The sequence below is a fragment of the Chlamydotis macqueenii genome, chromosome 6, assembly GCF_036417535.1.
Source record: "Chlamydotis macqueenii isolate bChlMac1 chromosome 6, bChlMac1.mat, whole genome shotgun sequence".
Classification (NCBI taxonomy): Eukaryota; Metazoa; Chordata; class Aves; order Otidiformes; family Otididae; genus Chlamydotis; species Chlamydotis macqueenii.
The window spans coordinates 24643751-24767462 of NC_141561.1; the positions used below are offsets into that span (position 1 = coordinate 24643751).

At 38.7% G+C, this 123712-nt stretch overlaps 2 protein-coding genes and 1 long non-coding RNA gene across 23 annotated transcripts; 2 read left to right on the forward strand and 1 right to left on the reverse strand.

The window, feature by feature from the left end:
* Nucleotides 1-46212: 46212 nt before the first annotated feature.
* Nucleotides 46213-64191, forward strand: HNRNPA3 (heterogeneous nuclear ribonucleoprotein A3). Of its 18 annotated transcripts, none has more exons than XR_015258997.1 (14): nt 46213-46341; nt 49932-50043; nt 50567-50590; nt 54361-54483; nt 54569-54715; nt 54797-55007; nt 55256-55345; nt 55407-55514; nt 55598-55708; nt 56807-56953; nt 58060-58185; nt 58270-58341; nt 61396-61470; nt 63430-64191. XR_015258997.1 is itself a non-coding variant. In XM_086751591.1 (13 exons), the coding sequence occupies exons 2-12, from the start codon at nt 49978-49980 to the stop codon at nt 58320-58322; spliced, it is 1206 nt and encodes a 401-aa protein (XP_086607717.1). In that variant the 5' UTR covers nt 46213-46341; nt 49932-49977; the 3' UTR covers nt 58323-58341; nt 61396-63728. The 18 variants fall into 18 exon arrangements, 16 of the variants coding, with proteins under 16 accessions (XP_086607717.1, XP_086607714.1, XP_086607728.1 ...); XR_015258996.1 differs by having other exon boundaries at nt 61671-63728; XM_086751591.1 differs by having other exon boundaries at nt 61396-63728.
* Nucleotides 64192-66310: 2119 nt separating this feature from the next.
* NFE2L2 (NFE2 like bZIP transcription factor 2) lies at nt 66311-92066 on the reverse strand. 4 transcript variants are annotated; one of them, XM_086751584.1, is made up of 5 exons: nt 91911-92066; nt 72014-72283; nt 71752-71847; nt 70887-71066; nt 66311-68825 (listed from the first exon to the last, which is right to left on the reverse strand). In XM_086751584.1, the coding sequence occupies exons 1-5, from the start codon at nt 91938-91940 to the stop codon at nt 67617-67619; spliced, it is 1785 nt and encodes a 594-aa protein (XP_086607710.1). In that variant the 5' UTR covers nt 91941-92066; the 3' UTR covers nt 66311-67616. The 4 variants fall into 4 exon arrangements, with proteins under 4 accessions (XP_086607710.1, XP_086607711.1, XP_086607712.1 ...); XM_086751585.1 differs by lacking the exon at nt 91911-92066 and adding an exon at nt 91430-91561; XM_086751586.1 differs by lacking the exon at nt 91911-92066 and adding an exon at nt 91240-91381.
* A 342-nt stretch (nt 92067-92408) lies between these two features.
* On the forward strand, nt 92409-99199 carry LOC147600215 (uncharacterized). Its single transcript, XR_015258998.1, has 2 exons — nt 92409-92594; nt 96591-99199. It is a non-coding gene; the product is annotated as an uncharacterized LOC147600215 (long non-coding RNA).
* The last annotated feature ends 24513 nt before the right edge of the window (nt 99200-123712 follow it).

A 123712-nucleotide genomic window follows, 5' to 3' on the forward strand; every position in this document is an offset into this window, starting at 1 on the left:
AAAATAAAAAGCTATTTTCTGCCAACTCTTCACTTCAGCAAAAACAACAGGAACATTTTCTGGCCAAAGTCCAAGGTTTTCATGCTTTCCTGAACCAAACAATTATACAATGTTAGCAAGAGTGAGAAAACTATTATTATTATTTCACTAGAAACAGCTTTTTAAGTTGCAGAGAGTAGCTCAGTTAGGTAGTAAAACTTCCAGTACCACATAGGTTCATTTAACTCAGCATCACAACATGTGATAGGTGAGAAAGAAGTTTGGTGAATAAAGACAGCATTATTAAAGATTGCTGAACAGATTGACTGTTACAAAGACAGTTCTATATTCTTAAGGTAAGTATATTTTCCGTGCCCTTAGCCAAAAAAAATCAGTGGCATTGGGGAGGCAAAAGAAAGAAATATACTTTTCCTTACCTTGGCAAGAAAGAGTGAGCTGTGTTCCAAGGCTGTATTTTTTTATTCTCATTCTGACAATCACGAACACTTACTTAAGCTGAAATATTGGACCATAGTGCAAATTTTAAAATATGATTTTTGAAACTTGAACTCTTGACTCATGTTTACATTAGAATTATTACATTGTATCCCTTAATGCTAAGGCTCACCCATTACAATAATACTATACTTGTGTTGTTCAGCTGACCAATCCCAGCATAGAAAATCCCACCACACAATGTAAGATAAGTGATAAATTACTTATCTCCCAATGCCATTGTAAGCCAGAGCAACAAATAACAGATGACAAGCTATCCAGTTCCTTATTTTCATGGAACTATATCAACCTTATATTTCTCAACATGAATTTATTTTACAGTTCATCAGTTTAATTTGTGTTTTGTTCATCAATCACTGAGCCCAAATTATCTTTTTTTTTTTCTTTCCTCAGCTTCTTGCAGCCTTGAGCCAAAACTTTTAAACTTTCTATCCACAGCAACCATTGTAGCCTGGATTACATCCAACCTTTTACTAACATCTGTCAAGTTCATATTTGTGGTTGCAATGGAGTGGAATAGAAAATAAAGATGAATGGCAATGGATTAACCCTAACACTTCTTTATTACATTGTAGCCATTTTATATGTCTCTACTGCACTAAGTCTCACTAAAGTTTCCATACATTATCTTCCCCTACATTCTTTATCACCTAGTAACAGAAGATTAAAAAAAATTTTTTTTCATTTAATGAGCCAAGTGTTAGATCAATGTTATCAGCAACACAGTTAAGACTTTTAAGTCGAAATGCAGCCTTTTGCCTGTTCCACATAATTGTGTATGATCTGTTTCAAACACACTGAAGCTCATAAAAGTACCTAAGAGGAAAATATATTCGTCTGCAAAGAGTAAGAAAAAAACTATATGTGAAGATTTTATTTTTTAACATTCCAAGAAGTAGTACTGATAATTTTCACTTCTACTATGAATTTCACCCAAAAATCTCACTTTCTTTAACAAAAATTACTTAACCCCTCTGAGGCAATTCTTATAGACAGGAACTAAGGAAGATGATACTAAACAACCCACACAAGCCAAGTAGAAGGCAGATCTCCAGACATTTTGCTTGTTTGTCAAACTCAAAGCAAGGAAAGAAGAGTAGTTCTTTATGTGCTAATGAAAACTATTTATTACAACAGCCTGGTTTTTATTATTATTTTAATGTCTATGTCTGTAGAGTTCCACGTGCAGCTTTTCTTCAGAGAAACTCAGTGGTCACTGGGTTCAATAGGTGTTTGTATGCAGGCCTTTTACTTAATAAGAAAGAAATCCTTCTTTGAATGCTTTGAATGAATGGTATAAATAACCAGGGTTCTACTTGAAGGAGTCATAAATGTGGAATATTTGAAAACCTGAAAATTCATTAGCTCCTATTAATTTCCAGTAGAGTCTAAGTTTTACTTTTCACAACATCTTTTTAAGAGGAGAGCATTTGCTAAACTTGCACAGGTATGGCACATAAGATGGATACGACAATGAACTACAGCTGAGCTGTTTACTGACATGGGAAAGAAATGAGCTTTGAACTAAATTTTTTTATTGATTATATTCCATTCTGAGCATAAAGGTAGGAAGTAAGATAACAACCCAGATCATAGAGGATAACAAATGATAAAAAAAGTCCCAAGAGGATTATTAAAAAGTACTTGGCTATTTAAAATGGTTGGGTTTCTTCCAAGCTTGGTAAGACATTCTGCCTATTACTTTCATCAAGCAGTTACAGAAACACAGCTTGGCCTAGTGCTCTAAATCAATGTGTGTAAAAGATAGAAATTTTACAAGTGCTCTAAGTTGTTTTCTTATATAAGTGTCTAGGGGACATGAAGAACCTGATTAGTCAATACGTTTGCTAGATTTTAATCTAGAAGCAGCTGATAGGAAGGCAAATTCCTGCTCAAATTTATTCTTATTTTGTGATTACTATGTTTCAAACATGAGCTGCAATGGTATCTGAAATCTGCCAACACACAGTGACAAAAGAAGACACTAGAGATTGTGTAATTGTCATTAAAAAAAAAATAGGATAGTAACCAAACACTACTAAGTCAATAAGGAAGAAAAAGAATATAAAAGAACAAGAAAAAGCTGAATTGTTTTAATTTAATTAATTCTGATAGAAAGATAAAGCACTCCTGCATCCCAGGTTAAAAGTCACTGAAGCAGTTAATAAATTCTGCTTTGATTTGGGCTGCATGCTACTTCCCTCATTTCTTGCTAGGAAGTAAATGTCATGGATTTAAAAGACACTGTAAATGAAATGTAGATACTAGTGGTGTTACTGCCTATTTTTTAAAGCATTTTTCCCTATGATAAATATATCAAATGGAGAACTATTTTTCCTAGTGAGGGTCAAGGTGATCTTGTTGATATATTTTTGAAAGTACCACATAGACAGGCACATCAGTAGAACTTGCAAAATTAGTAGGAAGCTACAAGTAGGACTCTCAAAGCAGGACAAGAGATCTGAAGCTTATGTACTATGGAAATACTGGCCCACATGACCTTTTCTTATGCTTACTGACAGTTGTCTTCAGAAAACAAACCAGAAAGCCTCCCCTCAACCCAGGAAATAATGAACACATGAAAGCAGTTTGTGGTCTCTTAGCTTACCCATCACACTTCAAACGAGTGTCTCCCATTGCATTGATGGTCCTCTGCAGGAGTAAAAAGTGAAAAACTTCAATTACTGGCTATGCCAGCTAACCATGACTGCCCGTGCAACTCCTACTGCCATCAATATTTAATGAAGCTGGTTTTTGACTGAATTTTAGGAACAACAAACATGAGAAAGCAAAGTTCCTAAAGAAAACAATGCAGAAGAAATGGCAATACACCTAAAAAAAAAAATAATAATGATGGTTTAATTCGCGAGATGGAAGCATGTGAATGTACAGACAAACTGGGTATACACATACATGCTTGGGGGAACAATATCGCAGCTCCCAGATCTGTACCTTCTGACAAGTTTAAAATATTCTATTTTAAGTTGCAGAAATCAAAGCTCTTCAGCTGTCTGTTCTACCTAAGCCTTTGTGAGTTCTGTGTGAGGCTATGTTAAGGAAGGGAGCAAGGAAAATAACAATTGCCAATGCAACAGCAGTGAGATTTGAAGAAACTCAAGCTGCGGGCCATGAAGAAATGTATATAGCCTCTGCACTTCTCAGAAACTTTACTAGATCAACTTTACCACATATACTAAGTGATCTTTGTAAATTATTTCAGAGCAGAACTGATAGTTGTGTCCTTAACCAGTTACACAAAGACCACAGTTACAACACTAAGTAGCTTTTTAGAGTCTTAGATTAAAGGAAATTAGTTGCTCTGTCAAAGTTCTGACACAAGACTAAAAAAGAAAACAACTTTTTCTTGCATCAGTTTCATAATTTGTTTTGATATCTTCTGCATTGATTTGAAGGTTAACAGATTAGCTCATTATGAATTCAGTTTGATTACTTAACTATCCATTATAGTAAGTTTGTTTGTTTGCCTATTTTAACAACATCCATTAAAAATGTGTTAAACTAGATTTTTCTTAGAAATTTTAATCCCAGCCCATAAATGTGACAGAAAAGATATCTGAAAAGGACTTGCAATAGTTGTAAAATCATAAACTTTTCCAGGCAGGTACCTCAAAATAATGAAAATGTTCCATCTATTTTTGTGCTTGTACAAATTGATGCTTTCTATATTTTAATTTTGTTTTAAAATTCTTCAGGTTACTTAATGTGCCATAGCTAAACTGACTTTTTTTTTCCTGAAAGCCTAAGGTAGTACAGAGAGATTTAGTCACATCTAACCATCACAGCTACTATATTTCTGCCTCTGCCACCTCTCAACAGTGTGGTACCAGTTCTACAGTGACCTCCTGTCCTCAGAAGTATGACTCACTCTAACGAAATGATAGATATTCGTAACTATAAAGCAAAACAAGTTATTAAAGGAGAACTCTTATTTGCCTTCATATCAATGAGTCAGCTAATATCTAGCAGCACCTAACTCCCTTCAAACTGCAGACTTGTTATTCTTTCAGTTATTCGCTGTTTAGAATAAGAATATTTCAGCTGCCTACTATAATCTATTTCATTTGCTATAATATATGTATATGGTAACTATCACTGCTTGTGCTTTGGTTGTAAATTGATTACATTATTCCAAACTTTGGAAAGCCAGCTCTTCATCATTCTCTGCAGAGCATTCTTCTTTTTCACAAAGTTGGGTTATTGCCAGGAAGTCTATCCTCCCTGCAGCATCTGGCCTCCAGGTTCTCTAGACCAAGAACCAGCCAGGCAGAACTAAAATAAGAAGGCTGATATGTATGAAGTTCTCTGCATGTAAGTATGACTTCTTCAGTACATGTCTGCCAGCTTCCAAATATGACAGAAAAGAGAACATAGAAAAGTTGGAAATATTTTTCTTCACTGTATTTTTTAAAACCAGAATGGGTGTGGCTATCTGTCTTCAAGAAGTTCAAACAGCAGCAGGCAGAAGTTTAACCATAGTCATGAGCCAGACCAACAGTACCCATGGTTTTAGGCTGGCATTATTCATAGTTCACTGTAATGGAGGTTGCTCTGTAAATATTTATCTTGCTAAAAAAGCTTCCCTATGCTCTTAGCACCAAATCCTCAACTGAGGGAGACTGCTATCACAGTGATCAAAATCTGCAAACTGAGGTGTAATTTCTAGTTCTGTTGCTGTAATTCCTCTGTTGACTTTCCTGTTACTACTTGGCAGTGTCATGCCACTTTAAAAAAAAAAGAAAAAAGCAGGCACAGAGATGAGAAATTAAAGTCAATGAATATTCAGAACACATGTTTTTATGCCCCACTATTCTGCCAAAGCACTTGGTGAAGCAACACAACAATTCATCAAAGTTACACCCCATTTTTAGTAGTGAGGGCTTTTATTTTATTTAGTTATTTTAATTTAATAATTTTAAGTTTAAGAGGTACTTGAATTCAAAACCAGAATGACTGAAGTTGAAGGCATCTCTGGACATCTTGTCCAACCTTCCTGCTCAAGCAGAGTCACCTAGCAGGTTACCCAGGACTATGTCCAGACAGCTTTTGAGTATCTCCAAGGAAGGAGACTCCACAACCTCCCTGGGCAATCTATGCCAGTGCCCAATCACCCACACATTCAAACAGAACTTCCTGTCTCCTGGGCTCCCGTTTGTGCCCATTGTTTCGTGTCCTGTCACCGGACACCACTGAAAATAACCTGGCTCCATCTTTACACCTTCCCTTCAGATATTTATATATACTGCTGGAATCCCTCCAAGCCGTCTTTTCCGTAGGCTAAACAGTCCCCGCTCTCCCAGCCTTTCCTCCAGTCCCATAATCATCTGAGCATCCCTTTGCTAGACTCTTTCCAGTATGTCCATGTCTCTCTTGTACTGGCGAGCCCAGAACTGGACAAAGTATTCCAGATGTGGCCTCACCAGTGCTCAGTAGAGCAGAAGGATCATCTCCCTCAACCTGCTGATAACACGTCTTCTAATTCAGCCCAGGATACCCCTAGCCTTCTTTGCTGCAAGGGCACATTGCTGGCTCATGTTCAACTTAGAATCCACCAGGATCCCCTGGTCCTTTTCTGCAAAGCTGTTTTCCGGCTAGTTGATTCCCAGCAGGTGCAGGACTTCACACTTCCCCATCTTGAACTTCAAGAGGTTCCTGTTAGCCCATCTCTCCAGGCTATTGAGGTCTCTCTGGATGGCAGCACAACCCTCTACTGTATTTGCCACTCCTCCCAGTTCAGTGTCATCAGCAAACTTGCCAAGGGGACACTCTACTTCATAATCCAAACCATTAATGAAGAGATTCAACCGTATTGGGCCTGCTATTGACCCCTGGGATACACTGCTGATTATTGGCCTCCAGATAGACTTTGTACTGCTGATCAACACCCTCTGAGCTCAGCCCAAAGTTCCTATTTATATATGAACTAGTTCCTGTTACTAAAGACATGATCTAAATAACATTGGATGTAGGCAGGATCCTTCTTCTGCAGAATCATGAAAAAAAAAAAAGAGGAACAGTCATAAAACACTGAAAAATAAAATTTACTAAACCTTCTGAGTAGTGCACAAGTTTACGTATTACTGTTACAAGATACAATGACGAAGGTATAAAAGACAATGATGCATCACCAGTGATGCATTTTTAGTCTGAGAACGTGATTTGTCTTTCTTGCATGAATTTTTAAATTTGCTACAGATCATTTCATTAAAACGCAAATAGCACTTTGGGAATAAATCTAATAGACACTTTTTTTGCAATCATAAACACTGGTTAAGATCTATTTTCAGTTACACATAAGTAACCTGGGGGGGTTTTGAATTTCAAAGTAACACTTAAAAACCATGTTATTAGGAGTCCAAATTCTTAAAGTGTCTTATTAAAATTAAATAATTAATGATTATTATTAAAATAAAAATTACTAATATTATTACAATTTTAAATATGTATATGAAGATTAAAGATATCTCAATTAGTTGCTTAAATACTTCCCAAAATGGTATTTCTGTCTTGTCAGTAGAACAGGACTTTCACATTCATTGAGATTCTACCTCCACAAATGACGTCTGGTAGTCAGTTCTCCAGTACTGAAAGAATGAGTTAGCATGCAGTGCTAATGTATCATGTAAACTGCTTCATTTTGCAGCGTAACTGAACTCAAACTGACCTAGTGGTGCTGAAATGAAAATTTACAGCTTCCAATCAGAGTGGGATTAGCACACACTATGTGCTAAGCTCTGTTGCTGAGTTTACAGTTAAGACCTGAAGCATTTACAGGTTTAAGATTTACCTTTGGATTGAGTTGAATTTCACATATAACTCACATGCCAATAAATATTTATGGAAAGTTTAGTTAATTATCTGCCTAGTCAAAAGAAAGCAAATGACAATCATTATGAACAGCCAAAATGCCAAAAAGTAATATGGTGATAAACAATTAAACCATGCATCTCCTCCCTTTCATATCAGTGGGAAATGTGCCAGGATCTCCGCAGTTACACACTTAAAAATACTGCAGAAGGAAATACAATTTGCAATAGGTTCTGCTTCAAGCAATAAATAAAAGAAACATTTCACAGCTTAGTATACCTCTACAGCACTAAGATCAGGAGGCTATAAAAAAAGCATTACTTAGTTAAATTTCTTTTTTTCACTGCTTGTGGCAGAGGGGAAAGGAATTACTTCTGTTGCATCACAACACTTAATGATTTCTTAGTGAAGTAGAAATTAATTTTTGAAGATGCATTTAATGTTTCTCCTCCATGTTGTGGATTACTGTCTAACTAGTAATGGTCATTTTGTATAGGGCTTTCCCTACTACATGTAACTGTTTTTTGCAGACATTGTTCTGTACATCTTTTACACACAAACACAGGGACACACACCTGAAAAATATTTGAGACTGCAACCATTATATTTCAGGTCAAAGAATACAGGCCTGAATTCAGGGAAGACAACTTTTACTGTCCCTTGTAGAGGCAGGTTCCTTATGTTTAAGACATTAGAGGACAATATGACTCCAACAGACAGGTTAATATTCTCATATTCTCCTGACTTGAACAGAACTTATCCTTAACTTCTGACCTTCCTAAGGGTACAGAAGCAATGTTAAAACCAAAAACAAGCCCAAAGTAATTTGTAAGGATGTGAAAATTACTCATATTCTGTTACTACTGTCTCTCTAGAAAATCTACCGTAGTTCAGCCAGAAGTCATCAGAGTCAATGAGAAATCACCAGGGGAAATGGTCTGTGGTCAAACTAGATAATCATAACCATCTCTTTTAGCCTTAAAACTCTATGAATCCATTTTAAAGCTGTATAAATCTGGAGAGTTACATTCAAGCCTCGTGACTAATAAACAGAAACACAACCGTTTAATACTCTTTTAATACATTGTAAGTTGTTATGTACTAAAGAAACCCAAAATGAATACTAACTGAAGTAATCAGAGCTACAAATACAAAATTTAGATATTTTATCATGTTTTCAAAGCAATTTATTCCCATATGAAATGCATTCCACATAGCAGAACTCAGCACTCTTAAATTGTATGTGCCTTGTCTTCTGTTCTCAAAGCTTTTTGCTTTACTTTTAGGTCATGATCATTTTACAGAGTGGAATGAACCAGGTTTGATTATTGATTCCTATGGGAAGTGGCTTCTATTGAACTGTGAACAAGTAATAACTCTGGTGAGCCTGATTCTGGTGAGTCTCTGTGCCTTTTCTTTTTTAAGCAATTATTTATTTGCACGATTTGCATAGTGCACCCTTACTAGACTTGTTCAAATATTTTAACATAGGTAGCTTGAATTCTTGTTGTTGCAAGTTTAATCAATATCTTGCCATGTGGAATCAAATTAATTTTTAAAGGATCTAAATAAACATCACTGTTTAACTGTTCCTATTATCAGACAAGCAACTCTGCTCATCTAATAAGAAGTGTGTATCTGTGTTCCTACCCTCTTCATTGGGTTAATGGTGATTCAATATATTTAGACCTGGAAGCTACTTCTCTAAGCTTGAACATTTGAATGAAAAATGGGCAATTCAGCTACACCTCCCTTGGCATAACAAACCATTTAATCAGTGTTATAGTTTGTATCTAGACAGTAGGTTTTAATCGGAGTATCTGTCCACTAATTCTAAATAAGAGGAAATTGTAGGACTAAAGAAAGGAGTGAGATTCATTGTATCATTGCTGAGTCAGTTTATTTCCTGTAACTATCCATCATAGCAAGAGAAGCAGCAGGCAGATGCACACTTACTTCAGAGGAGATTACTTTTTTCCCTGGAGATTCTAGTGTTTGATCCAAACATCTGTTCCACGACTCCAAAAAAAAGTTTAGTATCTTATTTTGTTTCTCTCTATATAAATGTACAACTATTTTAGTCTATCTTGTGGCTATATCTTCTAAAAGGTGTTATGAGCTTGGCACTGAAATGATGGGTTTCAGTAACAGATGGAATAAAAGTCGTATGACTTACATAGGCACTTTGGTTAAATGAATATGATAGTATCTCCTTGTCTTGTACAAATATAAAGTAGGCTTATGAATAAGGGCTTTTAGTACTGGTGTTTTCTTTTCAAAGTCTTCCTACTGTATTCACCATCTCTGATCCACCATTGGATCAGGGTATGCTACGCAGTGACACAGTTATCAGCAAACATACAGCTGTACACACATACAAGTGTGTACATCACAGTATTATCTGATTCTCTGGTATTGTAACAGTGTAAGAAAACCTAAAAGCAACAATTTTAAAGTTACTTTCTCCATCCAGACAACTTTAGATCTAAAGCTTAGTTTCATTCAGTAATCATTGCATGAAAGCGCTTGTCTTTTCCCATTAAGTCTGAGTACCATACTTTTACAAAATTGTCTGAAGTGAGACACTATGAATTTTGTCCAAACAGAACAAAAAGGCTAAAATTTGGCCTTCTGGCCATTAACTAAAGAAATACAAATCTATTACATAAAAAAATCAACATTTCTAGGACAATAAACCTCTGTTGATGAGTGGAAGAATTCAGCTGAATTTAGTGGAAGATGCTCCCTAAAGCTTTGTATTCTAAGATTTTTTAAAATAAAGTTTCTTAAAATACATTCCTGACATCACCTATTTCATACTTTTTTTCTGTTGCATGTTGCATCAAAAATTATTTTGTAAATTCAGAATAGTATTTTGATCTGCAACATGTAAAATTCAACAAATAAACAGGAGGAATAAAAAAGCCCAAGAGAATAAAATACGATAGTTTTTTATGGTTTCCCTCTTTGTTTTCATACTGCCATTTTGTTCCAAAGAGATCAAATAATTTAACTTAATTTTAAAATGCTGAAACTATATCTTGAATTGATCCTTTCATATAGATTCTATTCATTGCAGAACACTCCTCTAAATACTCCTTGATAGCTTTACTTCGGTGTCAGGACCATTGTTACCAGTAGTCCTCCATCTCAATATGATCTCAGAGCAGCAACATATACAGTTCATGCTTGCACATGAATGACTGGATTTTGTGAAAGAAGTGACACAGGAACACCTTGTTCTCCAAACTTTCACTGATTGAGCAACTAAGTCAATGAAGAACTTTACAAGTGAAAGAGTTTGCTAGATCAGATTATAAAATGGGCCAAGACTAAAAAAAAACTGCACAGACAATACAGGCCAAAAATCATGGTTATTTAGAAATGCTCAAAAATTACAACTGAAATTTGATTTGGTAACTTTTTACTTCTAAGAAAAAAGAATTAAGCATAGTAAGAAAAAACAGAAATGGTGACTAATAGTGTGTTACTTTACCTTTAGTCGTAATAATGCCCAATGTACACACTTATACCCTATTTAAGCAAAACATGAATGCTTATTTGAAGTCAATGGAACTACTCAAATTGTGATTTTAAGCATATCGTTATGAACACTGTTAAAGAAGCACAACTGTTTAACATCATACCATCAGACATGAAATCAATTACAATAATATTATATACATAAGCATGTTTGCATGCATATGCACATACATACATGTGTAAACATACCTGTATATTCATATATATGTAAGCATATACAAACCTTTAATTATATGACACAAAAACACTTGGTAGATAATATTTAGAACCCTGGTATCTCTGTGGACTAAGAGATATTCCCATTATGAACACGTGGATTTTTGAGTTTCATTGGAAACTATTCAGTACGAATTCTTGCTATTTTCAGGGTAGATCATAAGAACAGCCATGGCAGGTCACAAGAAAGGTAGCCTGGTATCTTGTTTCCAGCAAAAGCCAATAGTGAGTGCCTAGGGAAGAGTATTAAACCCAAGCAATTACACAGAAATACTTTCCCTGGACATTTTTCCAACTCCTAGCAATCTGTGGACTTTCTGAACTAGAGGTAATATTTATATTTAATAGCCCTTGATGGATTTTTCTTCTACATGTTTATCTAATTGTATTCTAAACCAAGGTAAAATTTAGCTTCCACAATGTCCAGTGACAAAAATTTTGACAGCCAAATTAAACTTTTTGAAGATGTATTGCCGTTGTTTTAAGCCTATCACCTTTTACCTCATGGCCTCTTATTTTTGCATTAGAAGAAACAATCAACCCTTATTCCTCTTCTGTTTTCCTCGCCGAAGAATGTTAATCTATTAGTTATTTATTGTCACTGTTGTCTTATTTTATTACTTCTCTGGTTCTACTGTGTGAATTTTAGCTGAAGTGCAAAAAAGTATTGAAGATATAACTGTATGATGGTTTTAACAATGCTTGATTCCTATTCCTTTCCTAATAATTCTTAATATTTTATTCAATTTTACCATTATCCAGCACTCAACAGATATCCTCACAGAGCTAGCTATCATAACTCTAGTCTGATGGCGTTATCTCTCTCTTGAATTATAACAATAAATTCAAAGGTCATTCCTGCATATAAAAAGCTGGACTTGTTTTTTTCTCCTGTTAGTTGCTTTACTTTTATCAGCATTCAATTTAGTCTGCCATTGTATAGCCCAGTCATTCAACATCATGTAACCTTTTACAAAGAGATTTCACTTTTAGTAACATGAATAGCAAACTTTTAGTTATACATAGCACCACAGATAGACAAGCAGGGGCAATACATGAAGAATTTTCGTGTTCTTAGATTAGGCAAATTAAAATGAATAATCAAGTCTAAATTAGATACAGGTATCAAGAGTTCAGTATGCCAATTCTGCAATCTCAGATTATTCTCAAAAAAACACTTTGATTATACTTCTCAAGACCAAGTCCTTTATTGTTTATTGATTTTTGACGGACAAGGAAACTGCTTCAGTCAGTGCCTGCTTTAGCTGATCAGCATAGTGTAACATAAGACTTTGTGAAATCTAGTTGATTTATATTAGCAGAAACAGATCCTGATTCATTATGAAAACAATTCAGAATTTAAAATATTAATAGCTAATTTCTAACTAAATTATCAAAATGTTTAATCAGTCTCTGAGGATCTATCACATGGTCCACATCTCATCTAAGATTACACAAGTATTTTTTAAGAAATGGATATGGATATAATATACTCCTAGACTTTCTTCCACATAATTTATTTTAAATTTTCTGGAGAATGTAATCTCAAAAAGGGTTAAAAAAAATTCTGATACTAACCTGTTTCTGGTTGCTGGGTTGTTTTTTGATTTATTTTTTTTTCAGAAAAAAAAAAAAGAGGAAACAGTCAATATTTTAAGGCAATATTCAGGACCATTATAAGAGCACATTTCAGATTCACAGTTCTGTATCTGATACAAACACTCACATCATAAATCTGACTTTATAAGCACAATGGGAAAAAACATCAGATGAAACTTCAGTAGCATTTTCTTTGTTTTCTTATATTTCCTAAAGAAAGATAAATTACTTTTGCATAACAATATTTAAATCAAAGCCCATTATTGTCAGACTTCCCCCAGCAAAAAGCTGCTGAGCCCATTGTTTTCAATATCCTATGACTATTTTCTTTTTCCTGTAAAATTAAAATGTTCAGGAAGTGGCCTCAGTGATGCAGTGAGTGGTTTCTTTCTCCTACAAATGGGTGCTGAAACAATGTTTCAGCAACGCTAGGGAAGCACTTGGCTGATGATGACACAGTGATTTGAATGAGACTTAAAACTGAAGTTGCTACTGATCTGAAGCACATCAAAATCAAAGAAAATAAACTATTGATTTTGAAGGCTTTGTATTAGGTTCCAAAATAATTCCAATTTTCATAAACACTTCAGTGTCCATACTGCAACACAAATAACTTATTGTTCTGTATATTTTTGGTTTTACATCTATTAAATAAGGTGTCCCTAGGCATTTACTATTGGCTTTTACAAGTCACTAGGTGTACCTATGGACTGTTCTATACTATTTTGTCAATCTAATGACTTCAAAGGTGAATACAAATGTAAACTGTTCTCTGCTTAAGTTTTCTATATACTGCCTAGCATTATTTAAATGGGTATAAAAATAAAATAAGAATCTGACCTACAGTACTGGTGCCTAAAGGTGCTCCTTTTTTCTCAAACACATGTTCTTAACAGTCCAAGAACAGTTAATTAAGGGTTCTGATTCTCTGTTACTATTTTTTTCAGAAAAGTAATAGAAATAGAAGATAAATATTACATCTTCATGTAACACCAAATTTATTATTTATGTTACATAAAAAAAAAAAAGGAATCATTTACTTTTTAGTAAATGTCCGTACCTAGTAAGAAAGAAAGCAGAGTGGAGCAGAAGACTGCTAGAGCACTGGTGCTAGAAACATGCCATTAGGGCTAATGAATGCATTTTGCAACTGTATGCTATTGGCTTTCCCTTTAAAAAAAAAAAATCAATACAGCAATCCGGGCGAATATTTTCTAACATAACTATCTTTTGACCCTGTATTTTTCATTTTCTAAAGGTTAACTGAGAGTGTAAAAAAGCACGTTCATAACACAAAGTGGGGTTTTTTCTCCTTTGCTTCCTGAAAGGAATAAGTGTGCACAGCATTTATAGAAAAGGTACCATTTAAGTGACAATACAAAAGGAGTTTTACTGTACTTGAACAATACCATTATAAGTGAACAGGAGGAAAAAGTGAACCTTGCCACTTGATGACGTCAAATGTCCAATAATTGTACGTTTAATCACTTAAGTTTGCTTTGATATCATCAAAATCAGATGATATGGTGAAAAGGGAAATAATTAGCATCCTAACTGATAAGGGTACAATGCTATGACAGTAGAAAGCTATGACATTGGATTGGATTCAAGCTGAGAATTATTTTACTGTGGAAGTGTAGTGATCTCTAGAGACTACTCTTCAATTGAAAATTATTTTCCTGTTTATAAATATACAACACTTGAGGTTGGGTTGTTGAGGTTTTTTGTTCAAACTTACTATCTTTTGAAAATTATATTGCCTCGTAGGAGTTACTGCACTTATTTAAGATGACAGCTTTCTCTTTAAATTGAAATCCAAACCCATTTGCTACTACAATTATGTAGTTTTACTCCCTTTCTGACTTCAACAATTAAAAATGTAAATATAGGCATTTCATTGAGATTATTTAGAATTTTAATCCTACAGTACCAAGGCATCAGTTTGCTAGGAAAACAAATCTTATTATGGGAAACTTGAGTGTTAACTGCCAGGAAATAACCAATTTTACGTCACAGCTGTTGACAATTTGCTTTAAAAATACAGCAAAAGAAAAGACATTATTACATATCTGTAAAGATGTTCTATGCACTTTCATTAAAATTAGTAATCATTGAAAAAAAAATCTTAGATACTATTGGACAGATTCTGGGCCTAGTTACAGAGTACTTACTGTACAGGGATATACTTCAACATAACATAATAGTAATATCCTTTTATTCTTGCTCAAATAGTAGCAAGAATAAAAGTTGTGCAGTCATTTGCTCCCAACATTTCTACCATTTCCCCCAAAATATTCTATCTTAGCCTATTATCAATCAAATTAACTACAGGTGCATAAGGTTGTAGACAGAAAAAATGAAAGACTGTTCTGCGATGTAGACAGGATGAAGAAATGGGGCTTCAGGTCTTAAGAAAAGCATGTACATACAAACACATTTTGTGCACATATACCTTATGCCTGACAAAAAATGTTCTGTTAGCCATTACAATAAGATGTTAAAGTAGTATCATCTTGATCCGCAATGTGTGGATCTCAGAGACAGAGCTTGTCCAAGTCATCTTTATACTCCATAAAGTCTCAGAAGTTTCAGACTCCGAAGTCTACCCTCCTTCAAATTCCCAGGAGGAGAACAAAATAAGCCTTACAGGCTGAAAGGATCCTGTTTTCACAAACATTCAAAACCCTGATAAAAAAGAGTGCACATGCTGCATTCTGAGAATTAATTGCATATTATTAACGCTTCATAGAACACCTACTGGAAAAATGCCCAATGGAAATATTGCTTTTGATTTTTAGCTGTTAATTTTTTTTTCCACAAGACTCTATTTTCTTCATAATCACACACCTAATAACCACAGTGAATCAAATTCAACACCAATTTACATCCTGCACTAATCTACTGAGTTGAATGGCCCAGTTCCAGACCTGTTATAACTGAATGTGGCCAGCAGATTTCCATATACTTCCATCAGGACTGGATTCAACCATTAGTCTATAAACAGCTCCTGCAAGACACATTCATATAACATTTAGTCACTATAAATAGCCAGATAAAAATAACTGTTTGACCCAAGTGAACTTGGTGGATTAAGTTTTGGATAGACATATTTCCTCTCATTCTGTTTGTGATTGCTTGAAATAAATAGATTTTTATAGTTTGTGTATGCATGCAGAAAACCAATTAAACAGAAGCCAAATAGAAATAAAATCTACAGGCTGCTCCAAACCACCACTAACATCAATTTCATCAACAATGAACAGTTCTCATGACAGAATCTACAGGTAGCAGCCAAGATGACAAAACTTGGTGCACAAGGCACAGATCCAGCTGACTGTTATTCACTAAAAAATATAGAAGCATACTGATAAGCAGAGAGAATAAGAATTTCAAGCTGGAACGAGAAAGGATGATGAGGGCCGAAAGAAAAGAACTTCAGATAAATTGTTCCACAGGATCCCTATCTGACAGCACAGTTTGGGGCTTCTCTGTGCTAGAATTTTTATAGAAGACTTTTTAGACTCCACTGCTTCATTTGCTGCAGAAGGCAGAAGGGTGCAGGTGTATTCTTAACGTGGAGTCACAGTGAAAATTCATGTGCGGTGCAACTTCAGCACTTAGGAGTCCAGCCACTATGATTGTCCCTATCCTTCATTTTAGTGAGTCACACTGAATGTGTCAGAATTCAGTCTGATATTTCCAGAAATACCTCTGCGACCTCACAAGTCTCCTCAAATCAGATTCTTTACTTAATATGTTTGCAGTCAGCCATGAAAAAAAATAACCCCTTTAACAGTGCCTGGGTTGTTGTTTCATAAAGCTTTCCTATAATGTTTGGCATCTCTCCCTTCAGATCTTTTAATGTTCTTTGCTACAACCAGAAATATTTGTTGCATTATATGGGCTAAGGTAAGCTATGTAATTGAAAGAATTAAAACTTAGTAGAAACAGAATGGATGATTTATTGAATAAGGCAGTTGAAACCTGCCCTAAAGAATTAGATGCTATCACCGACTTACAGAGTTCTTATACACTGGCCAAGTCACTCAAAGCAAATTTTTGTAAGGGATCGCCAAATGTGTTCTTCATGCATGACAGGAGTAATTGAAATCAATGGAAACAGTGCTTTGAATGCTCTACTCTATTACCACTGCTATTATATAATACAGTGCTCTTGTAATACCAGATACTTGAAAGAAACAAGACAGTACAGTCAATCTCTGCTCTTAGAATTAGTAGATTCTTTTGATTCTTGTTTCTACATGCCTCAGTTTTGCATTTGTAAAATTGAGACAATGGCACTTTGTCTCCCAAAAGTTTGGGTAAAATAAATAAATTACTACAAAGAACTCCAGTGTGACAGCAAAGAGTGCTGTGTAAAGCTCAGGAGGCAATGAATGTTCATATTAAAAAATCTAGTAATGTGCTGCAAGTAACTATGCCTACTGAACAACAAGAAGAAATTATAATTCCTTAATAGCTGAGTGTAAATGAGTTGTAACTTGGAGTAGGCTGTTAGAAGGAGCTGGCATGATAGTACAAAACCACTCTTGTGAAGATAAAAGGACACATCTTGGGAATGTAAGGACCACAGATTGCAGCCTTTCTGCTTTTCTTTTCAAAGGCAGACACTTCAAGCCCAAATGAAAACTGAAAGAAGTATACACATGCAAAGTTTTCATATTTCCAAACAAGAAACCCCACATACAAGATCACTTTGCCTTTCAGTAGAGAGACTTTTCAGAGATGCAACTTCCAGCCGCACCTTTTTCAAGCTAGTCTCTTTTCCTTGTTTTCTACATGTGTATTTCTATAAAATATTGGCTACTGACCAAATCTGACACTTGGATAAGATTTCTACTTATTCATGAAAATTTGCCAGAAAAACTGAAGCCAAGGGAAAATCCACTTCAGAACTGAACACAGTCTGTAGGATTTTGCATTAGATAACTAAAGATTTTCTCATGCGTAACTCCGATAGTTTTAAGTACCTTTTTCATCAACTTGTTAAAAAATAATTAACTTCTGTAGAACCTCTTATGTGACAGAGAAGTCAAGGTTTTAGATGGGAGAATCTAGAATCTTGTACTATATCTAGTACAAAAATGGGAAATCTTGTCTCCCCTCTCTCCTCTCAACCTTGCACATCTCCCTGCTTCCTTCCCTCAGCTCTTGCATCTGGCTGCATAATCCTGCCTCCTCCTTCCTATCAGCTCCAGCGCTTGCTTACTTGATGCCTCAGCAAGGCCATCTAACTCAGTACCAGCAACACTCAATTCCTCACCAAAAACTATCCTTAGTTACAACGAGACATGGAATCAGAATCTCAATTGCCACAACGTAAGCAGTAGAAAAGCACACTGAAGCAGGGAGAGAAGAAGCTCACACGGGGCACAGGAGAACATCTCTCTTTTGACAGTGGTGAACTGGTCCTGCTCCACCTCACTTTGTTTTACTTCTATTAACAGCAGAGAGGCTGATAATACCAGTCTCCCCTGCTGCTAGGCATGTGGTCACCCTTTACCTTTTTGTCTGCACAGGTGAAATTTAATAATATGTGTATGCAAATTTAATTATTTTATGATTAAATATATTCAGATCAAAACTAAGAGAAGCTTAAAACTAAGCTCCAAGAGAAATAAAACATTATGGGGCAGGGTTTGGCTTGTGGTTTTCATGTTTGGGTTTTTTTTTTCATCCAGGAAAGCTCATGGCAAAACTCCCGTTTCTTGGAAAGCGTTATGGCTTTGTTTGTGCCTGCAACTGTGTTACAGTCTTTATTAATAAGCAGATAAAAGTCATCCCACTACTTCAGGATAATCCATTTCCTGTTCAGCTGTAGCAGAGGATCCAAAAAGATAATGGTGTGGAGGGTGGGTGGCAGCAAGTGCTTTAACATCAGTATTAACCGTGTTGCTCATCTCGTTTGAAAGTGTTCTCTCTAAGTCATCATAGCAATTGGTATTTTACCTTTTTTTATATCTGAATTTCTAGAAATCATTGTATTTTGTATTAAGATTGCATACAACTTCCATTAGCCTACACGTCTTTCAGAAACTATCATAATGGTTTATATTATATTTCTACATATATATTTATATTTCTAAAGTTAACATATTTTATACTTTATATATTATATACATACATACACCAACTTAATTCAACAAATACTTAAGACTATTTCTAAAACGTAGACACTCATTTACGACAAGAAATAATGAGCTGCATTGCTTACAAAGGCTCCTACAATAGAACAGACAACAGTTGCATTAAATCTTGCCTTCAGTGACTAAACAATCTGCAGACAAGTCTAGTCATTTCATAGCTCTTGATTTCAGAGCTATGAGCAGAGCTTCCCAGTCATGCAGAGCCATATGTTTTTTTTAACCAAATACAATGTGAAAATGGATGTTGCAAAACATTACTGAATGAATCAGCAAATTCCTGTATTCCTGTAACACGGCTAGAATGTTAAAACTGGCAACAGAAATACAAAAATGTGTTGCTGTCTACATGACCAGTGGGAGAAAGCACAGAAAAATAATTTAGCTTAAGGTAACTCCTTTGAAAATCATAGGAAATTGCACATTGCAAATTACTACTGGCCTTAAATTCTTAGGGTTTCCTACTCATTGCTAAAAACAACTGCTGCCATTGTTCAGGTGGCGGCTGCTTTGAGTAATTACTACATGTTAACTGTACTAAGAATATATATAATGTAGGAAAAGTGCTTCATTTTTTTTTTTAATCAAGAAAACTAGGTACAGACAGAAAAAAAAATTCTAACATCACTGAATTTACCTGGTGCCCTGTTTGCCACATGTGTCTCTCAGGGTCTTTCACACCTTTTCTCAGCAGCAGATACAAGACAAAACATGTACGATGTTCAGTAAAAAAATCAGATGTGTTTCCGTTGTTAAATCTCCTGAGTGAATGAGTCAACACACAGAATGGAAAACAAATGCCAAATCGCATAAAGAAGCATACAAGCAAAATGCAATCTGCACCTGAAGCAGCTGGTGTACTCGCCACACTACATGACTCAAGTACTACTGGAAAAAAAGCATTAGAAATGATCATATCACAAACAGAAGTAAGTACCAGGGACTGAATGGAGCTGGATCATCATTGTATCAATGGAACTTCTGAATATTCTTCAGTTGTATTTTCCTACCTAACAATATGCTGGTTACTCAATGTGATACATCGTAAAGCCATAGGGTATGATGGCTACAACAGCAACTAGTCATTTTGAAAGTCTATTCACAAATTCTTTAAGAGGAAGACCTCTGTGTCAGCGATAATGTTTCCATAATAGCATGTAACATAAGGAAATAATGCTATGGAACCTTGACTCTAATTAATCAAAATATCAAATGGAAAATAATTTAAATGTTCTAAGCTGGCTAAAAATGTAAGAAATATTTTCTTTTAAAATGTACTCTTCACCTCAAAATCCAGATTCTAAACTATACAAATACCAAGAAAGAAAACTACCTTAGAAAGGTGACTGTGATAAACTAGAGAACATGGACACTGGACTAAATGCACTGTAGAGCAAAGATGAAAATAATTATAAATAACAAATACTTACAGTTACATGAGAGTCACGTTGTTAAGTTTGCCAGTTTCAGAACCACATCAGAATATTTTTTTTAGAATTTTAAATTCTATATAATCACAGAGATTCAGATAATTGAAATACCCTTGAACACCACTGTTGCTAATTGCTATTGCATTGTTTGGATTACCAATTTAAATAAAATTCTCTCTATATAACAGCAATAGGAGATAGTAGGACAGGTGATCCTCATTGTAAAACTTTTTTTTTTCTGCTTGGATTCTTTTAACCAACAGTGGTTCATTCTTAGTCTTTATTGCATATAGGACTGTTCTCTTTTCTGTCAGCTTTTTATTGTTTTATCAAATATTTCTCAACCACAAGAATTTTTAGAGCGACTGCTACTAAAGTTATTAACTTCCCTAAAATAAAAGGCTTTTCTTAAAACATCTTGTGTTGGAAATAAAATTAAATTATCTTTTATGATGCATAAAACAAGGTTAAAAAGGTATATCCTCAAAATACAAGGAGGCAAAACACTAAAAGAAGAAATAAATATTTTATTCTATCTTGACAATAGTACACACCAAAATGATAGTCACAGTTGTCACTGATAACTTTCTGGATCAATTCTGCTAAATTGTTAACTTCTCTTAGCTGAAAATCTAATTCATTAAAACTGCTGTATGTCTTGAAATCTTTAGTGATCATTTACTAAAATATTATAGATTCCATTAATATCTCATGTTATTTGCACATAAATAAGCATATTTCTAAAATAAAAGGTTGGGTATTTCTTCAGAAGTCCCAGAGTCACATTATATTCACATACCTAGGAACAAGGTATTTACAGCAAATAGGATGTACTGAAGACATGTTGATTTCATATTGATCTTTGACTTTTTTTAAAAAAAAATCACAACTTTAATAAATGGGAAAAACATTATTTTAAATGTTTGACATTCAAATATCAATTTAGAACTCTTATGGGTGATAAGAATTCCTTTTAACTATATGTGTCTTCCAGATTAAGAACTCACAGTACTTTAATCAAATTTCACTAGAGCCCTTCAAGGCAAAGTATCGTTACTTCAGCCTTCATCGATGACATGGAAATTATGTACAAATCAATGGGGGACCTAAAAGAATTCATATATACAGATGCACTCATCCAGTTGGAGTCTCTTGGCTGGACCAGAATGGATTCAACTCAACTTAGATCCATTCACATCAAAAGAAGGGCAGTGATTAATACTTATTCTACAACAATAATACTGATGCATTCATTAAAATATGTGAGCAGGATAAATCTCTCATTTATGCATCAAATTTGGCTGGCCATTCTGTGGGACATCCTAATTATCCATGCTTGTGATTTTAATAACAATTTGTTTAGAAGTGAATGTGATCTGACACATCCAATTTGAACACAGATGAAAGCTGAGCTGGACACAGATCTATTGTAAAAGTACTGCAAGATACAGTACCTCATTTGTTTTGAGCTAGTTTTCTGATTCTATTTTTACTCACTGTGATTTACCACCAGTATCCTCTGGGTGATAGTTAAGGAAACAGATGCTGGGAATCTCTGTCCCTTCAGTTCCTGAGAGGAGAGCTCTGACTCACATTTGTGCCTACTCTCTCCTTTGTACTCACACATGCAAAGGGTGGTTGTGTGAAACTTAAATTACTGCCTGATTTCCAGTTTCTCATTGCCAGTTTCCTCAAAGTTTCCACTTACGTATTTTACAGCTTTACCAGTTTCATTTGAGCAGCATTTTATTACACGTTTTCCCTTCCAAAACTTGAACCGTGTATTCCCACGATAAAGTTAAATTCTTTTATTTTGAAGTGCTCTATTTATTTGGGATTTTCCAATGAAACTGGATAGAAAAAATGTACAAATCTGGGACAAAGTTGAAAATAATTTTTAACAGATGTATTAGTCTGAATTTATCCTCTACCACTTTGAACACATATAGAAGTATTGAACAGAAATAAATAAAGCCTATGCCAGTTTATAAGGCTATCACGGAACTTTCCACTGTCTGTGTGCAGATATGAAAAGGCTTACTGGCTTTCATTGCAGTCATTAGTACGGTGCAGGAAGAACACTTCTAGGCTGAAGGTATGCAAGACAGCAACAGTGTTCCTGCCTTGGTGAAAAAAGGTGCATACCACTATGACCTAAAATGCAATTGTTATTATTTCGAAAATGTTGCCTGAAACACAACCTTATAGTAATGAAGGAGTTAAATGACACACTTGATTTCATTCTTAGAAGATTTCTATTTGACTAGAATTAAAATCATAGTACAGTTCACAGAAGTCTAGTGTCATTTAGCAGTGAGTTGCCCTGGCTGAGTTTCTAGGAGAAATAGTCACAATATAATTAATCTGGTGGAACAACTGGATACACAGACTGCAATTAATTTTGCTCTGAATATTAACAGTTCCACAGCAGTTGAAAAGAAATTATATCAGTCAATAGATTTTTGAATTAAGTAGGTTGTGGGCAATAAAGCAAATTATTGTTGATATTGTAAAACTTGTTTAAATCAACTGAATTATTACAGTAAATCTGTGTACTTAATAAATCTGTACTAGTACTCATTTATATAGGAAAAAAATAGGAGATTCACATTTCAACTAACTAAAGAGGCAAGATAAGTTTTAAATAAACCACCAGACTACTTCACTCATTAAACCAAACAATGTGGACTGTTTACTGTTTTGTTGTGCAGTACATAAATAGCATATCAGAACAGTGCATAACTAATAATCCATACACTGGAAACTTGTTTCTTGATTATCCAGAGATATAGGCAGTATCTCTTTAACAGTTTCTTTCAGGAAATATTTCCCCAATAAGAGCTGGACTTTTAAGCAGATGGTCACTGCACAAGAAACAGTTGAACAGTGGCACCCAGAGGTGAAAAGTGTACTGCTCATAAAGAGTTACTCCATTTGTTGTAACCTATTTCTCATCTTTTCCTTGTCATTCCCATATTTTCTTTTCCAAGTAACAAATGCCAGGGAAAAAAAAAAAAAAAAAAAAAAAAGCTGAAATTTGGAAGAATATACTCTACAGTTTTAAAAAGAAAGCCTCTGCTTTTTAACAACTATTAGAGTTGGGAACACATTTTAGAAACACATTTTTCCTATATATTTTCTCTAACAAAGAACAAGATAAAAATAACCATGGAAAGGAGAATATTTTCAGATGCATCTCCTTGGATGGAATTCTGAAGCCACAAAGCCTTGTATTTTCCCTGAATTCACTGGCTGAATTTATTGTGCAGTATTATAACAGAAACTTGAAGATCCAAACACAAAAGTTGGTGGATTTTAGAAAAAAAAAAGGCTTGGGATCATAGTATAAATAGAATTACAGTTGACACAAACTGTCCATACTATCTCAGATGCCTTAATTTCAGACGTTTGCCAAGACCTATTCTATCATTGTCCTACAAGCACCAGGCTGAGAGCATCGTCCTACTGTAATAACCTCCCCAGGCTCCTTGGCCAATATCTATTTTATATATGCATAAATGCATATGTGCATTATATGCATGCCACTTATTTATTTCACAAAATGTTTAATTAAATATGAAGAAATTGTGTGGCTACCTAGCATCAATCTCAGGAAGGCCCATTGATTTTTAATTAAAAATGCCAGACTTTGTCAACTTGCAATGAGTGCCTGCATCTTTCGGTTAGAGTGGAACTCTATACCTGGGCTGAGCTGCAGCAAACCACATCCACACTCTCTGTAAGGATCCTCCAAACAACCTTTCACTTAAGGGACCATAATACGAAGGGCTTTTGGCGAGCATCTGCTCAAAAGAGAAGATAAAAAGTAATAGATATTTGTTTTGCTTGAATTTTAAAGGAAATATTTATTTCTGTTAAATGGAATGGCTGAGGTATCCAGAACGTTTCTGCTGATTCTCCCTAGCAGCAAGTTCTTTTGTCTGCTCTGCTCTTCATTCGGGTTGTTATTAGTATTGTTACCATCATAAGCATTGCTATAACTGCTGTTATTTATTATCAAGTAAAGAGCAGTGGTAATGTGGTAGGCAAAATAGTGAAGTTCACCTTTCTATATCTACATCTCCAGCCCAAGCATGAGGAAGGAGTTTTCATAAACTCCAGACAGAGGGAAATGTTCCTAAACCCATCTCTATATCCAGTGTGTTCAGGATTGCATTTAAACTAGTGTCCCTACAAAAAAAAACAACTGAGGTCAATTTCCAGCAGTTTACAGGGTAGGACATTTCTCCGCGTCTGCCTTTCAACCAGGATTTTAAACAAATATGTGAAAGCAAATAAGGAAAGGAATTGCGGCTATAGGCAAATTTATATCCTTCCTCCCCCCCATCCTACTTTTATTTTCCTATCTCTTTATTAAGATCACAACTATTTGCGGAAAAAAAATTTGTTGCAAAGGCTGCAAGGCAGTGACACGCTGCGAGGCTCTAACGGGTCTAGCAGGCTGCCATGGAACCGAGAGAGCAGGGCGGAACCGAACAGTCAGCAGTACCGGGTTCAGCGCAGCGACCCCAGAACGATGGCTACCGAATGACCACACTATAAGAATTGTACCGAGTAACGGTAAGTTCACCGCACCTTTTACCACCGGTGAGGACCACGCCCCCCGCCCAGTCCCACTGCCCGAGACAGCTGCTTTCCCCAGGGCAAAGGGGCGGTGCCGGGCGGGCGGCGGCGCCCCCTCGGCGGGGGCGGAGCGCGGCGATGGCGCTGCGGAACGGTCCCGGTCCCGCCCCCGCCCCGCGCCCTTCCCCGCCTGCGGCGCGCGGGGCCGGGGAGCGGTGGGGGGCGGCGCTCTCCCGCAGGTGACCGCGCCAGCGCCGGCGGGTACCGGCACGCAGCGCCGCTGCCGCCTGCACCTCGCCGCCCGCGAGCGGGCCGAGGAGAAGGCACCGTTCGCACCCCTAACGAGCAGCAGCAGAACAGCCGCACGCTCTCAAACGCCGCATCCAGAATGTATTATGCGCATTACTATGTGTTGTTACACGTATTTTTGCCTCAGATGTCCAGAAAAATATTTTAATGATCCTAATTGCGATCATGTTTGGCTGTTTCTTGTGTTCATTTTACACTTCTCTTGTACATACAGGCAGGGATTTGGCTCCATTGTTTTCGAATTTTGGGTTCTAGTTCCCAGAAAATGTCACCTTAGAAGTGATCTATTCCTTTTGAAACAAAAGTTACTTAAAGGCATAGCTGGAAATATAACACTTAACAACAACAGTTCCTCTTCCAGGATTGTGCTGTAAAGAAGGAGGTGTAAAAATAAATAATATTTATGGCCAGCCAATAAATAAAGGCAGCACCTTTTAATTCCACAGAAATACATTGAAAAAGAGGAAACATTTTGTGGAGGGGCAGAATAAAAAATCAGTATGTACTTCCTTCTACAAAAAGGAGAGAATTTTCTGTGCTCTATAGAAGTATAGGTGTGCTACACGGGTGGAAGAAAAAAAAAAACAAACAACAAAAACTAACAAAACAAAAAGAGCAAAAGAAATTAAAATATTATTATATCCCTACTGATAAAAGACACTTGTAGAAAAGTTGAAACAGAAATTAATATTCTTGTTTCAACATCTGGAAGAAGGTAAGCACTGTGCAAGAGATGAGGGGGGATTCACCCTTCCTCCATTTAACCTTTTAATTTGTTGACATCCCTTTAAAACTCACTGCTTTTAAAAAATTTCTCAAAGGAAAAGACATTGTCTTAACCCTTCACGCCTTACTCACAGCACACTGGCTGACAAAGCATTCTTACTCATTCTGCCCCCGGCCCTCACACTGTTAACTACAGAGATCTTCTCTCATTTAATGGCACATGTTATGCCTCACAGCCCGAACATACATTTGTCTGTTTTGCAAGCTCTGCAGCTTATTCTGCTTGGCTGCGATGATGTAAGAAGAAAACAGATATATAGCTTTGCATTGAGGGGTTAAACACTAAAAATTACTCTTGTGAATTTTCCTTTAGAATCTTATCTGCTGCTTCTGTGTGTAGCAGAAATAGAATGGTCTGAGTATCTTTTAGATATACCCCAAATGTCTTACCCAGAGAGCTAGTGAGGAGCCCAAACTTCTACTGTTTTCAATGAAAGATGGAAAGCGTGAACTGTCTACATGTATCACTGACATTAATATGGGGTACAGATTTTCAGCATTTCTGGCAAACTAAACTGCCAAACAATCTAATCAATGGTCTATTTATCTGAGCTAATTTTTCACTGCTCCAGGGGCATATAGAGGAGCTTTCCACAAAGTACAACTCTAGAATAAGCTTTACACAGCAGTTGGCAAATTTTCCCCAAAATATGATGGATTATATCCTCATTGAATCTGGCATGACTGTGAATGTTGTTATTGCTGTTATTGGTTAATATTTTGTTTAATGCTTGATACAGAAAGACATTTAGTTTTCCATTAGAAACTAAATACTCTTCTGAGAGAACAGTTGATAAAACAGAACTCTGCAAGAGGACTGGCCCAGATAAAATATCACACATTGCGTGTGTAGGGCACAGACCCAAACTGGCTGTGCCCTGCACACGTGAGGAGATAATTTCCATTTCTAACTTCAGTGACTCTACGATGAAAAGGTTATAGAACCCTTGAACAAAATCATTTGACATAATTAAACTGTACCAGCACCATATAAGCAAATTAAATGGTATGTCTGGACATAAATGAGTTTTACAGTAAATAATGCAAATTTACAGGTTTTGTTACTGTTTAGAAGAAGATAGTAAGCAAAGATCATTACATAAAGCCTAAAATTTGAATTTGAATCTATATTGATAGATCCTTAGCCTACGCAGTATGTAAATAAATATAAGTGCATTTATTTAGTAAAATTAAATTATAGTGGATAGTCTGCTGACCATCTGATTTTAACTAACCAATACACTTATCAAAATGACAGTATTATTTTCATAGCTGTCTGAATGTAAAAATAAGTTCCATTTGATATATAATGTTTATATTAATCCTTTTAAACATTTGCTGCCTTTCACCCCATAGGTGATCCCTGCAAAATGTATCGGGTGATTTATTAAGGTCTGACCCAGTAAAGTGCAGAGAAGGCTCACATCTCACTGGCTTCAGGAGCAATTAAGGGCTTCTCCATGCACCTTCCAGGATCAAGCTCTGAGGATTTGGCAGTCCTTCTGGACTACAGTTTTGTTCAGATTTTTGTATGCTAACTTTCTTTATCGTGCTTTTATTTTGCACTGCGGTCAAATAACAGCTGTATCCAAAACTCTCTTACTGAGCAAAATTTTCAGTTAAGTCAACATGAGTTTGAGCAAGCAAGGGATGCAAGCATGAGTAAAAAGTTTGTCACAGTTCCCTCTTACATGGCAAAGATTAATTAAGAATTTCATACTACAAAGATTTCTCAATCTGGACCTGAAAAAATTATACCTATCATAGTTAACAGTTAATAAATAAAATATAGCTAAAATATTTTCACTATAATTAGTAGTTTTATAGACCTAAAACTAACATTCACCAATCCTATCTGTGTTTCTTTCTTGAGAATTTAACTCTACTACAGAACACCATGCAAATCAATGGAAAATATTGGAAAACGTAAATCAATAGTAGTTATTTTACTACTAAAAAGAAAATCTATTATTCTAATTTTTCTCATTTGCTGTTTACCCTTATACTCTAGAATTGTCTCTTTTTTCTTTGATATTTTAAAACCCAGGTTTAATCAGCCTGTTAAGTAACAGTGGTCATGAAAATCTGTGAGGCATTTTGAAAGGATTTATCTGCATCTGATTGACTAAATAAAATAATATTTTTTTAATATATACTGCTTTTTAGAACACAATGTAAGAACACTCAGTATTATAACAGGTAGTCTAATTTGAACACTAGTGAAAAGACAGCACAGCATTCTTAAATTCTGGGAAAAAAATGTATTGTTCTTTCCGTTGTGTCTTTGCTAACAATTTGGAAGCATCCATTGTATTACTACTGCAATGTTATTGAGCTAGTTTTATTAAGGCAAATTTATAGCAATGTTAGAAATTAATACCACTCTTATTTCCTCCACTGCCTGGCTTTATTGAATGCCATGGGGCATATTAATCAGTAAAGCCAAGTAGTGCATGAAATAAAAGTATAAATTAACCTGTAACATGAATGTAAAAAGGGGCTTAATAAAATAGAAATAAATAACACTTTAATGATAATCAACCCTGCCTGGCTTAACCAAGCACATAGTGTAATAATGCTAAATACAAAAAAAAAAAAAAAGTATTTAAATAAAGTTTAAATCATGATACAAAAAAAAAACAATTCACAAATTTACAAAGTAATACTTAATTCACTATATTGTTTAAACACACATAAGATTGTACAAAAACCCACCCTTCTGGCCTGATGCTTCTTCATGTAAAATTCCTGTCAGCTTTGGGAGCTGGCCCAAGGTACAATGACGAGGAACATGAGAATGATTTCAGAGCAATTTTGCATTGTAAATATCTATGCATTTTGCATTGTAACTGAAAAATAAGTCTTTGCATAGTATATTTTGCATACACCCAAAATGTATCTCTAAATATCAGCTAAAACCAGAACAGTCTTTTCAAGCCTGTTTCACACAGGTGAACTGCACACAATGTGTGTAGTGATTTATTAAGGGCTTGACCTTGCAAGTGTGTGAAGTCATTTCAACCTGTCCTTAAATTTATGTTGTGTTTTTTTCTAAAGGCAGTGTATTTTGTGTTATAATAGAAGGGGTTTGGCGGGAGAGAGTCTCTTCTCTCCAGGGTCCAAAAAAAACTCCATCCAAAGAATTACTCCCAGTACACAAATTAATGCAAGTCTTTGCAAAATCAAAGCTAATTTTTGTAATTGTAAAACAACACACAGCTCAGCTTTTCTCCACATTTACTGCACTTCCAGACCACAAACGTTTGGCCATGTTGTCATATATATAACCACATATATGAAAATAGATGTATTCGCAAAAACGGGGCGGGGAGAATGGCCAAATTCAGTAAGTATCATAAAACACCAATGTGCATGCTCCCTCTGCTGGCACTGCTGCAGAAGTAAACTATGAAACACACCTGCGGTAATGGCTCTGCTGCTAACGACACCGACAGAAATATGTAACAACTTCACTGGAAACAACAACTAACAAGAAAGGCAAGATGAGAAATTCTGTATGAGTGACGGCACACATAAAATTATAAACATGATACTAAAGCAAAGGTTTTACAAATACAAATGTATATTAGAAATGCATTGGAGTTCATTGCATCACAGTTGTGATATCATGATGGAGATATACTAATATCAGATATAGCCAACATTTAAAAAATATTGTGAACTATGCTTGAGATGCTGTTTGGCTGGACCTGAAATGTTGCAACCAGTATTAATTTCCATTTTTCACATTTGCAAATTATAGAAAATGGGGTTGCAGACTGGTTACATTCAAGCATGTCCAGGGTCCAATGGGAATGGTTAAGATTCTTATTTTGCAGAAAACTTAATGGCACTGAACAGGAGGTAAGCTTTACATTTAGTCCAAGTGAGGTCCTCATACTCTTGGATGATGTTTGCTAGGAGTTTTTTCAGCTAATAAGTTGAACCATCTGTAGCAGTTTCCTGACAGATGTGCCCAACTCCTGTACTGGGCTGCTACACCTCCTGACATAGAGATCTGTAGAGGCTCCAGTGATAGCGTTGCAAGGGAAGGGCAGAAAATGCCGCCATCAGGTTCTCAAATGTGGCAGCTCTTTGTAATAATAAAGCATCTTCCTCCCCCACCCCCACCCCAAAGGACCTTCCAAACACATTCCTTTTTACTTCAAAACTATTGCAAATCTTTTTTTCCCCTTGATCAGCCATGGTATCAAATTCAGCCCCAACACAACATCACTGGATGTAAAGGAATTACAGGACAACTCAATTTAGGCTCATTTTGTTCTTTTTTAAAAATCAAGATTCATGCTTAAAAATCTGGGTTCTTCTACATCCACTGAGCTCCATCTATCATATGGATTTTTAAATGCATAAATTTCAGTGTTTTATGAGATGCACAAAAGTATCCACTTCAGAATACACTAACTGTATATTATCTCAGTGTTATTATAACAAGGTGTGTTCTACAGTGGTAAAGAAAGCAAACTTAAATTTATATCTTATTCAGTAAATATGTGAAAAATAAACTTTAAAATACCATTTGAACTGTTTTTAAAATAAGCTTTTTGCATAATTTCTGTCTTCTGCATAAAGTATTCATTTTGGACAATAAATACATTTGGAGTATAATACCAATACAGCAAAAGGACTGCCAATCCAAATGGATATTTTAACATAATAAATATTAGTCACTGTGTTTACATAATTTAACTCCACATGCTTTTGTTTGGAAGTCAAATACCTTGGCAATATAATCTCAGTGCCTACAGCATTATAGTTAGTAGTCTGAATAAGTGACTTTTTTTTTAAATGACAGTGGAGTTTCCATAAAATAAAATAAAATAAAATAAAATAAAATAAAATACTATAGCATAAATACGGTGGTTTAGTTACATACAATACAATGTTTATGGACAGTTATGTAATTTAAAGCACCAAAAAGACAAAACTGAAGCTGGAGGATGCCATTTGTTGCTCTCAAATTCAAAGGGTGCACCTAATTTTCTACGACTGTTCCTACTGGAGAGCATGTGGTAAATTCTTTGAAAAACTAAAACCTTATTGAATCAATAGTTATGTAAATGCCAAGAGACTACCACTGTGCAGAATATCCCAAATCATTTAAGTAATAAATTAGGAAAGAGTGTGACAGACACATTATAAACCCCATAGTTAAAAGAAATCAGTTAAATTTCATACTTGCATTATAGTATTTTAAGAGATACAGGGTTTTTTTTTCATTTAAATGTTCTCTGTAGTGTTAAAATAAAACAACTGTGTTGTAACAGCACATAAAAAAAAAAACCAGAAAGTGCACATTTGTCACAAGCACATGGTCTATGGGAAGTGGACCAAAAGGAAGTGTATGATGAAAACATGGCAGTGTATTTCAAGTAGCTACATGCAAAGAAACAAACATGCACCACAGGCCCTTGGAAGTCTTTTACATCTATTAGAACAGAGTTTATTTTAATAATAGAAGACTATTTCTTGCATAGGTTAATATCTCAAGCATCTTCTTAAAATAAGTTGCTTGTGTGTCTAAATCAGTCGATTAAATCTTGTACAAAGATCATTCCATTTTCTTTATTTCCTGGGACTAGAAACATCTCTGTCTTTTTACACCAGTGTAGTCGTATGCATTAGACTGGAAGCAAGACTGCGACAGCTCTGCTTACTGCCTCCAGCTGTCACTAACACTAGATCTATCTTCACAAATATTATTACAAGTGTGTTCATCTGAGGTGTCCTTATTCACAATAGCTGACCTTCATGGCTATGGCTGACATTTAAAAAGAAAAGTTCTGCTTTACAACCTTCAGAGTGCCTTCAGTTATAAATTACTTGCAGAGTATTAGTAATAATAATTGATTTTAGCAGTAAGTAATAGAGTTATAAACAGCTCCTACTATTTAATGAAAGAAATGCTTCATCTTCTGGCTTTGTTTATTAGTATTCAAGAGCCTTCCATAACCTCACTGAGATCAGTTATTGCTTAATTAAACTAGAAAAGATGGCCTGTCAATTACTCTTTGTTAAAAAAAAACCATAAAAAATATTAATTATTTTCTACATTTATTTACAAATGGTCTTAAGGTTTGCTTATTTTTCTTTTCCATTCTGAGCTTATTTGAATACAGATAATGCTTGTGAATAATGAATTGTTTGAATTTTCCTTACATGTTAATAAAATATAGGATTTTCATCTTACTGTGGTGCATTAGTTACAAGTAATATAAACAATGAAGAGTTGTACCCTGTACTGGCCACACTAGAACTATCCTTGGTGCTCACAAGTGAATCAGTTGCAGAAACCGTCTAAGCATCTTTTTGCTGCTCACAATTAAACCCTACTCCGTTTTTTTTTTTTTAGGATATTGCATTTGCTAGCAAAGTAACAGAGCACCTACAGGTTCATAACGCATAAGAATTGATGTTCACACATGAGAAACTGAGGACTAAAAGACTTCACTGGCAAATGGCCTGATGAATGATGCAATTACTCCATCAATAATGGCAGGAAGATTTCAGATAAACAACACCCAAATAAAATCTGACTGGAAAATGATCGCAGTTGCTGATTTGGTTTTGCCTTTTTTGTCACAAAGTAGTGATAACTGACAAATGAAACTTAAAGTCACCTTATCACAATGCAAATAAAAATATACTGTACACTTACGTAAATGTCAAGCTTGAGATGCTGTCTATCATGTCTCACCACTAGCTGGCACCATAGCTTTAAAAATGTGGTGATGTGTCTCGTTTATATCTTGTTAATTAACAAGCCAGCTACCTAATTTTCAACAGAAAACAATTATTCAAAGCAAACGAGAAATATTTGGGGCTATAAACTAAAATGAGTCTGAAAGCAATATTCTCAATGATGACTGCTAAGATACATCTTGCAAAGGGAAATGGATAATAGTTAACAGACTCGGGGCTTGTTTTTATTAGATGAAAATAAATGGTACTGTGCACAGATGGGAGAGTCTGATATTTTTGCTACTGACTGGGAGATCATAGAGGTCAATACATTGGATTATGAAGAGGATGAACCCCAATAAACTGTCTCCCTTACTGGGCTTTTTGTCCCAAATAAACTCAGAGGCCACTTCAGGTTCATTCCCAAAGAGGCAGCTTTATTGCATGGCCTAATAAATTTCGCAGAGTCTATCTCCTTCACTAGCTTCCCTTTTCTCATTAGAGCCTGCGCCTTTCATTGTCTGCTGGCCGAATACAGATGCTCTAAGAGGCAGGGACTCCATTTCCATTCGGTGACTGCAGTGGTTCTGACATGGCAGTAGACTTCACTCTGTGTTCTGCTCTGATTCCTTCAGACCAGTCACTACGGGCTGACCAGAGACATGCGTTGGCACACACACCCACACACCCAGGCACACACAAAGTTCACAGCAGAGGAATTACAAGCTAGTCATCTACTGCTCAGCCTCTGAAGAGACCAAACAAATATTCAGGCAACTGTTGACAACAGTCTATGAATTTTATATTTATTTACAGGTTAGGAAAATAAACTTATAAATGTTTACCTAATATCAATAACAAAGCACTGTTAATGTACAAATACATCATATTTGTGGCTGATCTGTCAGCTATGGTCTGAAGAGACAAAGACATACTTCCATAACATAGAATATCCTCGCTAAAGAGAAAGTAAAGCTTTCTCCTACTATAGGGGAGGTTCTCTGAGGCTGTCCAACGAAAGTCACTCTGAAAGCTGGGACATACAGACAAGATTTCTGTATCAGTAATGGCAGTGACCTCAAGAGAACCCTGCCATTCTGGCCTTGGCATCATTAAACTGCATAGTTCATAAAGTTACACATATTCTTTTTTACAATCCTCCATAGGACCAGAGAGAAGATAACATACACTTTGAACAACAATGCTATATACATGTTACAAATTCTGCAGTTGGTTCACTAAAATATCTAGCTGATAGCTCTCTCTGTAAAAAAAAAAAAATTAAAAAATCACAGAATTACATATACTGTCAGCTATGTAAGAAAAAAAAAAGCATTCTAATTCTTACTCTGAAAAAGGTCACCTCCTATATGATTTTATAGTGGCATTTTTGTCCTGCCTAACAGGAAAATGGTGCACCTCATCTACACCTTCACTGTTATCTAGAACGGTTAGATTCTGCCATTTGCGTACTACAGAACCACTATCAGGCTAGTCTTCAGCCCGCTTTCAGTACTGCCCTTTCATCCAGCTGAACAGCAGAGCAAAAAGCAGCTCCCATACACCAGTACCAAGGAGATTATGCATACAGACTGAACCTATGTTTCCAGGATACTCGCTGATGTCATGAAAATGCTGTTGTCTAAAATTACACAACCAGTTCTAACTAACAGATTGATTTGGAAGCCTATGCATGGAAGGACCTGGGTTAACGAATACAGTTACATATTCAAACTGGTAAGGCACAAATTCTTATCTTCTGAAAGAAAAAGAAAAACAAACAAAACAAAAGTCTGGAAAGTAATGAAAGGAACTCACCTAGATCAAATTATTTTTGTGGTTTAAATCTCTTGGAGTAGCTTCATATTTGCTAGTGAGTTTCATGCTTCACTGATAGTGTTATTTTGTGTTTTGTAAAGCCTTATTTCATCCCCATGCTGGCCACTATGTGTACAATCCTTTGCTAATTTCGTCTCCAAACAGATAAGAACAATTAAGAGAGCATACTTATTTCTCGTCTACTTCAAAAAATGTCATATAAGGAACACAGATTGGGATCACATTTGTTCTTTCATAAGAGGAAAGTTTAAACAGCAACATTTCTTCATTTTATCTGGATTTCTCAACTTCTACCTCTGGCAAGTTACATTTGCAAATTCACTCTGTAGCCAAAGGGAGTCTTTGTTTTGTGTAACAAAAACTGTCAATAAACAACAACTTAGTGGCCCCTAGTGTTTTAACAAAGCCATAGGAGCTGACACCTTTTTGCTTTATATGCTCCACAGGATAAACATGCTGCCTACATCAACTAACCGTAATGTTAAGAACATGATGGGTTTGCATTGTTCCAAAGTTATTTTGAGGTCATTTTGGTAGTCCTGCAAATAGTCAACAGGGCAGCCCCTTGTAACTGAGTCAATTCCAGAGATTTCAGGACAGATAGCAATGTGAAACGAAGGATCATAAATTGGAGAAAACCTAGTCTCAGTGAATGCAGTGGAGAAGCTTGTAACGGCTGCAGTATAATAAAGAAGTGTTAGAGTTAATCCACTGCTATCTGTCTTTATTTTGCTAACCCACTTGAGTGGACACCACAGCATTGAGACTACATTAATCAAAATTTGGAATGACCTGCTTTTCATTGCAAACTGCAGTTATCTTTCTTTACTGATTGGCCTTGACCTGTCAGCTGCATTTGGTACTGCTGACCCTGGGGGTTCTTTTGAAGAGCCTGGAGTACTATGAAAGGTTGTCTGACTCTGTTCTTGCTTGGTTTAATTCATATTCTACTCAACACACTCATTTTATTTCCAGCAGAAATTGCTCATTTAATTGCATTGTAAGTTTTATGGGGTATGCCCCAGGCTGCGTTCTTTATGCCAAGCTTCTCAGTATTTATATGTGGAATGGTGGAAAAGAAGAAGAAAAAAAAAAGTCACTCACAAAGCTAGACCAGGCTTCATAATACCAGTAATTTTCACTGTTTTACATTGTATAGAAAGCTGTTTTGGGAATAAAACAAATGTATATGTCATCATCTGAGGTTTATTTGACAAATGCATTGTTTTCAACGTAATAATTTCAAGATAGGTTCATCCTCTTTTTAGGAATTTAGCAACCTTTTCTCCAATGCTAGTACGTATTAGGTCTAGTAAGAGACCTATATTACAACTTCATATCTAACCAATCCCAAAGTTGGTGGATGAGAGCCTTAGTAGTACAAACTCAAACAGTTCATACTCGAGAAACCAATATTCTTTCAGATAATACGACTGCAGTGGTATCAAAAGTATGTACCGTTCTCCTTTGCAAAAGGGATTCAGGTTTGATATCCCCAATTCCGATTCTTCCCAAATAAAGGGTGTAGTATAGCATAAATCTACCTTACTTGTGGTGTTTTCCAAAACATTCAAGATTTCGAATCTGACACTGCTTAATCTATGTAATTCGTTAATCTATGTATGAAGAGATGGTTTCCAATATATTGCCACACATAAACCACCACCTTTATTAAAAAAAGACAAATTGTGCTCTTACAAATAGCATTTAAGTTTGTCAGTCCACTTGGACATTGTCAAAGTGAAGAGAAACATTACATGATTTAGGAATGTAATATCAAAAGAAACACTTCAATTTTTGTTCATACCTTATATGAATAGATTATTTCAACAAATAGGACTAAATTTACAGCTCATTATTATGAAACTGAAAAATTTAGATACATCATTCAGGAGTAATCTGGATCCTGGTTATCTAATCAGTTTTGTAAAGAATAACTCCTTCTTTACCGAGGACCAGCTGCAGTGCAACACTGTGAAAGGATTAGAAATCCATGTACAATGATAGAAGTCCTAGATTCAGACCTCAGAGCAAAATACTAACGTGGCATTGCAAGCAAAATATATTTATTATAATCATTACTTATTAACATTTAATTAAATTTACTTTGTGCTATATCAGCCATCCTATTTTAAAATAAAAATAGAAAGTGAAGAAAAATACAAATTATAAATATAAAATAAAATTAAGATTGACTTAAAAAATTTACAAAAAAATTAAAAAGGACTACAGTAATACAAATGAAAGACACAATAAAAAAAAATTGCAAATAAAGAGCAAGGCTGTAGTTTACTCACGAGTAAAAATAAAATAAAAGACAATGTCTACTGAGAGATCAGAAAGCAAACCTGGAAAAAAAACACCTCCAAATTGTGGCAAAATGCAAGTCAGAATCTGAATTTTGTGAGCTAGGAGACATCACCGGTATAATGGATGTAAGCTTTACTGGAAATCTTTTAGCCTATTACATAAATATATTTGAGCAAACTCTCTACAGTCTGTTGTTGCGCACTCTAATTTGGTACTAATTCCAGCTGAATTATTACCAATTACCTTATCTGTAAATACAATCACAGAAAAGGCCAGTGTGAAATCTACCAAGCATTTATAAGGAAAGAAAACAAAAAGGTTTGTTTCTTTCCATAACCTCGCCCCATTAAGTTCATCAAGCCCCTTACTTTCTTTTGCCATTTTCCTCTGCTATATATAAATTTTGAGAACAACAGAAAAGTAAACAAAAAATAAAAAACTTCAAGGTGGTATTTCTGATTAGCTAGGAGCTAATGACTTTTTTTCCCTTGCTGTGCCTCACCTTGACTTTTTTGTCTTGAACAAAGTCTGTCTGTTGAGCAGTAATTGCTAGGGCAGTATTGCCAAAGTAACAAAACACACTACATTAATACTTTAACATTCAGCTTGACTGCAATAATAACACACATATTACAAAAAAAAAAAAAAAGGAAAAGCATACACACTGTTCTTTTCAAATGAAAAAAAACATAGCTTTCCACTTTTGATGAATGTCGCAAATTACTGATAACAACATGTGGCACCAGAATAGAAATGATACAACAGCTGCAGAGATTTAAGTCATTTGCACACTGCCTGTTGTCTGGTACCTCCCCTGCTGGAAGTTACCATCTTCAGAAAATAGCAAGGAGAGAGGAATGTGGGCCTATACTTCAGCTGCTTCAATTCACAATCTAACATGTTAAATCTTGGGATGTAGGAAAACATCCTCATGTATCATAGCTGAAGTCATAGCCAATATGCCAGTAGGAAAAAAAAAAAAAAGTATTCAATTTCAGCATTATGAAACCAGCATTTTGCCAGATTTTATTAGAAACACACAGATTATTTTTCCCTGGGGAATAAAAATAACCAATTATGTATTATTTGAATTTTTTAAACTACTCATAATTCTATGTGTATTTATAAGCCAGCTTCTCCCAGAATGGTTAAAGCATAACTGATTGTCACTACAAAGACAGAACTCTAGTCTGCTCCTCTTCCCAAACCTAGACTGTGACCTTACAAGTCTGAACTGTAATTTACACGTAACAATGTGGCAGTCCTATAATGTTATGTAGCAAATTTCCTGTACAGTCCTCGGCAGAAGTAGGAACACTCACAGAGCTCTAGGAAGGGCAGCAGTGTCCAGGATAGTCTCAGGAAGGCCCGATACAGTTTTGTCAAGGTCTGAACAGACTTTCTGAACTGGTGTTATTCATACAGTGGTTAAATAATACGGGTTCTGGCATACTAATATCATTTATGTAAAGCAGATAACAAAGGAACATGGTCCGTGCTACAAGGAACTGAAGGTTTGTGGGACATTTATAAGACAATATCCAGCAGCATGTAGTAGGGACATGCACATTCCAAAAGAAACTGTATTTAATACCAAAGTGTTCCCTTCTCCCCATTACCCTTAACAGAGAAGTAATTCAGCAGCTGTTTTGGTCCAGTTATTTCATTAGAGTAAAGACTCTTGCTACTGCAGACATAGGGAAGTCATGCTAGAATGGACTAAAGTTTAGGTTCTGTTCTTACTGGAATACCATTAAAATAAAACCCTAATAACAGGGTAAAACATGTACTGACATTTTTCAGCTTACATACCACCAATTCCCTCAGCATCCTAAGACGAAAATGCATGTAAACCACTCGGAAATATACATGCTTTCTGTGTAAACAGGATCTCAGTTATGGATTTCACAAAAAAAATAACAAACCAACAAACAAACAAAAACTTTGTTCAAAAGACGGACTGTAGGCAGATTTAAAAATCAATATTGACAGATTTAATCCAAAAGTCAAAACAGAAAAATCCACCTCTTGTCCTTGAAGTGAACAAAACAGAAAAAGGACGAGCTTTAGGCTGGTGGCTAATGTTTCAGCAGTGCTGCAGTCATGTATAATTTAATACTCCATGACTGGCTAATAATACTCTTCTCTGTGTTCCTATCAGAAGTTTTGCAATAATGGTCAAGATTTGTGGTTTCCAGCCATCAGCTTGGAATATTGCCTGGCCGCTCCAGGCCTGACATACTAGTCCTAGTTTTCCACTGGGATGTGCTTTATAATTGCATCAGACTGCTTTCTGAAACTCTTGGAAGGGTGTTAAGCTAAAAAAAAAATAGGCAAGACAGAGGCTTTTTTTCGGGCACAGGACTACAGAACAGAAGAAAGAATAACTAATTCAGTTAACCCCACAGTTAACTTCATGAGAAGGAGGGAATAAAAGCAACAGGTGTACTGGAGGGTTAGCACATGTCCATATGAGGACAAAAAAAAAGCAGCTAATGCTTGCTTAGATGAAATGGCAACTTCAAATTACAGAAAGAATAAGCTGTGTGTTATCTATATTTATATGTTATGAACACCTCTCCTGATTTTTAAATAAAATATTGTACATTGATACACACAAAAATATAAAAAAACTATTTTTATCATTGGAGATTCTGTGATACAACTACAGCTAGTATTCAAAATGGTACAGCCCTCTTGATTGATTAAACTTAGAAAGAAACTTCAAAGTCACGGAGTCCCACGTGATACTTCTTCGAGTTGGCCCCACTAAAGCAAAGCAGATCAACTCATTTATCTGCATGTTTTGAGTAACAAGTCTCTGAAATGGCACCCAGAAAGAATATTAAAATTGATAATACCTGCAAATTACTCAGGTAATCTAAGATTGCAGGCCTCATCCTCAGCCAACATAAAGTGCAAGGAATGCACATCAGACAGGAATCTGATTTCATGACTCGAAAGGCTTTATACAGAATTTTTTTTACACTTTGAGGACATTGTTAGGCAGTTTATTAAATCCCTTAAACAGCACAAAATCAAACTATGTTTTAACTCTACCTTGTATAAGACATTGTAACAAAGTCCTCTGACATCTGGATAATGTAGATTCACGAAATACATGTTAAATGCAGATACGACTACGATAGTGTTATGGTTGCAAACATTAAAAAAGTATTAGGTTTTATATTACTTTTCACCAACAGCGACAGGTTTCAGGGGAAAGCCCACAAAAAGATACTTGTCTGTCATTTTTCCAAAGAAAAATAGCAACATTCTAAATCAGAATTGTTCCCGTTTACACAATGTAACTTGTTTGAAAGTTACAGCCCTAAATATTAATACATTTTTATGAATTGGATAGTTGACCTTATGTTAGATTTCTTTTGTATAATCTATCTGCTTATATTACCTTCCTCTTATCAACACATAGAAAATGATTAATTAAATGGCCAACGAATTCAAACTGTGTGTGTCCTGAATGCAGAAATATCATCAGGTTATATACTGCCGTAAATATTTTTACTACTCAGCATTTTCCAAATGTGTTTATTGCATAAGACCTATAATATTTGGTAAACAAACATGTGCAGCCATTTCTGTGGCAAATATTCTAGCATTGCAGGGCATTTTTTTGAACTCATAACACCATTTTCCATGGCATACATCAGTTCATACACTTGAGGTCTCTGAATGTACAAATGACTAGCTACCAGCTGCAGTTTCCTCACCTTTGGCTATATTCTTCTAGCAGTTTCAATAGATTTCTCTTAATTAAGTGATTTAATCGACCACAATGAGTAGATTGGTATCCTGGTATTGGTCAGCACAATCATTTTAAATGTAGTGAGAAAGAATTATCAGATGCTTAGCAGAAACTATTGTAATGCTTATGATAGTGGTTCAAATTACAACCACATTTATTTTAGGGGATAATATTTTGTATTTAGGAATATCTATTTCTAAATAAATACAAAATTTCTATGTCAGGAAAGAAAGAAGAAAACTTGTATGGAATTCACTATGAAGACTTGATGATTTTTTTTAAACAGATATGTCTTAATGTTCCAAATGCCAGCATTAGCACATGTGGTGTTATCCTCTGAAATTTAAATTTATTTTGGCAGCTTTTGAAAGACATAACCTTATTCACAGATGTTTCATGTATATACAAAGATTGTGCATCACAGTAATCTAAAAATCTCAAATACATGTTATAAAATGAATAAAATGTTTCTTGCAGCAACAGACCAGAAAATAGTCATGTAAAAAATAAATTCAATGCATTTTGAAATATCGGACTTGCCAGGGATGTGTAATACTTAAAAGCGGAGTACAATTTACAAACAGATTAAAACATAGCATGCCATCAAAAAAGCATAATCCTAGCAGCTTAAGCATAGCTGGGAGAGTAAGTACAGGAAAGGAATCATTTATGTAGCTGTGTTTTTAAAGAAATCCTGCCTGTGACAGTCATTGGCAAAGCAGTGTATACCAGATAAGAATTTCAAATTATGTTTGATATAAATCACAGTCTGAAGAATGTGTGCAAATTCAATTCTGAAAAAAAAAAAAAAAAAAAAAAGTGAGAGGTTTTCATATTTAGCAGTCAGAAAAGGCATTTTAAGCCACACAAATCCAGTGCCAGATGTAAGGCTAACCATTGGCTGAACACTGACCATGTGTTTGAGCCGTGGGGATATGAAAACCCCTCCCATAGCCAGCTCTGCATTGCAGTCAAGGAAAGAACAAGATTTATTTCCTCTACTATCTTGCACAGATATGTAGGCAAGCAGGAAATCCTCCGGCAGTTCCTCACCTTAATAAAATGTACCAAATAATACTTACTATTTAGCTAGTTGTACAATTACTAGAAAACTAATGTTTTCGAAATCTTAGTAACAAAGAATGAACACTAAGATCAAGTACAATCATATACTACTTTTTACAATTTTAATTTCAAGAATAGCAGATATTACCTGCTACATCCTCCATTTTTCTTCATCCTTCTACATCTCAAGGGTTTTTTTTCTTCCTGTAGAGAGAACATGAATCCAAATTAAAAAGTATTCTAGAAATCTTATATTTCTTACCTTTTTCCCTGTGTTGATTATTTTATCACACAAATTTTAGCACAGCTGACTCCTCAAGCACTGACAGCTCAAATACAAAATATTAAATTTTAATTTACCTGGAGTTTTCAATTGTAAGTGGCTATCACATTCTTTCCCCCCCCCCCAGCAATACACATACTCCTTTCTATTTGATTTACATTTAAAAAAAAAAAAAAGTATGTTGGCTAATTAAAAAAAAACCTAGCATAAACAAAGTATATTGCTTTTAAGAAAGCCCTACATTTACCCTAGAGCCTTATGTAAATCAAGCTGCATAGAATGTTATGCATATAATACTTTATCTCAACTAAGCTCCTTAAATATGATTGTTGGCACGTTAACATGACACTTTCAAACTTTGTCTAGGGCATATTTTTGCTAGTAACAGAATGCCCCCTACCCGAAGATCTGGACAATAAATGGAAAATTCTTTCGCACAAAGTTACAGAGCCAACTATGTCATGATGGCATCTCAGTAAGCTGTCATTCCTTCGCTGCTAGAGGGTTTTTTATTTTGTTAGTGCTGTCATTCCTAATGGACACTTTTTCCTTTAATTTTTGTCAGAAGGGTTCAAGCAAACAAAATTTTAATAAGAAAATTCAGATAAAACAGAGAGAGAGCAGGTTATGGAATAAAATAGAGTCTAATATGCTCAGATTTAATTAACATCCAAAGAAGAGCACAACAAATGGGGAAAAAATGTTTAGGAAACTATTCATTTTTATAGCAATACAAAATGCAGGGTGATTTTCCATATTACATATCTGGTAAAAATATAAAATATTCTGAAGAATAAACATTTTATATACAGACATAATTTTTAGAAAGAATTAATCTCATGTCTCTGAATGAAACCAAAATATACAAAGGGAAAGCAGTTTAAAAGGATTTTTAATTGAGCTAGTTGCTAACTGTTTGATCTCTCTCATTTCCTAGATCATAGCTCTGAGATGTAGCTCTTGAGAAGTATGTGTCATGCAAAATTGATCTAAGGTCTCTGAAAGATGGACTCTAACGGATGTAGTTGCAAGAGTTTGGTGTTTTTTCCCAAAATGTTTGGTGGAAATTACTAAACCTGTACTAGGCTGGTGGACAAGTATGTGTGCTTTTCCTCCAAACCAGCTCATAGACAGTCATATTATTTCAAATGCACCTTCATCAATTATTAAAGTTAATATAGGAGACTGTAAATGGGAGAAGTTGACATATCTACATGCGTTCAGTGACTTCTATGGGAAAAAAGTAGACATAAAGGGGAAATACTACCTCAAACCACTGCAACTAATTCCTCCAGAGACTGCCAGAGTTCTGGAGCAGAAGACATCTGAATTGGCACAATCTGAAGTGGAAAGTGTCTTCAGGATTTGTTGTTTCTGGTGTGTGTGTGTATACAAATATATGCATGTATATGTGTATATATATAAAGAGTATTATTAACAATTTCTGAAATAAAGCAAATAGTGTAGTACAATCATACTACTAATTCTGGTATCAAGAATCAAGTTGTTGGTTCTATGTATTTTTTAATTAACGAAGTAAAAGATTTTCATGCACTCAGCACTGCATACAAGAATTGCCAAAATGTTTCCAGACTTTACACTAATATATTATCCTGTCTTTGCTCAGCGAAGCTCAGCAATTTAAATCAAATTCATAGACGAAAACAATTGTTTCTAAGAGAAGATAGCAGAAGCTTCAGTTGCTTGCACAATAGTTAAATGTCTGCAGTAACACTTGCCCACATTTAAATATACCATATTTCTACAACTCAGGAAAAAGAACTGAATGTTAAACAATCTTTCGTCCTGAAGCTCACATGAATGTTTTACTATACAGCACTCAGGCCTTCTTACCAAATTTGTAGTCTGCGTCCTTTTCAAAGTATGAAACTTAAATATTTTCAAACCAGCTACATTTGCAAAACTATCATCACAGTACTAACATTGAATCAATAATGAGTTCATTTGTTTCTGCAATCTAAGAGCCTGATGGAAAACATACTTGGTTCACTGAATCAGCTCCATTAATATTACTATTCTGGAGACTAGAATTCAAGATCAATTTCATTTTCACATCCTAATCTTTGTATAACACTGAAATAAACAACTTTGGACAATTTCACCGACAATATTTACATATCCAAAGATTCACTTCACAAACAAGTGCCACATAAGAATCAAGCAACAAAAACCTCAACAAACCCACAACAAAAAAGGACACTGACGAGAAACTGACATTTCAGCCACAGAAATATATGAAAGTGAAAAAGCCTTTTGCACTTTTTTTTTGAACCAGGTACAAACTACTGTTCCCTTGGCTTACAAACAAGAGAGTACGTATTTGCAAACACTGCTAGGAAAAAAAGAAAACCATGTTAGCCATCTGCATAGATCACCAATACTGCATCTGCTACATAGCATGAAACTACCTCTGACTACGAAACGATAACAGCCAGAATACATACAGGTATACTAAAGCCTGCGTTTTTTCTTAAGAAAATGGGTGATTGAAAATGGGAAGAAATATTCCAGTAGATAACAACCAATCTGAAAACACTTTACTAGCAGAAAATTGTCTGAAATAAAAATTATAATTTTTTGTCTAAGACCTCAAACTTCTGGATAATTATCATCAACTATGAATTTTTTTAAAATGTGCATCTCCCTCATTTACTGGTGGCTTGTCTTTTATGTCAGTGCCGTAAGCGCAATATTATAAAATTATTACATTCTGTACAATTGATTACATATAGAGGAGGACGATCATGAACTGAAACTATAGAATCCAAATGTGGTCTGCCTATGGCTGTGCAACCAAACGAGACTGCAAAACAATCGGCCTCCATGAGTGACACTTAACTGCGAAATGAATGACAATCAAACTAATAAAGGCACGGTATTCTTCAAATTCAGTGAGGCAGCTCCCATGTTAACTACAAGAACCTTCGTAACTAAGAGATATTCAGCCAGTTCTGTTGTCTGTCTCACAGTATTCTCACTCTGCAGGTAATAGGGGCAAAAGAACAAGCAACATAAATGACACATATATAAAGAATTTTATCTGAAATAAGAAGTTAAGTTGTGGGGTTCAGTTGGTTGAGAGAAGGAAGGTGAGAAATTGTTGGTTTTGGCCTCAGTGTAAAGAACATCTGGAGGCTGCTGAGATTTGCAGGGAGTTTTACTTTCTAGGAAGTCACCTACCTTCTCACAGAGATCAAAATATAGGAATAATCCGAAAACTTCTTTCAACTTCTGTACACAACAGTCATGAAAACGTTTCTAAACCTATTGGGAAATTCTCTACGTGGTAGGGAAATTCACTTTAGTTAAGATAAATCAAACAGGTTTTGACACTTTTGCATAAATTAAAGCTGCTAATCTGAACCCCTTTTTTTTTTTTGTAGGAACTACAGGGTAAAAATATAAAGAAATTAAATTAGCAGCTAATGCTAAACTTCCAGTGATTCATAACCCTTTCAGTGAAGCATTTCATATGGGGGGTACCCACCTGCAAACCTTTCAGTAAAACCACACCAACTCCTTTATATAGTTTAAAGCTATTTTTAAAGGGGTAAGTGCCAACACTTCCTGCCTAGGTTAGGTCATCATACTGAAATAACTACTGGTACTGTGAGAGGATAGAGCTAACCAAGGCTGAAGAAACGTAGACTTTACCGGTATGATTTTGTAATGCTGTTTTTCCTGATGTCATTTTCCAGATAAGGAAAAAATTGGTATGTATGTGCTTAACTATGATTTATTCTATATAAAATTTTTGCAGAAGAACCTTTCTTTTAAACTCTTTGTGCTAGCTTATTACTTGAAACTCTATTAAAAGATACAAGGCAATGCCTCTGCTTAAGAAACTATGGAGAAGTTTGTAAAACTTAGTGTTTGTATTTGTTTTGGTATTCGACCAGAAATACACTAACCTACCCTCACTCTCAAAGGGTGAGTGCTAAGCAGTCTCTTCGCAGCATCTCGATAATAAAAACAATTCGTGGAGACAAATGACTTATTTTAGAAGGTCCCGGGTGCCTCGGGCGCACCCCGATACTCCCGCAGAAGTCGTCCCCGCGTATCACATTCCCTCCTTGCCTTTTCTTTTCTTTCCTACACAGTATTTTAACCCGTCTGGGGAACAAATCCCCTCAGGGCCAGTATTTCGACGGCTCCCCTTTCAGGCAGCAGCCGTTACAGACGCAGGCAATAGCGACACCGACCCGCAGGCCGCGCCAAGCAGGAGGCGGGGGCGAGCGGGCGGGCGGCCTGACGTAGCGAGGAGAGGCGGTGCCCGCCTGCGCGCACCAGTCACGGCTGCGCGCGGCGCCACCACCCCCACAGCGGGCGGCGGTGAGCGCGCTAGGCCGGCTGGCGGCGTGGGACCGACGAGCGCGTGAAGGCGCTTAACCGAAGGCTGGCACGGTTATATCTTATCTTCTCTCGCCTCTCACCCTCTCCTCTCCCTCCCTCCCTTCTCCGGTTGCCCTTGCTCCCCTCTTTTTCCACCCCCTCGGTGGGGAAGGGGCCGCTCCGCCGAGCGCGGCCCAGGGCTCGCGTGGGGGAGGGGCGGCGGGCGCTGAGGAGAAAGCGGTAACGGCCGCCGCGCGAGAGCGCGCGCAGCTGCCGGTCCTCCCCTACCCCTCCTGCCCGCCCTGTCGCGCGGTGCCTGGAGCCCGCCTTCCCGCCGCGTGACCCCCCTCCTCTGCCCCCCCCCTCTTTCTCTCGGCTCCATATTGGTACTGAAGGAGGCCGGTCTGGTCACAAAATGGAGGTAACTGCCCGCCGCGGGGAGGGAGCGGGGCTCGCTAGGCGCAGCTGAGGCAAGGGTGGAAGGGGAGGTGAAACGGCCTCCGCTTCCCCCCGCCCCCCGCGGCAGTGGAGCTGCTTTAACCTCCCGCCAGAGCCCCCGGGCGGGAAGGGGGAGCGCTGGGCGCGGCGGGCTGGAGCGCGGCAGGGCGGGGGAGGCACGTAACGGTGCCCCTCGCGGTTCCCGCTGCCGGCCCGGAGCGGCCGCCGCCTCCTTGGGGCGTTTCTGCCGCGCTCCGGACCCGTTTTTCGCTGCGACATGGCGCATTAGCCCGCAATGGCGGCCACTGGCAGGAAGAGGGAGGATGCGGGAGAGGCTGCGCTTCCGCCGTGCAGCCCCTCGGGCATCGCGACTGCGGCCGCCATTTTGCTGCACTCGGTTGTGTGGATGGGGGGGGCCTGGCCCTCGGCTTGGGACAGGGTTGTGATAGCAGGGTCCCCCCTCAGCTATCCTGGGTGGCACAGAAGCGCTTAGGCGCGTATTCAGGCGAGAGCGGGGAGAAGCGGGTCCCACTCATGTATGTGTCATTGTTCTGTCCTCCCATTGTGGCCTCCCCTGTAAGTCACCCGGACTCATGCGCTAAGGATATTCATTTCCCACTGATTTTCCTGGGAAGAGACTTTTAAAGCATTAGGGTCGTTTAGTGTCATGCTCTGCTTCTCGCTGAGGAACGCTCATGCACGTTGCAGCACCTCCCTAATATCTCTTACCCCCTTCCCGAAGGGAGTTAGCACGTGTAGTGAGCTTATGCTGCTCGGGAAGTTGGGGAAGGCACAAACCTTGTTTCAAATTTTTCTCGACTTGAATGAAGTCGAGATCGAATGCGCACTGGGGCAATCATCCATACCCTATTCGGAGGGAAATACTGTCATGATATCCTCTCTTGCTTTTGTTTCCTCTCTTCTTAAAACTTAAGGTTTTTTGCTTCAGTATTTCAAGTAAAGTATGGTGAGCAAAAATTATACGGGGGTTTTGTTTTGTTTTATTATTGACTCCCTTCGTTGCAAGCTGAAACCTTAGAGAATAGAGGAACAAACAGATCACATAAGTTTTGTTCCTACATTAAAAGCAGAGAAGAAACTGCATCCCTTAGCAAAACAGCTAAATATAGCTCTTTTTTTTTTTTTTTTTCCCATGTAAGCAATTGTTTCAGCTGCTTCAGGGTTGTTGAATAGTTTGACAAATGGGAGGGATGATTAGTTCTAAGCATTTGAACATGCTTCAGTAAATCTTGGAAACCTATCACGTAAGTTATTAAGCTAATATCTTATTTTTTTCCCCAGTAGACCTTCCTGTTGGCGTTGCGAATAAACTGCCAACACTTAAAGTGGAAAGTCTGTTGTTTGCTGCTTTAACTGTTAGGTTTGTCACAATACATTGTATGCACATTAAGTCCAACTGTAGATATTTACAAAAAAGACCAATACGTCTCTAAATGGACAGGTAAACTTCCATCTTGGGAATGTCTGTTTCACCTCCACTATCTTGTCTCTCTAAGTGATATAGTAGCATTGTAAGTTCCTTTGAGTAATGAGGCATCTCCTAGTGACTTTTTTTCTCATTATAACCAACAGATTTGGTCTGACACTACTTTCAACTTTGTAGTTAAGGTGCAGTATACAACTATTTCAATGTTAGTTTAACTTAGCTGATAAAAATGTTTTGAATATTTTTATTTGGGTCGGATAGGGTATTTTGTTGATGTTAAGTATAAAAAAAGCTAATATTGACAACTGCTTGTTTTTTTTTTTAACAACTTTCTGTGGGGCAAAGTAGGAATAGGGCTGAAGAGGGTTGTGTTCCACTTGAGCTAATGGTGTACATTAGCAAGGAGAATTCTCTTTTGACCATCATGGCCTGCAGAAATCATGCCTGAGAGCTTTATATTGGCCAGCATGGAGCCTCACTGGAGAATGCAGCAGGTGACAAAATCAGAGAGGGATCACATACTTTTCATTACTTAAAGAAAGTATTTAAATAGGCTCATCCCTTTCCTCCCTAACAATTCCCAAAGTTTTATTTTGACATACAGCTACTCTGAAGAACCTTGAATTGTTAACGTTCTCTTTCATACCTCCCCTCTATGACTTAAGGAATTGTACAGCTAACACTTAGTATTCTAATACCTCCTGAGTCAAACTGCTGTTTGATTTTAAGAGCAGAGACCTGCCAGCCTTTCCCTATGCAATATTTTCAGGAATGAAACTTTTTTTAAAAACCCTCAACTGAAACAAACGAAAACCCACAAAAATACACCTAATCCTGTAAATACCAATGATTTTAATACTGCACAAATATAGTTTTACAGAAGCATGTTATTTAGTTGACAGGATTCTATTTTGGCTACTGTAAAAAAGTTTCAAGAAACATCCAGAGTAACTTAAATGATCTTGGAAAACTTGAAATAATAAAGGCTAAAGGGAATGTGATTTTTTTTGTTTCGATGCTTCGATTCATTCACTGAGCTTATCTTGTGAAATACTTGATTTTTGTAATTATATGTACATAACTTTTTAACATTTTAAAAAGTTGGATATGTAATTAGAGCGTACAGGATAGTAATAGAATGTCTGACTTGGAAGCAGAAGTAATGCAGCTGGCTAGTGCTACAGGTTGCAGAGGATCGAGTGTTAAAATTTCTGATGTTGCAAGAATAGAATTGGTAAAGTATTCTTGCACTGGTGCTAGTGGAGAATATTTTTCAATACAGAAAACATGTAACATGTTTTCTAGTGTTCCAGTTTTGTAGGTTGCTGTATCACTGATTACAATAGGTTATACATAAGATAACTTTAATAAGCAGTATTTGCAAAATGTTAAATATTTAGGGGTTTAAAATCAAGAGAGGTAGAATTTATGTAGTTTGGGTATCAAGGTGGAATTTGCTTGCCCTGTACCAGTTGTACTCGGACAGTAATCAGCATGGGTTGTCTTCTACCGATTTTAGCTTTAGGTTGTACCTAGTTATTCCAACGGTTGTAAAAAGACCTTTACTAGGATAGCAGATGTTCCTTCTGCAGCTCTTCTTAATCATGAGCAAAATGGGCTGAGGATTTTTACTCTACCCTTTTGAATACTTACTCTTTTTCTAGTTTCACCCTTCTCCTGTTTTCTCCTACAAAGCCACACCTGTGTGTTGCAGCCAGAGAAGGCCCTGCTTCACAGGAATTGGGGTAAGTACTGACTTACACAACCTGTTTTCTAGGTTTCCTAGATCTAAAAGAAAGGCTGAGTTAGAGTACCCTTCCAAAATGGCTGCTCTTAAGGAAGAGAGAGATGTGGAAGACTACAAGAGGAAAGGAAGACGATCTTCACAGGTGAGAGGATTGCTATTTTTTTAATTTAAAAAGTAGGTTTAAGGGGGAAAGATTAGAAAAAAAAACTTAACCATTTCTATCTGATGTATTAATTCATAGCTTTTTTTTTTCTTACCTTCTTCATCCCCATATTAGTGAAGTAACTTTAAATTGCAATATATTACTTAAAATTTTAAGGGGTGGGGTATTAAGCGTAGTGGGGAAATTTTGCTTTTCTAGTTTTCTGTTATAACAAAACTGTTTAAATGTATGTTTGTGATTAAAGAAAGGTGTAATTATTTTTTTTTTTTAAGAAATTCATGCATCCTCAGAATATCAGCAGGAGCTTGATTCTTTCCTATCTTCAAAATCCTGTTTTTAGTGGGAATGAAGACAGGTTTTTTTTTTTATTTTATTTTTTGTTGTTGTTGTTTGGGTTTTTTTGTTTGTTTGTTTGTTTTTAATAAAAATGGTTGCCTAATAGTCACTGCAAATGAAAGTGAGGCTGTACTAAGTAAAAATAACTGTTTTCTTTTGCTTCTAGCAGAAATACCGTAGACTGAATAAGGTGCGTAGTATAGAGAAGATGTTGGGGCTGTTCTGGGAGGATGGGAGCTAGTTATTTTGGGGCAGGGTGTGGAAATGGGAGGGGGGGAATAAAAAGTCTTGATACCCTTCAGAAGATAAACTCAAATTTAAGATTAGCAAAGAGGGTATTAAATATGCTTGTGTAGTTATAACTGAGATATTTTATGATTGTTTATTTTTCTTTATTTGCTTTCTAACGTTACTTTTCCAAGGTGCCGGAATATTTAGCTAGTTCAAACCAACTTTTTCTGGAGTTATACGCTACTGCAATGTGGGAGGGCCTGTACACCTATTAAGAACAAAAGTTGTCCGAGTTGCATGTATCTGGTAGCGTATGGTTATTTTGTATTGAAGTATGATGTGTAAGGTCTTCCTGGAAGGAATGTTGCAACTGTTTCACTGTGGTGGACTTTGGATAGAATGTAACTGGGGTCGCTCAGCTGCCTACAAAATAAGCTCTAGTAGTTTACAAAAGTAGCTTGCCCTGGTACGTACTTAAAAGCTATTGAGTTTCTAGAGAACATGTTTCACAGAGAAAGTTGATGAGGCCCTAGTTGTAAGCTTTCCCGTTTCAGAAAGGCAGTCTAGCATTGGACTGCCTGGAGGACAGAGCAGGCTCATCTTACATTTTTAGCTGCAGGTAAGTGTAGGTGTGGTGCTAGGCATTTTGTGGATACTTGCTGGTGTTCATAGATGTATGATGCACGGGAGGACTCCACCTGAACGCAATGCCTTTAGAGAGAAATACTGCAACTCCAAAGGGCTGATCGTTCAAAACATCTGCCGTATAAAAGTTAAGTTTGTAGCAAACTCACAATAAAGGCAGTGAATATCTGCAGCAGTGTTGTCAAAAGGTCTTGGGATTTCTGCAAAGATTAGGGTTTTTTCAGGATTCCAAGGGGATGCGAATTACCGTTTTTTCTTCCTCTCTTACGAAAGAGATACAGTTAGAGTGCGCAGAGTGTTCGGAAGTTTAGGTAGGACATAGGAACCAGTATTTGGATTTTGATCGCGAGAAGGGGTGAGCAGAGGGGGTGCCGGATGCTCCCCCGCGTCGCCGGCCTCTCCCTTGTCCTCCTCCCGGGCCGCCCTTGCCGGCTCGAGCGGGGCGCTCCCGTGGCGCCGCTGAGACGTGGCCGGCGGGGCGGGTGTTGCTGCTGCTGCGCGCGTTCCCGTGGCCCCGCCCCTGCGGCTCCATGTTGAGGGTGGAGGAAACGAGATCGCTCACAAAATGGAGGCCGTCGGTGCTGCGTAGAGCGTTGGCCTGAGGGAGGAAGTTACTGGTCAAGGCTGGATAGAAAGTTCCCCGCCTCCTCAGAGCCTATTAATACATTTGGGAAGTCCCTTAAACAGCTTAGGGAGAGAAACGAAGCTTCCAGCCAGCTTGCTGGCTGCAGGCAAGGCTGGGCATTCTTCACGCCCCCCGCTGCCCGCAAAGGACTGCTGCAAAGTGTGGATAGTGTGGTGGCCTGCAGTATGGACTGAGTAGGAGGGAGTCTGCTGATCTTGTTGAAGCAGTGTGGTAATTAGACTAGGGTGGAAGGGAGAGATGTATTGTGCAAGGTTTCCTGCCCAGGAGAGACTGCTGTTTAACTTACTTGCAGTGGAAGGACTGAGAAACAACATCTTGTGTGATAGAAGACAGCACTCTGAAAACCATAGAGATACTTATCCCCAGTGAGAACAAAATAACTGGAGAAAAAAAAAAATTCCCTAAGAAAGTGTTGCCTTTTATTTCCGTGGAGAGTTCCTATAGCGTATGTATGTCCTGAGGATAATTTCTCTCCGATAGAAGAAGAAAGATAGAAGCTGTAACATCAGGTGATTTTCTTACCGTATGAGAATGGCAGTTCATGTGCACATAATAAAAAGAAGCAGTAAAGTACTTCACTTTTCCTTTCAGGGGTGACCTGAAGAACTCTGTGGTTGTTCTTTTAAAGGAAAAGCAGTCTGATTTGCTGACTGAAAACCCCATAGCCTTGAGGGGTGTCACAGAACTGTAAAAAGTCTATCCATTTTTTCGTTATGTAGGTTTTTGGTTTTGGAGAAGTCTAAACTTTATAGTTTAACAAGATAGATTTCCTTTAATATGCATAGGAGAGTTTGAAACACTTAATGTTCCCAACTTTAACATAACTCAGCTGAAAAAGAAATAGTGTTGGTAGATTAAAAAAAAATACAATTAGCAACAGAAAACAATAAGAAAGTTGTTACTTAGAATGTTGGGGCTCGTTCTTACTAAGTTTAGCAGATAAAAGATACTTCCCAGCCAGCTTTTAATAGTCTTAGGCGTTTTTACCTGTAGTACAATCTGAACATTATAAACCAATGGTTTCCTAAAGCAGTACAGAATTCAGAAATTCTCTCTTGCCATGTATTGCTTCACAATATTCATTGCTCTTTAGTGTGGTTGTGTTGCACTCAAAGGGATGTACACTTGTCTGACAAATCCTAGCACCACCACCCACTGTATTTAAACCATGGCAGAGATTACAGGACTTCACCTTCAGGTTTGGAGCAAGACGTGTACATGTAGAAGTCTGTGCCTGGTTTTACGTCATTTGCGTCTCAGGCTAATGCTGCATCTAATCTAGGTTAACTCACTGCAGCAGAAACAGTGAAGCTTGTTACACGTTCATGCTGCAGAATAGAAGTCATACGCAGCATAGCTGGTCAGCACCTTGTTGTGGAGTCTTTTACATGCACAGAAGTAGCAGCTTGCTAAATAAGATTTTAATCTGGTTGATTTTTATAAGATTTCTCTGTCTTGGGAATGGGAGCAAGTTGTAAAATAATTTTTCATAGACTCCTGTCAAATCTGCCTAACTAAAAACCCATGCTGCACTGAAAGACAGTAGAAACACTAATGTACTTGTAAGACCACTTTAGTTGTACTGTAGAAAACTGGCCTCTGAAAATTAGCACATCTTAAAATATGACTGGTCATCATACTGTCAAGAGCTTCAATTAAACTTATTTGTTTTACAGTGGTTGTTAAGGTACCAGTCTTACTCCAGTAGTTGTACCCAGTAGCAGTCATTTGTTAGTCATGATTCAAGGTGATTTTTTTATCTGTAAGATATAAGTCCATTCTGATTCACATTTAAGAGGTATTTCCCATGGCACTGAAAACTACGTACTTTCTTGCTTGCATGCACTCAACTTACAGAATTATCCAAGTACAAAAATTACTATTTTAAGGAATTAAGAATTGATAAATTGCTTCAAAATGCATAAAAATAACTTTTCAAAATGGATATCCCAAAAGACTAGACACTCAGTTTGGACAATATCCTTCTTTTCTTGTACACCGTATTCTTAAATTTTGTATAGTTCCTCATGGTTATGCTTAATAAAGTGTTCTAACTTCTCTTTATCTATCAGTGCTTCATTGCTGATCCCTACAGAGCAATATGCAACTCGAACATAAGATAGGCATAAAATGAATGCACTTCCAGGTGATTGGGAGCAACCAAATTATTTAGTATATTGAAATCTCTTTACTGTTTTTTTTTTTTGTTGCATTCAAGCGCTCTTAACTTGCTAGTTAGTTAGTGTTTTAATTAAAATCACATCTTGTTAAGTGTTTACTATGCTGTTATCTAAACCCATTAGAAGTCATTGGTTTTTTTTTGTAAATGTATTTACCTATTTGTAGTTATAATGTGCACAGATAATTTTTAGTTATTCTGTGAAATTTTAACTCTGTGGTTTGTATTCAAAATACACTTTTGATTTTTGATTTTGTAGGGCCATGAGCCAAAGGAGCCGGAGCAGTTGAGAAAGCTGTTCATTGGAGGTCTGAGCTTTGAAACAACAGACGATAGCTTGAGAGAGCACTTTGAAAAATGGGGCACGCTCACGGACTGTGTGGTAAAGTGTTAAATTATATATTTCTGGAAGGATACAGGTGCTTAATCTAGTACAGACATGCAGAGTACCCACTATGTTTTTGCAGGTGATGAGAGACCCACAAACAAAACGTTCCAGAGGCTTTGGCTTTGTTACTTACTCTTGCGTGGAGGAGGTGGATGCTGCCATGAGTGCTCGACCGCATAAGGTTGATGGACGTGTGGTTGAACCAAAGAGAGCAGTTTCGAGGGAAGTAAGTTAGTTTTTCAGTTACCTTATTTCATAATCTTTACCTAATAATTTAAAACACCGAATGCCATTTTTTGCTTTGCAGGATTCTGTAAAGCCTGGGGCACATCTCACAGTGAAGAAAATATTTGTTGGTGGAATTAAAGAAGATACAGAAGAGTATAATTTAAGGGAGTACTTTGAAAAATATGGCAAGATTGAAACCATAGAAGTCATGGAAGACAGGCAAAGCGGAAAGAAAAGAGGCTTCGCTTTTGTAACTTTTGATGATCATGATACAGTTGATAAAATTGTTGGTATGTAACTCTTGAGTGAGAAAGGACTTACAGCATAAACATGTAATTTTAGATTTCAGAACCGCAGCGTGTGGAATGTAAGATGTTGGCACAATCAACTGCTTGACTATTATAAGAGATGGGGTAGACTTTATGTTCCTTTTAAAAGTGTGGTCATGCCTTGGAGTAGCTTTCTATGAGAGTTTTACAGGATATTACTTTAAATTATTTGATTTTCTAACTTTTCCCTATTTTACAATTTTCTCTAGTTCAGAAATATCATACTATAAATGGACATAACTGTGAAGTGAAAAAAGCACTCTCAAAACAAGAGATGCAGACTGCTAGCTCTCAGAGAGGTGAGTTTGGAGTTGTGCATAGTTGTTTTATGTAACTAGTTTTCAATTAATGTAATTTAAGTGAAATATTTTGTAGGTCGTGGGGGTGGCTCAGGCAACTTCATGGGTCGTGGAAACTTCGGAGGTGGTGGAGGGAACTTTGGCCGAGGAGGAAACTTTGGTGGAAGAGGTAAATTGAGTGTTTTCACAGAATGTGATTTCTGTGTTTTTATTTCCTGTATCATTCAGCTTAAACACTTAACACGTGTTCAGGAAAACATTCTCATCTGTTTTGTGTTCTAGGAGGCTATGGGGGTGGTGGTGGCGGTGGTGGGAGCAGAGGAAGCTTTGGGGGTGGTGACGGATACAATGGATTTGGTGATGGTAAGTGTATTGTTCACTTCCCCCGCACACCCCCCCTATTATAACTAGCTTTAAGTCTTGCCTTCACCTTGGAAACCAAGTCTACTTTGGTGATAATATTTTCTACGTTGTACAGCTGTGAAGAGTTGAAGGTTTTTTGTTTTCCCTGCAAAATGATGGGTAGGAAAAAAGATGCTTTATATGTACCCTTTAAATAACCTTGTGTCATGAGGTCATGCAGCAGCTGTTTATGATGATTGAGAACTAAATGAAGATTCTGTTGTCAGTTGAGATTACTAAAACTGAATAAAGCAGTGACCAGCTAACATACCAGAAATCTTTTTGATCAGCTGTAAGATTTTTTTGTGGCTCACTGGTATCTGTTTCATTATGAAGTTTGGATGAGTATCCAAAATGAATCTGAAGAGAACTGTGGAAATTACCAAATGGCTGTGGAAGTAGCATTTTTTTGGGTGCAGAGGGAAGAATTAGGGAAGTAGCATGTTGTTACTTGTGTCCTGATTCTATAAGCAGATACATGTAGTGATGTTGAGTTCTTTGGAACTGTTTCCCAGTTCAAAACCACTCCATCAAAATGTCTGAGACCAGGTCAACATCTGGGGTACTAAGTCTTTCACATATGCTTTACGTGATTAGAAAAGAAGAATACTTAGTGGCTTTGACACACACATACATAAAGCTATATGTCTAGATAAAAACTAGAATTTTTGAGGGCTTTGCCTACTGAGTAATTTCAGTTCAGAGGAATAAAGAGGGTGATACACAGTAGTGAGAAAGCCATTTGTGTAAAGAGGCAGTTACTACATATGATGGGGAGTGGTGGTAGCATCTCTGTATTTTCTGGAAGTCAGAATGAACTTTTAAGTGTCATGCTTCGAGGGTATATGTGAACTAGTGTGGGTTTTTTTTGTTTAGATTAAATTGTTTAGATAAAGATGCAACCACAATGAATATAGTACAGGGAAAACATTCTGGGAGATTCTTATTGTTTGTGGGGTGTTTTTGTTTTTAAATTGACCTTTTCTTACCAATATTTAGACCTTTTCTTACCAATATTTAGCTTTGATGTGCTTAGTTTGATTTTTCTTTTATTCAAAGGTGGCAACTATGGAGGTGGTCCTGGCTATGGTAGCAGAGGAGGTTATGGTGGTGGTGGAGGACCAGGATATGGAAACCCAGGTGGTGGATACGGAGGTGGAGGAGGAGGATATGATGGCTACAATGAAGGAGGAAATTTCGGTGGTGGTAAGATGCCAGCTTTAGTTAGATATCTTAGTTAGGTCTGAGTTGTAGAATACCTGAGGCGATACTGTATAAAATAAGTTGCACAATTAGATCTTAATGCAGAATGCTGTGTTACATAAGGAAAGTTCTTTTCTGTCTGGATCGGCTTTGGTACGCTATACAACATTGTTTTACCTGGACCTCTTTTTTCAAAAAGCAGCAGCTATAAATCTGTATGTGGAGGCAGAGTAGGAGAATTTTTGAACTTCTGACTGTTTGTTGCTGTCAGATACCAGCTCATATCATGTAGATTATGTCCTCCTTAGTGAGGACTATACATTAAATTTTTATAAGCTTTTTTATTGTTTACCTGTGAAATGAGCTACTCCAGTTATTTTTATAAAAGCAGTTCTTCTGCCAGTTGACAAAATAAATCCAGCTATGGCTTGTTGTATGATGAGTTTAGCCATGTTCTACATTGTCAGTATTAATTTCCCTGCAGGGATTTCTGAACCATAAGGTTAATTTTTAAATCTGGGGTAACTTCTGTGGAGGCCTTTAATGACAGACAGAATGATTCTGGGAGGGATATCCCACAAATACAAAAACAGCTTAGGTGCTTTACTAGAGTTGTTGGAGAAGGAGCAGTAAGAACTTGGAAGGACTAGTGCAAGTTTGGAGAGGTTAAGCTGCAAAATCTACTGCATGGTTTATCATACCCTCTGATGTGTATACGCAGCATGCCTATTACAGTTCTATCACTTTTTAGAGCAAATAAATTGCATGTAGTTTACATTATTGTCATACATGCAAAGTGTTGGGCAATGGAAGAATGACAGTGAAACTCATGTGCCTTAAGTTTGACCTATTGTCTTAACTTCTAATTGCCTACTCAAATCTGTATAAATTTTCTAATGCAGCATGTTTTTTTTATCTTCAATGACATACCAGTTTTTAATCTGTCATTTGTGCACTGTGAGTAGAGGTAGCATGCAAAATGCTTGCAATTCTGTTTTAAATTGTTTTAAATTATTACAGTTTACATTTACATTGGATGTCATAATTAGGCAAGCTTCACGTCCTAAGTGTTGAACAGAAGTGTCCTTACACGTCTGCGTTTGTTTCAGGTAATTATGGTGGAAGTGGAAACTACAATGATTTTGGCAATTACAGTGGACAGCAGCAGTCTAACTATGGTCCCATGAAGGGTGGTGGCAGCTTTGGTGGCAGAAGTTCGGGCAGTCCCTATGGTGGTAAATATGATTTTGTATGGATTTTTTGTTTGTTTGAAATTTCTTGTTATTCTTGTATTTCAATATACACCCTATTTTTTGTAGGTGGTTATGGATCTGGGAGTGGAAGTGGGGGCTATGGTGGTAGAAGATTCTAAAAGTGCTACCAGAAAAAGGGTAGGTGTAATGCATATTTATAATGATGATTAATAATGTACAACTGTTCACTGAGAGTAATAATTTTCTTATCCTGTATTCAACAGGCTACAGTTCTTAGCAGGAGAGAGAGCGAGGAGTTGTCAGGAAAGCTGCAGGTTACTTTGAGACAGTCGTCCCAAATGCATTAGAGGAACTGTAAAATCTGCCACAGAAGGAACGATGATCCATAGTCAGAAAAGTTACTGCAGCTTAAACAGGAAACCCTTCTTGTTCAGGACTGTCATAGCCACAGTTTGCAAAAAGTGCAGCTATTGATTAATGCAATGTAGTGTCGATTAGATGTACATTCCTGAGGTCTTTATCTGTTGTAGCTTTGTCTTTCTTTTTTCTTTTTATTTTCCCATTACATCAGGTATATTGCCCTGTAAATTGTGGTAGTGGTACCAGGAATAAACAAATTAAGGAATTTTTAACTTTTCAATATTTGTGTAGTTCAGTTTTTCCACATCTAGTACAGAGAACTCTATAACAGAAATAAAATGTAGTTTAGGGTGTTTCCTTGTTAGTTAATAGAGAGGATTAATGCATTTCTCAATTACTATTTTGTATTAATTTAAAGTTAACAATAGAAACACCTATTGATTTGCAGTCTTAAGGGGTCTAGTCTCAGTGTATATATGTAACTGTCATTGACATGAGTTACATAGGCATACAGAGGGAAAACATCTGTATGTTGCATTATAGTTTGTTTAGATGTATAACTAGGATTGAGTTACTCAAATTAGTGTTTGTGAATTATAGAACTAAGCTTTACCTTAATGAAAATTTCAAATTACCTTTTGGTTTGTGCATATTTTTTTAATTTGTAGTTCTGTATTAGTACTAGCGCTTCAAGAAAATAAGGCATGATAAATATTTTAACAAGACCGACTTTAGACACATGAAAGCTGTCTCCCGTCTCATTTGAGATGTATAAGGGATAACTGCAGTTGCTTAAGTCTTGAGTGAAGAGAAAAAGAAACTTGCTTTTTACCTTTATATTTATTGTAATTCCCGAGAAGTTAAGGTGGGGGGAATCAAGTGCCTGTTTCCTTGGGATATACAATGATTCTGTTTCAATAAAACTATACTTTGGGGAGGGTGGCTTGGAATTTTCATCCCCTTCCTTTGTCCCCATTTCCCTATCCCTCGCACCAGACTGCGCTGTTTCAATTAAATGAGGCGTCATAGTGAGAATAATAGGTGTGTTCCTTAATAACTTAATGGCTATATACTTTCTTGCATGCACCCTAGGCAATTTTCTGGACACATTCTTCTGACTGGGAGCCAAGGGTAGCACAGGTGTAATCACTGACAGTCCCAGGTAATGCGTTAAAAAAGCCCGCTCACGATGGGCTCTAAGTAGTATAGTTCTCATGTCTGCACTCAGCTAAGAGCTCAAAGATGAAACAAAACACGATCTAGTTGTATTGTACTGACTAGAAACACTTCCCACAATGTAGAATGGTACAGTCTTGAGTTTCCACAGGTAGAATGATAGTGTGTTACAATTTGGTTTGATGCACTGGAGTAGCAAATCTTATCAGCACATATGGCTAGAAATTATACTTCATTCTCACTTCTGACCTCCAAATTAAGGCACTGCAGTCTGTCCTTTTCTCAGCTGATGTGAATTCTCTCTCAACTATTGCCAGGACAGTGCTTTCTGTCAATTCAGACTCAGAAGAGTAGGGGCCCAGTCAATAGAAGAAACATTCAGACACTTGACAATGTGGTATTGGAATTATTCACACCTGTTTCACTTCTGGGTCAATGTGCAGTATAAGGTAAATGCGATTCCAGTGTAGGAATGAATCTGCAAAGATGTATGAAATGGTTCAAGGCATAATCAGTCATATTAATAATGAATTATAATTTTAAGAAGAAGTAGAAAAATAAGTGTGTTGTTTGAAAAAAAAAAAATTAAACAATGTTATTTAAACACTGTTATTGGAGTGTATTCAGACTGCAGTACACTACAACAAGGAACCGGTGTCAAGATGGTAGCCTCCAAACTGGATTTCAAAGTCTGCTTATTATTTTCTGTGGAGTTTTAAAATATCTCTAAAGCAAGAATTGGTGATTTAGTGAACGCTTCTGTTGTACTTATTAATTTGGGCTTGGGGGCGGGGGTGGGGGGTTGTATTTCAATAAAGGCATTTTTTTAAACAACCCATTTGGAGTTTGAAAACACTGAAAACTAAACCACAACTCACTAGGGAGCGAGACACCTAACTACCGACTTGTTTTGTACGTTACTACGCCTAGAAGATGTGTAGACTTGTACCTGGGGCCTGCACCTCATTGCAGGGACAACTGGAGGATGGGGTTGATGTCCCTTCTGACAATTGATCTGGTATTTCTAGATTTTATTAGAATGTATTGACAGTGTTCTTTTTAACAGGGCCTCTTGTAGCTGTACTGTGACAACAATGTTAACTTTGAAAAATAGTGTTATAATAAACTTTATGAACAAGATCTGTATGCAACCTTTTAAGAGATGGATGTAAGTGATCGCTTTGAGGTGGGCGGGGTAGCTTAGCTGCTGTTTGTGACGTGGAAAAGTGTAAGCCGTGAGGACAGTGATTAACCAGCTCTAAAGAATCTAGGATGTACTTCTTTGATCCGTACTTTGCTAAGGAGACTCATAAGACAGGACTTCAGCAGCAGCCTGTTGAGTATGGAGAAGTCAGCATAATTAAAGAATGACAAGGCAGCAGGAGCAACAGCTTCAACTTCCAGAAAAGTGAAGGCATAAGATACTGTGCTGATAGTGAGCAGCTTCCCAAAGGCTAGTTAAATCTGCTTATCACAGCTGAAATATCGAAGAAAGTCTAGCAAGAGTTCTTCACCTTTTGGAACCTCCTTGAGTGATAGCTACTTGAGTTGACTCAAAATCAATAGGTCTAGCATTTAGACCTGAAAGGAAGGGCAATGAGCATAGGTAAGGTTTGCCTTTTAAAATTTTTCATGAATTAAAAAGAGTAATGGGAGATTTTTAAACAAGGTAAGAGTAATTTCTTTAATTTTCAGGTTGAATGAGAAGCTGCTGCTTGACAAAATGGGGAATGTCTTGCACATCCTCTTCAATTGAAGGTTTCTGACTGGGTAAGACTTGTAGTGTATAGTAAAAAACTTGTTTAACCCTTATTTCCTTCTAGGCTTTCCTTTGCCAGCCTTTGAGTAATAAGGAAAGCCTTGAGTACTGAGGAGCAAGTATTCCAGCATGTGTCGCCCAGTGTTTCCTGTTCTGGATGAGGGTTGCTTGCTGGCATAATTGCTGTTTAAGAATCTTCTGTTCCTAACAGGTACAAAATTGCTGTGTGTCTGAGATCAACAAGACAGAAATGATAAATGTTTTGAAATACGTGCTGTGGTTACCATGGGGAGTGTACCGTGGGGGTTCTGAGAAATTGTTACCTTGGAAGAGAAGCCTTACAGAAACCCAGAAGGGTGAAGGCCCTGAAGCAGTTCATCACACTTCTCAGCAGCGTGTGATGCACTGCTGCTGCAGAAATTCTGTAAAGGCGCTTCACACTGGTTGGAGCAGTGATTTTCCCTCCTAATAAATTAATCTCGGTTTACCAAGTGGGTTTAGTATTGGTTATGCTTCGGTTACTTGGAAAATAAAGTCAAATGGAACCTATGCATTTCAATTTAACCTGGGGCTTAGACATGTTCACAGACTGATTCCAGTATTTAAACGTGTTACCTGCTGTCTGTAAACATCCAGAAACCAAACTCTTGACATTGTAACATACAATTAAAAGGTAACTTGGAAGTGATTTATAATGGTGATGTTGAGATATAATCAGAAGCTACTTTATGGAAATCTCACAGTATCTGTATATATTTTTTAAAAAGGTGACAAATGTTTTTGGTTAGCCATGGTTGAGCCAAAATTTAAAACTGCTGCAGTAAGGTCACAGTCTGACCTCGCTGTCATGTGCCAGACAGCTTGTTGCTGAGGTGACGAGCTTGCTTTCTTACACCTAGAGGTGGAAAACCTTTGCTTTTCCTCTGCTAGGCAGAGTTGCTCTTTGGAGCTCACCTAGGCATCACTGTAGCAACAGCTAACGGGGAAAAGCGTTAGTGTGTTTCATGCTTAGTGGAGGGCAAATGCGTTTGTATTTGGGGAGAGCGTTACATTTATTTTAAAGAGTAAAATCTTTAAAATGTTTTAACGAAAGTAAGCTTTAACAAAAACTCTTTCTAGTTTGCATCCCATTACTAGGCCTGTATATAGAGGAAAGCTCTACCTTTCCTTAACGTGAGAGGATTCTGCGGTCCTGTAGACTTGTTCTGTGCTCTGAAGGGGTCTTCTTGCACTGCGTATGTTGCAGATATTCACTGTTAGAATTATTTTCACACTTAGATTTATAACACTCTTTTCAGACTAATTTGCTTAATTTAAATTACTCATACCCCAATTTGTTCATAAATAAACCTTGTCCAAGATAAAACATTCTTAATGAGTACTTAGTCAAGTGTATCTTTGTGCAAATGACACTTCCAAGAGTTAAGAATATTGTTCCACGGCTAGGTTTTCCATATAGTGGCTGCTATTGAAAACAGCAGCTGGAGATGGAGATGTAAAGTTAAGGAAGCATTGGTCCCTAAGCTGCAGTTCTACAGAAGTTTATTTGGTACCGAAACCTGTGTGTTAATCTAAAAGCAAATGGTACTTCCAGGTACTAAAACTGTATTTCTCCAAAAGTGGCCCAGGTTGATGCAGATGTGATAAGTGTTTTGTTATTACAGAGTACTGAAATTAAACACAGCATCTTAACTTTGGTATCCTTTAAATATTTAAGGTGGGAGGGGGAGCACTCCCAGTCTTTCTAGCATTGATTGTCTGATATACTGACTTGCTGCCTATGGTTCCTGTGTTTAAGACATTAACATGTTTTCGTATACTGCCTGTATTGCGGTGGAATACTCACGTATCAGTCTGTGGCCTCTGACATGTCGTTGTATCTTAAATTGTGTGGAGCATGAAAGATTTTTGAGTATCTCTGAAATTCAGGCATCTGATGGATGATTCTTTTTCTGCTGTGGGTGCTACAGGTTGACATCTCTATCTAAGATTAGCTTTTTCCTGAACTAAAGTAATCCAAGTATCTCCGTAGAAGAAAAATGGCCTTCATGTAGAAGATAATATCGCAAGATTGGAAACAGAATAATGTGTTAAAATAACTGGCAAAGACTTCAAAAGCAATGGTGCTAGTGTGCTGCAATCTTAGAACTTGTGGTTAAACAAGTTTTAAAATATCATGGAAGTGAAAAATTTCAATATAGTCCATAATGGATTGAAATTTGTTAAAATATTTAAATTTTGTATCAGAATAAAGTGTATATTGTCAAATGACTTACAATCTAAAATGCGTTGCCATCACCTTTTTTTAGTGTTGTGAGGAACATAAAGCTGTCTTGAATTACTGTAACCCATGAGTTGCAGGATCATCTTTCCAACTCGGGACTGCAAGTCATGAAACCTTAGTTCAGCCCTGCTCCTCAGCTTTACTTTTAAAATGGATCAAGAAATAAACGGGCTCCATGTGGAGACTTGTCAGTGTATGAAGTCAGCATTGTGATGCACTAGACCTGGTAATGTCACTCGGGTTTGGGAACATACTCTGTACCTCAGTAATAATAATAAAATGAAGGATATAGTTTGAAATCTGATGTTTTCACATATACCAAAATTATCTCTGTGGCATATTCTTTTCCTTAATGATGTTGAGTGTTCTGATGTGAGTACAACCATCACTGTTCATGACATGAAAAATTCTTGTTTAAACTGAATACAAGTTGTTGTGGTCTGAGTTATTTCAGACTGATTCTTTGCCTGGTGGAATTCAAACAAGGCTTTGGCATTAACTGCAGGTTTCTTGTTGTTTGTCTTTTCATCTTGGTAATGGAAGAAGTATCCCCGTATTAGGTTTTAGACAGGTGAGTAGCACAAATACAACAGCCCCTGCAAAGGCTGTAAGGATGCTGTTTGCTTTCGCATTAGTGCTAAAATATGGACCAACTTGAAGTGGAGGGCAGGGGTCGCTGTGGCTTCTGTTTTATAGCCAATTTGTAATTAAAATATTTATATTACAGCTAGAGAGAGCATTTTCTCTAAGTCAGAGGTGTGTCATAGCTCATTTAATGGTGAGGGTCCAGGAGCTCTTCCTCTTCAGGTTCTCTGCTTTGCCATTAGAGCTACTGTGCGTGTATCAGGGTTGAAAGGCTGTCCAGGGTGTGCTCGGTGTGCTTCCTCCTTAGTGCTTATGCTCTAAAATTGCCGTGGATTAGATCCTCTTGCTTTAAAAGGCAGCAAGTCTCACATTCCCCTAATGTTTTGCCCAGGCTTGGCAGGGGTGAGGGGTGTTTCCCTTGCTAGGCAGTGCTGGTGGCAAAGTCAATAGAGGTTTATTTGAACAACCGCAAGGAAAATTTCTCTCACTGCTGCAGTAACTTTGATTTAGTTTATCTGGTGCTTGGCTGCCCTATCTAGAGCAAGAAAAAAATTCCATTTTGTCCAAATCAAATCCAGCCTCTAGGTTTTCAAACATTGGTGTTGACTATTTGCTCCAAAAAGAGGAGAATTCTTGCAGTCAGAGTATGTCAAGGACTGTGCAGGGCAACGGACTGACCTGCTGATAACGAGAAATAAGGTCAGTATGAACAAGGTAAGCAGCCTCAAAGTGCAAGTTGAGTCATGTGGATTTACATTTCCCAATCTCTTCTGCAAAAACACAAATATTACTGCTTGATGTAATGGGCAGGGTTATGAGTACTTCCAGGGATGTTGGAAATCTAAGGCTACAGGTTTTTTTAATTACTTTGCTCTATCTGCTGCCTCAGATACAAATGTTTTGTGGAGCAGGACTTCCCTTGAAAGCTTGTGGCAAGCAACACAGTATGAGTAGCTGTGTAACACTGTTACTTTTCTCTTAAGCTAGACAGGACCGGAGCATCTCCTAGTCCCAAGCTGAGGTACCAAAAGCTTCTGGTACTGGCACTTGGCCATTATACCTGCCTTTTGAAGAGGGTATGGGCAATAGGCTTATGGCTTCTAGCATTACACTGCCCTGGAGCAGAACTCTTTTTGGTGAAGCTGTTGTTGCTGCTCTGCCCTTCTCTCAGCTAAGGCTGCACTGCAGATGAAGCATGAGAGAGAGCATGTGTGGTGTGTGTGTTTCCACCAGGTACTAGAGAGGCCTCAGTAAATGAGTTAACAGGAAGATGAATGACAAGGTGACAAAGATTGGAAATACAAAACTATTAGGGGTAATAAAAGCAAAAATGGGTTGTGAAGTTACACAGATGCTACTCAATAAAACAGAATCTGAAATGCTGTGCATGCAGGAAAAACCAAAACTGGTACCTGCATAACAGCAGGCACTGAACTAGTGAGAACTAGTGAACTAGGTGAGAGGGCCTGGAGTTCCTAGAGAGTTGTATGAGAGCAGCAAACAGCACAGAACAGTCCAAAAGAGGAGACTTCCATAGCATCCCATGACAGACTAATACTCGTCAGAACTAGGATGCACTGTACTAGTCCCCTATCCTTCCTCTTTGTGCCTTTTTGACACACAGAAGGTCCATTAGAACTGATATAGTATAGAATGGAGATTATGAAAATCTAAAATTATTCTTTTGGCTTTCATGGCCAGCCATGAGATGAGATCCTTCCTGCTGGTTACGCAACTTCAGCATGGTTAAACCGTTTGGGAAACAAAAATCTCCAGCCTGAATTCACCAACAACAGTATCATTTTACTTAGCATTACTCTCACTTTGTGAATAATGAGCTAACTGAAGGCTAGTTTCCTAATCTGATGTCCCTCTTGAAACTCTTTTTTCCTACAACATCATTAAACAACCTTTGTGGGTCCTACTCTACCCTTTTGCATTATCTCCGTGTCCTTTATAAAAAAAAAAAAAGTACAATAAGGTCTTGAAAAACAACTTGGTGTTTATTGTACTAAATGAAGTTATGCATAATATTGTTATAGACAAATTATTCCTAAAATGATGTAGAGCATCAGTGGCAGAAAAAACATTTCAGATGAAATATGCCTTTTAGAAGTTTCATAGGGATGAGGAAGGAAGATGATACAGTTTTTAATGTTCAGATCAGTACAGGATTTCAAATTACAAATTATGCATTTTCTGTATTAAAATCAACAGTTATCAAGTACCGAGTCCATTTGAAGAGTAAACAAAATAATGCTATTTATTTGCCCAATTTTTATTCTCTTATAAATCGTAATTTAAACACCACAACACTTTTCAGTTAACTGAGCACAGGTTGCAAAGTAATCGCAGTGACAAATGATGCTTGCTGACTGGAGTCAGAGACAAATAGTGTGTTTCTAGAACAATTACTCAGCATCATACAGAATTTTTAGTTGGAAAAATGCATAATGCTGACACTGTCTTAGCAGATTTTAAATGCCTTTGGCAGAGAGATCACATCATGAATTCAAGTAGTGTTCAAAGAGCAAAACAGAAATTATGTACACTTAGCATTACGTTACACAATCCTTCCCAATGGCAGTTAAACTTATGCTGAATGAAGCATCAGTAATGCCGGCAATGCTGTGTGACACATCTCTGGTTATTAAGCGCATTTGTTATATGAAGACTTAGCTGTGGAGAACTAGTGATGATTTCCCTTCTTTAGGGATATAAATGTGTATGAAGTAGAGTTAAAAAAAAAAGTTTAATGAACTGATAAATCAAAATCAAACACTAAGTATCAACTTTTATACTAAATTAAAATATATTAAATATAAAGCAAGTACAAATGTGTAAGAAAAATGGGAAACAAACACTATTGCATATTTATAAAAATATCAGAAGCCATACTGTTTGTCTTGCAAGAAGTTATATTTAGAAGGCTAAAATCATTTTTATATATAGCAAATAAATCTATGAATATAACAAGAGATAGGAACAGTATATAAATATGGTATCTTTAAATATTTACATGTACATGGAAACTAGTCAAAGTGGTGCTATAAGAAAGAAATGCCTGTTATAAAAGTAAGATTACAAATTTTGCATACATCCATCTGCATTACACAATTATTTTTAAACCTGCATCTTCCATAAACTAATTATTAACTTTAAAATTATCATTGCATAGAATTACTTGAAAAATATTACCTAATTCTGCATTCCACCTCACAGTAAAACCTATCAGGATAATGATACAAAAATAGTAACTCTGAAAACAGTAGCCAACTGTGCTGCCCTTCAAAGTTTAGTCTCTGACTTCTTGCTTTTAGGAACAAGAAAGACATTGCCATCTCTAGTTTGCTGTAGTGAATATTCACTAGGAGAGTAAGACTTCCCATCTTCATCACGCAGCATGCTGAAGACCTCAAGGTATAAGGTGGTTAGTTGCTTTTTCATTTGACGCAGGCTTTTATCATGCTCTCCTTTTTCCTTAAGCAATTTCTCTTTCTCATCTTTCAGGTTACTCAAGTCTTGCTCCAGTTCCACTATATTTTCCAGTTTTCTTTTACGGCAATTTTGAGCAGCCACTTTGTTCTTGCCTCTCCTGCGAATATCTCGAATAAGCGCAAGCTGGGCTTCATTGAACTGCTCCTTAGACATCATTTCATTGAAGTCGTCAACAGGGAGATTGATGATTTTTTCGACAGGAAAAGGGATCTGCAGAGCTTTTGCTCTTTGCTCATCTCTTGTGAGATGAGCTTCAAGGCGGCTTGAAGGTTTATCCTTTGTGAACGGAGCTTTGGGGTGGCCTGGACCGGCAGGGGGTTCTTTCTTTGGTGTGTTTGTACACTGCAAACTAGGGGTTTGAGTGCTTGGCCCCACGGAAGAAAACATTTGATCCTGCAATTGCAGTGAGTACATGCTAGCATTGCTCTGCGGCAGACTTCCAGGAGCATTATCCATGTCTTCCATTTCAGAATCGCTACAACCAAAAGTCTTATCTCCATAGGCAGATGATTCAACAGAGTGTTCAGGCGATGCTACGCTAGAAGTTGCATTCAATGAAATACCAGAGTCAGAATCATTACATTCCGGTACAGTTCCTGAGTGGTTGCCATTAAAAGCTTTACACAGTGAGAAATCAGAAAGATCAATGGGTTCACTTAGAATTTCTGCGAGTGATTGACTGATCGTGTTTGTTGTTGCTGTGTCACCATTTGCCTTTGTATCAATAAAGGCAGTGTAGAAATCCTCACAGAAATCAGAGTTTGCAGGGGACATGTCATTTAAAGAGTTCATGCTTAGCTGGCTGCTGTCTTCCGGTGGCAAAATGCTGGAAAAGGGGCCCTCGATGCTATCCAGGAAATCTGGACTGCAGTTAACATCTTTTCTCATGATGGGTAATGAGCTGTAGTAATCATAGCTGCCGTGCATCTCTGTTGGCTTGGTTTCAGGGCTTGTGATTGTGCTTACCTCAGCCAGGTTATCATTTTCAATGTTAAGACACTACAGGGGAAATGTAAGAGAGAGTTCAGCAACACATCACCAATTGATGACAAAACCTTTTTCTGTAAACCACAAACATTAAATATTTTAGCAATCAACATGTACATAAAATGGGTGTTACAACATTGCTGTAACCTAGACAACTACAACACCCTTGTACTATGTAGAGCCAATCTAGGAAGACGAGATACCTAAGGGTATGAAGAAACTTGTTCTGGACAAAGCTATTTAGATTAAGACAGCAGAGCCTCTCAAACTCATAGCAAGATGCTCAGGAGACCCATTCCAACGTGCTCCGATGCTACATGGAAGCTGCACGGAGCCCTCCCATTCTGCTAAATTGCTAGTGGGGAGCCTGGAGCTGACAGGTCTAAACTTCTCACAAGCACCACTGCTAGGAACGGCATGACTACAGTAGATGTAAAATTACTGAATGAGACTTAATGAGCATTACTAGCACACAATTACTTCTAGCACTCTTGAATTTCATGTTATGTGGTAGATTTCTTTTCCTCAAAAAACAAGATTCTTTTAGGATTTATTGAACGAATGAAGCAGCTGTTCAGTGCAGAGAAATGTAATTCTTGGTGAAATAAAAAAAAACGCTAACTTGAAGCCCTGCACACATTAACTCACCCCACATACTTTTAGTTAAGCTGGCTAACATCAGTGTGAGCGTTGAAGACTCAATTACATTGATGGGCTTTCACTGGCTATACGACCAATGCTCTTTCCAGCTTAGTGGCAGTTTCTTAACTGAATCTGAAATAAGCGTGCCTGCTGTCCCCAAAGAATTAGACAATTACCAAAATGATGTTGTTTCTCTTAAGAAGGGACCACACACTGATTTTTTAACCAGAGATTGTTCAAGGCTTAAGCTAAGGTTTTAAATGAGAGCGCTCTTTATTTTCTTCAAACATAATTCATAAAAGGTGATGTTCTCAATTTCATTATCTCACTTCTTTCAGAAGATTATTCAGTTACTATTCAGAATTACTCCAATAGATAATTTTGGTTTGGTTTCTTAATCTACTTTCAGCATCACTGCTGCCTCCTCACAGCTAATTGCCCTTGTTACTTAACATGGGGCTTTTAAGCCTATCACAGCAGTAAAAATTAGGAAACTAGAAAAACTTTGAAAAATATAAAAAGACAAAGGGAAAAAGTAGAGTGGCAGGAAGAATGCAGTTCCTGCAAACACTTCTTTAAAAAATGATTCCAATTTACAGGCATTCCACTGAGCGTTCATCTCTAATGTTAACAGCATCGAGCAGAGCAGCATCTACACAAGTATACATTCTACACAGATATACTTGAAAATAAGTTTACTCAATTTTATAGTCAAATCTAAGGAAATTATAAATAGAAACATAAGGATAAGAGGAAAAAGAAACCTGGAGATGTCCTCTGTAATGCAAAATTTAGTACTATAGCAAAGAGATTTTTTTGTTCCTTTGAAATATTCAGTTCACATACATAATTAGTTCTTACTGAATATACATAAACAATAGTTATCCCAGTATACTTGACTCCTCTATGTATCTAAATATATGTTCTATTACCATACTTACAAAACCTTTTCCTTAGATAAAAGCTGAACGCAAAAGTAACCGTAAGTCATTTACACAATCTACTTAGACACAGCAAAAACTTATTTACAGTACTGCTTGTGGAAACAGTTCCTGTTGTAGATCCATAATTCAGAAGCATCCATTTTTAAGCAGCTGAAATGTCAACCATGATCCTGCTGTTAGAAATTGCATACAGAGGCAGACAACGATTTGCTAAACACGAGGAAGTTGTGGTTGGGAAGATGGATTGTGTTTTATGAAGACTTTCCGATAAACAACTGATTTCCTTTCTCCTACATGTTTTTCAATATATTATTTTTTAAAAATGAAAGCTCATATTGAGTTATAGACATCCTACACATGTAGGATCCAACATGACAGTCTTATTCACCATCTGTTAAGATGCTCTTGTACTGCATCCTCCCAAATACCATACTCTTCCAAAACATCATGCTATTATTTTCAGGTGCTTATCATACTAAACCTTTACCTGTAACTCTGGGAGCGACAATAATTCTTCCCAAACTTGCTCTATGTTCTGCATATTCTCCGCATCACTAAGTGGAACTAGAACAGGTGATTCAGGCGGCTGAATTTGATCAGAGGAAATGAAGACTGGGCTGCTATCGATCTGAGCAGGAACCAGTGACTGAAATGTAGCTGAAGAAGCCTGGAGTGTTTAAAACAAAATAAATTTTAAAAAAAAAACAAACAAAAAAACCTGCCAAACAAAACAATAACAAAAAAAAACCCACCCTAAAAACCAACTTTGACTTCTCCAAAGCAAAAATTTGGTTTTTGGTTCTACCATTTCTGCAGAACAGATAGGTATTTCTTAACAAAAACAATTTTTTTTTTTTTAAATAATGGGATAATACAAAAATATTCCCATGAAAGGAGTTTTCATGTTAAGGAAAGAACTAGCACAAAAAGCTAAAAACTGGCTGGGGAAGGGCTTCTCTTTACACGTCACATAGTCTCAGTCAGCACATCAAAATAAAGCAACTCAAATGCGCTAACTCCAGAGAGCTGCACTAAGCTCGCTGGAACAAACAAAGTCCACTACCATTATTTGCAGTAACCAGACTGGCTGCCATTAGCTGACACTATAGACCGAGTCCTGGCTGCAGGATGCAGTAAGCAGAAGCAACACAAGAGCACCATTCCACTCCCTCTGGACACAGCCCCAGTTTAAGCCTACTACACTGCTTTATTCCAGTTGGCATCGGCTCGGGGACAAAACTCAAATCATATCACAAACTAATATTTTGGTGAAAACAAATCTCAGTAAGAGAAGACATAAGACTGATCCCTTAGAAGACCACCTGTGAAACCACTGCATTAAGCATTTTTACCTCATTGTTGTCTATAAATGGGAATGCTTCTGCCAAGAGCTGCATGCAGTCATCAAACGACAAGGCCTCTGCTTCTGGTTTTGAAGTCTGTGTGGTCTAAATAGGAGAGTTATGAAAAAAAACGCTACTGCATCTTTGAATAACTGAAGAATCTTCCATTATAGCAACAAATGCAAATTCATTTTAGGTAACCACTACCATTATGTCTTCCTGTGAATGGAAAAAGGCTTAAACACGCTCACAAACACATATTAGAGTGTACCTGTGAAAAACCGATTGGTGGCTCAGTATTTTCTGACTGAATGGGCTGAGCTCGCTGAACAGGAACAAATTCACCTGTCTCTTCGTCTAACTCCAGCTGAGCCAGCAAGGCTTTCTCCTGCTCTTTCTGGAGCTGCTCTTGTCTTTCCTTTTCAAGTTTCTTCTGTTTCTCGAGTTCATACTCCTTCTGTCGTTGACTAAAATCAAAAACTTCACGCCTTGCCCCAAGGTCTATATCTTGCCTCCAAAGGATGTCAATCAAGTTCATGTCCTGTAATAGAAATGCTTTTTTTAAGCAAGTGTCCTCCCCAGCAAAACCGGTTTAGAACAACAGCAAAACTTTTAAATTCTGTATTAAAGGGGTAGACTCATGTAACTGAGGCTTATTCTCTTAATCCTACAAAATTATCTAAATAAAATATGGCTCTATACGACCTTTCTGAAGCGTGCGAACTGATGGTTTGGTTGCTGTGACCCACACACAGGCTCAGAGAAACTATGCAATTTGTTACAATTGGTAAGGCAACACAAACTAGCCAGAGGATAAATATATTCTTCTTTCCTGAGTTAGTGCATAGAAAACACGAAGCTACAGAATGAATTATGTCACATTTAGAAAGCATTTTTTTTTTTGGAGAAAAGAACAGAAATTGAAAAGCTTGCCCATGTAAATTTCTTTCAGTGTGATCTTATAAAACTGTAAAAACTGACTAAAAACATGATAGGCGCTGTCTGAAGTAACTATAATAGCCACACTGCAAAATGTATTTAAGTATGTATGTTCCATCCTGGTATTAAGTATTAATCTTAAAGATCAGCAGAACTGGGTTTACAGAGGATAAGTTGGTTTCAAAGCCAACAAGTGACATAACATCACTGTAGCACTAAACACAATTATTAAGACTCTTACTAAAAAATTGTAATGTAAAGCTTACTCAAAGATGATGTTCTAAGTGCAGCTGGTTTGGTGCAGCTGAGTATAAACTAGAGGTCAACAAGTGTCACACTTTGCTGCTTAGTTGGCCTCTGGCTCTTCACAGAGTCAAACATTATCAGGCAGTTTTCTTGGAAATCGGCTACCCCTTGCACCTGTAGTGTTTTGGAAGAGAAAATGAAGTCTGCTATTTAGGGAAAACCACCCAGTTAATATTAAGTGATTTGGCTACAATTGCTTTTAATTTATTGCATAAAGGGTTGTGGGGTTTTTGGTTTTTTTTGGGCGGGGTGGTGTTAATGGATTCTTTTGGGTTTTTTTTACTGTTCAAATATTCACTATTTCTAAGGGCTGAAGTTTGGACTATTTTCTTACGTGAAGACCACCTAACACTCAAAAATCACCAATTTGGATGTCAGCTGATACAGAATTTTAATACTTGGTAGCCACATTTGTCAGATGGGTAATGCCAACAATTTCTAGCTGGTGCCTGGGAGTTTTGATTTTATGGCATGTTTCATTATTCTTCAAATCACCCCTTAGTGGCAGAACACAAAAATAACGTTCAGTGTTGGGCATTCTCATCAGGCTCACACACTACAAATAATATACTGAACATTTCACTTGAACAGAACTTTATCAATCAAATCAAATGAAAATGTTCCCTCATCTCTAAAGACTGCTTTCCAACAGAGAAGCAAAGCAAGCTGAACTCATGCTGCTGTTCAAAGCGATCACTTCGGTACAACAGTTACAGCAAACAGCTTTAGGGCAAGTCCACATTTGAACAAATCAATTCAGTATTCTTATCTCTTTATTAAAAATGCTACACCATTAACAATTATATTTATACATTGCATCAATTACTTCTACCAGTTACTAAAAAAAGTACTTTTCCCTAAAATCGGGCAGTTACATAGAATATGAGTGTGTAACACAATGCAGGCATTACCAAATCTAAGTTATTTAATATACCTTGCTGGGAGAGACCCAACTCAGCTTTAACGGCCAGCAATGAAGAAGCTGAAATAATTACAGTGGCTGCCCAAGACAATGTTTGGTCTCTCCAGATTGGCAGGGTAGAACGAACTAATTAAGTTCTGCAGTAATTGGAGATACTGCAATATGGTATAGCTTCATTACGGGCCACTAGTTTACCAGCTGCTCACTGTCTCCTTTTGCAGCAGATTCAAAACTGTTTCCTGGTCTCCGAGCATTTGCAATATGTTCTGGATAAAACTGCAGGATTTGGATTTTAGGGCTCACTTCTGAATTATTCATTTACAAGGCACCATTACAAATGTGACTCAAAAGATTTGCGTGTGTGTGTGTATAAAGCACGAGGCTGGGAATTAACAGAGCTGTTTTCCTCCCTGAGTTGCTACAGACTACAGCACAAAAATAGCAGAACTGGTGCTCAGTTTCAGATTAAATCACAAAAACCAAAAGTGATCAAAAAAGAGGTACAGAAGGCATAACGTGTTTGCCTTAAGAAGAAAAACCACATAGCCTTAGTGCAAAAAACTTAAGGCACAGCTATATTAAATATTTCAGCCACACTACTGGCTATATTCATCATCAAAATAAGCAGCTTTGGGTGCTGCCTCGTTTATGGGATGGGAGACCTCCAAAGACACCAGCTGGCCAAAAAAAAAAATGCTGTGGCTGTACACCACCACCTCCTTGCGCGTGCAGCAATCAATTCAGCAAGCAGGATTATTTTTCTGAACGAATACGCTTGCATAGTTTTCAGGATTTTTAGGATCTTGCGCTGTTGTTTGAGAAATATGACAGCATTGAAAAACGGTGACAGGAGCCAATCAAGGGACCACATTTAGCCTAATATTTTATCTCTGGCAAAGGGCTGAGCTTTGCTAAATGGTGTTGTGCTGCACCCTGGAGAGAGATGCTTGTTGGGAGCACCTCTTTACATTGTATTTAGTTGTTGTGTTTGTGGCACTTAAAACCAAAAGGGTAAGAGTTTTTGTTTTTTTTTAAGTTATCACCATATAATTGGAAAAGAGCCCTCCTATTTTCAATTTGGAAAGTTCTATATAAATACAGTAATATTAACCTTGAGTTCGAACAACTCAAGTAATTACTTTTCACGTGAACAGCTTGCACAGAGGAAGCGTTCTGCTGTTCAGTATGCTAGCATCTAATATCACGAAAGAGCACACTGATTTAAATATTAACCTGTTATTTAACACTTATCTATAATTTCAGCCAATGTTTTTAGTAACACCTTATTTTTCAAGACAAATAAAATAAATCCTGGGCATTAGTCCAAAGTCTCAGGTCAAAGTTAATGGAGTCAACATTGACCAGTGATTCACTAAGGAGTGAATCACAACTCCCAGCATGGAGTGATGTCAAAGAACTAAAAAAACTCCACAGATAAAAAATTACATTCTAAAGCAAATATTTTGCAATTTTGTTCCTGCAGCCTCCACATAGCCTTCCTCTTTAAATTATTTCTCTGCCTTGTTGAACACTATCCCACACATATACAGAGGTATCCAAAGACACTGGCAGGCACTCTATTTTAGGTTTATCACTGAAGCATTTTTCCCTTTCCACTGTGAAAATATCACAAAAATAACTGTGTATTTGATGCCTGGAGCATTTAACCAAAGCTATTAAAAGGCATTTTATGTCTTGCCTGTGCAACAGCTATCCTCTGGTTTTCAGATGCCTCAACATGATGTCCAGGTCCTAAAAGATTCATTTAGAGGCACGAGCGAGCACAGACTCACATCCAAAATGGAGCACGTGCACCGAGTCCTGTGAAAGATTCTTCTGACCCAGGGCTCGCTGCCGCCCTTTGGAGCCACACTAACCACTTCCCTTAATATCAGACGCCTTTACTGTAAAAGCGCCAGCAGTCTCTCATGTGACTGAGTCCACAAGCGCCCGTTTGTTCTTTCCTCCGTTGTGCAATTTCTTGAATTGCATCAGAGGAAACGATGGTTTTGGCAGAGCCAAGAGGCTGTGCAGGACGAGGCTGGCCTCCTCTGCAGGAGGAGGAAGGACCTGTGCCCGGGAGCGATCGCAGCCGAGATGCTTCCCTGTCTACAGTGCGGCTCTTTCCCACTGAACACCAACGCCTACTCTGAGGGTAAACACAGTACAGTATTTAAGCTGTGTATTACCATTGTCCAACATTTCTAAATTCCAGGAAAGTAATGCATTTTAAATATTTTTCCCAACCAGACAAACAGCAATTTGATTTTGTTTATAATATTTCCTTTGCAACTTTGTAAACACAGAAAGAACTTCTCTCAACAGAGGACATGCTTTGCTTTCCCATGACCCATGTAAGCAGGAGGTGCCTTGTACTCATGGCTTGATTTTTTTGTTCATTTAGTGATATGCTCTTCCAACCACGTTGATAGCTTAGTTTGGACATATAAAGGCACTTTTAATAAGATAAACATAAATGTTAAACAATTCACATTAAGCCACCATCTGCCCCCCAATGGAAATTTTCATGTTTTAGATTTACATATCAGCATTTGCCATCTGGGCAGAGTCTGTTATACATTTTATGAGAAAATCTCTGACTACATTGTAAAGTTTCACAATTAACTCTTGTTGCTCCTACACAAACATATCTGCAGTAGGGTAAACAAAGGAAAGAGACCCTGTTGTTTTCATGTTATTTTCATAGACTGACATTTGTGCTTTAAACAAAATGCTAATCTATTGTTTCATCCCTGTTTGGTTTATCTGACTGGTTTTGGTTTTGTTTGGAACATAAACAATTTACAAGTAGTATTGGTAAAGTGGAAACATCCAAAGGCCCAAGTGTCAGCAGAGAAACAGTCTGCTATCTCAGACAGCGCTTTCAACCCATTATTAGCTATCCCCTTAACACAGGGCACATAGTGGGGTTTGTACATTTACCCCTTAAAGCTATGCCTTTTGCAACATAAATTGGGATAACACTAGCAGAATCTCTCACCAGACAAGGATTTGTTTTTCTTTCCCATGATCCGTTAGCACCTAACTCCAAGAAGAGAGAAGACGTCACCTGCCAGCATGAATAAATGGAAGAGCAGCAGAATCAGCAGCTATTGCATCCGTCTGGGAGCCCAGACAAGGACCCCACAAGAAGCAGGAAAACACTCCCATGGTTTACTCACAGAAAGAGAGATGGCAAAATATCCTCCAATTCCTATTTGTTTTCCAGAAAGTGTAAGGAATTAATAAAAAGCACCTTATATTTTTGCTTTATTAAAAAAAAAAAAAAAAAAATCACGTGGGAAGTAAGGATCCAGGACCCGAGATATTCAAGGTGAGAAGGAAAGGGAGGGGATCAAGTAACAAAAGCAAGTTCAAGAGAAGGTGCCGGAAGCATCTTGCCACTTAAGAAAGGCTGTGGAAGCAAAAGCTGAATGTCTTCCCTGCATTACCTTCAGAAGGAACTGATTTTGTTCAAGTAGGTTTTAAGAACGATTTATAAATGATTTGATGCTCTCAGATGATCTCCAAAATCACCATAACTAGTGGCTTGTTTTTAAAAGGTAAGTTACTCATGTAATTACCACTGATAATTACAGAAAAAAAAAGTCCTGGACGCACAAGCTGCATACTTCAGAGAAGGCACAGAACGCAAATAAAGTTATCCCAACTTCATAACTTTTTAAAAACAATTAAGTTTTGAAAGGTGACACATAATCTTCACTCCCTTACAACTGAAAATTGAAGAACAAAAGTTAACTCAGGAACATGGAAGGGACAGTGAGGACAGCCCTTATGAGCTGAATGGGGAAAAGGGAACAGCAGAAGCTATTTATGCTGAAGGGCAGAAGGGTACAACAGCAATTTTAGATGTCTGGATTCAGGATTTAGAAATGTGACAGAAGAGAAAGCTGTCAAAGCCACGTGACAGCAACCTGTGATTTGTGAATGCATGAGGTCAAATCCCTGACTGCCCTGTGGAGCTGCCTGCTGTCCCACATTCTTCACTGAGACCTTACAGGCAATCTAGAAGGAAACAGGGTGCTTTGGTAGATGTTGTGGGGGAGTGTGTGTCTTTTTTTTTTGTCTTTCATGTCTGTGCCACTTATTACTGGTGTGACTGGACTGACACTACACCAGTATGTCTTGACACTAAACCAGCCCGCTTCTGCTTCTTGATGCTTATTTGCTCTTTCTGTCCCTAAAGTGTCTTTGGATGCCTGGTATCTCACCCAGCAAACTCTTTTTAAGCACTGGTAGGCTGACTTACCTGCAAAAGGACTCTAAAAGGGTTGGAAAGCCATAGCTTTAAAGAGAATTTCCACTCCATATCTATATAAATAATCCTGTTGAAAAATGCTGACTATGTGCCTTGGGACGTTCTTCTGCCCCACAAGAGACATACGAGATACACTCAGTCCCTGAAATATAAGTGTTTGTAGGCACATTTCATTTTCTTACTGAAGAAAGAAATCTCTAGAATGCTGTGCCAGGCCAGGAACAGAAGAAGTCTTGTATTTCATTAGCTAGAAGTCTTTAGCTTCTGTTTTTTCTAACATACAGCTCATATTTCAGACTGTACCTCTCACTGTTCCAGCAGGTTCTCCTAATAAATGCCAAATTATCAGGATCTACTCTTACAAATTACATTAGTTGAAGACCTCCTTGGCTGGATTGTCCAGCATTCTTAAAGTTTCACAACAAGCCTCGTCTAGGCATTACTCTGACGGGAAGAGGCTATGGCTGGCTGGAAAGACAATCTTCCCCTACAAGTGCAATTCTGGACACTACCCACCCACTCTCCCAGTCCTCACTCCAGAAATAACTCTGCAGAGGGAGATTATTTTAATTTCACTTGAAGCATCACCTTCCAGGAATGGTATCAAAGGCTACTATAAGATCTATATGGTTCCCAACATGATGGTTTCCCCATATAGTACACTCTATGGCAAGTAAGCTTTCCAAACTGCCATGGAAGACATATACCTCATATATTCTCCAGTAATAGTGAAAAGACAGGATTCTTTAAGCCTGAAGAATGTAAAATGAGCAAGAATGTAGCTACAATAAAGAATACCCATTGTGGGCTGTTTATGGTCATTAATCCAATAACTTCATTTCAACTCCAAAAGCCGCAAAATCCTAATGTTAACAGTACAGCAAGACCACAGCAGGTAAAAGAAAAACACCCTCACCAGAAAGACAGCAAAGAGAAGGAAAAGGAGGGACATACACAGCAGCTTCTTCACTTTGACAATAGTTTTCTCTTCTTCTGCAGTATCAATCAGTTCTCATCTCCATGCCACTCTATAAAACACCAAATCTGTGAGAACCTCACAGCATTCTCTTCCAGCCTGGGGCACAGCAGCAGAAGCAACACCCTCCTCTCTGGCTCATTACTCTCTGGAGTCAGGAACACATATGTATATCTTTTCCCACCGCATTCGGTCTGCCTTCAGGTGACCATTTCTAGCACAACAGATCAGGGCATTCTTGCTCAGTGCATCGGATCTTTTTGCAGAAGATTGTTTGGTGCTTTATCTCAGACACTCCAAAAGCAGCCGTGTTTTTCTAAGTTGTTTTATGTGCTTATTTATGTATTTATTATTATTTATGTATTTTAGAAGGCAGCTTTAAAATAATAGTTTAATATAGAGTATGTGGTTCCAGGGGCTGAATGGTCCCAAGACTGATCCTGCCTCAACATCTTAAAAGAAAAAAAAAAATATCAGGGTTGGGGGGGAGCAGAGCTGAAACTTGTCTCATTTGCATGGCTTACAGAAAGCAAGGTCTTAAATCTGCCATTTATTTTCTTCATACAATATCTGGTTTTTCAAAAGTTATTCTCTAGTATTCATGACCAAATCTGTCATGTATTGTATCTGCTCCAAATTCCCCTATTTCTGCCTTAGCCTAAAGGAAAAGACAGAGCGAGGTCTAATGTTGTGAGCTGATGACAATTAACTTTTCTTGAATAAATTTAACTATGCCCTTATTTACAAGCACTACCCTGGCTGCTAAGCAAAAGACAAATTGCCATGGGTGTCATCCAGTTTCTTCAAACTTAGTCCTGAATCTCCTGACATACCAGAGAGCTTTCTGGAACATCAGTATCTAAAGCAATGAATCTTACATGTTTTCAGAGCTTTGCTGTTTCAGTTAGATGGGTTCCCTTCTTCCCTTTTAGGTCTTAATTATACTGTGTTAATCTAAATTTCACTTTTCCACTGTGTATTTGGTTGGTATAAAAGTGCTGTGATCCCTTCCACTCAAATTCTGAATCCCTCTCTCAGCTTAACAGAGCCATTTACTCACTACTTCTTTATCTTGCATCAGCAGCATTACAAAATGATTAAGTCAATAAGCACACAAAGTTAATATGTATTCAAGTTACAATCTATTACACAAGTTGCATAATGAAACTGGGAGGCTGGCAAAAATATGGGATTGTTTTATAAACGAGTGGGTTAAGCTTCTATTTGTTTTTACATGCTTGATACATCAACAAAACTCTGCTGTGTTGCCCCAGCAAGTAAACGGAGTGATTGTGTTGTGGCTGACTTTCTAGCTGTTGTCTAATCACCATGTACTGCACCACATAACTCCATTTTGAAAGGTATTCAAATAGCAGCCATCTCCAACAGAAGCCTACTTCATTTCAGGAAAAGCTGCTCTTAACAGCTTTATTTGTGTTCGGTTTTTTTTTCCTCCCAAGTCAAAACAGCAATATAAAAAATAACAACCTGGCATTTACTGAATTTGGTAATTTATACAACAAAAATGTAAACAAATAATAAAAGAAATATACCACATCTAAAATTATTGATGATCTTTTAACCATGGGAATACAAAAGCCTTTGAGACTCAATTAATTTTGTATCTTGAACCTACTTGGAAAACAATTACCTATTAAACTGTTATCTTGAAGGTATCCTGCCGTACCCAGTCAGGCATATACAGTGTGTGGACATTGCCACAGGCTACTCATTAGTTTATCTACAAGAGGATTTGTTTATAATGGCTCAGTCATCTGGGAAACACGATCCAGTTGCATTACAGAACACTTAAGTCCAATGAAACAAATCGGGAAGCAAGAAGAGATGAACACAGAAACAGAGAAAAGAGCCTAACAAAACAGCAGATAACATTTATTAGGTTTATTAACCTTGGGTTATAACCTATTAAGCACTATTTTATTTCATCAGGATTACAAACTTTTTTGAAAAGTATGTTTCAAATTAAATATGAAAACAGTGTGTGTGATTGTGAGTCAAAATATGCTCCAGGATTTAGAATCTTTCTTGTACTATGCATTTTCACTGCACTGGGATCTTCCTGTAAGGATCCCATTTTCAGCTGTCATTTTGCTGATGGCTGGGCAAGTTATGGGGACAGGGACCAGACGGGTCATTACAGCTGCACTACAGCCTGGATGGGGAAAAGCACGCTCTAGTATTAGAAGCGGCATGTCTCACCATGTTTCACTTCACTGATCTCACAAGCAACTTGTTGTTTGTGGGCCAAACTACAACTGCAAGCACCAGGAATATCTGTGTGGGTTAGAAAGCAAGATGGTTCACTAACTGTACTGCCAGCAGACATCCATCAACCCTCCTTCAGTGACACAGACATCTACTCCATAAGGCTGCATCAAGGAAATTCTTCCATGCTTCCAAGCTGAGCTGATGTAGAAAGAGAAAGGATGCTTTTGAACTCAGACAACTGCCACACAAACACCTCATCATAGAAGTACTATCTTAGGACTAAAAGCTTAAGAGTACGGTCACACTGCAGGGAATACAGCTTGCTGCAGAGGTGGTCAGCTGTGATGTGTTCTGTGTGCATCAGCCCACATCTGGCAGAGTACGTAGGTACCAGGCTCCCACTGCAGCCTGCGCGGCAGAGGTGTTAAATACCGTTGTGGATCAGAGTCTCGCAATTAATGTGCACTTTTCATGTACATCATCTATATAGATAATGCTGGGAATTTAGTGCCAGTGCACAGTTTTGAATAAACAAGCAGGAAAAAAAAAACAAACAGAAAAAAGGTCAAAAATACATTGCTATTCAACTGCTCACCACTGGGTAGTACAGGATCATAACAAATTTCAGGAAGGGAGGCCCAGCGTAGCAAATTTTTGCTGTGGTGACACTGTCTTTCCAAACAAGTAATTTACAGTTAAATGGTTTATTTGACACCATCCATAGCTTTCATTAGTGACAACAGAAAAGCTTCAGTAAATAACAAGACCATTCAACTGTATACTGATGACCAGAAATGCTCTCCCTAAATTTACATGAAACACCACAGAAATCGTTCATTTGCATGAAAGGAGTTTGAATAGCTTTTCCCCTTCCTCTAGCCACCCCGAGATATATGAGAGTTGTTTTTCCACAGAATGAAGCATGGATAGATTTTACTCATTTTCTTAAGCACTTGTGGTTCACATATTTCTCAGTAAAAAGCAATCCTCTAAAAGCCATCAACCTCTACCAAGGCTTCAGGAAGCTCTTCCACTTGAAGGTCCTGCAAAGTTAAACAACTAAACCAGAAAGCTCAAGAAGGGTCAACATGTCAGGCCTCCACATGCTAATTTATTGGTTTTGTACACAATGACAGTTTCTGCGGAGAAAAGGCAAACCCACTGAGAAACTGAACAACACTGTGTACAAAACTAAAGTTTTGTTTCTGTGTGGTGCAATCCAACTCTCACTTTAATGTCCTGCATGGTAAAAATTCTGAAAGCAAAAGGAGTTAATTCATCTTACAACGTATGAACAAGAGTAGATAATTATATAAAAGCAGTAATTCTTGATATTCTCAAAACAAGAACAAGATGCCCAAAACTAAACCATCAGTAATTGTGTCCTTCCAACTGAACCAAGAGCCTCCACTGCCCACCAGTTTCCTCAGGGCTTCCATTTCTGTCCCGCTGGAGCACGCAGGAGGCTCACAGCCTGTACAGCTGATTATCACAGGGATGCCTCTTTCAGCCTTCCATTAAATGGGCAGATGCACCTAAGAAGCCAAGGTAAAGGACAATCCCTGATGTATGTCCCCTTACACACTCTACCAGCACCTGTGATGGCCAAAACAAGACTGTTCACCACAAATAATAAACATGTCAATATACCTCTTCCATCCATAAGCAGCAAACGTACTCCAGGCATGTTAATATGGTTGATAAACATTAAATAATGGGGGGGAGGCTATCCGGTTTGCAAGTATATTACACTACTTAATTACTCTACTTACTGTTATACTTAACAAACTGTTTCTAAAATAAGCATTTATAGCTGATTTTTCTAGTAGAAGACATTAGAGAAGATTTGATTGCTTTCCAGATGCAATTAGAATCAATCTGTTGAGCATAAAGGTTAAGAAGATTACTTGTAAAATAAGAAAATATGGAATGCAAAGAAAATGTCAAGTTTGGATGTTAAACAGTTTTCCACCTTTGACCAAAACACTTTATTTCCTTATGCCTAAGAAAATACTTTGAAAAAAAACAAACAGATTATAGCAAGTTATTGGTAAAAACTGCAAGATTCTAAACTTTCTCTATAGCACAGTTAATTCAGACATTGAAAGACAGATCTTATTAGGGTAAATAACTACTCAAAGACAGCTACAAACCGTTCATTCTGTCATTATTACTTGCATTTTGTAAGACCTTGTTCATCATCTCTGCCACATACACACACAATTTATCAAAAAAGCTCATCCCAAGCTTCATTTTGAATTAAAAATCATTCTATGGCTCTGACCTTAGTAATAGAGTTTTTTTTTCAGAATAATTTAAAGTACTCCATTAACAGTTTCATTATTTAAGTGGCTTCCATTCTTCATTTTGTCAGAAAAAAAATTTCAAGAGATGAAAGATGTCCAGAGGTGTTTGCACTGGTTGTCAGCTGAGCAAGGATTCCTGAGAGTGGTAGGTGCAGACTAGATGCCTGGAGTGGCAGATCATAAAGGATCACAAATCAAGCTGGAAAACATTCCACAGAACTACAGTGTTCCACTGAGTTACAACAATTCATACTAGTTGAAGAACTGACCTGATAATATTCTAGTTCAAATACTAAAACCAAATTAGAAAGCACAGTATCAGAAGCCACCGTGCTGTAATTTTTTGTTACAGCATACACAGCTGAGGAATCTAAACATGATGAACATTTCCACAGCCAAAGAATTCAATTTCAATAATTTGGAAGACCAACTGGCAGAAGTTATCACTTAGTTTCAAATGTAAGTTCTGTTTTATTATATTATGCTGTTGTAACAGTACCGTTTTTGTTACTGAAGTACTTCCATTTTCATCCTTAGATATCTAAATCCTACTTGTTTCAAAAGTTTACTCAGGTTTGTTTGATTAATTTTACAAGTATCAGTGGGACAATCTTCCAGAAATTCCTCAGCTGACACAGTTCTGCTCAAGACCCTTCTACAGTAGGAAAAAAAAAGCATAAGTATAATTCAATGTTCTAAAATAGAAAATATGTTCATACATCTCACGCCAAACAATTCACAAAAGATTGCACCAGGGTCTACAGTATACTTGCTCCAAGGGCACTTAATGGCTATATTATCTGCACTGGTGCATATGTATCAGTCATATCACCATATCTGCAATACTTGTGAAGACAAGCATGAGCATAACAAACTGGGGTGGAATACTTCCATTGACACATCTCAGCTGACCTCTGCCACTAAAGTCTCCATGTTCTCTTACCAGCCATGAAGTTTCTGAAAAATTGTTACCCATCTAAGCTGAGCTGCACCAACCTTCAGAGCTGCCCACCCACCGCTGCCACCCTCTTTTGCCCACCGTTTTATTACCCAGCTGATAGTGGCACATGTCATCTGGTCACATAACTGCATGCAATCTAACTGGAAATACCCTGGTTTAGGATAAAATTCAGCCTTCTTGCCCAACAGCACATAACTCAAACGAACAGTTCCTGAAGACAGAAAGAAGAAATGCCCAAGCTTCCAGGCCCAGGCAGCACAAAAGGCAAATGCCCGCTGCAGAGCGAAGACCAGCCATCTTACACGGGAGCAGGCAGCATTCACAGTGGCAGACCTGCACTGACCATGTTCTGCCTGGGAATTCTGAACGGGGATCTTCCGACAGCCCAAGCAGCACAGGAATTGCTCCACTAAGTAGGGAAGAACTAATTTTACCTCAAGGGTTCAAACAAACAAAATCCCCCAGGATCTTCTATCGTAGCTCTTTATAGCTAAACAGTGGTGATGACCTGAGCAGGAAGCAAATCAAAGTCACAGCAGCTTTTCACAGAAGTCAGCTGTAGAAAAGTCACTGCTTCAACATTTAGTGGGCATTAGTTTCAAACACAGCAAACAGGCACACCCTTAATCATAAAACAAACCTCTTCTTAAAGGTAGGCTATCAACCAAACTCCTCCCGAGTTAATTTCTCAAATACGCAAACTTTGTTTTGCAAGCAGTCCCAAGGAGCTGGTGTTCTTATACTCACAAGAGACAGCATGTAAAACCAATACAGCAAACAGCAATAAAACTTTGAAACTGCCAGACAGAGGTGGGGGCAAGGAGGGAAAAGTTGATATCTTTATGTTTCATAGTCATACATAAGATACTTCCTTAAAAGGTTTGAAAGAGATGGTTTCAAAGTGGTCTTACATAACTTGTTGCTGCAACACCAAACTTAAAGGAACTTTCTTTTCCTTTCTCTTCTCTTTTTTAAATTGCATTGCTTATAATAAGACTGCAGAAGTTGGACTAAATGTCTTAAGACTCCGCAAGACAAGTACAAGGTTGGGTGGTCTCAAATCCCTCAGTACTGCAATAGCATCAACAAAGACAGACATACTTCTTAAAGTGGTTTAGTTCAACTGTACAGATAGGAAACATTAATACTCATTTACAGTGTCTTCAAAATAACTTGGCTAAAGTAAACACTGTTTTATTTTCCTCCTTCCCAGTATAAAAATTGCAGCTAATCAGGCCAAAAATCAGAAACCTAAACTGACAAAGTGAAAAACTTCAACCAGGTCTGTAGTATATAAATTATACCCATGTGAGTATTATTTCTAAGCTACACCCATTCTACTACGGTCTTCCCAATTAGTACTCCTGCTAGGCATTAGTAATATACCACTGAGCAGTGGTTATACTCTGATGGTAAAACAATGCTAACCTGAGTTAATTAACACTCTTATTAACTCCTATTAGCTTTCCATCATCTCCATCATCAACATATCAAAAATACTTGAATTAATTCTTTTGAAGTGAATATTAAAGTAGAAGTTGAGAGTCAAACACAAAGCCCATGAATTAATACATAGCATTAGAAAAATCAATGTGTCAGAGAAAACTGAACAAATAATTCACCAAGAATTCAAAATGCCTAAAGAGAGAAAACAAAGATGCTTCATAAAATGAAGACAAATCCTCTTCTCCAAAGCAGTCAAATAATGAAACATTTGTATCTTTACTTGGTGTTGTTACAGACTGCTTGGTTATCCAAATTAATATTTAATTTAAATGTATGATTCTGCTTCTGTTTGCAACAGAAGCAGGCACTGTTGAGCTATGCATATCACAGTAATAAACTAATATTAAAACAAGATACTCTGCCAGGGAATGTATTTTTTTATTTCCTTATTTTAAAAGGTAGTAAAGAAAAATTACGAAATATATATCTAAAAATCACTGAAACAAAGAAATCCTGAGAGCTGTCCCTGTGCTTACTTCAGTACTGTGCTGCGTAGAGTAGTAACACTGTTCTTATACTTTAGAAAAACTTAAGCCCTGTACAATCAATTAACTTCTTACTACTGACAATTAGTACATTGCTGTGACTAGCTTTGCTTTTGCTGTACAGAAAACATTTACTGGGTAGGAAAGATAGAAGTACATTTCAAGTAAAGATAGGCATTGTGTATTTGCCAGTATCTGTTTCAGATAAGTCTTCCATGGTTTAAAGCAGTTTTACACACCACAGATAGCATTACCGGCTTCGTTTCTTACTGGCTGGTTTAATTGTTTACCTGAATAAAACAAATATGTCATAAAAGTATTACTGTTGAGCAATTCTGAGCAGAATTTCAGTTCACTGTATATCAGTTATCTTTGGGTAACATGAACTTAAAGTCATGACTTCCAACTCCTCCTACCTGACTTTTCATTGGTCTGTGTAGAAAGACTTGCATGGGTAGCAGATTAAGTGTTTCCAAAACCAGTTAAACTAGATTATCACTGAAAAAGCCCTAATCTGGCCAACACATTGCATTCTTCTCCCTTGACCTAAAACTGTATTCTGTGGCACAAAGTCCAACTTTGGTATAATACACTGTATCATAAAACTGAACAGACTTCAAACCCTTTCAAGTCCTCTAGATGTGTGCTATATTAAAATAATAGGTTACTTAGGTTTGGAATGAGATGGAGGCCAAAACAAACTTTAACTAGGTGATTAACCTGGAGACTTGGGAGGACTGCTGCAATTCAAGCACAGCAGCAGGGGATTAATATTTAATTCACGCTGACACGTTATTGCCTGGACTTGTACTGCACTAGCCTCAGCCAACACAATAACTGCAAGTACATTACACTTTCACAAATTGGCCTAACTTTAATGAATAGTCTAGTTATTTTAAAGCTTATCTTTATAATTTCAAAAGGGAAAAAAAAAAAGGAAAGAAACAGTGTTCTAGATTAAAAAAAAAACAAAAAAAAACCCCAAAAAACCCAAATTCCTTCTTTCCGATGAAGCACATATCCAGTGTTACAGGCACAGACACAGTTTGTGTCATTTGCTGTCATCATCTGACCTTCCTACATTCTCTCCTCCTCCCCTAAACTCACCCTTTTCTGGGCCTGCAATTGACTCTTTTTCACTCTCCTTTAAAAGTCCAATGCACTAAAAAATTTTCAGTGACAGACTGACAGTTTTTGCTGTTTTGGTGTTTGTTGGTTCTACTGAAGGACCAAATACAACAAAATTTTACAACTATACAGGAAAAATTACATTAAAAATAGTAAGAATTGATTTTACTGAGTGAATGAACAAATATTTCACTTAGCTCCTTCCACTTCTAGTGTTCCTCCTCATCACTGTCCCACAAAGCCCAGCATATTCCACAAAAGAATCCAAGATTTCTTTAAGGAAATAAGTATACTCAATATGATACTGCTACATTCATTTCAGTCAGGATCACAAGAGCAGCAGTACCTACCAAACAGATATTTTTCTGCTTTGCAAATTGAAGATATAGAACTTCAGGAAAAGAAACGAAAAGGGTATTCAGGTGCAACATTACATACAATAATCTGATACATTTTTAACAATATCCTTGTCCTTCAGGATTATACATAACCTGCTCCATTTGTCTCTGCTTTTTCAATTTAAAAAAAAGGGACAGAAAGCCAAAATTTATTCTTGCCGATGAACACTAGCGGGAAGCGTACACAAACCTTCCTAACCACCCACACAGTGCTATAAAAATGTCTCCAGTTCTTTAAAGAACACGAGATTATCCAGCTGCCCTCTGCTTACACTGAATGTTCTTTTTTGTTCCAGTTTGGTCTCTTTCAAATATTTCCCAACAAACTTTCAAAGACAAATTCTTCTCCAACTTTGAGTCCTACCCACAAACTTCTTCAAGTCGGACTTTCAGAGGCAATTAACTTCTCGCACCTCCATCAATTTCCAATAGAATTGTAAATTCTTAACACATTTTAAAGACAAAATAGAGACACAGTGTTCATAGGATGGATATTTACTACAATAACAATAATATCAAATTAGCTGTTCTTGTGAAGGTATTGACAAGGTCAGCTCCCCTAGTCTACATTCATTTCAGCTAAACATACTACACTACATCCCATCTACCACTGGCTTAACTGAAAGATATTCCTCTGTGAGTTCTGAAGGAAAGAAAGCTCTATCAGTGCAGCTTGATATCAAGCTGAGCACAGTAGAATGGAGAGGGTAAAAATAAATGCATTTTTACTTAAAACAGAGTTTGAGCTTGTGACACTCTTTCATCTACTTCCTCCAAACTTGTCCGTAATTTTAGTAGATAACATTATATTCAGAAGTGTGGATGTTTTCTTATACTGAAATTTATCTACATAGATAGATAAATAGATATTTCTACAGATATCCCTATTCAATAGGGTTATTAAACTTCATTATCAAGAAACAAAAAAGCCATACCAAAACACACACACAAAAAAACCCAACTACCTCAAAAGACAAAGACTTGTTGCCAGGCCTGAGCAGTGCACTTGTTTGTCTTTGCCTGCAGAATCTACCTCATGTGGAAATGATAGGCCATTAGGGAATAAAAAATAAACCCATTCACTTGACAATTTAATGCAGCATGTCATAAAAAAACTATGTGTAATTCCTCGTTAAAGCCATTTAGATTGAAGAGATTACACTAATTGAGCTGGAGACTCTTCAGGGCAGTTCTCTAGGCAGAACAACCCTAACAGATACACTTACACAGGCACTCCATTATTTGCTTACTTGGCTTTGCCAGTTATTACAGTTGGTCTTACTTCAGTCTAAGTGCAATTTACAGCTTCATTCTTTGTGTTGGAAGTTAATTCTTTTTGCTCTTTTCTTGTTGTGAGGCTCAAAATTTAACAACAGATGGGCTTGTTGAGCTGTTTTACAAGGTTACAAGCAACCATTTCAATAACTTAAAATTTACTGAAGAGGAGAATGGCTACTATGTGAATATGATGCTCTTGCAAGTGTGATTTGAAACATCTTGATGCTTGTTCCATTGCACTCTCTTCTCTTAAGTGTTTTGATGTCTGTGTTGCTAGTGGGTAATAGGCAACATCACGTTTCACCTCTGCATACAGAGATGCAGCATATTTCCAGGCAGAGAAGTACAATAAAGCAATACTTTCTTCAAGAATATTGCAGGCAATGGCACTGCTGACTCACACAGAAGTACATAGCAGAAAGTGGCAATTTTACATCCTAGTTAAGGAGCTAGATCAATCCCAGTCCTTCACACTCACCTCTACTGCTATGACAATGACTACCAGGCACATAAAAGTCTAAGAATTTGTACTGTAGTTGCACAAATGCCCACACTTCCTATCCGCTGGCTTGCAAAATATCTGAGGGGCTGAATGAAGACTGTGTTCCTTGTCTCTCATTTTGAGTGACAAAATCCCATCTCTCACTTTATGGGAAAGGATATTTGAATTTTCCATTTAATAAATACATTTAAAACTGTATGTCAAAGATGGCAATCATTTACAACCTAAAAAATGCAATGCCTTTTCAGGCTAGGTCTGCAAGAGAAGAAACCAGCAGCTGTTGAGCTCAGATAGGAAAACTGCAACAGGTGGCTTAGTTTGACAAAGTAGGCAAACGAGTAGTAAAAGCTAGGTTTGCTGGCAGAGAAGTCACAGTGGATTGGGCAAGAAGGTACAAAAGCAGGTACACAGGAATCAGTCTGTCAAGATTCTCTCAGAAATGAGAGCAAAACCGCCATAGCTGGATACTATAGGCAAAAAGAAATTCACAGGGTGTTTACATAGCACAGGCCAACAGCCTGGTTTTTGTTGCAGTATCTTACAAGAAACCAAGGAGGCAAGGTAGAGGTCACAGACGCACTACCCAGAGCTAGAAAAACAGATGGGATGGCAAAGCCATGAGTGGCCTAAGACAGAGAAGCAACAGCATTCAAAGAACAGAAGAAGGTATATCCAACATGGTTAAAGAGATGTTACCTGTAGGAAACAGCCATTTCTATATCCTAAAGGATGGACAGAAAATGTTAAAAAAAAACCCTTACTACATAGAATATATTGTACTGACATACACCTGAGCCAGCCTCAAAACTCTTGAGTCTTAAATTTGTTGCATTAAAAGAATTAAAACAGCTCCGGATGAAGTTTCAAGTATGTCTTCTTTAAACGTAATACTTAATTGAGAAGCGTATGTTTTCCATTTATAAGCTCAAGAAAAACATGTAATGATTATATAAATTTAAAACAGAGTCCAGTTATGTTTTCAGTTATTCACTCCACGAGTTGTGCAACTAGTTTGCAATCCAAGAGCACCGAACTTCCCCAGGCTTTCAGAAAAGAGGTTTCACAGCACAGGAGTACAAAACGCAAACGCATCCAACTACCCCTAAGCCTCCATGAGATTCGCCTTGGAGGAGACCACCGAGACTTAACCTCCTCCTGTCTCACCCCCCGGAGAAGTGCCCTGGCTCCAACCCCTCGAGAGGCGCTGGCAGCGGCCGGCGGTGCGAGGGGCGATCCCCGGCCACAGCCCCTCACCAGTGGCCCAGGCCCGGGCCAGGCTCACCCCGCTGGAGGCTCCTCAGCGCCGCGTGAGAGGCTGAACCGAACCCAAAGCCGCCCCGGGGAAGTGCGTATGATTGTGCAACAGCTCCTGCGGGCCTGGCTCGGGCCGGTCGCTGCTGGGGTCGGAGCCCCGGCGGGGACACTGCGGCGGGCGGCGGCGCTGCAGCAGAAAGAAGCCTGCGGTAACTCACCCGAGCACGGAGCGAGATCCGCGCGGGCACGCCGGGGGCAGCCCCTCCGCCGACGGGCGCCTCCCCAGCCGCTCCCTCGGGGGCCGGCTCCGGGCCTCTCGCCCTTCCCCGGCTCCTCCGAGCTCCTGCCTCCGCCCGAGGCTGCCCGCGGGCAGCTGCCGCGGAGGCGGCTCCTGGAGGCCCTGACTGACCTTTCCGCGACCGCCGCGGGCGGGGACAGACCCGACCAGGCCCCCACCCCGGCGGAGCAAAGCGTGGGGGGAAGCCGGGGGGGGGGGGGGGGGGGGCTGCGGGGGCCTCCGCCCCGCCCCCACCGTGACTCAGCGCGTTCGCGGGGGCGGGGCAGCGCCACGTGCTCCACTGCCCTCGTGACCGCCCCGCCCCTCGCCCGGACACCCCACCGGGCCAGGCCGGGCCCTGCAGGGGAAGGCGGGCGGTGCCCCCGCCCCGGGCCGGCCCGCGCTCTCGGCCGCGCTCTCACCTGGGCGGCGGGGGGCAGCTCGATCTCCATGGCGCGGGGCCGGGGGGGGCACAGCGATGCCAGCACGGTTCGGTGGCGGCTGGCCCGATGCCGCCTGGCCGCTCGCTCCGGCGCTGTTTGGGGACGGAGGCGGCCCGAGCCGGGCTGGGCCAGCGGCCGCCCCCGCGCTCCGCCCCGCCGCTGTCCAGCCACTCAGCGGCCGCGGGAGCCCGCGGAGGCGGCTCTTTTCCCGGCAGCGGCTGAGGCCATGCCGGGAACCTCGCCTGTCTCCGAGGCTTCCGCGGCTCCGCCGCCTCAGATCCCTCTGCTCCGGCGCCTTACTCCCTGAGGGGGCCGGCTCCCGCCTTGACCCGGGTAACGGCCGGCCGCGGCGGGCAGGCGTCGGTGCTCACCCCACAGCCCCCCCCGCAGCACCGGGGGCGGCTCGGTGTGTGCCGTCTTGTGCTTTAGCGCAGCTGCCTCTCCGCGCCTGCCGCTGCCTTACTTCACGTTGGCGGAGCGCTCGGTAAGGCCGAACCCCAAGCTCGGCCGGAGAGGGGGAGCCCCGCCGGCGTCCGGCTGCCTCCTGCCTGGCCGAGGGGGCGGCCGAACACCCAGACCTGCCAAAAGAGGGATAAGAGGATCCGGGGTTCGGTACACACGAATTGTTTGGAATTTATACCTTCAGACGAAGTCCCCCACACGGTAATGTCACTGGTCCTGCTAACGTTTTGTCAACCTTTTGGCTTCTCCGGCTGTTGAACACCCGCCCAGCCGCACACACCGTATTCCTCAGGCGTAACAGCAAGCACATCCCACAGCACACCTAAAAATAGGAGGGAATGCTTCGGAGCAGGTCGGCCACGGGCCTGGATCCCTACCCCTATGTCACAGTTACCAAATTACTGGTAATTAAGTGTTGTCTTAAATCACTTGTCATTTTTTGGTAAATGACATTAATCAGAGAACAAGTTGGAAAGAGAAGTAGCAGAGTCAGTCAATTCAGTGCACTGAATGTGGCTTTGAAAAGGGTGCGACTGCTGCCACTGTGTGTAGCCTGGCTGACAGTATATGACAATGTGTACCTTTCAAATGACCCTTTGGTCACCCGTTGGGCCCAATTTTTCAGGCTACTTTCAATGATCTAATGTAACCAAGTGGCGTGTAATTAGGACACTCTTACTAGCCTCAACAGAAGATCAAAGTATTCCTTTGCAGGTGCTTATTTAGGCTCTGTGGCTTGCAGCCGCAGCGCTGCTGTAGTCTCTCTCTGACTTGTGCGCTATGCCTGCTTTGGATATTCACAACCATTGAGCTGTGTTAGTGCACTTTGCAATTTAAACAGGGTTAGTTTGCCCTACAAGGTATAAGAGTGTGACTTTATAAATTAAAAAAAAACCACAAGTGTATAAATTTGATAAATCTATAATAATTAAATAAATTCCTTGCACCGTCATGTTGCAGGTGGGCATCTACCTACAAGTATTGCTTGCTGTAATTATATTAAATGGAGATATACATTTGAAGGAAGAATAACCTGTAATCTAAGTGGATTTATCATATGCAGGTTTGATAACCATACTGCATATAGTGGGAGCACTTGCCTTACAATGAAGGTTTAGTTAAAACACATCCATAGAACCACTAAACTTATTATGGGGGTCTAAGCAAAAGATGTGCTGCATCACTGAATGAACTAAGTATATCGAAGGAGCTCTCATGATGCTATGGCTTTGAGTCCATGGAGGGAGAATGCATGGCAACAATGTGTCATGTGTAGTGGAGAACCAACTGCAAAGTGTTAAGTATATTCCTGTGTATAACTTTTGTATTACCACTTTACGCTGTGGTCTAAAAGTGGACCCAACTGAATCCAGCCGAAAGGACTCCGTTGGAGACTCTGGAGAAACAGAAGTGGCTGTCACAAGTTAAAAACCCTTTGAGCACAGCACAGCTTCCCTCTTGCAAATGATGTTTTTATTAAGTACCAGCTTTTGACTTTTTCAGTATTATAAAAAAAAAACCAGCAAGCACAAAATGAGTAATACACAATGTCAGTTAGTGAAAAATTGCCTGAAGCTATAAAGGTGTCTTTTCTACATGCTTTATTTAATAGAAAGCAAAATAAAAGCAAATATGAATCTTAGGCATTGGCATAGATTGTATCATAGTGCAGAAACAGTACACAAAGCTAAGCAGCTTGCTCGGAGCCTGAGGTGAAAAAAAAAAAGGCAAGGACACTTTCTGGCCAGGCCAGATAAAGGAACATTGACTATATATTTCATTCGTATTCCTAGCTTAATTTCTTTTCTCCTTTCCTTATCTTCACGCCTTAAGCTCAGGCAGACCAGCGCTTCATTTCTGATGAGTAAGGCAGCCATCCAAAAATCAGCTTAATGCTGTATATCACTGCACTATTCCCACTGCACGCCACTGACAAGCAAGGTGTATGGTATCAGGAGCTTTCTGAAACAAAGCATGAACAATACTTTTGCAATATTGTTATTTTCATTTGATTAGACAATCTGAAATACCTGGAAACACAGGCTTGTTTGTTAGTTGCCCTTTATAGCTTTTTGTATAATAAAGTTTTGCAGAGAATGTTTTCAGTTAACATTGCATCTTTCAAATCCTGGAGTTTATCTGGGGTATAGTAACGTCTCCATGTGGTGTGCGTAGAGGAATACAGGCCCACATGCAAGGCTTTGGTCTCCACTTGTAAATATGAACCTTTAGCACAGAAAAATCCAAATGCTTTTCCACTTGTATTCCTGTGAGTATACGTTCATTTACCTTATAAAACTTACACACCTAGTCTATATGTCTTGACACTCATTACTGCCATATGGGTGCATGAGCTTATATCTCATGCTTATATGTGCACGAGATAGAGATAATTTCCAGGAAATTTGAAGTAGCTGAAGTAGCTCTATTCAAGAATAACCTTGAATATTCCATGGTAAAAAGGAATACAGAGAACTTTTTATAACACATATAATTTTAAATTTTATTAGTTGCCTATGCCTATTTTTATATTAGATATTCTCATTATTCCTATTCTTGCATTAGACTTTCTGTCAATCATAATATTTAGAAAAGCATTTATTTTATTATCAGAATTTATTATAAAATATTTTCACGCTCTTTTTAAAATTATAGGAAAATGGGAAGATCTGGCTATATTTTCGGATAAAGTACTACTAACATTTTGATGCAGTTATTTCTAATGTATCTGCATAACATTCTATTTTATTTTATATTACAATAATTATGAAGAAAGAAACTTCATAGTGCCACCTACTGCTGAAAATACACATTTTAAAAACCTTACTAGTTTAGGTACCTTCAAATAAAAGAGCAATCGAGGAAAATATCTGTTGGAATAGAATCTTTTAAACCTCTGAAAAATGTTGGAGACAAGTCCTGACTTGCCGAATGAATTTCTGTCACACTGATTTTCTGAACTTTGAACCAGTAACTATTTTGACTGAGACTGCAATGAGAAGTGACTCTCAGGATCTGGGATTTTGACTAGAAATTTTTTAAGTGTTACATTTTTAATAAGAACTTTCATTTTAAAACTAGTCCCTGTGATATCACTAGAAAAACACTGATGAAATGATTCAGTGAATCAAAATGGATCCCTGCTTGCTTGTTGGCATAAGATGGTATGTCCTCAGCTATGATGGTTGGAATTCATCTTCCCGAACCTTTACCATCTAAAAGTTAGATGAGGTTAACATACAGTCTAAAGTACAGTAGCTGGTTCTTTCTTCACTTCATGGAGATGACTCTGTCTCTAGTACTAGTGAAACAGTAACCATATGCCTACAACCTTTTCCTATGTCCCAGACATTAAGTATTCATTATGATCTCATTTGCAAGAACCATGGAAATATGAGAAATGGTAGGACTTTGTACATGAGTACACAAGTAGAAGACAAACCCTTATTCTTCCTGAGGAAAATTCAGCTTTAAACTTGCCTCTGAGGAAACAGGAATTGTTTATCTTCTGCTAGTACTTGCCTCATCCTGTAGAATAAACTGACACTGAAATGCTTTGAATGCGTGACTGTCAGAGTTTCTATCTTGTTATGGCTTGATGACTTAAGCTTAGAAATTAGTTTCCTTTCAAGATGAAAATTTCTTGAGAACAATGCATTAAAAGCAGATAAAAGAGCTCGTAAGGACAATTTAGCCACTTTGTGGCAGTATTTCAGAAGTCTTTGGAGTGACTTTGCATGACCTCCCTCTTCATTCACCATGGAAAAGGACTGCTGTCGTGACAGTCTCACTCTGTGGGCCTTCATTTGGCAACAGCAGCCTGATCTACTCAACAGAACAATTTTCAGAAGAACTTTTTGTAATGTACAGATGCTTATGTACAGGCAATTCTGGGTGCACATTCTACCAATATTACACATTAAGAATTCACCTCCTATTAAGTTAACTTGATAAAAAACAAGAAACAGTACATTTATTTGTTGTTCTTTGTTGTGTCTTTCACACAGTGAAAATCATGCTGACTTTTTTTGTCAATTAAACAATTTGTTTTTTTATTTACTGAAATGTTTTTGGCTGGGATAGAGTTAATTTTCTTCATAGTAGCTTGTATGGTGCTATGTTTTAGATTTGTGATGAGAACTGTTGATGATGCAGGGAAGTTTTAGCTATTGCATTAAGGCCTTCTCTGTTTCTCAGGCTGCCCCACCAGGCTGAGGGTGCACAAGGAGTTGGACAGGGACACAAAGGGGACAGCTGACCCCAGCTGACCAAAGGGATATTCCATACCATATGACATCATGCTCAGCAATAAAAGCTGCAGGGAAGAAGGAGGAAGGGAGGATGTTCAGAGTCATGGCATTTGTCTTCTCAAGTCACCATTAAGTGTCATGGAGCCCTGCTTTCCCAGGGATGGCTGAACACCTGCCTGCTGATGGAAAGTAGTGCACGAATCCCTTATTTTGCTTTCCTTGTGCACACAGCTTTTGCTTTACCTGCTAAACTGTCTTTATCTCAACTCACAAGTTTTCTCACTTTTACCCTTCCGATTATCTCCCTGTCCCACTGGATGAAAGTGCGCGTGTGGCTGTGTGTGGCTGCGATTAAACCACAACAGTCCTTTTTGGTGCCCAGCGTGGAACCTGAAGGGTTTGAGATAATGACAGATTTGACTGGAGTTTGCCAGACCAAATTTATAGCTGTTATAGCTGTTTAGCTATTAATTGGCAGGCTCCTGTGCTTGTCATGGGGCTTGCTTGCCGCACTGTACATTAGAGTCCAGTGCTTGTTAGTGGCTGCTTTTTGCTTTTGCTGTTTGCTGTAGGGCTTATCATCCCACCCTGTTCTGCCTGGGAGCATTTTGATAACAGCAGTGGCCATGTGCCTGGGCTGGCCAATGGCCAGGGCATTGCTGCTGTTCTGTGCTGCTGTGCTGGACAGGCTGAAACTCCAGTGTCAACTTGAGTCAAAGGGACTGTGACCCGTGGATAAGTCTATCTGGGAACAGGACTTTCTGAAGTGTCTGTGGTCGTAGATAAGTCCACTCCGGAGCAGGTACACCTCAAAGCATCTGGCCATGGAGAAGTCCAGGCCGCAGCAGCTATACCCCTGAAGAGGCTGTGGCTCATGAGTAAGTCCACACTGGAGCAAGTGGGACTGTGGTCTGTGGATAAGTCCCCACGCAAGGGGAGGAGTACACCACTGTGTCCAAAGGGACCAGAGGTGGAGATTGTAATGGATATAACTTTTATTGTAACCCATGATTTGAGTTGCATGTTACAGAGACTGCTGTAGCAGGAACCACCCGAACCAATGGAGGACCAGCCTTACAAGAAGAAGTGGAAGTGCAGCAGTGACCCAACCTGAGCTAGCTTTGGTGCCCAATAGCTCCACGCAACACACCACCTCTCCTGTCCTGAGTGACCACTATAACAGGTGGAACCCAAGTCATGGACTAACAAACTCAGTGGACATTTCATGGACATTTCATGGACATTTAACAGGGGTGGTGCATAGACTAAGGGAATGATACCTGTGTATACATCCAAGGATGCGAAGGGGGAAAGTGGCTAACTGAAGTGAGTGGGCCTGATTAACAGGCCTGAGCCAGAGTTGACCCATGGATGACCCGTATTGCACTGCTGTGTTCAGCAGGATTGTGTTGTTTTAATTATAACTTCTTCAGTATACACAGAGTGTGAGAAAGTACATTATAAAAACAAGTAACAACTCCTTAGCCTTGTGTTGTTTTAATTGTAACTTCTTCAGTATACACTGAATGTGAGAAAGTACATCATAAGAATGGATAACAACTCTTTGGCCTTGTGTATGACAAACCAGAAGATAAGTAAGAGAGAAGCGTTACATCACAGCAACTCCCTTGTTTCCTCTTTTGAGCTCTGGCCAAGCTCTAGAGGAGGGGGCAATGGGGTAACTGAAACCAGATGATTCCACATTTTAGAATAATTAAAGAAAGTTTTTTATTTAGCACTATAAAAGGCTGAATCCTCTTGCAGCAACTTTGGAGACCTCACCTACGAGTGGATGCACTGCGTAGGACCTACCACTTCATAGAATCATAGAATCTTTAAGGTTGGAATAGACCTCTAAGACCAAGTCCAACCATCAACCTAACACCACCATGCCTACTAAACCATGTCCTGAAGTGTGCCACAATGTAGTAATGATTAGATGCATTACCTTTAAATGCTATTGCTGTTAATCTGTTGATAATCACTACTAACCCTTTATTACCTTCTCCATTTGAATAAATCAAGTGAAACTTAATTTTGTGGAGTATTTTGGTATTTGAATCTTTTGTGCTGATCCTGTTCTGTGGTAAAACACTAACGAGGATCTATTGGATAGTGTGGGACCTGAGCATGACATAAATGATATGGAATAAGGTGTGGAGATTGTAGTGGTTTTGCTGGGATAGAGTTAATTTTCTTTATAGTAGCTTGTACGGTGCTATGTTTTGGATTTGTGACGAAAATAGTGTTGATAAAACACTGATGTTTGTGCTTTCCGGTGTGATACAGGGGACACCCGCACCATGGGTGGAAGGATGAGCACTCACCCCGTTGGCTAGGTAATTATTTTGCTCTTAGGTGCACGAGTTACAAGCTACAAGTTAATGAATTGCGAGTTATGAATTAGAGAACTTGTGAGTTAGAAACCTCATGACTTAAGTGAAGAATTAGAGAATTCATGTGCTAGACTAGCCTGTACAAAGGGGATTGAGCCCTTGTTTGTTGTGTTTGTTTTCTTTCCTAATGAGCTCATAAAATAAAGTTTAATTTACAGAGTATGTTGTCCTGTAAAATTGAGGGATCCAAATGAACCGTGACACAGAGTGAGTAGTCTGTGGCCCTTCTCGCTATTACCTGTGCAAATACTGTAAAACTGCTTCTTTGCGAAATAACGAACAGGCAGTGACCAGGGACGCTCCTCTGAAAGAAGCAGGGGAAATCCTTCACAACAGTCAAGTTCTGTGTTGGTTGTCTGCCCCAAATTCCCATTTTCCTTTAAAGGCCTCGCTGAAAACCTCTGGTGTCCGCTTCTCTTCCCGGGTCAGTTATAATCCACCTGGTCCTTCTTGTTTCACTCTCTATAGACTATGGACTTTTAGTGTTAATGTGTGTCAGCCTAAATAATTAAGAGTACTGCACACTCTATCCCAGAAAACTAGAAAGGTTGAAAATGTGCTTCTTCCTTCTCAAAGGAAGGCACAAACTCAAGCTGCAGTCAGCAGGAAAATGAATAAGCTGTTTGGTGATACCATGTACAACAAAATAGCATCATAAAAATGAAATTATTTAAAGTAATATTCGAATCACGCAGTCATCGTTGATTTAGTTTCCAATTATACAGAGGTAATTGTATTAACGAACTGCCTCATTCAGTTTGGTGGAAAAACAATTGAAACTTTTAATGTCCTGGCATCTGCAGATAATAAATGATGTGTTCTGTGCTTCTAATTCAACTAGAATCCTAATTCTCAATTTACTCAGGGCATACTACAATATCGGTATGTCTGAGGAAAGATACTTCTATGACCTTCTGGAGCCAAGACAATTCTGGAATAATTCTGGAATAGAATAACTGTTCTAGAATTAAATATTGAAATAAGCTAAAATAGATGAAGGAACTTATTCCAGAATTAATGTTCTCATATATATATAGCAATCTAAAATCCATGTTAAATTCCAGGAATAGAAATGTTTGCAACCTTCATTGTACTGAACATACTGGGAATAGTTTCAGAAGACTTAGTTTTTTGACTTCAACTGGTGAAGCCAGACTAACTATAAATAAACACATTATGAAGAGTCAAAAGTGCCTCATGTGGAGTCAGAACCCCATGTCTGATATGCTGCTGAACTCCCCACCGCCCTCTAAGGGTTGGAATACATTTATGCCATAGGTGAGCTGACCCAGCTCCTGCCTGCTTGTCTTTCCCTTTAAATTCTCAAGTGTTCCCAGGAGGTCAGAGAGCCTAGACCATTCTCAAACGCATATTATAATTGTTCATGGATTTTTTTGTTGCCCCTTCCATCCCCCAAAAAATCCAGGACATGTGAAAGTCTCTGACTTTTGTTTACTGATGCAAGAGAGAACAAAAACACTGGGTAGAGTATCTGTCCTATCAAAGTGTTTTAGTGTACTAGCAGTATCTATAGAATTATTAACTCAAATAGTGTTTAATCTACGATACATTAATAATCTCTGCTAGGAAAGACCTTATCCTCTAACTCGTCATTCTGTATGTCCTCTGCCATAACAAAGAGTTTGCTAAACAGAGGAATCCCAAAGTTATTTCCTGTTTTGATTTTCAAAGAGAGAGAGAGAAGCTGGTTGCTTTACTGCCACTTTTTTTCCTTGTCTTTTCTCTTTTTTTGAGATTTTCCTTCTGATAGTCACATGATGAATATAATATGTTGTTTACTCCTTCAGCCTCTTGTCATGCTCCATATATTCTGCTAACCCAGCAAGAAGTCCTCACTTGCCATGTTTAAAATATAAGCAACCTGCTGACTCGATTCATGCTGTTCTGCAAGAGCTGCTCGCGGAGCAGCCGCACACACGGGGTGCTCTGCTTCTCGTCTGCAGGGCTGTTAGGCAGGCAGCCCCTTAGCTATCAGCCACCGTCAGTGCTGAGCCTGTCCTGGTGTATCAGGTGAGGTGCTAACTTCCAAACGCGCTCAGGGCTGTGAAGATGGGCACAGGCAGGAGGGCAGATGCCAGCGCTGCGCAGGAGTGCTCGTGCAGTCTCACCACTAGCTAGGCAGCACAGGTAATACCTTCAACAAGGTGCATGGACTGGCTTCCAGTGTCGACGTGTCCTCTGTACCTCAGTATGAACGCAACAGTCAGACCTTGGAGTCACTATGTTTCTGTTGGTATTCTGCCTGGTTCTTCTATTTTTCCTTTCTAGCCTAACTTTCATCTCTTTCTCCTCTCCTAAATATGTCATTATGCAGATGGTGTTCCCACCCAGCCTCACTCCTAATCGTGTCTCTGTTAGTGTGCTACAGGGAGGGCGCAGCACGTTGCTAAGGATGAACAAGGACTGCACTTGAATAGGAAGCAAGATCAAGCAATCGGCGTGATCCTCAGCACTGTGCTGGACCACGTGCTTACTTTTTATTTAAACATGTGGTAGAACAGGAGGTTTGTCTCCGGATGTGAGTTTCTGAGGAAACAAAAACTAAGCTTGATTCCCAGAATATAAATGCAACCTTTATTTTTATGCACTCTGTTGGGATCTACTACTGGAGTAATTTGGTGGCTGCTCAGCAGCAGCAGCTAACAAAGCAGCATGGGGATCTCTGGCAGCCCATGACCTGCAGACCCTTTTTTTTTCTATTTTGTATTTCTAAGTACTCTGTTCCCAAAGAAGTTGTCCATTATGGGTTTCCCTTAATCATCCTTAAAGTTTTGGACAAGTTAAACATATACACGTATTTCCAAATAAATCTGGCCTCCAGCCATTGTTTGTTATTCTGGCTTTTTCAGAACTCTTTCTCATTGATCTTTTGTCTTTTGATAGTGCTGTGGATGGAACTGAATATTGTAGGCCAAAATCATAAAGAAAATGACTTAACTTGATGCTGTTACAGCTCTTCATGTGAAGCCCAAAATGGCATTGCTCTTTCACTTTGCCATGTCCTATCTTGTTGCCAAACTCCTATCTTGTTGCCAGGGGAGAAGAAGCTGAGTTTCCAATTCTCTTCTCCAATTCATGCTATTTAGGCTATTTCTTCCACTGAAAAAATATTTGGATTATTTGTACACACAGTTCAATATATCGTTATGTCTTTACAGCACTGTATTGAGGTTCCCAGTATGTACTGGGGTTACCAGCATCCTGTAAGCCATGTTCAAGAGGGAGAAGCCTACGTGAGACGCAGACCAGCAGTGTGGTAGCTGGCAGAAGGAGGCAGCTGGGCTGTAAGCAGCCTGGGAGCTTCCCAGGGAAATCGCTGGCTGCTGGCAGGGTGTCATTAGTAGCAGCAGGAGGACATAAGGAGGCAGGAGACACAACAAAACTGCATATGTGACTGGCAGAAGACTGGTGTCAAATGGTCCCAACAAGGCCCATCCCATATGATCATAACCCTCATTTGAGATTCAGCTGCAGGGCTGGTAACACTGCCACTGTTAAGAGTTAATTGTGCTTAAGGCAGTTGCCCTATTTGTTCTGAGAAAGCCGTAAAGCAGTCACATCACTTCTGCAGACCCTGTGTGTTAAACGAGGACAGGCTGGTAACTAGAGCCTGCAAAGCCTCAGCCTTGGCACTGAGCTGGGGAGACCCGGATGGGACAGGGCAGCCTCTCCCACTGTCATGGGACAGGTGCTCCACAACAAACTTGCAGCTTTCTCTTCTTTTCTTTATCAAAGCCAGCTTGAATTCATTTTTCAACTAACATTTTTACAGAATATGATTCAAAACCTTAAAAATATCTACTCCATTACATCTGCTGCCTTCTCTTCAGCCATTTCTTTTATAAATCTGTCCTAACAGATCACTCAAGTTTGCACAGCAAGATTTTTTTCATACAACCACAGTGTTTGTTGCCTGTGGCCCTAGAACCTTCTAGAGCATAGAATCATAGAATCTTTAAGGTTGGAAAAGACCTCCGAGGTCACCAAGTCCAACCATCAACCTAACACCACCATGCCTACTAAACCACGTCCTGAAGTGTGACGCCCACACGTTCTTTGAACACCTCCAGGGATGGTGGCTCCACCACTTCCTTCAGCAGCCTGTTCCAGTGCTTGACCACTCTTTCAGTAAAGAAGTGTTTCCTAACATCCAACCTAAACTTCCCCTGATGCAACTTGAGGCCATTTCCTCTTGTCTTATCACAAGTTATTTGGGAGAAGAGAGCAATACCTGGCTCCCTACAACCTCCTTTCAGGTGGTTGTAGAGAGCAATGAGGTCTCCCCTCAGCCTCCTCTTCTCTAAACAACCCCAGTTCCATCAGCCGCTCCTCATAAAGACTTGTGCTCCAGACCCCTCACCAGCTTTGTTGCCCTTCTCTGGACGCGCTCCAGCAACTCAACATCCCTCTTGTACTGAGGGGCCCAAAACTGAACACAGTACTCGAGGTGTGGCCTCACCAGTGCTGAGTGCAGGGATACAATCACTTCCCTGCTCCTGCTGGCCACACTGTTCCTGATGCAAACCAGAATGCTGTTGGTCTTCTAGGCCACCTGGGCACACTGCTGGCTCATGTTCATCCGGCTGACTACCAGCACCCCCAGGTCCCTTTCTGCTGGGCAGCTTTCCAGCTGCTCTTCCCCAGGCCTGTAGCATTTCATGGGGTTGTTGTCACCAAAGTGCAGGACCCAGCACTTGGCCTTGTTGAACTTCATACAGTTCACCTCAGTCCATCGATCCAGCCTGTCCAGATCCCTCTGCAAAGCCTTCCTACCCTAGAGCAGATCAAAACTCCTGCCCAGTTTGGTGTCATCTGCAAACTTACCGAGGGAGCACTCAATCCTCTCATCCAGGGAGTTGATGAAGATATTAATCAGAACTGGCCCCAGCACTGAGCCCTGGGGAACACCGCTTGTGACCGGCTGCCAACTGGATTTAACTTCATTCACCACAACTCTCTGGGCTCAGCCATCCAGCCAGGTTTTAACGCATCGCAGGGTACACTTGTCCAAGCCATGAGCCACCAGCTTCTATAGGAGAATGCTATGGGAGACAGTATCAAAGGCTTTGCTAAAGTCCAGGCAGATCACATCCACAGCCTTCCCATCATCCACCTGGTCCTAGAAGGAGATCAGGTTGGTCAAGCAGGACCTGCCCTTCATGAACCCATGATGGCTGGGCCTGATCCTCTGGTTGTCCTGCACATGCCTGGTGAGCACACTCAAGATGAACCGCTCCGTAATCTTCCCTGGCACCGAGATCAGGCTGTCAGGCCTATAGTTCCCCAGATCTTCCTTCTGGCCCTTCTTGTCGATGTGCATCACATTGTCAAGCCTCCAGCCATCTGGGACCTCCCCTGTTAAAGAGGACTGCTGATGGAGAGTGGCTTCGCAAGCTCCTCCACCAGCTCTCTCAGTACCCTCGGGTGGATCCCATCTGGCCCCATAGACTTGTGTGTGTCCGGGTGGCATAGACATTTTTTCCCTGAGCCCTAGCAAAAGCTCCCTGTTCAGCCAGGCTGGTTGACTCCCCCGCCGGTTTGTCTTATGGCACATGGGGACAGCCTGATTCTGCGCTTTTAAGACTTCCTTCTTGAAGAATGTCCAGGCTTCCTGGACCCCTTTGCCCTTCAGGACCATCTCCCAAGGGACTCTGTCAACCAGTGTCCTGAACAGGCCAAAGTCTGCCCTCCATAAGTCCATAGTAGTGGTTTTGCTGACCCTTCTCCTTACTTCTCCAATAACTGAAAACTCTGTCATTTCATGGTTGCTAAGCCCAAGACGCCCTCCAACCACCAGGACATCTGCCTCATTGGCCTTACCCATAAGCTGGGCTATCGATTTCACTCCCAATCTTGGCATGTCACCCCAAGGCTCATCTCTAGTGAGCCTGGTTGTATCCCCTTCCCCCTTCAAGCTTAGTTTAAAGCCCTCTCAATTAGCCCTGCCAGCTCATGGGCAAGAATCCTTCTCCCCCTTGGAGACAGCAGGCCTAGTGCTGCGTAAACCTCCCCAAGATCAAAAAACCCTGAATTCCAGTGTTGGCACCACCCCTTGAGCCAGCATTAATCAGCTGAGTTTTCCTGTTCCTCTCAGTATACTTCCCTGCCACAGATGGGATTGAGGAAAACACAACCTGTGCTCTTGATCCTTCACCCAATCGTCCCTGTCCCTGAAGATGTTGAGCAATTGCTGTGCAATGTTTCTAGTACTATTTACTAGGAACAAAAATCGTGCTTAAGAGAGACTGATGCTAAGTACGACTCTTTTTTCTTGTGAAAAATGGTGAGATGTTTGGTTAGTAAATGTTCCTCGGTTTCCCACATCTATTGTAATGATAATTCATGCTGTAATTACAGCAAGTGTATCACATTCATTCCAGAAACTACAGCAGAATGCAGCTAGTATCCCTTGAATCCTGCAGCAAACGTACATGATTTCCTGTATTCACTTACGGTTTCTTAGTCAAACCATTTTCAATCCAGCTATCTACTTGCAAGGTCACAAAGGCTGTTTATATTCAGTTACGGTGTGTGTTACACTAGCTTGCAGACTGTTTGCAAGTGCAACAAGAAAGCTGAGGTATCTTGGTTTATGAAAACAAGTCCATGTTTTGCTTAGGTGAGCTGACAATACCAAACAGAAAAAGCAGGCTGGAGTAGCCCAAGTGCTATGATTTGCGATTTTCAGGAGCTCTGCAAGTCTTTTGGGGTTATTAAGAAAACTTAACAAGAATGACAACTTTTCAGAATCTGAGATTTTTTACTGCAGTTCATGCACGCAATATTTTCTCTGCTAACACAGACAGTAAGTTTGCTATATTAGTTGGCTAGCTTTTCAAGAAACTAAATTCCTGGGACTCTGCCTGACTTCCTTGGAAAATTTGAAGCTGTTTTTAAGGAGGTTCTGTGAGAAAACGCAGCACAGTGAATTGCACTAACTTTGGCTGGCTTATAAGGGAAAGGCTTGCAGTTACCCTCAGGCACGAACTTGATTACATAAAGAGTAAGAAATACAAAATAAATCATATGCTTTAATCCCAAATTACATTATTTGATGTAATAAGAACTTCCATACCAGATCAAATCTAAATTAGTTGTCTGCCAATAGTAATTCCCAGATGTCTCTGAGGAAATTGCCCTATTCTTCAACCTCCTTTCCACCCCCCTCCCCCCAGGTATAATGGATAATTATATAACAACCTGACTACAGGGGAAGTTATTTTCTAACCTCAGGCTGGTGGCTGATTTATGCCCTGAACTGTGAACATTTATATCCATTATGAATTTTTATCAGGTCCAATCTAATTCCCCACATAAATGTATGAATATGTATGTATAACCTTTTACTGAATCCTGCTAAGCACTTGGCCTCAACGATACCATTTGCCAGCATGTTTTGCAAGTGTATTACTTTTGCCAGTTTTAAAGATATTGCCTTTTACTTTCATTATGACAATGAGTGTTTACTTGGGGAATGTATCAGTGGTGGCAATGACCCCCAACATCCTTTTTCCCCCGTCACTCCCTGCCTTGCTCTGAAGTCCCTGCTGGAGCCTAAGTGCCCGTGCTGGACCAGAAGGTAGCAATCTCCGGCCTGCTGACATTTCCTGCTCCATCCCTTCAAAGACCAGACCTTGCCTTTTACATTAGGAGTTGATGAAAGGCAGAGGGATGATGCTTGCAGTAAACGAAAAGGTTAAAGTGCCTCTAGGACTACTACCATTCTGCTGCATCATGACTTCCTGAATTTGTAAGTGTCATTAAAATTTAATGTCAAGAAAAGAGTTTATTTTGGAGGGAAGAAGTTCTATTGTACTATGGGAAATAAATTAATTTTGATATGGGTTGGGTTGGGTTGGGTCAAATAGGTGCTTTTGTGAAATACTGGGGAGGGAGGGCTTAATCTTGGGATGGGCTATTACAGCTACCTTTATTATGGGTGGAGGCTTGATTATCTTTGATTATGGGGAAATTGGTTCTACTCAGTAAAAGAAGGTTGAATTAGGGCTGATTTTGAATAGAAGAGTAAGAACAATTTTACCTAAAGAAGGAATTTCACTGTATGTCTGTGTGGCCTGACTACTGGCATAAAAAAGTGCATGGGTTTTGACTAGAAGCAAAAGAAGATGGGACAGAATATAGGGAAGACCATGCAGAAGAAGCAAGAAAAGACAATGTTTTCCCTTCTGCTCTCAAACCTGGACACTACTGGTAGTATCTGCATTCACAGAAACTTGAAAGGCAGGCAGTTCCCGGGGTTGCCAAAGGGAAGAGGAACTGTTGCAAATCAAACCTTGAATAAGCACGTGTAATGAAAAGAAGGCCACGAGACTGACTTCAATAGTCCATGTATGAAAAATCTTGAGTTTGTTAATCCTCATAACACACCATCAGTGAGGGAATATTATTGGGCTGAAAAAGTCCATGTACAGAGAATGAGGATGTACGCAAAGCCAACAGAGACATTTGGAGCGGTTACAACAGACAGCAGAAGTCAACAGGCAATAACCACACATAGAGAACTTCAGTGATCAGGGTCAATACAGGACATCTGTGGGTCTAGCCACAAAGTTTCAATTTTGGTGTAAAATCTTTAGTTTGGGAGTGCTGAGACGTGGTCTCTTGTTGGTTCACTTAATTGTATAATGAGCAGCTGTGAAGTTTTTATTTGGATTAAAATTTCCCTGGAACTCAAGGTAATTCAGATCTGAGGTTTTGGCTCTGGTTCCTTCCCAGCTTGTACTCAATATAAATTACTGCCCTAGAACCATGACATGTTCAATTTATCCTCCATTTTAGATGGCTGAAAGTGCATGCATTATTCTGTGCATACCACACTTTCTGTAATCTACTGTGACAAATAGACTAAATGACTGAAACTGCTAGGTGAGACACTTTATTTTAGCCATGAACACACACCCAGCCTTAGTTTAAATACCAGGCAAAAATGACACTTGAATTATTTGATTTGAATCAATGCCAAATTCAATCTTATGCAAACTCAGAAAGAGAGAGGGAAAATAAGGCTTGGAATAAACCCAGTGAATTATGTGGGGGAACATAAGGCAATAACCACCAGCAGTCGATTCAATTGTAACGACAGGAATGGACCACCACCAAAAATTTGAAAACTTTTCATTGGAGCTACTGTGACTGGGGGACTGGAAACAGGGTGTTATTTTTACACATGGATAATGACTACAAGAAAAGCAGACTCGAGGATCAGCACTACTAATTCCACCTTCTATCAAAAATGCTGGTCAAGCTCTGTATGCCTTGCTCCACTCACACTGCTGTGAGCTTCTCCATTGCCCAGTACAATGGAAGCTGACAAATATTCCCATTCTGGAGAGAAAAATAGGAAATAGTTATATCACACTAATCCAAGAGAAATATATACATACAATATATACATATGATCTAATTCCAAGTAACTATGTTAAATTGAGAGGTATATCCAGAAAGTATGAACCTTGGTGTTGAGTTTTGTCTGGGTCAGTCTGATTTGCCTGTTAGTGCCATGATTTCAGGTGCAGGGAGGCAATGTCACCCGAACATCCAGGGAGAAAGCAGGACTGCCTAGAATTTCATCTGTGTAACACATCCCACAAGGGCTAATGCCTTCCAGGATGATTTTGCACTCTGAAATCCTACTATTTTTTTTTCAGGTCTTTCTTGACTACGTAGCACGCCCTTCTAATAAGGCCATATTTGCATAATCAAATACTAGGAGTTCAGCTCAGAAAGGCAGGCAAGACAACTTTTTAGCTACACCTACTACTTCCAACATTCAGCTCAACCCAGTAAAAGAGACTGAGAGGTGGTTGCATGGAAAGTTTGTTACTGCAGTTCTCTTTGGCCACGTGAACCCAGAAAGACTCTGAATGAGCTTTCTCTGAAGTTAGGCACAGAGAGGTCTGACTCCTTGTAGCTCTTTAAGTGATTTTGTCCTCAGCCAGAGATCTGTCCTCTAATTTGATGCCTCTTGGTGGAATTTTTTTTTTTCTCTGAATTGTCATGCCAAACAGTTGTCTGCTTGTTGTTTTTTTTTTCATAGAAAGGCACCTGTTCAATTTTAGATACTGTTCAGCCTGTTCCACTTCAGTGGTCTGCACTACTCCTCTGAGAGCCCTGAGCTTTTAACATATTTCAGGCTGCCAGCTCTCTTATGTGCTTTTCCCCAACAGCCAATTTTGCTCTGAAGCTCTTACAACTGAGCCAACTCCTATTCCTTCATAAAGGGATACCCTCTTGCTATTGCAATTGAGGAGTTCCGTAAGAGGCTTTTAATGTCTCCAGAGTGTTGTTATGTACGATAAAACCTTGAATTAAGCTTTACCTAACACTTGTTCATGCAATATTCATTTATTGGCAAACTGCATTTGTTTCTGCTGTTGACAAATACTTTTAGGATTATTTCTAATACTGCAAGTACATGCTCAGATTAATATATGCCTGAATAAAATGTTACATGCTCCGACTAAGAGGAGCAGCTCGAAGCCTGAATTCATTACAATGTACACTGCCATCTTGTGTTCCGAAGTTCTAGATAATATAAAAATGCACAGTCTACATACAGCTTTTCACAAAATAGGAGTTGGCTATACGAGTGGAAAATGCAAGGTTATCAAAATACGTTTACTGTAATTTTCTTTTTTTTCTTATAAAATGTAAAATAGTCCTTAAAGTAGCAAGTCTCAGTGGTAACTCTGAATTCCTGTGTTCTAAGGATCCATTCCTTTTAATTAGTCATTTGTGGGTAGCTCAGTAAAAAAAAGCCTATGGACAAGAGAAAATTCTGCTACAGCCAAGCCATTCTCTTTTTTCCAGCAATAAGGTCCAATATGGACTCCACAAAATAGCTCTGTGGCGAGGCAGCCTCTGAGCTGGTGTAGAGTTGCCAGAGGAGTTGTATGCCAAATGCTTCTCTTCTGCAAAAAGGCAGTATGATAGAAAAGAGGGAAGACTTGTATTCTTAGCTGGAATCTCTCTCCCTTTTGAACAACTGTAGTCTGATCATAACTAGAGCATCCCTGAGGCTGTCCCAGTATGCACCAGAGCACTGGTCACTTTGTTGAAAGAGGACCTAAAGTGGCATTTACTTACAAAATGAAAGTGAATCTAACATCTCTGCCCTACAGTGTTTATTCAAAACTGAATTGAAAACAAAAAAAACCCCAGTGATCTATCTTACTAGATTAAATAAATATTGCCTGCTTTCTCTAAAAATGATCACTCCTTCATAATGTGCTAATCGAAGAAGTCTCTTTGTACATGCATACTTCCAATTGCTTTCACTGTATAACAATATTTAGCTCTGCTTTTTATTATGTTTTTATTAATTCCAGCTTCTTTCTACAGTTGTTTATGATTGCAAATGTGTAGGAGCACTCTTAAACACAGCTTTGAACAATGGCTCTGTAAAACATAAAGGATTTATGCCATGCAGTTGCTGTTGCCTGAAACAAGCATAAGCGTAAAAGGGAAATGGTGCCAAAAATCAAATACTAAGCTTAGAGACACCTGAGGCAGGGCAGGAAATAGCAAAAGCCTATCAAGGCAACAGATGCCAAGGCAGAAGGGCAGAATGGCAGACAACATTAGCAAGGGAGAGAAGCATACTTGGCCTTTCTTGCTCAGAAGTTTCCCCCCAGGTTAGTTGCTTTCCATGCTAGAAACCTTTCATTCCACCTGTTTGGCATTTCTTAGCCTTTTGCATATACTTTTGTCTGTGAACGTACAGTATTATTTGCCATCTCTGAAAGGCAAATGCTTATGGCACCCATTATCGACTGGTGCAGGCACTGTCTCCCAAGGTTACTTTTTATGGCTTACACGCATGACACACCATGGCACAGAGTTTAAACAACCTCCCTCTCTTGTGAAATGAGCAGTTGGAATGACTCAAAAGAGCTTTTGCTCCTGTAACAATACTTTTATAACACTTTACTGCTTTTTAAACTTGTCTTCAAAAGGTAACGTGTGTATTGTGGCCTGGTTGCATAACCTCCTGTTTCACTAAGAGGAGAACAATAAAACTGTTTGCTCAACACATTGCAGTCAGTGTTTAAGTAATGCAGAAAGCTTATTGAAAAGGACTTTGTCATTTCAAAATCTGGAATGCTTTGCTCAGATTGTTAATGCTATTTTATTTACTGTATAATCTGCCTGTAAGATTCCTGCCAGTGTTCTTAGTTTTCTAGCATAGAGTCATACTTTCTTAATTTATATTCTTTGCTGTGTTGCCATCTGAGAGATTTGCAGAAAGAAAAAGCTAATTGGCTACGTATGAGGAATAATAAAGCAGTAACTCAAATAGTGCGAGAAATTACATCAAATAAAGCAGGAAACTGTTTTCTGTAATCTCTGTGGTATGGTAATCTCTGACAGGCTGTACACATACCTCCCTGGTGATTCAGTAGCGCTGGCTGTAACAGGTACGGGAAAAGCAGAAGAGGGAACACTACTGCAAACAGCAAGTCTGGGAGGAGAACTGATGCCTACTGTGTCCTCAGTTCCTGGGGACGTGGGTTGACAAAGCCTGCAACTGTGGTCAGTTTAAGCCTCTAAGCACCCCATGCTCCAGCTTTTGAGTGTCTGCCAATGGTTGCCATACTGCATAAGACTGCATAACATCCCAGCAATGGATGGCAGTTTGTTGTTTCCATCCCGAGTTTGTTTTCCATTAGCTAGTTCATTTTGGCATTATGAGACCTTTACTGAAGATGCCTGTCCATCAGCCTGCCTGTGCTGGTAACTACCTACTATCTAAAAGTTAATGGTAGGAGACGAAACATTAGGGATAAACCTAAGCATGTGAGTTTAACCTATCCCCTCCAGATGAGTAATTGTACATTGCAGTACCATGTCTGAGTTGCTGGGTTAATCCCAGATGTGAACTTTGGAGAAAATACTAGCTCAAATTTAGACTTTCATGTTCCCATCTAGGAGCACCCTCCGATCACCTGAAGTCACAGGCACTAGGCAGAACCGCAACCACCGCATGCAGCTGGATCCAGCTATCCTGCAATGCCCTTGGGAACAGCAATGCAATGAACTTTCAGAGAAAACAAGATCAGGCATTGGCAGATGGTTTCATTGAACAAAACTTCAAAGCATTTTTTTATATTTTCCCCTGTGATTAAGCTTAGTATTTCTAAGCTTTTGCAGGGATACAAAGCCTACTATTTCTGTTACTGCAGCCTTTCACACTCTTAGTAGAAGTAAACCACCACACATCCCTGGAGCACACTCGACACTTCCCAGAGGCCTTGCATGTATTTTCCTACTCCAGGAGAGTTGTCTGAAGAAAAAGGAGATCCACCACAGAGCATAAAATAATCAGGCCTTGAATTGAAAGTTATAATAGGTTTTTGTTTTATGTTTTAACAAAGCTGCCTTTCCTTTAAAGTGTCCATCTGCAAGGCTATAAATGGTAACGAGAAAGCCTCTGCTTAGGTTTATTTTCTGTTACCAAGAGCAGCTGGCCATCTGCTGGGTAAAAGGAAAGCTGTGCTTCATTGCATTTAGGAGCAAAGGTCACCAATAGCACACCCCAGTCCTTTGCCAATGATACGTTTAGGCTGCGTCTGATCAGAAAATATCTTGTTAACCCACCCTTCTCAGCTCACCAGATCTCCTTAGATCAGAACTCAGTATTGTGCAATTTTACGTGGCTTTCGCATAGAGATGCTGTCTATATAAGATTCTTGCTGTCCTCAGATGTGCCAGGACAAATGAAAAGATGTCACCAGATTTCAGGGTACAGCTTCAGCCTCTGTGTTCCAGCACATGAGGCAGGGATGTCTGCCCTAGCTGGGGACTCCAGGACCCACTGCAAGCTCTGCCTGGCTTGTGCTGGGACTACCTGCAAGGTTTGCAGGGCGGAGGATGCTGCATCAAAAGCTCGGCACAGGCGCTGATCCGAATCAGCTCGTTACAGTTCAGCACTCCAGAAATCTGGGAGATGCTTACACACAGGGGCTGCTGACTCCAGAGTCTTGCTCCAACAATAAGTACATTTAAGAGTCCTGAGGGCAGTGTACAAGGTAAGATGGAGTGAAAAATGACAGGGGAAAAAAACAAATTTGAAAGCTTTTCTGTTAAATCCAGTCAAAACCTAACTAACTGAAATCTCAAGTAAGATTAACAAGGCATAAGGATCAAGTCTGCCTCTTTTAACACAGCAAACAATGCCATACAAGTCAACTAAGCTACGGAAGCCAGGAACACTTGGCAATTCTGGGATATGTGCTATCACCAGAAAAAGAAAACTGAAGCAAATAACTTTACTTTTAAATTTCTAGTGATGTTTAGAAACTGGTTAGAAGCTACAATAAAACATATTTAGATACTATTACAAAAATGTTTTAAAAATACTTTGCTGATAAACAAATACATGTTTCAGTTGACTACAAAATAATTGCTAAAAAGCTTTCTGTAGAAGGAATGTGCTATGTCCCTGCGTTGCTGCTCCAAGAGCAGAGAGCTCTCCATGGAAGATCCAAAAGCAGTGCTTTCTGCTCTGACAGTTAGAGAGTCTGAATGATGTACTGAGAGTAAATGAGGAATTTAAACACCGTATTGGAGAAATAAGACAGAAATGATCTCTAGGCATTTAAGGACAAATTCAAACACAGAAGAGAAAAATCAAACACAGAGAAAAACTCAAATTAGGGACTCAAGAACAGGCATTTCAGCTCCATCTTGCCTTCCTGTGTACCAGGAGTCTCACTGTCCCCATTTCAGCTGAAATTTGCTGTTTAAATAGGGGTAAGGCAGTTTTAATACTCTTGGCCCAAGCTGCTTTCTACCAAGATGTGCAGGGTAAGTGCTACTATTGTCACAGCAAGACAATTGTTCTGATAAATGTTTCAATTTTCTAACTCTCCCTCTGCTGAATTTATTACGGTTTTATTCTTCCTTCAGTCACAAGGTTGTACTACCACCCTTAGCTGCCCTCTAAAACTAATCCATACATTGGCCAGGAGGGAGTGCTCTAGCAGGGGAGCCAGTGCTATTATCCTGGAGTCTTGCTGTTCCAGCAAGCTTGGGAATGATTACCCTACGGTTTCTCACCAAGCTGCTTTCAGTTCACAAGAGCTTGAGGAATCACTCAGTACTTCTTTTTATGCCTAGTCGTTAAGTATATTTACAGTAGTACTTTCTGCCTCAAACTTTGGAACTGCTTTCTTCGCCCCCACTTTCTGTTTTACAACTGTTCCTTTGCCCCTAAACTTCCAGGGCTGCAGTGCTGAGGAGCAATGAACACAAGGACAGTTTGTTTTTTTACTTCTCAACACACAAAGAATGTTGTGTTAAAGAGAAAATAAATTCTGTTTTTCTCTCATTTGAAAATGCCTACCTTCTTCAGCAATATAATTGCATGTAATGGAGCAGTAAGCTGGTCCCCTATCAAACAAAGAAAGCAGTAGAGATTAATTATCTCACAAATATTTTGGAGAATCAAGCAGTTCACCCATTTGTGCTGCTCCATTTCCCATGTTTTCAGCTGAAAGAGCAGGCTGCTGTCTAAATTGATGGCATCCTTTTCAGCTAAGACCAACTTAATCTATTTTGTATTCTTCAAAAAAGGAGCTGCCTTTGTTATCCCTTGTATGCACCACATTTCTCCGTTGAAACAAAGCACTGGTGAATAGCATTGGCTTGACAGTGCCGGAGACTGGAGTCCTCAGGTCTGGTAAGGCAGCAGCAGTAGAAGCATTTAAGGAAATGCTGGTGCAAATTCCTCAGGATAAGCTGAAGCTACGCTTTAATTTTATAGGCTTAATTAAACTTATATAATACAATAATCAAATATGAAGATAAATTCAAATGAGATCATTACCAAGCAGGAAACAAGATTTTTAAAAGTTAAAATCAACAAATAACCAATAATTAAAAAAATGCCAGGCTGCCTGCTAGTGACTCTCACGATTCAGTCTGCTCTAACCGTGCTTGCTTACTTACAGGTAATGATGCTTTTTAGCGGTTCCTACCCATGACTGTCCACTCTACCCTTCTCCAGCAGGCTCTCGCTCTCATCACAAAGACAGTTTAGCTGCCTGTGGAGCAGCTGCTGAACTGCTCTGGTTTATAGCCTTGCATATTCAGATAAATTGCGACTCATTCCTCTTAATATACTATGCTGTAATTTGCAAAATCCTGAAAATGATTCATTTTTACTAGCATTTCTGATGTTAAACTGTATTTTAAAAACTGCAACAGATTTGCATCTGAGCAGAAATGTTCCTTTCACTTGTACAAATATTCTGTTCAGCTGCCTTTGACTCCTCAGCCTAAATTACAGTTGAATCAACATTTGTTTTGTTTCACAGAACAACAGAATTAGCTACATTTGTTCAAACTTCCTTGATTCACTACTCAATCTCATTATTATTACTTCAGCCTGTCTCCTCCTTCTGTTTTTTTTTTTTTTTCTCATATGGGGCAAAACTGAAGAGCTTAGATCCAGGTCCAGGAAAAGGAGCATGAAAATGAGATGTGGGAGATGCACGCTTCTGCCCCAAACAAAACACAAATGGTATAGTACTGGCATAATGATTATTTAGCTGAATGTAAAGCAGGAAATCACTCTCTTTCCGCTGTGGTTAGCCATGAGTGCAACACCACGTGGTGGATGGTGCTCACCATCCTGTGGTTAAGTTCCCGGTTCACAGCTCTGTGCCTCTGGTTCCTCTTTCACTGACTGCGATTCCTCCTTCCCATTATTCCATTCTTTGAGGAACAGCAGAGGAACAAAAGAAACCTGGTACAAGGACACAGAAGATCTTGTGCTCATGGCGTTGGCAGTCTCCTGCTGAAGGTTTCTGTGGCAGAAGCACACGAAGAGCCATTGCTGGATGTGCAGTTTGCCTCCACTATCTTGCCATAAAATTGCTTAAGGTGCTTGATCCCCTTCCTGGCACAGCACATGAAAAGGGACCATTAAAGGCCTAATACCACCACCTGTTTCTATCTACACTCTGCCTGACTCTTATCTAATCTGTTCTCGTTATCTTTGCATGAACTCCTCAATGTCTTTCTAAACTTAAGATCCTGAAGCATGTCTCTCAAAACGAAGGGGAATTGTATTATTTCCCTATATCTAGTTAGTGCATACAGGGAAAGCATCTTTGATTTGTCAGAAGGCACCTCTGAGCTGACAATACAGAGGGAAGCTGGGCCAAACTAGAAGGAATAATACAGCATTGCAGGAAGATTTGGAGGAACAGGGTAAGAGGGAAGTGAATATCACTGAGGGCTAATTAAAGATACAAGAAGAGTGGATCAGGAGAATGGTGGCTGTCTGGATAAGAGTGTACGTAGCATAATGCATAAACTGCAAATCTGCTGCAGGACACGAGGATACAGCTTAACCCAGGCCCCCAGCAGACCTTAATGGCAGGGATAGTATTCACTCTTAGCTGTGAGTTGAAAGATTATGGATCTGAATTATAAAATCATGTGGGTGTCTGCATGTATGAGAACAAATGCAGAGGTTTCAGAGTAGTTGTATTCTGTCTACCATTTTCACAAAGCACCTATCATGCACTGGGAAATTCAGATGTTTAATAAAATTCTCTCTTATTAGTTATAATATCTTAACTTTCCATCAGCAGCTACCTTTACAGGACAATTGTACTATTGTGTGGGAGATAATTATGGAGTAATATAAGGCCATATGAGGATAATATAAGTATTATTGAGACAGTGTTAACAGTTTTAATCTAAACTGTAGATGTTTCATTCTGCTTTGACATCTATTTCCCTAGAGATCATGGAAAAGCCTGTCATTTTAAGTGAAGGAAAAAAAACCAATCAATTGTTTTGCATGAAAAGTGACCAAAACAATAGCATTATGTGAAGGGAACCCTAACAGTAGAATTAAACACTTCAGTCCAATACAACTCACACTTAAAGAGTGTTTTGTTCATTTTAAAGAGTGACACGATTATTTGTCAGCTTCCATTTGGGAATAGTTTTTGCATGATCTATTCAAACTTTACCTGTCTCAAATATAGTCTTTACGCAATTTCATTGCTTAATTGTATGTCTGATGTTGCATACCTTGGTATTACCAAGAGCATACTCAGGTAATTGTCTTAAAATGTAATAGACAGTAGAAGAAACTGTTCTTTCTCATTAATCTCCAAGGAAGGATTTACAATAGGAGATTTGTTTGTTAAGCCGCCTTGCTGAAATATGTCAAACATTTCTCCTAAATTATCTGATAAATGTCTATTTTCCAGCAGGAAAGAATTCTGTAGTAAGATTCAGTCAAGAACTGCACAAATACACTAGGCTTTTCATCAGCACCTTTTTCATATTTTAATTAAGCAAGTAAAAATCTAATAGACTTAAACTGCATTCAAACACAATCAGCCCTCTCCATATCCATGTGTTTCTCCTTCTCCTGAGGTGCTATTTCTCACCCAGAAGTTGTAAAGCTCTGGTCATACCCATAATCTTCTCAAAAGGATACACAGGGATTGAGTTTCCAACTAAAACCCAAGCAACATTCTCTTCCACAAAACTGTATATATGTTATATATCCTTAGGAGTAAAACCGTGGTTATTAAAACCAGCAATATGTCTAGGGAGAAAAGCAAGGGAAATACAGAATTAAGCAAATACTGTTATTAGGTCATTCCTTCTTCCTCCTCTAAATTCTCAGAAATGGTGGTAGATTGGGAGAATTCTAGTGCAAGAATTTTAGTGCATCGAACTACATACTTAGAATGGGTAATTTACCAAAATGCTATAATACAATCTAGCTCCCAGTATCTCCCTGGAGGATCATACGTACACAGAAGTCCCAGCAGTGTCCTGAGCTGCTCTCACACTCCATACACATCAAAGCACGGGGGGCAGGAAAGTGCCAGGATACAGGATTATCAGGACAAAGTGTTGAACATGATTAGTGCTTACTACATGCAGCTTCTCCTGCCTCAAGAGGAGCAGTGTTTCTCTACTGTCTCCTGGCTATCAAAGCAATATATTTTGCGAAAATATCTTTCCTTTCCAAACATACGTAACTGTCCAAATGAGGATAGTGACATGAATTAAACGTCTGAAGAGGAAACAACCAACTCTATATAGCAGGAATTCATAAACTAGGCTGAGAAAGGCAATGCTTCTTATAAAAAAAAGGGATTTTCAGAGCTGCAACACTTCCTGCCAGACTCTTCCACATGAGGGCATAAAGCTGGAATGGAAAATGGAGGTTCTGAAAGTAAATAAAGAGAACTGGAAGTAGCTATGAGATGAAGTCACCAAGATAAAATGCAGGTGTACAGGAGTTGCAACAGCCAAGAGGGGGCAAATAGTTTCCACAGAAGCTCCTTTGTCATGCTGGGCAGTTACATTTCACTTGAATTGACAGCTCTCTTAAAAAGGGGGAAGGAAAGAAAGTCTTGGGGCAGTAAAAAAGAGTCTGCAAACCACACTGGTGCTCCTTTGGGATGTGCACCTTGAAAACTAACTGTAAATGTCAAATTATGCTTACTTTCACTGAGACAAAGCTGTGGGAGGCCATATGTGGTAATTATGTTTGGTTTTACTGAATTGCCTCAATAAATAGAGATGAAAGATTTTTCTCTTGACAGGCTTTTGGCATACATTGTGGAAGAGTTGAAGCTGGGAAGTCTATAGATCTCTATGCAGAGTTTTCTAGGAAGCTTGCCTTTTTTACCTTCAGTTATTTGGATGCAGCAGGACTGTTGTTACAGTAGAATGAAGAAGGTGAAATGAATTCACTGCGAACCTTCAAAGCACGTAATTGATAAACATATCTGTCGCTATCGCTACCAGTGATAGAGTTTAACTGATTTTACTACCAGAAGTAAACAGAATAAACAAATAGAAATGTGTTTTATTCAGTTTGCAAAGGCCAACAATGACTTGATTCATGCACAAACTCATCTGTGCATACAGCTAACAATTTAGCAAATATTTTTCTTTCACACAAAATGTGATATAAAGAAAAGTCAGATCTGGAATTATTAATTCAGCCCAGAAAAGAGGAGGCTCCGGGGAGACCTGATAGTGGTCTTCCAGTACCTCAAGGGGGCCTACAAGAAAGATGGGGAGAGGCTGTTCAGTAGGGTCTGTTGTGACAGGACGAGGGGTAATGGTTTTAAAATAGAAGAAGGTAGATTTAGATAAGATATTAGGAAAAAATTTTTTACACAGAGGGTGGTGGAACACTGGCACAGGTTGCCCAGAGAGGTGGTGGAAGCCCCATCCCTGGAAACATTCGAGGCCAGCTTGGATGGGGCTCTGAGCAACCTGATCTGGTTGGAGATGTCCCTGCTCCTTGCAGGGGGGTTGGACTAGATGACCTTTGAAGGTCCCTTCCAACCCTAACCATTCTATGATTCTATGATTCTATTACTAGTACATATAGTATATAATATATTAATATATATTAATATATACATTATATATATTAATATATATATAATATATAATATATTACTGATAACTCTGCCTTGGGGCACCAGTGGAAGGATAATGAAGTCACAGCAGTTTCAAAGAAGAGTTGATATGCATTTTTTAATATATTATGGACAAGGATTTACACTTGCTTCTCAGTGATCAGCTCTTGTTCAGATACAGACTTCTAAGCTCTACCATTCCCAAGCTGTTCAGATCATCTTGTTGACTGATAACTGACATTGTTAATTATCATTGATATTTTCTCTCTTTACCGGGAGACAGTTGACCACCATGTACAAAAACATATGTAATTTTTGTATGTTTAAAGAGAGAACAGACTGCACACTAACTTTTTCCATATAAAAAAGGTCAGCTTCTAGGTGGAGATCCCTAGACAGAAGGTTTCATTCATGGCCCATGCCCTGCAGGGTTTTATCACCTTTCTCCTAGTTTCAGCTCCTCCTGTCCTTGTGTAACCTTTCCAAATCCAAGCTGATTCTTGCCAATGGCTTGAGGTCCTGCAGGCTTCTCCCTGTCTGTAAGCTCTGAGACCTGGGCCTTTCTCATTCTGTGGCACTGAGGACTGCAAGCTGAGCCTCATGCCATAAGCTGGTAGTGGATGGATGGATGCGGTACCTTTCCCTGAGGATCTCTGCTGACTCTGTAAAAATGGCACAAAGCCTAAGTAGGTCTTAGACAAATCGATTCCTTTCAGAATAACCTCTTGGCCCATTCAAGTATCAGTAAAACTCCTCCCAGAGCATGAATTACTTGGTGTTGAATGACATGTTCATGTCATGAACGATATGTTTCTTTTTGGTTTGGTTTTTGGTTTTTTTTTTTTTTTTTCTAGTGAAAAAATGACTAACCCAGAGGTGATCTCAAGGGCTTATGGCCCTTTCCCTCTTTTATTGCCTCATCAGCTTCTTCTGAGCCCATGACTCAGCTGTGGATGTCCCACACCCATCCTGTACCTAGAGGGGGCAAAACCCCACCTTTTCTGTAGGTGGTGGCTTTTTGTACAGGGGTACAGAACAAAAAGGTGATCTAATAGATTAGTGTCAATCACATCTGAATAATAGTTGAACTGAAGAAAGCAAGCACACACCTTATTCAAGTAGGCGTTGCTTTCTGTTTTAACCTTGCGAGTAGTGCCATGAAATGAAGACTCTTGAAAAAGTTAGTTTCTAATTTCCGACCTTTCTAGAAAGCAAAGGATTCTTTAGGTTCATTTTCTCACTGGCCACTATTATGATAATGTTCTGTTGCCCTCAGAAGCAGTAAGGTTCTTACTGCTTAATTCAGTAAGAATTATGTCATAACTCAAAGTTGTGCTACTTTAAAAGTGGAAAATTAAAATAAATAAAAAAACCCACAGCCTTTTTCTGCTACTTAGTAAAGGAACAGCACAGGCATGTACTACAACATTGGCAATTCCTGTTAGCTTCAGCTGGGGCCAGGAACTTTCACAGGTCTCAACAAAACTTCTTTGAAATTTTTCAAAACTCTTTTTACAGTTTAAGTTGAATATACTACTCTACCTTCTCTTCTAGATGTGTGCAACAATCTGTTGAAGAACTTCATTCAAAGCAAGAAAATTTATCAACGAGTCTTTTTTTTTCACAGGGTGTGTACAGGTTGCACAAGAGTGCAAGTCTTTGTTCTTAGCAGCATTTCCCTCTGTGCTCTCCCACGGGACTACTGCATAATAGAGCTCTGAGACACCTCTCTGAAAGTTTGAAGTATTTTGGCTACTTTAATTTGTATTACACTGTAAACTGTCTTTAAGACTGTTTATTGAAAATGCCAATGTGCAGAATTCTGGAAATGCAGGTTTTTGATGACATGAGGAGTGTCATGCTGAGCTGGCATCTCAGTTACACTTGCAGATGCACTCAGGTACGCGGGAAGAACAGCTCATGGAATGCTGAATGCTGCTGCTTTGTCTCAGCAATGATTAGCATACTTCAAACTACCATGTTGTAGATTTGCTGGTATTTTTACTGAAATCCGTTCCTTTTGGTGTCACAACCATATTACTTTCAAAATTCCTGCGTTTCCTAGGTTTTCTTTTCAGCACTTCTACTTATCAGATAGACTTTATATGAAACAATTATAAATATTTTTTGAAAATACGCCCGTGATTGACTTCAGGCAAATTATGAGAAACATGATCTGCCAGTATATTATGTTATGGCTTCTATTTTACAAAGATTGCTATCCTTCCAAGGGAGCTGAGGACTGCATGCAGAGCACTAGGAGGACACAGCATTCTTACTGTAAGCAAAGACCCCTCTTGCACAAAAAAATGAAGTGTTGCTTAGCTTTACCTTTGCTCTGCATAAGACAAGGGCTCTCACTGGTTTCCAAACCATACCATCATGCCTCTACTACCCCCAGTTAAATCTCCAGCCACAAACACACTTGAAAATTCATTGGGAACTTTTTGAAGTTCTGAGGTGGTGACAAATATTACTGATCAGATACTAGTTGAATTCAGTTTTTTACTGGGAACTTCTATGATTAGGATCAAATAAATGAGCAATGGGCTCATTATTGTTCCTTACAAGTGACTGTGATGCAAAGAAACATTCTGGGAAATGAAGCCCACTACAATGAATCTGCTATCTCTTTGCAAGCATCCAGCAATGTGGAAAGATTTAGATAACTGTGACTCAAAATCCCCCCAGCTATATCCAGAACTTCAGTAAACAGTGTGAATGGAAACTCACTTGAGAGACCTGTGTTTGTTCCCTACAGACTGCCTCCACAGCAGCAGACAGTTAAATGTGGATACGCACAAGTTAATCCAGAAAGTAGTATACAAATTACTCACAGGGGGGAAATTTAACTCTATAACCAAACTATCAAACTGCCGAAACAGCTGTTTATGTTGCAGTAATACCACAAACCTAACCTAAAGGTAAGACCCCATTGCAACTAGCACAATTCCTGCCCCAGGAAAACTGTAGACTATTTTCTAGTCAAAGGACACAAAGCATAAAATGAATTCACAACAGTGGGAATAAAAGCAAAACAAATAGTAATAATACCTGGGTGGCTTTAATGTACCGCTCTTCATCAGTAGGTCTTACAGGGATTGATCCTGAACTGTCACACAGTCCTTATTTATCTTCAAATCAGTCTCTGTAAGGAGATACCGTTACCTCTGGTGTATATATGGGGAGCTATGACTCAAAGAGGCACGAATATTGCATGTGAAGAGGGAACTGAACCGAAGTTTCATTGCTTGTGCTCTACATACTGCTCCCTGGAGAACTTTCTGCTAGATGCTGCTCCCTGGAGAACTTTCTGCTAGTTGCTTGGCTAATGGAAAGGTATCACGTTGAACTATCATGGGAGAAATAGGTCCCTGAAACAGATTGGAAAGAGAGTAAGTTTTATGCATCGTATGTGACTTTATTTCATATACATGACATAACAAGCATAGGGGTGTATGAGGAAGGAATGAACAAATAAATCAATCATGATAGGCAAAATGTCATTACCAAAGTATTCGTAATCTCGTAGATAGCATTGCACTTCAAGACTTCCAAAAAGCTGGTCAGCACCATCAAAGTGCAAAAGCTGATCATGAAAGTAGGTCCTGTGTGGCAAGTGAGTAGGTATTATATGTCACAAGGAAAACGTTGGAATTTATCTCAATAGGTCATCTAGCCCATCACCTTGCTCTGAGCAAAACTGCATATAACGATACAATCTCTGATAGATGTTTGTTGTCTGTTCTTAACGCTGTTTAATGAAGGTGACTTCATTCTCTGCTTAGGTACACTACAACAGTTTTTCATTTTCACTGCCATTAGAAAGTAGTCTAATGCTAATACTGGAGTTGTATCTTGCAGTTTGAGCTCGTTATTTCTCACCAACATAACTGGGACATGAAGGGCAGATTGATTACTCCCTTTCACTTCATAGAAGTCTGTACTCAGTCTGTTCAGCCTTTTTTCATTCTCTGAAGGGAAAAAGAGACAGCACCTGGCACTGGCATCACATCTGTATCTCCCCTCCAATCACAATTCTTCTCCCTCTTCAAAATGATGCTACAGGGTGAATCCCAGCTGTTCCCACAGCACTCAAACATGGTCAGGATCAACAGTTCTGTACCAGCAATGTCCGTCCCGGCTACAGAAGTGGATGTATTCCCACCAGTCAGTGTTCATTTCATGGTGTGGGTTTACTGGGGGACGTGGAT

Excerpts from the sequence above, each read along its gene's own strand:
- NFE2L2 (XM_086751584.1), bottom strand. The coding sequence starts at position 91,940 with ATGGAGATCGAGCTGCCCCCCGCCGCCCAG. Across the intron at positions 71,848-72,013 it reads CACCAATCGGTTTTTCACAG|ACCACACAGACTTCAAAACC; the intron begins GTACACTCTAAT and ends TCTCCTATTTAG. Across the intron at positions 71,067-71,751 it reads CATTTATAGACAACAATGAG|GCTTCTTCAGCTACATTTCA; the intron begins GTAAAAATGCTT and ends TAAACACTCCAG.
- HNRNPA3 (XM_086751591.1), top strand. The coding sequence starts at position 49,978 with ATGGCTGCTCTTAAGGAAGAGAGAGATGTGGAAGACTACAAGAGGAAA. Across the intron at positions 55,346-55,406 it reads GACTGCTAGCTCTCAGAGAG|TGAAATATTTTGTAGGTCGT; the intron begins GTGAGTTTGGAG and ends ATGTAATTTAAG. Across the intron at positions 55,515-55,597 it reads AGGAAACTTTGGTGGAAGAG|GAAAACATTCTCATCTGTTT; the intron begins GTAAATTGAGTG and ends ACACGTGTTCAG.